The following is a 111,210-nucleotide window of genomic DNA, read 5'->3' as shown; positions in this document are numbered from 1 at the left end:
GGTCATGAACCTGTCATTGTGATTATTTTAGAGGAACAATTTTACTCTGTTATGTTAGTAGGAGGTCAGATCACATGATCATCATGGTCCCTTCTGGCCTTAGAATCTATTAAATCTAGAGAAACTGCACTGAAGATGATCGAGTTACTGCCTATTTACACCTGTGTAAATGAGAGCAGAATCTGGCCATCACAAACATCTTGTCAGAACTCTTTGACTCTAGTTGTAGCACCAACACTGTGAGTGGGGTGGCTGTCGCTCATTCCTTTACTGTGAGAAGAACAAAGAAAGTAGCCTGGATGATAAGGGAATCTCTACCAGAAAAAAACACAACAAAAAATGATGCAATAGACTGAATGTGATATAAAGGTTTTATCAGCATCAGTTCAGCATGTTCACATGACTCACAAGAGGCAAAGCTGTGAATGAGTTATGCAGGTCATCCCAAATCACATCCACCCCACACGACAATGTATTCTGTAACTGCACCATCTTTAATTGAGTTTCTCTGGATTTACATGCACAGAATTTCACAATAAGCAGAGATGTTAGAATCATCTGGATCACATAGTAAGTTACATGCGCAAATGGAGTGAAGTTAGTTCTTTTCTCAATAAATCAGTTTTGTTGCTTCTAAGTTTCATTTTATTTTTGCAGCCTATATAAATGGCAGCCAAACTTAAAAGCAATACCCACTTCGTCGGACATGCATCCGACGGACCCACGAAAGCTCATGCTCCAATACGTTAGTCTATAAGGTGCCACAGGACTCTTTGCTGCTTTTAAAAGCAATCTGCCACTCTGTATTGTTTTGTGGATATTAATTGGTCCATCCGCAGTCTCTGAATGCACGAGGTATTAACATACCTGGAAAAAGAGAGGATTGTATGAAAAATTACACATCTCCCTCCACTGAGAATTATCACTGAGAGACTTAAAGAATATACAGAAATTCTTAATTGTAGTAGTAGTAGTGTTAGAAAAAGGGAGCAAAATCAGTCTTATAAATGATGGCCTCAAATATTGTGACAAATTAATTTAAATGCATTGCGCCTCAGTTCTCAACCACAGCATTGGGAGAACTCTGAAAACCTTAATTACACTCCTCTCTTCCTTTGTACTCAAAACAGGGACATAATTCATTTTAAATGTATTATGACTTTCAAGGCCTCTGCATCTTACATAGGGCACTTAAGTCATAACATAAAAATCAACTCACTAGTTCGGCCTAAAGTGCACAAACCAACCTTATGCTCAGTAGCATGATACATTTTGTTACACTTGGGAAGGGGGGAATGGGAGGAAGAATTATTTTATATTCCCATCCAAAACGGCTAGGGGTGATTCTGCTCAGATTTGTAATATTAGATGTGTTTATAAAAACATTTCCCACCCCCCCAACTATACATTGTTATATTAAGAGTACTCCTTGTTCTTTGACATATCACAAGTAATTTTGTATCATACTTAAAAAAAAAAAAACACCCAAAAAACCTGTCATAAGAATAACCATCTTGGCTCAGACCAATGGTCCATCTAACCCAGTATCCTGTCTTCCAACAGTGGCTGGTGCCAGATGCTTCAGAGGGAATGAAAAGAGCAGGGGCAATTTTGAGTGATCCATCCCCTCTTGTCCAGCCCCAGCTTCTGGCAGTCAGAGGCTCAGGGATACCCAGAGCATGGGGTTGCATCCCTCACCATCTTGGCTAAAAGACACTGTTGGACCTATTCTCCATGAATTTATCTAATTCTTTTCTGTATAACTAGCTTCCTCATTTTTGTGTAGTTTTGTATTCATCTCTTGGACCAGATGCTGTGGGCCAGTTAGGACTAAATCAAGAACTACCTCTCCTCTTGTGGGTTTCAGGTCTAGCTGAAGAAGAAGCAGTCATTAATGATGTCCAGAAATTTTATCTCTGCGTCCCATCTTGAGGTGACATATTCCCAGTCAATATGGGGATGGTTGAAATCCCCCATTATTATTGAGTATTCTATTTTTGTAGCCTCTCTAATCTCAAACCCGTGACAAACCATTTTCACTGCGGCTCTGGAGCTGACAAACAATTGAGGGTGAAAGCATCCATTTCACATGAGTTTCAGTGTTACAGCACAAACGAAAGACAAGTTTTACATTTTATATCATGTTTGCCTGTGTATTGAAGACAATGAAAATGTGCATGTACATCTCAAGCCAGAGTTTAGTCCTGTATATAGATGTTTTTATAGATTTAAGTTCAAATGAGTAGAAAAGATTCTTATCAATATTTACTCACACTAAAAAAAAATTAGCTTGCTGACAATATAGCAAGCATGACTATTTTGACAACAGCTCACCAATTGGAAACTTACAAACATCTTGGATAATATATCGTTTTGTGAAAATACAGTTTATTGGGAAAGAGACATCCATCATTTTTGCACACCGATAATTTACTCAATCAAAGCCATTTGCACATACGAACTGCATGCAAGTGTTGTTTATGCAAATCCTGTCAATCACATGTACAAATGCTAGTGTGCACATGTACATGCAACTGTCAGGGCTGGGACATTGGCACTCAGGCCCAGTGGTTAGTCTAGAGTAGGGGGCTGGGTTCCCACACCTGCAAGGGTTCAGAACCAGAAGCTGAGTTGGTAATTAAGAGTCAGATACCAGGAATCAGATTGAGTCAGGGAACCAGGAAGTCAGGATCAGGATACAAGTCAAAGATCAGGAGCCAGGTCAGGTCAGAGACAGGTGTAGGCAGCACTGGATGAGCAGGGCAGAGCCCAGACTATTTCCTGCTCCTCCTTCAGGCTAAAGTAGGGGAGCAGACCAATCAGGCGCTTCAGTGTGTCACCAGTCAGGGCCTGCGGATGGAGCAGTCTATTGAAACTGGACTTCATGGAGTCTCAGTTCTAGTTGATGCCAGTAAGCTGTCAAGTGGATGGGTGAAGTATGATGACCCCCGGGAACCTTGCAGCCCTGATTTGGGAGCTGTAGGTCATGACAAAGTGATGCTAAAGCAGTGGTGTTCAACCTTTTATTCATTTGTGGATCCCTAAAAAAATCTCAAATGGAAGTGCCAACGCCTTTGGAAATTTTAGCCATAGTCTGTGGACCCCCAGGGGTCTGCAGACCACACGTTAAAAACCACTGTGCTAAAGTGAAGGTCCTCTAAAAATGTGGCCATAAATGTATTCATACTTCACATGTATCAGAGGGGTAGCCGTGTTAGTCTGGATCTGTAAAAGCAACAAAGAATCCTGTGGCACCTTATAGACTAACAGACGTTTTGCAGCATGAGCTTTCGTGGGTGAATACCCACTTCTTCGGATGCAAGTGGTGGAAATTTCCAGGGGCAGGTTTATATATGCAAGCAAGAAGCAAGCTAGAGATAACGAGGTTAGTTCAATCAGGGAGGATGAGGCCCTGTTCTAGCAGTTGAGGTGTGAAAACCAAGGGAGGAGAAACTGGTTCTGTAATTGGCAAGCCATTCACAGTCTTTGTTTAATCCTGAGCTGATGGTGTCAAATTTGCAGATGAACTGGAGCTCAGCAGTTTCTCTTTGAAGTCTGGTCCTGAAGTTTTTTTGCTGCAGGATGGCCACCTTAAGATCTGCTATTGTGTGGCCAGGGAGGTTGAAGTGTTCTCCTACAGGTTTTTGTATATTGCCATTCCTAATATCTGATTTGTGTCCATTTATCCTTTTCCTTAGAGACTGTCCAGTTTGGCCGATGTACATAGCAGAGGGGCATTGCTGGCATATGATGGCATATATTACATTGGTGGACGTGCAGGTGAATGAACCGGTGATGGTGTGGCTGATCTGGTTAGGTCCTGTGATGGTGTTGCTGGTGTAGATATGTGGGCAGAGTTGGCATCGAGGTTTGTTGCATGGGTTGGTTCCTGAGCTAAACATGCATGGTTGAGGAAAAAAGCTGGAAAATGTAAATCCTAAAGGCTCAAAAACCCAAAGGCAAATAACCCTATTCCCCCAAAATGTATTACTTTTTAACAAACTCATGATTTTTAAACCAATTTTATGATGGGGCGGGGGGGAGCTGAGTCTTGAACATTGGGATTGGCAATACAGACAAACACCTTGAAGGATCAAGGTCTACAAATGGAAATTTAGTATAACACAGGAATACTGGAAAGCCATACTTATTGTCAAATAATCAGATTTAAAGCATATAATATACAAAAGGACTTTTCCACATAAATGTTCCTTAATTCCATATATATATTAAGCTTGTGTAAAATCCTGGTTTCGTTGACATCAATGGCAAAACTCCCATTGATTTCAATGGACCTGGATTTCACCCCTGGCATTCATATAGAAGCGATGGCTGAAGTGAGTGAGGGTAGATATATGAAAATTGGTGTTATTACATGAACAGTTTTTTGTTATGGTGTATGTTGGAGTATTCTCTGCAGCTTGAGGTCTTCAAACCACCATTTGAGGACTTCAATAACTCAGACATAGGTTAGGGGTTTGTTACAGGAGTGGGTGAGTGAGATTCTGTGGCCTGCGTTGTGCAGGAGGTCAGACTAGATGATCATAATGGTCCCGTCTGACCTTAAAGTCTATGATTCTATATTTATTTGCTTATAATATATAATACATATGCAAAATATAATATACAATATATAGTGTATATTCTATTACATGTGTAACTATATATTAATATAAAATTCAACAATACAATTTATTTAATCTGTAAAGATAAATAATTACAGAATGCTACAACTGATAAGCCTGTTCCTGGGGAAGAAGGAAATCAGTATGAGATTTGTTTGTAGTTAAAAAATAAAACAGAACAAAAACCTTTTGACTTGATACATGTGTGTAACTTTTTCTCTCTAGATTTGTATGCCTTGTCCACCCAGTCCTGTGTGTACATTAGCAGCAGACAGCAATAGACAGGAGTGAATGGGCACCCACGCCCAGAGTTGTTCCTCTAGATTAGGGTTTAATGATGATTTCACTGAATCCTCTTATTGTGAAGAACTGCCCCCATTCCAGCTGAAGAAACTTGTAACTCTAACGGTGCTGGAAAGAATATATTTGTTACTGTTATTGACATCATGCTAGGGACACAGATTGGACATGGTTCCATGTGTTGGCCTGTAAACAGAGTTTGAAAGTAATATGTGGTAAATATTTGGGGGGGGAGGGTTGTAATATATTTAAAATCAGGATTTTTCAGTCTAGTTTCTATTCTCTCATAAAATAAGTTATAAACATAAATGCAGAACTTGATGTTGTTGGGTTGTTTTTTTTTGCCATAAACTGGAAAATATTTTGTTGGGAGATGACTCATTGAATATATGCAGCATTAAAAATAGGTTAGTTAATGTAATCTCCCCTCTAATTTAGAAATTAATTAAGGGACAGAGCCTGCATATTCTTACTCATAGAGTCTAAGGCCAGAAGGGACTAATGTGATCATCTAGTCTGACCTCCTGGGTAACATAGGCTAGAACTTCCCCAAAATAATTCCTAAAGCAGATCTTTCATATGAGTAGTCTTTGACGTGAGTGGTCACCTTAAAGTCAATAAGACTACTCACGTGGATAAAGATGAGATATTCGTATGTGGGCAGATTGATAGCCCTACTGATATTGAGTAGTGCCTTAATTCATAAGTAGTCAGGCTGAAATCAGTGGGGCCACTCATGGAATAAGTAGTGATTGATCTATCGGGGATCGATTTATCATGTCTTGTCTAGATGTGATAAATCAATCCCCGCTGCGCTCCCCGTCGACTCCAGAACTCCACCAGGGCAAGAGGTGGAAGCGGAGTCGACAGGGGAGCCACAACCATCGATCCCACGCTGTGAGGATGGGAGATAAGTAGAAATAAGATACGTCAACTTCAGCTACGCTATTCTCGTAGCTGAAGTTGCGTATCTTACATCAATGGCCTGCCCCCCCCAGTGTAGACCAGCCTTAGGATACTATTCCACATCAGTTGGGGTGTCAATCTCGCCCATAATGAGTAATAATTTACAGGATCAAGCCTTATATTTGAAGTTGGAAGCTAGAAAAAAGAGATGTGAGTATCAGGATATAATATTTAGCTAGATTTGTCAGTTGACTTCTCTGACTTCATCATTTCTGGTAGAAAAAACAGCTACAAAATAAGCCTAAAGCAAAATAAAGTCCTTAATAACTGTCTGGATGGGATGTGTATGAGAATAACATTTCTTTTCTCTAATAAAAAGTACTGGTAAATTTGGGAGGGTGGGTTGGGAAAGAGACTGTGTCTCAGTTATGCTGTGAAGACAGAGAGCCTAATTCTTCCTCACAAGCAGTTTTACTGCAGCACAGAGCTATTAGATCTGTTTTCTAATTGGCTTCAGTTGCATTACTCCAGACTTACACTGGTGTAAAAGGAAAAAAATCAGGCCAAGAATCTCTAAAAATCCCACAGAAATTTTAGTTTATTTCAAATGTTTATAAATCTCTATATGCATGCAGAATTAATGAACCTGGCTTAAATAACTTCCTGAACTTTACATATATATTCCATTTTTAAGAGCTTCTGACAGAGACTACTGCGACTGTCATTTCAGAAATGGATTTACACAACTCTGTAAATTAGCTTCCCATGAGTCTCTCAGGCCAGCCCAACTAATAAATGAAATTTAAAAAAAAAATCTCATATGCTATTAAAAACTCTCTCGTAAAATGCCCTGAGGAATCTTGAATTGAAAGAGAACTACCTTCTACATTAAGACCAGCACTAATGTTCCCAATCTCATAGCGCGATTCTGCCCCTCAGGGTACAAGTAACTCTCATTGACTTCAGTGGGAGGCAGATACTCATATACTGTGGGGAAAGAAAGAAGCATTTGCTGACTGGTAAAGGACAAATTCAAACAAATGGAAGAAAATTGGAAACTATTTCCCTTTGCAAGAAATATATTACAGTTTGCTACCGTCTCACCCTCCACACACACACTTTTGTTTTAAATTTGATAGCATTCTAACAGAATTTATTAAAAATGGGAAAAAATGGAAGCAATCATTGATGTTGCAAAAGATGGAGAAAAAATTGTGATTCTCTTCCGGTATAATCTTTGGGCCCAATCCTGCTCCATGCCAATGGAGATTTTGTCATGAATCTCAGGATTAAGAACCTGAGTTTTAGTCTTCTGATTTTAGAACTTAATATTTTAGGGACAATAGCTTTATCTATGTTTAGTTTTTATAACCTGATGGGGGGAGGAAGTGTTCCTCATTCTAAATATCCAGGAGTTTGGGTTTTTTTCAAATGTACCACTCCATCAGGGAGCTATTTTGAAAGAAAAAGGCTGCAGTAGAGAAACTGTAAATTACATATTGTGAAAAAGTTTACAACTATAAGGGTTTTTTTTTAATGCACCCTTTTAAGAGACTAAAGATTATAAAATGGATTTCTGTCTGTGGTGCAGTTTTATGGACTCTTTCCCCCTTTTTATTGACATTGCATTAAACATCCATGCCCAGATGGAATTAAACTTAATCCTGAGATCTTTAGCATAATTGGCCAGGAAAAACAGTTTGGTTAAGACTGACACCTTATTAATGGGCATTAAGTGATAGGTCTCAATGATTTAAACATGTGCAGCGCTCTGACCTTGCATAGTTAACATCTGATATTTTAAAGAGGCTGTCAGGTTGATGGGATTTTAAATATCAGGTGGATCTCTTATGCTCCTGATTTGTCTTGCTGAATAAATACAGTAAAACCTCAGAGTTACGAACAGCTCAGGATTGGAGGTTATTGGTAACTGAAATGTTCGTAACTCTGAACAAAACATGGTTGTTCTTTCAAAAGTTTACAGCTGAAAATTGACTTAATACAGCATTGAAACTTTACTATGCAAAAGAAAAATGTTGCTTTCCCTTTTATTTTTTTAGTAGTTTATGTTTAACACAGGACTGTACAGTTCCCCCCTCTCCCCACCCTTTGGTCTCTCTTGCTGCCTGATTGCATACTCCTGGTTCCAATTGAGGTGTATGGTTGATTGGTCAGTTCATAACTCTGAGATTCTACTGTATTGGAAGTGCACAGCTGAGCATGTGGCCCCTTCCCCTTCTAAGGACCTGCTCCTCATGGCCTGCGACTAGAGATGACTTGGCTGCATTTGGTTGGTCACATTCCACCTCAGCCAGTGTCCATGCATTGGGTGTGTGAGTGCTCCTAATTAGAGTCCCAGACACCTTGTCTATCTGGGAGCTCTTCTGATCTTCCAGCTCTTTAAGGAGCCCATTCATCCCACAAGCATTCCAGGACGGTGGGGTGGGGTGGGGGAAAGCCACTTCACAGGTATTCAAAGAGGGAGAGGAGACAAGGGGCGGGCGGAGGGAAAGTGTAACAGACCTTTTGAGCATACAGGTTATACACAGCATACAGATCACTGCTGCTCCTATAACAGGAAGCACAAAAACGAGTGAAAAAGACATATAGGGAGTGGTAAAGTGAATTGATTGGGAGAAGAATAAGGTGTAAAGGCAGGAATAGGAAGGAATGAAAGCAGGGAACAAGGTTGTGTAAGGTCTTGAAAGAGGGGACAAGGAATTTCAGTTTAATCTAGTAAGAGGCAAAGTCAGCAAACAGATTCAAGGAATGAAGTGTGTGATGGAGGGATAGCAGAGGGAGAGAAACTTGACTTTAGCAGTTACAAAGGGAGAGGAGAGGTTTCAGCAATCAAGGTGTGGACCACACAGTGTGGCTAGTGAGGACAGGATGGATTTTGATGACACTACAAGGAGGACAGGTCTTAGAGCAGGGGTCAGCAACCTTTCAGAAGTGGTGTGCCGAGTCTTCATTTATTCACTCTAATTTAAGGTTTTGTGTGCCAGTAATACATTTTAACGTTTTTTAGGGCTTGGCTACACTTACAAATTTGCAGCGCTGCAGCAGGGGGTGAAAACACACCCTCTCCAGCGCTGCAAATTGCGGCGCTGCAAAGCGCCAGTGTGGTCAAAGCCCCAGCGCTGGGAGCGCGGCTCCCAGCGCTGTCCGTTATTCCCCACAGGGAGGTGGAGTACGGACAGCGCTGGGAGAGCTCTCTCCCAGCGCTGGCGCTTTGACTACACTTAGCGCTTCAAAGCGCTGTTGCGGCAGCGCTACTGCGGCAGCGCTTTGAAGTGCTAAGTGTAGCCACAGCCTTAGAAGGTCTCTTTCTATAAGTCTATAATGTATAACTAAACTATTGTTGTATGTAAAGTAAATAAGGTTTTTAAAATGTTTAAGAAGTTTCATTTAAAATTTAAATTAAAATGCAGAGCCCCCCCAGACCGGTGGCCAGGACTCGGGCAGTGTGAGTGCCACTGAAAATCAGCTCGAGTGCCGCCTTTGGCACGCGTGCCATAGGTTGCCTACCCCTGGCTTAAAGAGTGGCTATGTAGGAAGAGGAGAGAGAAGAGTCGAAGATGACACCAAGATTGTGAGCCTGAGAGATGGGAAGGACAAGGAGAACTGTTAATAGTGATAGAGAAGGTAGGTAGAGGAGAGGAATCAGGAGGAAAGATAAGAAATTAATTTCGGGGGGAGAGGGGTGATGACAGTGAAACATTCAGTACAAGATACTTGGAGATATAAGACTGGATGACGGGGAGGAGTCATGGGTAAAGAGACAAATTTGGCAATCAGATTTGAGAGACAGCATATGAAGCCATGGGAGTGAGTGAGGTCACCAAGAGAAGAGTATACAGAGAAAAATGATGGAACTAAGGACAGAAATCTGAGGGATACAGACATTTGGGGAAGAGGGAAGAATGAGGATCCACTGAAGATGCTGAGGGACCCATCAAGAAGGTAGGAGGAGATGCCGTAGAGCAATGGTTCCCAACGCGGTGCCCATGGGCACAGTGGCGCCTGCCGGGGCATTTATGTGCACCTGCCTAGTGCCCAGCAGGGGAGAGAAGCCGTGGCCCCGCACCTGCCGGGGACAGAGAACTCCGGGGCCCGCAGGGTGCGGGCGCCGGTGTTCTCTGTCCCTGGCAGGCGCAGGGCTGCGGCTTCTCCGGGGCTGCAGGCTGCGGGCACCGGTGTTCTCTGTCCCTGGCAGGCACAGGGCTGCGGCTTCTCTCTGGCTTCTCCAGGGCTGCAGGGTGCGGGCGCCAGTGTTCTCTCTCCCTGGCAGGCGCCGGGCTGCGGCTTCTCTCCGGCTTCGAAGCCACGGCCCTGCCCCTGCCGGGGACAGAGAACTCCGGGGCTGCGGGTGCCGGTGTTCTCGGTCCCTGGCAGGCACAGGGCCATGGCATAAGCTGGAGAGAAGCCGCGGCCCCGCGCCTGCCGGGGACAGAGAACTCCAGGGCTGTAGGCTTCATTCTATGTTAAAGTAAGAATAATAAATATATTTGGACCAGCAATTCAACAAGGTTTTACTTTTTTAAAATACATAAGATGAAAACTGTTTATGATATTTATTTTGTAAAAACCCCTTAATTTTTCTTACAGGTAGATAAAAAAGAGCAAATTCACATGGTAAGGTGAAAGAGTAATTGCCAAATAATTTCATTAATACCTTTTACATGTAAAATTACCCTTTTTATCTTATGGATTCATATATTATGTAATATTAAATATGATGTTTTCCATATTATTTAATGTACAAAATAAGCCTTGCAAAATTTGTGGCGCCCGCCACACTCTTCTGAAACATGAATGTGCTACTGGCTACAAAAAGGTTGGGGACCACTGCCGTAGAGCATAGAAACTCATAAGCCAACAGTGTAGAGAAAGCTTAAGAAGAGAGAACAATAAATGGTGTTGATGATAAATAAACGTTTAGACTTAGCCATGAGAAGATTGTTAATAAGTTTGGTCAGAGCAATTCTAAAAGAGTGGAGAGGAGAGAAGCCAAAGTCTACAAACAGCAACACAACTGCTAAAATACTTATTCTTTAATAAGATTTGTTTTAAATGATATTTAAAAGGACTTACACCATTATAGCCATAAACCACATGTGATTGCTAATTTTGAAGTAGTTAAAATATTGCATGGAAAATGTGAATTTTAAGAAGAAAAATGCATCAGGAAGTTAAATAATCATTTTAATATAAATATTTAGGGGTGACCTGTATACAAATAGCAATTAAACAACTTGGGACAAAACAGCAAGTAAGCATATAAGCATATCTAATCAATAATTATTTAGGACCCAATTCTGCCTCACTTACTCAAATTGAGTTGTAGCTTATTCTGAGAGAATATTATTCAGTGGGGCTACTCCCAGAGTAAGATACTTTTCAATGTGAGTGAAGGCAGAATTGGGCCTTCAATATTTAATGATAATTTAAAAAATTCTCCCTATAACTGTCCTATGAAATGTCTTACTTCCTTGTATGTTTCCCTTACATTGTATACTGTATATTATGCCTGGTGTATTTTTTAGTGTCTTGTATGTTGTATCCGGTTGTATGTGTTTAATAAATCAATCACTATCTGCAATAAATTTGTTGTTTTTTTTAAATTAGCATGCATTTGATATTTCCTACATAGTCTGTAATTTTTGTTCATGTATTGAATAACCTAATAAAATGTAGTGATTGAGTAATAATACTAGCATTATGTCCAGCTTTTCATCCAAGATTCTCAAAGCACCTTACAATCATTAGCAGCCAGATTCTGCCACCACTAACTCTCATTGAGCAGCATCTTAATTCACAAGTCGCTTTTTCAATGAAACTACTCGGAGTGAAGTACTGTAATATTGAATGTCAGGGTAGCAGAATCTGGCCTTAAATACTTAACTGTCATAATACCCCTGTGAGGTAGAAATTATTATTCACATTTTACAACTGAGGAAACTGAGGTCCCAGTTCAGCAAAGCACTTACAAGTTTAAAGTCCCATTGACATCAAAGGGAGTTAAGCAAGTGCTGAAATGCTTTACTGAATCAGGGCTTGAAGCTGAGGAACAGAGAGTAGCAGATCAGTAGCAGACCTGGGAAAAGAACCCAGGAGGGATTACTCTGTTCCCTGAGGCATTTACTACTGGATTGCTTGACATACCGGTATGTAAAATGGTACAAATATTAATACTCATTACGACATTATCTATAGTACCTGGACTATCATAGCAGGCAATGATTAGTCACTGAATATTGATTAGGTCCCCATGGACAGAGAGAATGGAGCCTCGAGTAACGAAGAAGCCAAAGGTAACATAGGACTTGAATCTTCACGTGCACCAGTGTTTTAAAATTGAGTAGAGCAGCTCCAATCTCATGTTTACAGATTTCAGAGTAGCAGCCATGTTACTCTGTATCAGCAAAAAGAGTGAGGCGTACTTGTGGCACCTTAGGCCTGGTCTACCTGGGGGGCGGGGGTTTGAACTAAGGTACGCAAGTTCGAACTACTTAGTTCGAACTACTCACCCGTCCAGATGCCGTGGGATCAAAGTCCGCGGCTCCCCCGTCAACTCCGCCACCGCCGTTCGCGGAGGTGGAGTTCCAGAGTCGACGGGAGCGCGTTCGGAGTTCGATATATCGCATCTAGATGAGACGCGATATATCGAACTCCGAGAAGTTGAACGCTACCCGCCAACCCGGGCGGGTAGTATAGACGTAGCCTTAGAGACTACCAAATGTTGTTAAATTTGTTAGTCTCTAAGGTGCCACAAGTACTTGTTTAATCTCATGTTTGTAACTGGGACCCATGGAATGCACAGAGCAGGGAGAAGGGCAATAAACGGGCTTACTCCCTAGTAGCACTGGGACTAGAAAGGCCTGAGTTAGGCCATGTCTACATTAGTACTTATGTCGACAAAACTTTTGTGTCTCAGGTGTGCGGGGAAAAAAAAAATTGTCATGCCCCAAGTGACAAAAATTTTGCCGGCATAAGCACTTGTGTGCTCAACGCTATGTCAGGCCGGAGATGCTCAGTGAAATGGTTGTATTATGCGGACGTGAGCGCGCTCTCCCGTGGACAAAATGCGGCTACACAAGCATTCTTACAGCAGCACGCGTGTGAGTGCAGACGTGGACCTAGCATGCTCACAGAGAACACTCATGATTCTGGAACAAAGTGACATTTCTGCCAGAGTAGAGTGTCCACAGGGGGGGGGCCTGTTCCGGAATAGCTGCTGCCTAGTAACCATTCGGGTCAATTTCCCTGTGTGGACCCGCCCTGAGGGGGTAAATCTCACTGCAGGGGGTGGCGGCTCTCACCGTCTGACTACACAGCGGGGAGGGAGGGAGGGAGGCTGCGGGACAGAGCCAGACCTCTCCCCGCCCCCACACCAGGCAGTGTCTGTGTGAGCCCGAGCAATCCCCGGCCCCGGCCTGTGTCTGGGGGGGGGCGGGGGGGGAGGCTCCCACATGTGCCCAGGGAGGAGGAGGGGCGGGGGGGCTGAAGGGAGGGGCTTGGGAGAAGGCTGGCGGCGTGGCGCTGCGCCAGGAAGGAGGTGGGGGAGGGGACTGGGGTGCGGAGCAGGGGGAGGTACGGGGCGGACGGGGGCATGAGGGAGGGGCGGGGCCTGCGAGGGGAGCGGCTTCCCTCCTCCCTGTTGTTTGTTAATGGGCGGGGCTAGGCATCCCCGCCGCCTGCCCCGTTCGCTGGGGAGAGTCCATTGAACGCGGGGAGAAGGGGGGAGCGGCAGGCTCCGTGGCGTAGTTGAACGCAGGCGCTCGGCCCTGGTTCCGGGAGAGCCCGTGCCCGGAGGCGCGGCCGGGGGAGTCCGTAGCCGCCGGGGACGCTGATCGGACCGCTCGGCTCAGTCTCCCCCCCGGGTCCCGGCGGGGGATGGTGCCTTCCGCAGCGCGCGCCTTGCTCCCGCGGTTCGGCTGCTCTGACGGGGGAGGGGACGTGAGCGCCGGGCTGGCCCCAGGGAGCGCGGGCCGCGGCTCCGCACGGACGGGACCATGTCGGCGGGCGGGGAGGAGCTGAAAGTGCCCGAGGAGATGTTTAAAGATGTCAAGTTCTTCGCTGTGGGAGACATCGACCCCAAGGTATCGGGTCACCCCCCCACCCCGCTGGGCACTGTGGGTTCTTCCACCGCTTCCCCGCGCGGCTCGCGCCGGTGACAGCCGTGGAAGCTCGCGCCGCTTTAAAGCTCGCGCCGCACAAAGGCGGGGGGTGGGGAGGCACTCGCGCTCTCTCTGGGGGGGCTGCAGCCTCTGTACCCTCGCGCCGCACAACCGGCCGCCCTGGTGCGCAGGCCCGGGCCGGGGGAGAGGGACTTCCTGCGGAACTGGCGGGCGGGCCGGGAGCCGCCTGCTGCTGCTGCTGCTGCGCCGGACCGTGCCAGTGCCCGTGCTCTAAGCGGCTGGGACAGCGCCGACCCCGGCCCCTTCCTCCCCCTCGGGGCCAGCCCGTGGGCACGGCCCCCCAGCCAGCCCCTCACCCTCCTCCGGGCCAGCCCGCGGGTACAGACTCCCCCACAGCCCTCCCCTCCCTGGGGCCAGCCTGTAGCCAGGGCCCGGGCCAGCTCGTGGGCACCGACAGGCAGCCTCCCCCGGCCCATCACCAGGCGGCCAATACAGATCCCGCCGAGGGACCGCTCCTCCCTATGCCCGGTTCCAGGTCACAGCCACTGACCCCACTGACAGTCTTTCCCTCCCTATATGCTTAGCGCCAGCCTGCAGGCACTGACCCCATTGACAGACCCTTCCGACCAGGTCCAAGCCATGGGCACTGACTGCTCCGTCTCTTCCATGCCCAACTCCAGGTTGCAGGCATTGACCTCACTGACATACCCCCTTCACCACCCCATGCCAAATTCCAAGTTATGGACACTGACTCCACTGATAACCCCCCCTGCCACCCCAGCACCTGACCATGGGCCCTGACCCCAGTGACAGCTCTCTCCCCAGCTCCAGAGCATACTGGTCATACTTGCTTTTATGCAGAAAGTTAGCTTGTGGGGGATGGAGAACATTGTCATTGTGTTCTTGAATTTATAATTAATACACTTAAATATGTGGACTAGGCATGTGATCAGCTTATTTAGTTACTATGTTTGCACATAACTTTGTTAAAACAGGCAGTTATTACTTTTTTGCATGGGAAAATGTGGTTTGGGGGCTTTTTAAGACTTGTTATAGTTTCATATGATAAACTTGAAGCATTCATCTCTGAAAGTATTAAAATTGTATAAAAAAACCTATCGTCATCAACACCAGCAGTTGGTTACAAGAACTTAGCTCTACTTTTTAAAGTAAATCAGAATATTCTTGCAGTCTAACTTCTTTACAAAGTTTTGGCTGATTGTCAGTAATTAGCACACAAGGCCCCAATCAGACCATTCTAAGAAATCACAAACATTCCAGGATTGAAAATAAAATAGAACTTGAAGTGCCACCTGCAGGGATACATGCTGAGCGGTGGTAGGGAGGGGGTGGTGTTGTCAGGGGTTTCTTAATGGTAGGGTGCACTTGCATCAGAGACAGAATTAAAAAATGGTAGTTTTCAGAAACAGTTTACCTAGATTTGTTCTGTTTTTGTAGTTATACTATTTACTATTAAACACAAAAAAGTGTTTTTATTATTAAAGTAGCAAAGTAAAGCACCCAAAAGATAGGAAATGCCAGAATTAATGTTGCCTGTGCAGCCTTAATTCAGGCCCTTTGTGCGTATGCATTATGAGAAGTTTTTAATTATACAATTATGTATTATTTTTCCCATGAGAAAACCCTGCCTCATTCCTTGCTAGTATGGATGTTGCTTACTTAATGAGCGGCTATTCAGTATTTTATTTTATCCTCATTGTTCAGTGTGTGTAACCCCATGCCTTATTTACTGCACACTATTCAGACTCCGTAGCGGAGACAGAATTATTAATTTTCTCAATGGTGTTTCTGTGGTGCCCAACCAGTTTCAGCCTTCTCTTCCCCTCCAGCTCCCAGTCTCAGCAGACTCCTTGTCCCAGTGTACTCATTTCCATCTCCCCTGGTCCCCTGTTGCTGTTCAACATTCATAAACGATCTGGAAAAGGGGATAAAAGGTGAAGTGTCAAAGTTTTCAGATGATGGAAAATTACTCAAGATAGTTAACTTCAGTGGTTCTCAAATTGTGGTTTGGGACCCCAAAGTGGGCAATGACCCCATTTTAATGGGGCGCCAGGGCTGGCTTAGACTTGCTTAGGACCAGGACCAAAGCCTGAGGGCTTCAGCCCTGGGCATTGGGACTCAGGTTACAGGCCCCCTGCCTGAGGCTGAAGTCCTTGGGCTTTGGCTCTCCCCCTCCCAGGGGCTCGGGCTGGCTCAGGCTTCAGTCCCCCCTCCTGGAGTTGCGTAGTAATTTTTATTGTCCAAAGGGGGTTGTGGTGCAATGAAATTTGAGACCCCCAGGTTAAGTCCAAAGCACACTGTGAAGAGTAACAAAGGGGTCTCACAAAACTGGGTGACTGGGCAACAATATGGCAGATGAATTTCATTGGTGATAAATGCGAAGTAATGCACATTGGAAAACATCCCAACTATACATGCAAAGTGATGGGGTCTGAGTTAACTATTACCACTCAAGAAAGAGAACTTGGAGTCATTGTAGATAGTTCTCTGAAAACATCCACTCAGTGCGCCAAGGTATTCAGAAAAGTTAACAGAATGTTAGGAACCATTAGGGCAGGGGTAGATAATAAGACAAAATATTATAGTGCCACTATATAAATCCATGGTACACCCACACCTTGAATACTGCGTGCAGGTCTGGTCACCCCATCTCAAAAAAGGGTGAGGGTACAGAGAGAGGCAACAAAAATGATTAAGGGTATGGAACAGGCAGTGCTACCAGCCTTGCCTACAATGTAATTGTTTTCTATAAGAAAACAAGAAGATAACTAAGTGAAATATTACTTCTCCAACTCCCAAGGGTTGTTAGTGTTGCTACATTCATATTTTTCCCAAATCAAAAATTATCAAATGACCTTTTCATTTGTCTTGCTCTTTGGTTTTTAGGTTATTCAGCTTCTGAAAGCTGGGAAAGCAAAGGAGGTTTCTTATAATGCACTGGCTTCCCACATTATTTCGGAAGATGGGGACAATCCCGAGGTTGGAGAATCTCGTGAGGTCTTCGATCTCCCTGTGGTAAAGGTAAGTAACTGCTGTATAACATGGCAGAAGTGTTAATATAATTGTTTCCCACTGTAATTAATTGTATTTTGGGTTTTAAACATGTTCATCTGATGTGTGAAGAAAGTCGGGGAGGGGTGTCTAACCTGCTTCTAAATTTGGTGCCCACCTTATTTTCTGAATGACAGTTACATAGGATTCCAAAGCTTAGTATATCCCTTTTACCACGACTGTGCTCTTCCGCTCCTCCTCCCCCCCCCCCTTTTTTTTTGGTTACTAGTTGCCTGCCTGTTCTCATTGCCCTTCCCATTTTTTTTATCACCTTCACCTTTCTTCCTCGGTTATCTAGGGTGATGTGGTCCTAGTCACTTTACAATTATTTTGCCTGGGAAAGTCTATCTGCAGCTGCTGGCAATAAAATATATCAGTTTCTGTTATAAAAAGTCATCTGCATATGCATTTCTTCTTCACATGCACATTTTGAGACCTGTTTTTTAAAAAGTAAAACCTAGGTAGATTCCATATACATCTCAATGTTTCCAGCTTTTGTGATGTTATCATGAATCTTTTGGTGTTTTTTCTTAAAGTGCTGGAGTCTTGTGAATACACCAGAATCTCAGCTTTCATTTAAAAAAAAAAAAAAAAAAGGGTGTTTCTTGATTTCATGTTTGTGGAAATAAGCTTGAAAATGTGAACCTAATTGTTTAAGAGCCAGAAAGTCAATATAAAGATCTTAGAATATATTATTTTAAAAATCTCATGGTTTGGGGATGAGAGGCCATGACTTTTATTTTATTTTTTTTTAATGCTAGAAGTTGGCAATACTGAATTCTGGTGGCTCATAATATGTTGTACAGTAGATCTGCAGAGTTACGAACACCAGAGTTACAAAATGACCAGTCAACCACACACCTCATTTGGAACTGGAAGTATTCAGTCAGGCAGCAGCAGAGATCCAAAAAAAAAAAAAAAAAAGGCAAATACACTAACTCCTTGCTTAACATTGTGGTTATGTTCCTGAAAAATGCGACTTTAAGTGAAACAATGTTAAGCGAATCCAATTTCCCCATAAGAATTGATGTAAATAGGGAGGGTTAGGTTCCAGGGAAACTTTTTTCACCAGACAAAAACCTATATTAGATAGATAGATAGATATACACCCAGTATACGTTTTAAACAAACAGTACTGTTCGCAGCTATGATGATTGTGAAGCTTGATTGAGGTGGTGAAGTTAGAGGGTGGAAGAGGGAGGGATATGTCCCAGGGAATGCCTTGCTGCTAAATGATGAACTAGCACTCGGCTGAGACCTCAAGGGTTAACACATTGTTGTTAGTGTATCCTCTCACACAAGGCAGCGCGAACACGAGGGAGGGGAGACAGCATAGCAGACAGAGACAGACACACACCTTGTGTGTGGGAGAAAGAGAGATGCACACTGCCCCTTTAAGTAAGCAGACCCACTCTTCAGTGCATTGTCTTTTTAAGTGGATCAGGAAGTTGAGACAGCAGCTGCTGCCCCAGGCTCTCTCTGTTTCTCTCCATCCATGTCCCCTCCCTGCTCTATATGGAGAAGGGGCAAGTGGGGTGCAGGAGCAGGGGGGGAGGGGGACACCCTTACATTAGCCCTCCCTTCCTTCCCCCCTGCACAGCAAGCAGGAATCTCTGGGAGCAGCTCCAGGGCAGAGGGCAGGAGCAGCACCTGGCAGTGTGGGGAGGGACAGCGGACCTGCCCAGCAATTGATAGCCTGCTGGGTGGCTGCAGCACAGGGAACTTAGGGGAGCAGGGAGCTGATAGGGAGGCTGCCGATCCACCCTGGTTACAAGCCCTCACCAGCTAGCTGCAACGGGCTGCCCTTCCTGCAAGCAGTGGACAAAGCAGGCGGCTGCCAAACGACGTTAGAAGGGAGCATTGCACAACTTTAAACGACCATGTTCCCTAATTGATCAGCAGCATAACAATGAAACAACGTTAACCGGGATGACTTTAAGTGAGGAGTTACTGTACAGTACTGTATTAAACATAAAGTTTACCCTCCCCCCAAAAAAGGGGGGAAAGCAACATTTTTCTGCAAAGTAAAGTTTAAAAGCTATCTTAAGTCAATGTTCAGTTGTAAACTTTTGAAAAAACAACCATACTGTTTTGTTCAGAGTTAAGAACATTTCAGAGTTACGAACAACCTCCATTCCCGAGGTGTTTGTAACTTTCAGGTTCTACTATAGTACCTGAGTTTGCAAGACAGTGTAGAAATACAAATAAACTAACAGGAACTAGTGGAAATCAAAAATGAAATTCCAGTAGGAGCAGGTTTCTATTTAAACACAAATCAAACAAGTCCATTTTCTAAGATGTTTTTGGCTCTTTACTTTAGTAATAGTGATTATAATACTTAGCTCTCTTACAATGCTTTTCATCTGTGAGATCATTGGAAGGGGAGTATCATTTCTCCCTATCACATTCTGGGGTGCAGTCCAGACTAGTGAGGGGGGAGGGATAGCTCAGTGGTTTGAGCATTGGCCTGCTAAACCCAGGGTTGTGAGTTCAGTTCTTGAGGGGGCCACTTAGGGATCTGGGGCAAAATCAGTACTTGGTCCTGCTAGTAAAGGCAGGGGGCAGTTCTATGAGATAGGTTGTGTTACCACCTGCCCTTCAACATTAGGTGCCTCACTATGCTTTGCTGCTGTAGCTCCCAACCTGGGCCCCTAACAAATAGTATGCAGGTCACGCCCTGAGCATCTGTATAGCTGCAGCCTTCCAGTCACCTTCTGGCTTCCACCAGCCTTGGTTACCACTTGCAGATTGACCCCAACCCACTCCCAGTCCCAAAATTCCCCCAAAATGTGTGTTCTTCACTGTCCAGCTCTCTCCTGGACAGTTCAGATGTTAGAGGTCTGTTGCCCCTATAAGGGATCAGTATCCAACAGTTTGCTTTTTAACTGGAGATATCCAAAAGTTCAGCTTAAATACAACACTGGATTAGTTTTGATCAAAGGTTAAAATAATTTTCTTTAACTACAAAGAGAGAGATTTTAAGTGAGTACAAGTATAAGGCATTAAAGTCAGAAATGATTAAAGAGGAATAAAGATAAAACGTTTTCTAGTAACTAAAACTTAACAAACAAGACTTAGTTCAAGGTAAAATCCTTACACATGTTCCCAGCAATGGGTCTGACCAAATTCTCAGATCAGAACCCTTCCAAAGTCCAGAGTCTGGTTCCTTTGTTGTCTTAGGTGAAAGGGAGAGAGAGAGAGAGAGATAGGGAGAGAAAGAAAGTTAGAATACCTGGGGTGGTTTTGCCCCTCACTTTTATAGTCTAGTCACCCTTTGACATGCATCTTCCTGAGGATGGAGACATGGAGTCTCATGGTGAGAGGTTCCATGTTATTTGTTAAAATGAGATTGATCTGTTCCTGCTCCCCTCCAGTGCCAAAGAATGGCCACTTGATCAGTGATTGCCAATCAGCTGTGATGACACCTGGCTAGAGGTGTTAGCTTGTCCTTTGTCTTTGAGGAACAAGTTTAGTCCTCCCAGACTTGTCTGGTAAACACATTTCAGTCAGTTTCAGCTTATGTTCATAACTTTAAATGTAATGTTGCTACTCACACTTCACCATGATATTATTGACCAGTGAGTTGTTAGATTTCAGATGATACATCACAAGGCATATGTTATGCATGATTATTACACTAATGTGTTGGGTGTAAATACAGGGTTGCATTTGGTCACACGCCCCACTTCATAGATGGGGAAACTGGCACAAAATTGTGTGACCTTGAGACACTTCCCTGCCAGTCACAGAGCTGGGAAACAGACCCCAGGTTTCCAGATTCTTACCCATTCCAGTGCCAAGAGGTGGATTTAGGGGTTTGTGGGGCCCTGGGCCAGAGCAAGGGGGGGCCCCTTGCTCCCCCTCCATCCCACACTCCTGCCAGGGAGCTGAGTTTGGGTGCGGGCTTCCCCCGCCCACCCAGTGCTCCTGCCCCATCTGGTACTCCTGCTAGAGAGCGGGGTCAGGGCACGTGGGCTTCCCCCCACTCCCCAGCAGGAGCACCAAGCAGGTTGGGGCACGGGGACACCCATTTTTCTGGGGGCCCCCCAGTTGGCCAGGGCTCCTGCGCATGGATTCCATTGGCCCACTGGCTAATCCACTAGACAATGCTGCCTCTCTAAGTTCTATCTCTTCTGGTGACTCAGTGCCCCTGCTTTTGTATACAGTAGATATGGATCTGTTCAGCTGGGGCACTTGCAGACACATTGTATGCTATGGCTGATGAATGTTCTGTGACTTACTTATGTATGCACAAACAAGGAGATTGCTGTCAGTCTTAGGTGCAGAGGAAGGATTTAGAAGCATTGACAGTGCTTTCCACTTCCTAATGGCTTTAATTTAAAGAATTTAATTTCATGTAGTAGTACCAACTTTTTTTTTTTTTTAAACATTTGTCAAGTAGAAGGGCAGGACTTTCAGCTAAACTGTTTAGTCTGATCTGATAACATCATAGTATGAGCTTGTAAATCAAGAAGATAAGCCTAAGTATGAAGAGAGAGGGAGTTATAGTGTGTAGCTAAAATAGGGAAAAGAAATAGAGAAAATGGAAAAGGTAAAGCTTAAAAAAGTTTAAGGAAAAACAAAATGAATGTTTGGGAAGGGGAGAGAATTAAATCCTCAAAATAAATACATATATCTTGGATTCTACATATCTTTAAGGGAGTCTAAATATAGGGTGTTTAAAGCAGGGGACTGGAAGTCAGGAAACCTGGGTTCTATTCCAATCTTTGCTGCTGCCTTGATCAGTTTAGCTGTGTTTAAAAGCTAGTAATATCATTTGGGGTGTTGTGAACATTAAGTAAATTGTTTATAAAGCACTTGGTGATCCTAAGATGAAAGGTATAGAACTGAAGAGTGGTTTTAAAATGAATACAAACAGAAATCAAACTATTATTTGTGTGTATTACTGCAGATACTTCACTAAAAATATACTTCATTAATTTTGTCTTGCAGCCTTCCTGGGTGACTTTGTCTGTTCAGTGTGGAGCTCTTCTGCCGTATCCTTACAATTTGAACGACTCAATAGGAACATACTGTATGAAAAATATGTCAAAATTAAAGTATATGTTCTGCATATTAAATGCTAAAATCTGTTGCAGCAATATGGGTTCACTGTTAAAGCCAAAAATCAGGAAATACAGAAGATAAGGCCCTGATACTGCAATCATTTACACATGTGGTTAACCTTACTAATGCAGGTAGTCCCACTGTTACTACCTGTGGTAGTAAATGTAAACCACATGCATACACATTTGCAGTATCGAGGCCTAAAGATCTAATAATAGTGTCATCACAATGCAAATAAATAGTACTTCGGTTACACTGTATATGTCTAGTATTATCTATACCTGTTCTTTCTGATTAAGAATGTAGCTTTATTAGTGTTTATGCTGTAAAATCTGCATCAGATGACACTGTTTGTGCAGGTTGGCTGAGTCAATGTTGCTGTATAACCATAACTTAGCACTTCCTTGACTTTTATTTTAATTTTGCAACCTTATCTGGCCTAAGTGTTGTATTTTACAATGTATTGCATTTCCATTTAATAAAAAATGAAGAAGTGTGGGGGTGGGAGTCGCATGGATGACTTGCAAAGACAACTTCAGCATTATCAGCTTTCAGTGGTTCCAGTCAGACTTTGAAGTTAAACCTTCAGTGAAGGTGAATAAAGTGGCAAGTTCCCCAGCCTTTGGTTCTACTACTGCCTTGAGACAGTTTTCTGCAAGTCTGGGTTAACTCAGTAGCAGCATGTCTCTTTATGTTGTGATGATTGTATCTTTTGTATAAAGGGGCCAGAATTATTTATTTTTAATGAAAGTTTTGAATTTGCAGTCTATCGGCCTATGGAGCAACCATTTCACAGATGCTCTAAATTGGTTATCCCTTTATTTTTTTAATGCTCTCAGTTTGTGGCAGTTCTTTTGCAGTAACTTGTTTCTGTTTCAATGAGATATGTACAGTATCTCTGCAGCAAGTTTTCCAAGCAGCAGCCCACGAGTAGCTACCCCTGTGCATTTCAGATTGGATGGGGAGAACATGCAGTGTTAATGTAACAAAGAGTGATAGGCCTTAATTAGGCATTGTAGAAATGGTTAGCAGATGCTTATGTCCAAGGGTGATTTTTTTTAAAATCACTTTATTTTGCCAAGTTTTTAAAAACTTGTTCATGGACATATTTGCTTGTGAAGGCTATTAGCAAGGCAAGTTTCAAAACTGAGCCATTTGTGAATTATTTGTGAGGAAGGGAAAAGTAGTACATTCGTTTAAAATGGGGAAAAGTGAGGATTTTTTTTTCACTTTTTCAGAGTTTACACTTTCAAAACAAATAATCTTTCAGGTGAGGCAAAGTATGGAAATTTCAGCCAAATAAGTGAACTTCTAAAGATATGAACATATAAAAATGGTGGTATAATTTATCTGTAATGATTATTGCCAGGCCTCCCCAAACAGCCAGGCTTGGCCCCACCTATGCTGCACCCCCAGACCCCTCCTGCCAGTTCCCCTGACTCAGTACCGTGGCCTGGGCTGGGGCTGGCACTGGGGCCACACTGCCCCCCAGTGCTCCAGGGCTGGGGCTGTGCCACCCACCCTCCCGGCACTCCTGGGTGGGGCTTTGGGTGGAAAGGGTAGGACTAGGCGCTAGCCTCCCACAGCCAGTGGGTCACGTGCTGCCCATGTTGCCAGGTGATTTCTTTAATAGCATTCATAACACTGTAGCATGTGGTAGTGCATTCCCCATGCTATATTACTTCTATTACTATTTATTGAAGGTGTCATTTAAAAAAAAATTTAGTGTATTTTTCAGTTGGTAGCGATGCCATCCTTCAATGTTGTTTTAATTGAAGGCCCTAAGGCTACTTAACATTTTGGCTTTTCTGCCAAGCCAAAGATTGAATGGATGTGGATGCTAAGGCCTTGTCTACACTACAGGGGGAGATCGATCTAAGTTACGCAACTTCAGCTATGTGAATAGCGTAGCTGACGTCGACGTACTTATATCTACTTACCGCGGGGTCCACCGTCGACTCCCCTTGCGCGTCTCGTTCAGGTGGAGTACAGGAGTCGACGGGAGAGCGATTGGCTGCCGATGCATCGATCATCACATGGCAAACCCCTGGTAAGAGTAGACAAGCTCTTACACTTTTTTGCCAATAGGGATGTCCAGAGAAGGATTTATGCAGTGTTGTAGCCAAGTCAGTGCCAGGATAGTAGAGAGACAACATGGGCTAAATACAAGATAGAACAAATTGTTTAGCTTAAGTAGTTACTACATATTTCAAGAGACCATTCAAGTGAAGTGATCCATTAACACCTCTCCAGTCATTGGGAGGAAAGCAGCTGGGGGGTGGGGTGTTGTTTGTGGGTTATAGAATGTTGTAATAAACCATAAATCCATGGTCTCTAGTCAGTTCCTGATTTTTAGTGTCTAGCAAAATTATGAACTTAGGCTCCCAGGCTCGTCTTTTGAAAATATTATGCAGGCTTCCTTTGAGGATGAGTACTGATAGGTCAGATATAGAGTAATCGCTTTGTGAAAAGGAAGGATTTGCATGTTGGCAGGGCAGTGTGGGGAAGCCATGCAGCTCCTCCCAGTCTTTAGGACATCGATTCAGAATTTTTTACAATCTCTACATTAAATAAAGCAAAACCTGCAAGCTGTGGAGACACAAGTAAGCAGAAAAATACCATGTTATCATTATCATTTCTGGATGTTGGTGGCCAGATTTTCAGACAGACCTCTACACTTGTGCATAAGCAGTTTGGATTTGCACAAAGAAACCAGGTAGTTGCCTACCTCACCAGTTTGTTTGTGCATAGCCTGTTTGTGTCCAGGGATGCAGATTGGGTAATGAAGTAACCTTATTGCAAGGGTGAAGTTTGAAGCTTGTTTGAAAATTTGATCCTAGGAGACCCTTTATAACAGACAGTGATTCAGGCTGATGCTTCCCTTCTGTGAGAATTGCCTGGCAGATGAGCTCAGAATCTTGTGTTACCTTTTCTTCCCTTTGTACCAGATTCAGGTATAAAAGGATAGAGTTCTTTTTGACTGCCAAAGATGCAGTGATCTTTTTCTGCCCTTTGAATGTTTAAAAGGGCTTGAAATGCTTACCAGATAGCTGCTAGAAAACTACTAGCCAGTAGACTATAGCTATTTGCCAGAATCTGATAAGAAAGTTGAGAGCTGTTGAGGGTGCACCCCTTATGGGTCCAGGGGAAGCTGCTAGAAAGTGTGAGGAGGGATAATCTGAAAATAATCCTGTGATAGGATTTTTAGAAGTGCTCAGCATTGGCCTTACTACTTCCACAACTTCACTGGCAGCAGAATTAGGCCAACACTTAATCACTTTTGAAATTCCACCATGAATGCTCTATTGCAGAGTTTGTTTACTTATTTAGAGACAACAAAAGCATGTCCTGTACGGGAAGTATCATGTCCTGTCCCTGCGGGGCCCTATATTTTATGTCATTCTTGACTTGTCTGATAAGTTCTTTTGGAGCTTGTCCTCGTCTTGCTGAGGTCCACAGCTCCATTACAATTGGAATTTCAGTCTGTTTGCAGAGTAGGGGCAGAAGCAGACCTGTCAGAGACTGGGAGCAGGGAATGCCCTGCCTTCTGAAGTTCCTTCCATTTTCTTTTTTGCCTCCGCAGCAACAGGTGGCTCAACCAGATCCCCTGGCTGCAGAACTTTTCTGAGGAAAATTACAAAATTTATTTCAGATTTTTCAGACTAACAATTTAGTTCATTACACTAGATTAGTGTCCCAGGGCTGCATTTTACTTTTTGGGAGCTTCCCCTGAACTCCCCTTACCCTTTTGAGTTTTTTCCAGTATCTATAGGGATACCTATAGCTTTCATCATCACAGGACACTGTCCAGAGGGAAAACCCTATGGAGCTACATAAGAATTACAGGAACAATTTTATCTAGTTCCCAGTCTCAGCAACCCATGCAAAGGACATCACATGAATTCAGTCATCAGTCATGCTCATCTGGTGATGGATTGCAGCCTGCTCCTCATTTTTAGCTTCAGAGAACCAGGGAGAAGCAGAGCAGGGCCCTGTCTGAGGCATCTAAAGGAGGTTTGTCTTCAGAGCATTCCCATTTTACTATCTTCAGACAATTCTTTATGTTTTGCAGATGAATCACACCCTTTTTCTTTTCTCAACTTCAATCATTTTCATTTGATGTTACAATGTGCTCCCTACGGACTCTCTCTAGGATCATGGTATCAATAATGCTGGATTTAGGGAAGAAGGACATTTGCTTATCTTTTTCTAGACAATTTTTCTGATCAGGGATCTGTACAAAGAGAAAGCTGAAGCAAATACACTGAGTGATATGGTTCCTGGAGTATCTTGGATTCAGGACAAATACATGCATATGGTAGCAAGGAAGTCGGTCATTGTCTGGGGATGAGGATAAATACTATCAAGTACAAGGTTTCATCTTAGAAGAATAACAGAAGATGAAGATGGCCATAATGGAAAGCAAGTAGTATCAGAAACAAAAATCCAGTTCTTAGGAGCCTATTATGAATTCGGAACTCATTCAGAGGCATGCTTCTGTGATCTAAAGTGTATACGATACCTGGAATTACTGGATAGATATCTCCTCTGCCTCTTACCCAATCTTATCTGTTTTCAGAGATCTAGCTCCAGTTGTATATTCTCTGCCTTTTTTTGGTGGTTCTCCTGATTCTTTTCAGGGAAGATTCCAGAAAGAGAGAATACAGCATCCACCAGCTAGAACACAGTGATTAATTGAGGTCTCAGAGCACTGTTCCTTCCATAGATAACAAAGTCCAGTCCTTAGGAGCACTGACAGTCTCAGGGCAGAGTAGTCATGTCTCCTATACAATATCGAGATCTGCTAGACTGCCACATAGCCATCAATACATAACTTCACCAAATTCTGTATATTGGTCATCCAGTCTTAGTGAATGCCATTTCCTTAGTTTTGGCAGAAGTCTTTTCCATGCTTACTGCCCAGTGGAAGATGGAGGATATAATATATGCACTACCTCATTTTGGATATCCATATTAAAATGATGGCCCTGCTTCTCACCCTGGAGGCACACTGCTATAAAAATCCCATTTTAACAGTTCTGTGGACCTTGGAATGAAGAATAGAAAAATTATCTGTGATTACATGGAAAATTATTTTCTTAGAGTGATGAGGTCCCCAGATCTGGCCCATCCTGCACACAAATGGATCATACAGAATAGAGATGGCTATGGACATCCAAAGATTTGGGTTTGTTGTTGTTAAGTGCAATTTACCATGCTTTGTAGTAGGAAAAACCCTTATGTTTTTCCTGAAAATATAGTTAACACAACCTACTATTTAGGAAGGTAGATTTACATAAGAACAGCCATATTGGGTCAGACCAGTGGTCCCATCTATCCCAGCATCCTGTCAACTGACAGTGGCCAATGCCAGGAGCTTCAGGGGGAACGAACAGGACAGGCAATCTTGAGTTATCCATTCCATCATCCAGTCCTAGCTCCTGGCAATCAGAGGCTAAAGACACCCCAGAGCATGGAGTTGCATCCCTGACCATCTTGGCTAATAGCCACTGATGGACCTATCCTCCATGAACATATCTAGAACAGTGTTATAGTTTTGGCCTTCACTACATCCCCTCGCAACGAGTTCCACGGGTTGATTGTGAGTTATGTGAAGAAATATTTCCTTTTATTTTAAACATGCTGCCAGTTAATTTCATTGTGGGGGGAGGGGAGAAGAGACTGGTTATTGTGTTATGTGGAGTAAATAATACTTCCTTATTAATTTTCTCCACACCAGTCATGATATTATAGCCTTTTATCATATCCCCCCTTAGTTGTCTCTTTTCCAAGCTGAAAAGTCCCAGTCTTTTTAATCACTCTTCATACAGAAGCTTTTCCATACCCTTAATCGTTGTTGCCCTTCTCTGTACCTTTTCCAATTCTAATGTATCTTTTTTGAGATGGCGTGACTAGAACTGAAATTGAATTATCCTGGCTGTAGAAGTTATCTCAGCGGTAGGGAACTTAAGGGAGCAGGGTATTCCCCTGGTGCCAGCGTCTGACAAATCTGGTTCTGTCCCCAACCTGCAAGCAGGCTGACGTACACATTGTAATGGATCTGCTGTTCTTATTACTCAAAGAAAAGAAATATTCAGGTGAGCACAGATCATTTTTCCTATTTTACCATCCTGAAAAGGGGGTCAATTATACTTTCTCCCTACTAGCAACCGAAGAGGCAGTGGGAGGAGTTTCTCTCTTTCTCACTGCTCTGACAGAGGGTAGGAGGCAGTCTGCACTCTTCTGCTTCTTTGCTGCTGGAAAATAACAGCTTTACATTTCCCATTCTTTCTTTCTCGTCTTCTGCTCCCACTTTTCACACCTTTGTTCTGCTTCTTCTAATTTTTCTTAGAGGCAGAATGAAAAGGATCAGTTCCACTCTTGCTCTGTATACAAGTGAGAGCTCCATTGAAACACAGAAATTGCTGCTGAGTATGCTATGAGCAGCTGCTAATGCAGGGAACAGACCTCCACCAAATAGCAAAGGATTGAACCTCTGCCTTCTATTATATGTTTCTAAGCAGTATTAAAGTGAAACATACAAGAACTTTTCATTAGTCTTATTGCTGTTTGAACTCTATATGTAACAGCAGTAAAACTGGTTATATTCTTGTAAATTTTAGTGTGCTGTGGCAGTCATTGACAGCTTTCCACTTGCTATGTATGGTCTTTCTTCAGTCCTTGTGGTTTAGTTATTATTTACAGGGTGCTGTACGTGTTCATGGCACTTTATGGTAATATAGGAATTAAAGATGCAATCATAAGAGGTTTTTGCGTTATGTGATGTCAATTACAGTATGTGTGTGTGTATTTATATCTATATCACCTGTATAAAATAATGTCTCAACAATGTTTTTTTTCTTAAACATGCATGTTGTGGTTAAAATGTGCATAGTGTTATTAATATGTTTATGTCCTGTGTATTCTGTGGTGCTGACTTAATTTGAAGAATTTTCCTTCTGTTGCCTGGCAGTTTCCAGCATTCTCTAATCAGTGTTTTCAAACAAAAACCAAGGCCAGGCAAAAGCTCTAGTGTGTGTGTATTAAGGGGGAAAAAAGTGAAGCCATGGAGGCATATGAGAGTACTACTTAAAATGACTGTAAATGTTTTTTATCCTCAAAGTTCTGCTGAACGTTGTAAACATTTGAAAAATAACTCTTCCAGACAACCTGTTACAGGTTTAGCCAATAGAAATGTACAATAATGGGCATGCTATTGCCATCTTTGAATACGTTTTCTTTTTTTTTTTCTTTCTCAGTATAGTACTATTAAGCTGTCTGAAAGTTCTTATAAGTTTCACTTTGATACTGCTAAAAAAGAGCTAAGGCAGAATCCTCTGCTGTTTGGATGAGGTGTGGTGGTCCAGTCCCTGCCTTAGCAGCTGCTCACAGCATATTGAGCAGCAGTAGCTCAGTAAATAACTTCCAAGTGTCTCATTAGTTTCACTGGTGCCCTCAACTGTACAGAGAACAGGAGTATATCAGCAAGAAGTATACACATACGTTCTGTATAAATTGTGAAGTACAAATCAATTTTTAATTAGATTTTGTTGAACTCTTTACAAAAAGAGCACCATTTCACTGCTGTGTTTCAACTGCTCTGAAAAGACAATGAAATCCAAAAAACGAAATCTTAGTATTGTTTATAATATTTATGATTCCCTTGCCCTTCCAAAGCACGTGGTGGGGGCGGGGGAACAAAACTAAGTCAAAATTAAGGTCCTTCTTCTGTACATGCTTAACTTGACACATATAAGTGGTCCCAATGAGAGTGTTAGTGTTTGTAGGTTCAGGAGCTAAATCATAAGAAAAACAGGAATAAAATATCAAAAAGTCAGGCAGAGTTATGTGATTGTGATCCTCCTACATGGAGGGCCCGTGGTTATAAAGACAAGATACATGTCTGAAAAATAAGTTGATGGTTTCATGTCTTTGTTTTTCTTTTTTTCTTTTAGTGGGATAGAATGTGCTGAAAAGGCTGTCCAGGAGGAGCCAGTTCACTGTACCATTTAGGGCCCCCGCAGTAGTTCGAAGTAATCTGGATCAGTTTGACTAGAAACTTTTAAATTTTTACTGAAACTTGCAACTTGAAGAAAAAAACCTCTCACTTTGAAAGACTAGCGTTTTGTTGGTTGGTTGGTTTGGCTTTTTTAATGGTCAAATCTATGCGAAGTGCTGTGCATAACATCATTAATTCTCTTCCGAAACCCCTCAAAAAATTTCCATTTTGGTTTTGTTTATGTCCTTGACATCTGTTTCCCAGGGTGAATGGTTTCTCTCCCGAATCATGTCAGATCTTTTTTGGAGTCACTGCTTGTCTCTCTCAGGTGAGAATATAACCATTTTAAAGAAATATAACTTAGAATAATTACAATACATTTGTATACTTTTGTAGAAGCAGCAAAGAATCCTGTGGCACCTTATAGACTAACAGACGTTTTGCAGCATGAGCTTTCGTGGGTGAATACCCACTTCTTCGGGTGCAAGTAGTGGAAATTTCCAGGGGCAGGTTTATATATGCAAGCAAGAAGCAAGCTAGAGATAACGAGGTTAGTTCAATCAGGGAGGATGAGGCCCTGTTCTAGCAGTTGAGTGAAAACCAAGGGAGGAGAAACTGGTTCTGTAGTTGGCAAGCCATTCACAGTCTTTGTTTAATCCTGAGCTGATGGTGACAAATTTGCAGATGAACTGGAGCTCAGCAGTTTCTCTTTGAAGTCTGGTCCTGAAGTTTTTTTGCTGCAGGATAGCCACCTTAAGATCTGCTATTGTGTGGCCAGGGAGGTTGAAGTGTTCTCCTACAGGTTTTTGTATATTGCCATTCCTAATATCTGATTTGTGTCCATTTATCCTTTTCCTTAGAGACTGTCCAGTTTGGCCGATGTACAGATCAGCCACACCATCACCGGTTCATTCACCTGCACGTCCACCAATGTAATATATGCCATCATATGCCAGCAATGCCCCTCTGCTATGTACATTGGCCAAACTGGACAGTCTCTAAGGAAAAGGATAAATGGACACAAATCAGATATTAGGAATGGCAATATACAAAAACCTGTAGGAGAACACTTCAACCTCCCTGGCCACACAATAGCAGATCTTAAGGTGGCTATCCTGCAGCAAAAAAAACTTCAGGACCAGACTTCAAAGAGAAACTGCTGAGCTCCAGTTCATCTGCAAATTTGACACCATCAGCTCAGGATTAAACAAAGACTGTGAATGGCTTGCCAACTACAGAACCAGTTTCTCCTCCCTTGGTTTTCACTCAACTGCTAGAACAGGGCCTCATCCTCCCTGATTGAACTAACCTCATTATCTCTAGCTTGCTTCTTGCTTGCATATATAAACCTGCCCCTGGAAATTTCCACTACTTGCATCCGAAGAAGTGGGTATTCACCCACGAAAGTTCATGCTGCAAAACGTCTGTTAGTCTATAAGGTGCCACAGGATTCTTTGCTGCTTCTACAGAACCAGACTAACACGGCTACCCCTCTGATACTTTTGTATTCTGATTCTTGTTTTCCTTATCTTTCTACATGTACCATGACTTTTCTTCTTTGGTGTACCACTACCTGAGCAGCATAACCCTAATTACTGAATTGGATATCACACATGGGGATCCACACAATCATTCAACGCTTAGCATAAAAGGGGAATGATTTATATGGCATTCAGCAGTAAAGAGATACTGTAGTATGCAGAGAGCAGCATGTAGGAATTATGTGCCTTTTACTTTTAAATTATTTGCAACTTCTTATTTTTGGGATTTTTTGTTTTGCTTGTTATCCATGCACTAAGCAGGAAAACTTTGCAGAATAACTGATCGCTATAATTATACCTATTCTTCTGTGCACTAACACTTTACTGGAGGTGCCACATCTAAAATTTGAGACAGGCTAGGCTAGAGCCCTGGGAAGATGTATGCACTTGCTTAACTCTGAACACTGTGAGCATTCCTATTGAAATCAGTGTGTGAACAGGTGCATTTACCTTTACAGGTTGATGCCCTATAGTTTTAAATTGCTGCTATTGCTGGTGCTGTAAGGAAAAATGTTAATTTTCTGTTGCATACGAATGATTGTCCAGGTTTACCTGGCATGTCAGGCAGAATAGAACATAATCTGTTAGAGGCAACAAGCACTTCTGATTGTCTTCATGTGTTGTTAAATGTGGTCTCTTGGTTTTAATTCTATTTTACTTTTTGTTAGTGCCATTTTCCCTAACAGACATTAATACTTCAGATTTTTAAGGATGAGGATAAGTTCATTTGAAGAATATTGAAGCTGGGATTTTTTTTAAGGCTGCGGGTGTCTTGATCATTACAATTACATACAATGCCTAAGAATTAGGTAGCCATTGCCTTGGATAACCAACAGATTTTTGGTTGTTATTCGGTAATGACATTCCCTAGGTTGGAGAATGTTGATGCAAGTAAAGTCCATAAAGCAGTCCTTTTTATTATAAGAGGGGTTTTTTCGAGTAGCCAGTTTTGTAAGGTAATGGTTGAAGCTAAATAAACAGGCTGTCTTGAATGAATCTACAAAACTTGATATTGGCATTTTAGTTCTATAGTTGTTACTTGCTTCCCTCCCCCCCCCCCAATAATACCTTATTTTCAGGTTAGCAAAAGTGAAGAACATCTCTAAAGTTTCTTCTCAGTGTATGGGTTAAGGAATTGTCTTTCACTGTTTTTTTGTAAACTTTCATACTAATCCTTTATTTAAAAATGGTGCAAAGTAGAACATTAGTCAAATTGCTAAACAGTATTTTACAAGCTATAATAATGCTCTTCAAGCAAAAGAAGTGTTGTTGCATACATCTAAAAGGTTTATTTTTAACTTCCTATTAGATTTCATCTGAAGACCGAAGTGTGCTGTGGGCTTTGATTACTTTTTATGGAGGGGATTGCCAGTTGAGCCTCAATAATAAGTGTACTCATTTGATTGTGCCTGAGCCAAAGGGGGTAAGAGTTTATTACATGTACAATCTTTCCTGGTGTAGTTCTCATTTGCTTCTGAATAATCAAACAATTTTCACCATTCCTGAAGTTCTTTAGAGTCTCAAATTGCTCGCTGGATTTGAACAGCTGAACTGATCATGTTAATGCATTGCAGCTAATTGTCTCATATTTATTTTCCCTAGAGCTTTGAGTTTGATTAATTCAAAAGGTATCCCAGCTTCAGTTTATGTATTTCTAATCTGATTTGTAGCTGCATAAAAACTTATTTATCAAATAACTATTTGATGTCTAAACTGGCTTTACAGTTGCCTTCCTAGTTACTCATATACACTAGTCCCGGCGTCGGCAACCTTTCAGAAGTGGTGTGCCGAGTCTTCATTTATTCACTCTAATTTAAGGTTTCGTGTGCCAGTAATACATTGTAATGTTTTTAGAAGATCTCTTTCTATAAGTTTATAATATATAACTAAACTATTATTGTATGTTAAAGTAAATAAGGTTTTTAAAATGTTTTAAGAAGCTTAATTTAAAATTAAATTAAAATGCAGAGCCCCTCGGACTGGTGGCCAGGACCCAGGCAGTGTGAGTGCCACTGAAAATCAGCTCACGTGCCGAATGCGGCACACGTGCCATAGGTTGTCTACCCCAGCACTAGTCAGTAGTGCATGTGCATTAGTATATGTCCTTTATAATTACTTAGTGGCATTCCTGAAGAAAAATTACAAGGCTAGAGTAGAAATACTGAAAACAACATATTGACTCTATAATCTTATTACTAGACTATCACTGAAAAAAGATTTGCAGTGCCTTCCATTTTGTTGACATTTTAGGGGTGTATGTGTATGGGGAGAAGAATCCAAAAGGCAACCCTAAATAACAAAATTCCCAAAGGATTTTCCTCTTGGAGGAAGATGAAGGGTTATTTTGTCCCACTAATTACTGCATAATATTTTGATGAAAAATACTGAGCATTTATACAGAATTTTTAATATTCATAGCTCTTCACAAACCCTAGCTAACCTTCAGATTAAGTAAGTGGTACTGCCTTTATATGGGTGGGGAAACTGAATAATAGGCTAAGGGCTTTGCCAGAGATGGCACACGGAGAAACCACCAGAATCAAGTCTTATAGTGTCCGATTAGTAATGCTCTAATTATGGCAGTTCCAGTATAAGTACTTATTTCAGGTACTTACTTCTCTGGGGAAAAAAAGTCCTAATGTGTTTGTTCTCAAACCATAATTAAATATTTAAAAATATAAAAAACCCAAACCACAAAAGCAACAAAGAATCCTGTGGCACCTTATAGACTAACAGATGTTTTGCAGCATGAGCTTTCGTGGGTGAATACCCACTTCGGATGCAAGAAGAAGAAGAAGTGGGTATTCACCCACGAAAGCTTATGCTGCAAAACATCTGTTACTCTATAAGGTGCCACAGGATTCTTTGTTGCTTTTACCGATCCAGACTAACACGGCTACCCCTCTGATACCAAACCACAAAAAATGTTACTTAGACATTTCTAGCTATCTTATCAAGGTTTTTCTTTGTTTTTTGTTTTGTGCTTTGGTAACTTAGGCACTGATCCTGCAAGTACTTTAACAAATGCTTGACATTATGGATGTGAGTAGTCTATAAAAAAATTGTGAAGTTAAACATGTGTCTGAAGGCTTGCTGAATTGGGGGTCTAAAATGTATACTTTAAACTTGTTGTGTAGATCTTTGTCAAGTTTGGAATTTTTTGATTGAGAAATAATTCTTTTATACAAGTGTCAGGGTTCCCTCCCCACTCTAAACTCTGGGGTACAGATGTGGGGACCCGCATGAAAGACCCCCTAAGCTTATTTCTACCAGCTTAGGTTAAAAACTTCCCCACTGTACAAATTCTTCCTTGTCCTTGGACAGTGTCGCAGCCACCACCAAGTGAGTTAGACAAAGATTCAGGAAAAAGAGTTCCTGTTTCCCCAAAATATCCCCGCAAGCCTCTTTACCACCTTTCCTGGGGAGGCTTGAGAATAATATACCAACCAAATAGGTAAACAAGATGATTACAGACCAGATCCATGGGTTTTTAGGACACTAAAAATACAATCAGATTCGTAAAAACAGAACTTTATAATAAAGAAAAAAATAAAAGAAGCACCTCTGTAAAATCAGGATGGAAGGTAGTTTTACAGGGTAGTAAGATTTAAAACAAAGAGGATACCCCTCCAGGCAAAACTTCAAAGTTACAAAAAACAGGACTAAACCTCCCTCTTAGCATAGGGAAAATTCACAAGCTAAAACAAAAGATACATTTCCTTGCTATTACTTACATCTAAAATTACAGAAATAATATCATTCAGTAGGAGCTGGATTACTTGCTTGATCCCTCTCTTCGTCTCAGAGAGAACAACAAAAAGCACACACCCCCCCCCCCCATTTGAAAGTATCTTCTCTCCCCATTGGTCATAGAATATCAGGGTTGGAAGGGACCTCAGGAGGTCATCTAGCCCAACCCCCTGCTCAAAGCAGGACCAATTCCCAACTAAATCATCCCAGCCAGGGCTTTGTCAAGCCTGACCTTAAACCTCTCTAAGGAAGGAGAGTCCACCACCGCCCTAGGTAACCTATTCCAGTGCTTCACCACCCTCCTAGTGAAAAAGTTTTTCCTAATATCCAACCTAAACCTCCCCCACTGCAACTTGAGACCATTACTCCTTGTTCTGTCATCTTCTACCACTGAGAACAGTCTAGATCCATCCTCTTTGGAACCCCCTTTCAGGTAGTTGAAAGCAGCTATCAAATCCCCCCTCATTCTTCTCTTCTGCAGACTAAACAGTTCCAATTTCCTTAGCCTCTCCTCATAAGTCATGTGTTCCAGCCCCCTAATCATTCTTGTTGCCCTCCGCTGGACTCTTTCCAATTTTCCACATCCTTCTTGTAGCGTGGGGCCCCAAACTGGACACAGTACTCCAGATGAGGCCTCACCAATGTCGAATAGAGGGGAATGATCACGTCCCTCGATCTGCTGGCAATGCCCCTAGTTATACAGCTCAAAATGCCGTTAGCCTTCTTGGCAGCAAGGGCACACTGTTGACTCATATCCAGCTTCTCATCCACTGTAACCCCTGGGACCTTTTCTGCAGAACTGCTGTTTAGCCATTCGGTCCCTAGTCTGTAGCAGTGCATGGGATTCTTCCGTCCTAAGGGCAGGACTCTGCATTTGTCCTTGTTGAACCTCATCAGGTTTCTTTTGGCCCAATCCTCTAATTTGTCTAGGTCCCTCTGTATCCTATCCCTACCTTCCAGCGTATCTACCACTCCTCCCAGTTTAGTGTCATCTGCAAACTTGCTGGGGGTGCAGTCCACGCCATCCTCCAGATCATTATTCATACACAGGACATTCCCTGCTGACTGGTTTTTCTTGTGGCCTCCCACTCTTGTGGGCTTCTTGTGGGCTTTGCTGAGTGTTGCGGGATCGAAGCCCTAAATTATAAGCTTTTTTGGGCAGAAACACTATGTTCTATGTTTTGAGCTCGATGCATATTTATGATGTTAGAGAAAACACATGAGCATTTCATATTGTTTAACTGTCATTTTTGTGGATGTGTGCGCGCCCTACGTTACATCTTCGCTCTAAACTTTCAGACATCTTATTTAATTTTACATAATTACTAAAGGAAAAAGACTGTATAAGATAACTACTCTAAGTCCTCTTTATCATAATACAATAGAGTACTTCTGTGGAGTAATTCGCTTTGACAATAGCCATGATATCAATAAAGATTTACAAGTCATTATGACTAAATAGGATGAGATAAAACGAGATGTCTAATACTTGCCAATGAGAAAAGAAAATAGGAGCACATGTCTGCGAATACTTCCCGCAGCCCGGTTTTATGATGTGTGAATGCGAGTTTTGCTTTCCAGCAATAATGCTGGATGACCATTAGCTGAAATTGCGTTTCTCAAAATATAGTTCAAGGGACATTGTCAATTTGATTTTTTTTAATTGACTAAAAATCCCAGCTTCTGATAGAATGCCCTTTAAATATTACATCCTGAAAGGGTTTTTTAAAATTTAATTTAAAGAAATTAATAGAGTTTTTTTTCTGCTTGATGAAGTCTGAAGGCGTTTCAAGCAAAGGAGATAACTGATTATAGCACTGCTCCTGCAAACATGCATGTGGGTAATTCATACTTTTCCGAAAGGGGAAAGAATGATATTGACTGTGTACAGATTTTTACTTTGTATATTTGACTGCAAACTGGAAAAAAACAACAACACATTTTCCCCTTTGTAACAATAGAAGGTACACAAATTCAGGCATTTTTTTCAAGTTGATGGTGGTCTTTTCAGTTCTGTTCTCAGCTTTTAGTAAATGGCATGGAGTGTGAGAGATAGTCATTGAGTTTTCAAGTATCAGAGGGGTAGCCGTGTCTGGATCTGTAAAAGCAGCAAAGAGTCCTGTGGCACCTTATAGACTAACAGACGTTTTGGAGCATGAGCTTTCGTGGGTGAATACCCACTTTTCAGTCTTTTTGGACTTTGCTCCCATAAATCATCAATATTATAACTTTAACAAAATTATAAATATTGGGCCAGATTCTCATTTATACCCTTAAATTGGGTGTAAATTAAATTTAGGCCCATGTTAGGTCTCCTGTACACTATCAGAGTGGAGTAAAAGGGGCATTACTGTAAGTAAGTCCAATTTCTATTTCTGCACTTACATGCTATTTTTAAAAGTGTGTCTGTGTATCTATCTATATATAAAATTAACTTTTATCATTTTAACTAACACCATTCTCATACCTCCCCCATTCCTCTGTTCTGTTCTGTTATGCCTTTCTGTGCTAGCATGTGTTGTTTTGAACTTGAAGCTTATTGGAGCAAGTATCTGCAAGCTCAAGCTCTGCAAGATGTACCTCTACTAGAGCTATGTAGGGCAGCTACCTGGAGTTCCTTACACACCTTCACACGACATTATGTTTTGGTCCAGTCTTCTTCTACAGATACAGCTGTAGGGACAACAGTATTACAGTCAGTCGTCACTTCTGCATCCTTGCACCCACCTCTTGTTTGACTACTGCTTGCTAATCTCCCAGGTGTGGAATACACATAGGGCCCATGACTCGAAGAAGAAATTGAGGCTACTTACTTGTAACTGAAGGTTCTTCAGGATGTGTGGTCCCTATCTGTATTCCACTACCTGCCCTCTGATCCCTCTGCTGAGGATCATAACTGGATTTGCGATAGGAGAAGGAACTGGGGACGACTGGTCTGCACCCCACCTTAAACCCTTGGTTCAGAGCATGAGTAGAGCAATTGGATATGTGTGGATCAATGGACACTGCTTACTAAAAGTCTCCAGACTCAGGCGCATGGTGCGCATGCGTCCCCATGTGTGGAACACAGATAGGGACCACACATCTCAAAGAATCTCCAGTTACAGGTAACTAACCTCTTTTTCTGAAGGCCTTCTCAGATCCAAGCCAGTTGGTCTCGCCTATAATTGATTTATGGTCTTTGAAAGCTTTGGCTGAGTTGTCTGAAGACTCAGATCATTGTCTTTTGAAATCTAGAGTTCTCCCTTTGGATCTGCTCCTTCAGGGACCATCACTTCTAAAAACAGAGATTATCGTTCAGGTCCATTGAAATCTCAGTTCTGAGTAGGTGGCTCAGGGAATATTAATTATTCCAGTTGGTCTTGGGAAACGTCTTACAGGGCTCTATACCATTAAAGGTAATAATTGGAGATATACCAATCTCCTAGAACTGGAAGGGACCTTGAAAGGTCATTGAGTCCAGCCCCCTGCCTTCACTAGCAGGACCAATTTTTGCCCCAAATCCCTAAGTGGCCTCCTCAAGGATTGAACTCACAACCCTGGGTTTAGCAGGCCAATGCTCAAACCACTGAGCTATCCCTCCCCCCCTATCTCTGTGTGGTCAGCACCTCCTGGTCAGTCTTAGTCAGGCTGTTCTATTTTTTGTGTTTACTGCATGCTATGAAGTTCTGGCCTTACAGCCTTCTCCATAGGTTTCCATGGCTAAGGAACTTTCAATTAAATACTTAAAAGAACAGACGGAGAATAACTGTGGATCTTCTTTCCCAGCCAAATCTAAATATAGACTGGGCTTTTGGCTACAGTCACTTATTCACCTTCCCAAATCTCTCTTGTTTCTGTACTTAAGAAAAATCAAGTTCCTTATGCTTTCCTAGGGAAGTATAATTCCTACCCAAAATTGACATGCTGCTGAAAGCAACAGGAGAGAGTGCTATCTGTCGATCACTCGTAATCTGTGGTGTTTGCAGTTCCCACAGGGATGGGCACAACAAGTATTGAATAAAAATCTCCAAACTTTTTAATTGAATTGTGCTTTTATACATAATACCCAAAACTCTGTCAGGCACTCCACAGAAACACACACAAAGTCATTTCTATGCCTTTATGTTCCATGTAAAGATAACGTAACAAAAGGGAGACAAAGAAAAAGGTGGTAGGTAGAGGCTGTGGGGATAAGGCTTACAAATATAACATGAGTTTGATTTAGAGGGTTCCACATTTACCTTTATTTTGGGTTTGTAGAGATCTTCCTGTCTCTATGTGGTGGGGGAGGGAAGTTTTAAAATGAGTTGGCAGTTAGTGGGGAGAGGGGGGATGAAAGAAGGTAAGAAAGGGAAATAGAGACCAAGGAAGAAGTAGAAAGTTGGTCTCCTTCTCCCTGTCCCAAAGGGATGGAGAGAGAAGTTAATGGAGGAAATAGGATTGTAGGAATTGCCATACTGGGTCGGACCAGTAGTCCATCTAGACCAGCATTTTATCTGTGACAGTGGCCAGAACAAAGTATTTCAGAGGAAGGGGTAAGAAACTCCATAGTGGACAGTTCTGGATTAACTGATTTATACAAGCAGTATCTTCCAAATCCTTCTTAAGGTTAATTTAGGTCCCGGGCATGAGAGTTTATACCCTTTCTGGTATTTAATTAATGTAAATGTAGTGTTCTTATCTGTACAATCCTTTTTTGAATCCTATTGAATGCTTGGCCTCTGATATGTTGTGGGGGTGAGGCCTACAGATTGTTCTCTTATCAGTTTTAAATATATGACATTCAATTTAATTGAACATCCTCTTATTCTTGTATTATGAAATAGAATGGAAATAGGGAGAGCATGATGGAGAGGAGAATGGTGGGCAGAGAGGTTGAGATTTGCTTCAGGAGTAGAATAACTTGGGGGACTGGGGTAGGTTGGGACGCTATTTATGTTACAGTAGCACCCAGAGGCCCTGGTTGTGCTGGGAGCTATACAAGATATTATCCCAAAATGTCTACAGACTAATTAATTAAAGGCAAGAGGCAACAGGTTTGTGGGAATTGGGGTGTGAAGGAGTAGGAAGCACAGACTGTTTGTGTGGGGGAGGGGAGAGCCAGAGGTTTAGGTGAGTGTCAGGAATTCAACTGTGAGCTGAGCTTGGCCTGGGGGAGGGGAGGTGACACCTCTGGCCAGGGCAGACAAAGGAAGGAGGCGGAGGAGAGAGGAGGGGCCGGAGAGGACTGGGGGACGAAAGTGGGCTGGAGAAGAGAGAGGAGCAGGGAGACCGAGCTCTGATCCCGGGGGGGGGGGGGCTGTGAGGCCCCCCAAGATGGACCGAACCGGGGGGATCTGGTTATCTGTGCCTGCAAGACCTGTGTTGGACTGTGTTCCTGTCGTCTAAATAAACCTTCTGCTTTACTGGATGGCTGAGAGTCATGGTGAATCGTAGGGAGCACGGGGGTGAAGGCCCTGGGTCCCCCACACTCCGTGACAACTGGTGGCAGCGGTGGGATCGGCGGCACCCCGTGGACGGCGCTTCCTGCAGTAAGTGACTGGGGAGCAGTAAAACGAAGGGGCGATTCACTCCTGGGCGAGTGTGGCCAGAGAGCAGGACTTTGCAGTAACAGGGTCCCCCGGGGGATCACAGCGAGCGAGCCCAGGGGCGAAGGAGTCTGCAGCTCGACCCTGGCAGAGAGGGGGTGACCTCAAAGACTGGCACACGAGGGGTCCCCCTGGAACCCGTGGGGAGCGGCGAGCACCCCGGCCTGCGAGTGGCCAGCAGGAAGATGTATTCCCAGAAGCACAAGTGGGAGCTGGTGGAGCTGTGCAAGCAGGGGGGGCTGCGCCATGGGAAGCTCACCAAGGCCCAGCTGATTGCCCGGCTGGAGGAGAGAGATCGCAGGAATGAACCGGTCCCTGTCTCTGAGGGAAGCAGCCGGGCAGATGCAGCGCAGGCACCAGTGTCTGTACCCGCTGGGAGTGGTCAGCCGGCCGCTGAGGGCTCCCCGAGACCCCCCACCCCTAGGCCTAGGGGGAGGAGGAGCCCAGCTACGGAGGGCACCGTGACCCCCCCGGCCAGCAGGGGATCGTCCCGGCGACGCTCGGCCTCCGTGGAACTCAGGCGGCTGGAGTTGGAGAGAGAGATCAAACGGATGGAGATGGAGGAGCGTAAGGAGCTGAGGGCATATGAGGAAAGACAAAGCCAGCGTGAATACGAGGCGAGAGAGAAGGAGAAGCAACAGCAACGTGAATTCGAGGCGAGAGAGAAGGAGGAGCAGCGCAGACATGAGCTGGCCATGGCCCAACTGAACAACAGGGAGGCCCCGGCTGCGGTGAGTGAGGGGGGGGCCCAAGCCTACAAAGAGCTTCGATACGAACTTCCTGGCCCCGCGTAAGGAGGGGGAGGACATAGACACCTTCCTGACGGCCTTTGAGAACGCCTGTGAGCTGCACCAGGTTGACCCCGCAGACAGGATCCGGTGCCTCACCCCCTTACTGGACCCCACCGCCGTGGAGGTGTACAGCCGAATGAGAGGGGAGGAGGCGCGGGACTACAACCTGTTCAAAGAGGCCCTGCTCCGCGAGTTTGGGCTGACCCCGGAGATGTACCGGAAGAGGTTCCGGGGTCAACGTAAGACCCGGGAGGTCACATACCTGCAACTGGTCAACCGGGCGCAGGGGTACGCCCGCAAGTGGACGGCTGGGGCCCAAACCAGAGAGGACCTGCTTGACCTATTCGTACTGGAGCACCTGTATGATCAGTGCCCAGCTGACCTGAAGCAGTGGCTGATGGACCGGAAGCCGGAGAACCCGCAGCATGCAGGCCGGCTGGCCGACCAATACATGGACAGTCGGGCAGGGGATGGCAGGGAGGAGTCTCGAAGGAGCAGATCTGCCTCAACGCAGAGAGAGAGTCACCATGGGACCTCCCAGAAGGAGCCGAGGGAGGGCCCCCACCAAAGGGAAGCATCTGGCGTCAGGTCCAGCCGTCCCCCTCGAGGGGACCCACGAGACATGGGCTGCTATCAATGTGGCCAACCGGGCCACGTACGGGGCCAGTGCCCCAAGCTCCGGGACAAACTGAGCAGACCAACCCCACACCGGGTCAACTTGGTAGAGACCCAGCCGGATGAGGGGCAGCGGTCGCACGAAAGGGGGGTGGGCCGCGTACCCCCTGCAAAGGAGGGAGGGGGGCCCCGGGTCGACCCCTCCGAGGGGCTGGATGCTCCCAGCCCTGAGTTTGGGGTTTACAGGGTGGGCACGGGACTACCCCTCCGGAGCGAGTGCCTTGTTCCCCTGGAGGTAGACGGGAAGGAGGTCACTGGGTACTGGGATACGGGCGCAGAGGTGAAGCTGGCCCGGCCGCAGGTGGTGGGCTCAGATCGGATGGTGCCCAACACCTACCTGAACCTGAGGGGCGTGATCGGGACCCCATTCAAGGTGCCTGTCGCGAGGGTACACCTGAAGTGGGGGGACAAGGAGGGCCTCAAGGACGTGGGAGTGCACCCACATTTGCCCACGGAGGTGTTAATGGGGGGGGACCTCGAGGACTGGCCAAGTAACACCCAGGGTACCCTGTCCGTGAACCGTAGTCAGGGTCGACGCAGGGCTCTGCACCCTGACCCCGGGGAAAGTACTTTGGCCGAGACACCGGACCCTGACCCGGTGGGGAGGGAACGCCCAGGGACAGGGCTCAGAGAGGCTGTGGCCCCAGACCCAGCCGGTGAGAGGACAGATCCCTGCCCCTGCCCCAGCGGCTGAGTACCAGGCCGCGGTGCGGGGAGACCCCTCCTTGCGGAGGATAAGGGACCTGGCCAGCCTCGGGGGGGGACAGACCATGGGACGAGGTGGCCGGAAAAGGTTCCTGTGGGAGAAGGGGCTCCTGTACCGAGAATGGGCTCCCCCAGGGAAGATGGAGTCAGGGGGGATCAGGAGGCTACTGGTGGTACCCCAGGAGTATCGCCGCCAGCTGCTGTGCCAGGCCCATGACATTCCCCCCTCTGGGCACCAGGGAGCCTGGCGTACCCAGCAGCGGCTGCTGCAGAACTATTACTGGCCTGGGGTCTTTGCCCATGTCCGGCAGCACTGCCGCTCCTGTGACGTCTGCCAGAGGGAGAGGAAGGCCCGGGACAGGGGGGAGATGGCTGTAAGGCCCTCGCCCCGCCCCGAGGAGCCTGTCCAGAGGGGGGCCCGGGTCAGAAGGGGGGCTCTGAACCGAGAGAACCCGAATCACAGCCCCCCAGACTGGAACGTGGGGAGAAGGCCCCAGCCCAGGGTGCACCCCAGGGGTATTGGGGTGGGGAGAGGGCGCGGGCGGCATAAGGTTGTAGGTGGGTCCGAACTTCCCCGGGTCACTGGCTGGAGTGACCCCGCTCAGTTCAGTCTCGGAGGGGGGAGAGGTGTGAAGGAGTAGGAAGCACAGACTGTTTGTGTGGGGGAGGGGAGAGCCAGAGGTTTAGGTGAGTGTCAGGAATTCAACTGTGAGCTGAGCTTGGCCTGGGGGAGGGGAGGTGACACCTCTGGCCAGGGCAGACAAAGGAAGGAGGCGGAGGAGAGAGGAGGGGCCGGAGAGGACTGGGGGACGAAAGTGGGCTGGAGAAGAGAGAGGAGCAGGGAGACCGAGCTCTGATCCCCGGGGGGGGGGCTGTGAGGCCCCCCAAGATGGACCGAACCAGGGGGATCTGGTTATCTGTGCCTGCAAGACCTGTGTTGGACTGTGTTCCTGTCGTCTAAATAAACCTTCTGCTTTACTGGATGGCTGAGAGTCCTGGTGAATCGTAGGGAGCACGGGGGTGAAGGCCCTGGGTCCCCCACACTCCGTGACATGGGGTGAGGCAGGGATAATAGAAACAACAATGCATGGTTATGTAGACAAATAATGTGCACAGTTTGGAACACAGAGCTGTTCATCTGTAACGTGACCATAGATCTGTTTGTAAAAATCTGATGTCAGGAAGCTGGCGTGGGTGTGAAAGTCTGCTGTTGCTGGTGGAGGAAAAGGAGCTATAGCTTTTAGGCCAGCCCAGAATGTCTCCTGCTGTTCCAGAGCCCCAACATGAGCAATGTAAGAGGCGAAGCTGCTAAGTTAAAATTTTAACAATGGCTCCCTTATAGATTTGGATGGGAATGGACCAGGACCATGACTCTTATGACCAGGACCAGGACTCAACCATGCAATCTACCAATGTGCAATACAAGCAATAGAAATGTGTAACAGACTATTGAAACGCGAGGCGCCTGTATTTTGTTATGTGTTGTGTCATTATAGATTATAATAGGATTTTTAACTATACATTCAGTTTTAAAGGAAGCTTTCTCACTGTGTGAATTAAATAAATTGTTCTTTTAAAAAGAGAGCTGGAAAAATCAGATACCCTCATTTGCAGTCGTAAGGATTCTTCATGTGGACTGTAAACTGGATTTGAACTCTGGACCTTCAGATCCCTAGCACAGACCTCTAATTCTTGAGTTATCCTCATTTGTCACATTGGGTTTGTAAGGCAGTATGACTGAGACTTGGGCCTCAGAACCTACGTCCTGTTCTGAGTTCTATCTGAAGTGACCTTCTACAAATCCACAGTTAACTTATTTGTAAAATCAGTGTTGTTGGGGAGGGCTGATACTAAGGTAGGAGTACAGGCCTAAGAGAGAGAAATATAAATGAGTAGAAGAGGTGAGTTTTGAATTTGTGGTCCTGGCTTCCAGCCTGATGCACTTTTCTCTAGCCTAAGGCATGTGTGCCTGTGCCAGTCGGCAAACATGCTGTGCAGTAGGCAGGCTAATTCTGCTGAGGTGTGGAACTATGGCTATTAGCCAGAATGGGCAGCGATTGTGTTCCTAGCCTCTGTTTGCCAGAAGCTAGGAATGGATGACTGTGGATGGATCACTTGATGATTGCCTATTCTGTTCATTCCCTCTGAAGCACCTGGCATTAGCCACTGTCAGAAGACAGGATATTGGGCTAGATGGACCTTTGGTCTGATCCAGTATGGCTGGTCTTATGTTCTAAAGACCAGCAAAATCTGGTACACTTGAAAATGACCTATCCCCCAGATAGAGCTGTTCTGGCTTCTGCTGGTGGAAGGGGAGATTTGAGAGGCTGAGGATAATATAATAGCACACTTATTAGCATATTGTAAAATGTAATTTAAGTGCTTTAAGCAATAGGATGTACCCACCACTTCCCTTGGAAAGCTATTCCACTATCCAGATTTCATTTTGAGGAATGTGTCTGTCTGTCTGTCTGTCTCTCTCTCTCTCTCCTTTAGTTTCATCGATGTACTCCTTTTAGGGATCCTTCAGATACCCAGGATCTTATGTCCTCTTAGTCCTCAGGATTAATTCAGCAAAATCAGAACTACGGAATGAATATTTGGTGCTAGATTTTTCAAAAAGTGGCATCCATTTTGTGGTTATAATTTTGTGGCCACTCTTAGTTGAGATACAAATTAAGTGCTTGAATATCTGAATGACTTACATTTTTCCTGGAGTTATTTGCACCTGAGAGAGTTATTTGCGCAGTGAGATCCCATGAGGTTTGGAATGAAAATCATGTACTCTGTGTCCAATTTGTTTTTTGTACTTTGAGTCTTAAGTGAGAATGATCACAAAGGAAAAGAGTGCCTAAATTCCACTAATTAGCCTGCTGTTGCTTAAGCCTCCCATGGAACAGGTCAAAGTGTGTCCATTGCAGCCCATCTTTGTTTTAGAAAGACTGGTAAGTATAATCTTGACAGTCTACACACCTCAGAGAATAAAGCAGACTAACTAATAGCAGCATTAAATCTGAATACGGCAACTTCCTGCACAAGTGTGACTGTCCTGCTGATTTGAACAGTTTTATTGGCCACAAACAATAGGATGTCTTTTGCTTAATTCTATGGTAGGAAGTGTGATGTAGTTTAAAGACTCCTTATGGATTTGTCCAAAGGCTTTTATTACACATTTGATCTCTTAGCAGTGTGGGCTTAGTTATTTTATAGGTTCACTGTGTTCTTAAAATACTTGCTAGTTTGTTTTCACATAGCAGCGCCACTTGCAGATATTGTCACATTATCAGTATAGTTCTAATGTGAATCTTAGGCCTGGTCTACACTAGTCTGTTATTTTGGAATTAGCTGAGTTAATTCGGAAAAAAAAAAAAAGATTCCGTCCACATGACCAAACTAGTTTTTTCGATTTAAAGGGCTCTTTAAATCGTTTTCTGTACTCCACCTCGGCAAGTGGAGTAGCGCTTAAATTGAGATCGCAATCTCAGGTTAAAGGTATTGTGCATGCAATTCAACGTTATTGGCCTCCGGGAGTTATCCCAGAATGCTCCCTTGTGACCCCTCTGGACAACACTCTCAACTCCGATGCACTAGCCAGGTGGGCAGGAAAAGCCCCAGAAACTTTTGAATTTCATTTCCTGTTTGGTGACCATCAGCACAGGTGACCATCAGCACAGTCCACCATCACAGGTGACCATGCAGAGTCCACCATCACAAGAGATCACGCAGTCCCGGATTCGCAGACGAGCTCCAGCATGGTCCGAATGGGAGGTACTGGATCTCATCGCATGCTGGGGAGACAAGTCTGTTATGGCAGAACTACATTCCAAAAAAAGGAATGCAAATATGTACGCTAAACTCTCCAGGGCCACGACGGAAAGAGGCTACTCCAGGGACACGGAGCAGTGTTGTACAAAAATCAAGGAGCTCAGGCAAGCATACCAAAAAGCCAGGGAGGCAAACAAGCGCTCTGGGTCACAGCCCCATACATTCCACTTCTACCGTGAGCTCCATGCAATTATAGGGGGTGACGCCACCGCTACCCCACCACTGTTCATGGACACCTGCAAGGGGGGAGTTGCACGGAGCGAGGAGGAAGAGTCATTGGAGGACGAAGAGGAGGAGGAGGACAGTGCACAGGAGGCAAGTGGGGAATCTGTTTCCCCCCCAGCCAAGAACAACCTCCATTCCCGAGGTGTTTGTAACTTTCAGGTTCTACTATAGTACCTGGGTTTGCAAGACAGTGTAGAAATACAAATAAACTAACAGGAACTAGTGGAAGTCAAAAATGAAATTCCAGTAGGAGCAGGTTTCTATTTAAACACAAATCAAACAAGTCCATTTTCTAAGATGTTTTTGGCTCTTTACTTTAGTAATAGTGGTTATAATACTTAGCTCTCTTACAATGCTTTTCATCTGTGAAATCATTGGAAGGGGAGTATCATTTCTCCCTATCACATTCTGGGGTGCAGTCCAGACTAGTGGGTGGGGGGGGATAGCTCAGTGGTTTGTGAGTTCAATCCTTGAGGAGGCCATTTAGGGCATAGGTCAACAGAAGAGATGGACCACCTATGCCACCTACCCATCGGCATAGGTAGTCCACCTATGTTGACCTAGCTCTCTCTCCACTGGGGTTAGATCGACTTAACTATGCCACTCAGGGTGTGGATTTTTCACACCCCTCAGTGACATAGCTTGGTCAACCTAATATTTTAGTGTAACACAGGCCACACTATGGTAAGAGAGGTTACTGGATGTTACCATCCAACAGATGGGTATATCTTCTGAATAGTTTGGATCCTTTGGTTCTCATCCTGAGTAATTCAGCACCACTTCTCAGCAAGAATGATCTTTCATTTAAAAACGTCACTGTCACAGTTATTGACAATATATTTTTAAAGCTAGTGGCATAACAAACTAACGACATTTCAGTTGTTATATTGCATCCATAAGTGAATGGATAATTATAGGAGTTGTAGTAGGCTGCAACTGAAAGGGTAAAAGTTGGTTGCTTGAAAGCAGTTGCCTTACTTTGAGTTAATCTGTCTGATCACTTCTTTCTTGGTTCTTAGTTTGGGTTTTGTGAAAGTGTAAAATTTGTAAATGTTCAGTTGTTGCTGTTTTACGGATTCCGGTGTAGTCATGTGCACTATGACACCACGATAAAAGTTGATAGTGATGGTGTCGGCTAAGTGTATATGAAATCATATTCAGAGCTAATCTTTATTCATACCACTAGAAATAATTAAATCTTGTCTAATTATATGTGGGAGGGGATATGTAATACATTTTATTTATAGTCTTTTCTTATGTCTCATCCACAGGAAAAATATGAATGCGCTTGTAAACGAGAGAGCATTAAAATTGTGACACCTGATTGGGTACTAGATTCTATATCTGATAAAGCTAAAAAAGAAGAGCTATCCTATCATCCCCGTCTAATTATATATGAGGAGGAAGAGGAGGAGGAAGAAGAAGACGCAGAAAATGAAGAACAAGATTCTCAAAATGAAGCTAGTACTGATGAAAAATTATCAAGCCCAGCATCATCTCGAGAAGGATCGCCTTTGGGTGACCAGGCTTTTTCACCAAAATCTATTAGTGCTGATAAAACAAAAGGGGAATTGATGTTTGATGATTCCTCAGATTCCTCTCCTGAAAAGCAAGAAAGGAATTTGAACTGGACACCAGCTGAAGTCCCACAGACAGCTGCAGCAAAGCGCAGGTTGCCTCAAGGCAAGGACTCTGGGTTAATTAATTTGTGTGCCAATGTCCCACCAGTACCAGGCAATATTTTGCCTCCGGAAATCAGAGGTAATATAATGGCTTCCGTTCAAGGTACCCAAGGCTCTGAACGACCAGAAATGATGACTACGTGGAGTCCAGCAGTACGGACATTAAGAAACATTACTAATAGTGCTGATATTCAGCAGATTAATAGACCATCAAATGTAGCACATGTAAGTGTTGGATTTTTAATTTACAATATTGGGCTAACATTTTAAAGAAGTTTGTTTCCTTTTGAAATCCTCAAAATATGAGAAAGGGGAGTAAATATTCCCAGACTACATAGAGATTACACACGGCTAGATTAAATTTTGCCCCAGTAGTCAACCTATTCATTAGTATTTTAGCTTCACAAAAGGAAAAAATTACGAACTGGTGAAATATAGTGATATTACAAAAATCAGGATTTAATTCCAGCATTTGATATCAAGATTCATATTAGGCACTTTCATTGTTGGCAGGAGCACAAAGTGATTCACAGTCTTCAAGCTAGTTGCCCTGTTCATTAAACCAAACTTTGTGTCCTTCAGTACTTTTATTCAGTGCAATAGATTGCCCTGTTCTATACTCAGAAAATTTTAAAGTTGATGATTCTCTCAAACAGCTGCAATTTGATTCCTATTGTGCATTTGCAGTGTTTGGTACTACTGAGTAACTATAAATTGCTATGCAGTATAGCCAAGGTCCTAATTTATACATTCCATCTCCAGTGCAATCCACATAGTTTTGGTGTAAATAGTTATGGTTAATTTATTTCTTCTAGAAAGAATATGAAATAAGTGATCACGCATTGAAATAAACACACTACTAGATTTCAATGAATGCGTGTTGAAAGGATCGGCGTAGGGAAAGGCAGGGTGCTGGTGAATTTATTTGACTCTTCTAGACAGTGCATTTTATTCAGATAATTGTACTTGAATGTGCAACAGCTAGACCATGGGTAAAACTTTCAAAAGTGCCTAAGGGTATGTCTGCACTTCGGTGTAAGCCCAGGGTTAGTAGAACTCAAGTAAGCAGACCTGGGTTTGTTAACCTAAGGCCTGAGCATCTACGCTAATTTGTAATCTTGGTTCCAAAACTAGGGCTCCAGAGGCTACACTGCATTATACAGGACTGAGTCCAATCATCCATATCCCAGATTTCGTAGTGCCCTCTCAAAATGTGGCTACTCTAGCCTTTTGCTCATGGTGCAGCGTGGGAAAACTTGACTGTCCACCAAACTTGACTATCCAGAGCACAAAGAAAGTCAGCCCATGGGATCGTGGGATACTTTTGGCAGTCTTTGGGAGTACAAGTCTGGTGGAGCTGCATCTAAACTACAAAGTGAACCCTCCACCCCCGGTGCGGTCCTGGGACCTTAGGTCTCACCTTTGGGTTAGCACAATTTATGTGTAGACAGATGTGTGCTTAGGCTTGAGCCTGAGTTTGAACCCTGGGCTTGCATTGCAGTGTAGACATACCCCAAGTGACATATGAGCGCACATCCCATATTCAGAAATGACTGAGTCACTCAGGAACCTAAATCACATTGAAAGCTCCCGTGTGCCTAAGTCAATTTTGCAAATGGGACAAGGGCTCCTGGGTCACTTAGGCACTTTTGAGAGTTTTGCCCCACATCTTGAAATATAACCTTTGTTTGCTGTGTGTCCTGCAGACCTTTTGGATTCTGTGCTTGGATGAGGTAGGAATCAGTGTACAGCTCTCCTTGCATACTGAGATCCTTCCAAAGCAATCCTCTCTGTGTGTGCTTATTATTATTTAATGTTTATATTATAGCCTCTAGAGGCCTCTGTGAGGTCAGGACCCGTTGGTGCGAAGTGTTGTACAAACATAGACCATGTAACAGTCACTGCCCCAAGGAGCTTACAATTTAAAAGATATGACATAACAGGTGGATAAGAGAAACAAATGGGAAGGGATTGAGTAACAAATGTAATATTTTTTTATGTATGATAAATCCTACCTCAGTGGTTCTCAGTCTTTCCTGACTACCGTATCCCTGAAGCCCAAACCCCGCTGCGTGGGGCTGAAGCGTGTAACTTAGCTTCGTGGGGCCCCCTGTGGTGTGGGGCCACAGGCAGTTGCCCTGCTTGCCACCCCTTAATGCCAGCCTTGCACTTGCCACCCATTTAAACCTGTCCCACAACCCTCGGGGGTTGCAACCCCCCGAGGTTGAGAAACACTGATCTAGATGAGGAGTACTTGTGGCACCTTAGAGACTAACAAATTTATTTCAGCATAAGCTTTTGTGGGCTACAGCTCACTTCTTCGGATGCATAGAATGAAGAAGTGAGCTGTAGCCCACGAAAGCTTATGCCGAAATAAATTTGTTAGTCTCTCAGGTGCCACAAGTACTCCTGTTCTTTTTGTGGATACAGACTAACATGGCTGCTACTCTGAAACCTGATCTAGATGAGTTGATGTACCCCCTGGAAGACCTCTGTGTACCCCCAGGGGTACAGGTACCCCTAGTTGAGGACACTGTCCTACCTCATCTTCTCCTTTTAAGATGGGATCAGAAGGGGCCTAGGATGACTGACAGCCTTTCCATTGGTGGGCAGAGCAGTGCGTACCACATAGCATTGCCTGCGCAAAATGGAATGACCATGCTAAATTCTCAATTGTTTTTATTTGCAAAGGTAAATTAGACCTTCGGGCAAGTTTTTGTGCACGCTTAACTGTTGATTGCTTGAGTAAATAGACACACGTGTGTGTAGATTACTAGGTGTCTCCTTGGCTTCCTGCTTGTGCCAATACCTGGCTTTCAATTGCACATGCGTACACAACAATGCATGTGCAAGCAGGTTTTTTTAATCATTTGGCCTTTGAAGACACTATGCAACTTTTAAAATAGATATTTTTTCCCTCCTTTTGTAGCAGTAGAACAACCAAATATAACTAATGCAAATTTCACTTAAGCTTTCGTTTTAAGCTACACCTCTACCTTGATAGAACGCTGTCCTCGGGAGCCAAAAAATCTTACCTCGTTATAGGTGAAACCGCGTTATATTGAACTTGCTTTGATCCACTGGAGTGCACAGCCCCGCCCCTCCGGAGTGCCTCTTTACCATGTTATATCCGAATTCGTGTTATATCGGGTCGCATTATATCGGGGTAGAGGTGTATTTGTCTGTCTCTGTCAAATTTTAGCTGATGTTGCTGGTATGTGTTTCACAACTGCAGCCCTTATACAAAGACTACCATTGATATTAATGGGGATCTCGTGTAAGACAGATTTTCTGTGTTTTTCTGTTTGATTTGAAAGGGAAAATCTAATGCTGGCTGTGCTTTTAATTTCCCTTCCAGTAGAATTCTTGTGTTCCCTCTTCCCCTTGCATTCTGTACAATCTCAGAGATTTTTAAAAATGTGTTTATAGTAAAATTTACTGTAGTAAAGACTTTGTGCAGGAGGACATCTGAAAACGATTTGCCTCTAGAAGGAAGGATGGTTCTGTGCTTAAGACACTAAACTGGGGCTCAAGAGATTTAGATTCAGGCACAAGCGTCCCATGCATCCGTGAAACAATTACTTAATTCCTCTATGTTTCAGTTTCCCATCTGTAAAATGGGGTAATTGTGGTTTTGTACATAACCGGGAACTTGGGAGGATAAAATTCATTAATTTAAGTCATTATCTGTTGATATGTTCAGAATCTACAAATGATGGGCCCACAACTGTCTCTTTTGGGCAGGTCTGCACTGCCTGCTGATCAATCCTGACACCAAATAAAGTACCAGCCCTGAGTAGTGTCATCTCGTTTAACAAGGGATGTTTGCTTTTGGCTCATGGGTACTGTGATGGTTGCTGGCCCTCATAAACTATCCTGCATTGACTAAGATGGCTGGTGCCATCACAGAAGGAATTTCTGTCTACTGTTGTATGGGAAGACTGAAATCACTGAAACTCCAAAAGTGAAAATGTATTAAACAAAAATGAAAGTGGGCTTCTTGACCTTCCTTATTGGTTTTTTTTGGACACAATATCAGATTTTTTCAGATGCTAAAGAACTCTTTTTTTATCAGTAAATTCAGATTTTATGTAGTGAAGTAGTCCAATAAACCAGTTTTGATTATTTCAGAATAACTTTTAGATTCCTCTCCTCTTCATGTTTTGAAAGACTTTTATGAAATTTGTAGATTAGTAGTTCATGGAGACTACAGTATCTTTCTGTGGCTTTTTGAAGTTGATTATTAATGTTAGAAAAGTATCTGCTGTTTTAGTACACATTTTGGTATTATTGACCGTTTGCATAGTTTTTCTGTTATCTAGTACCTTTTTTTTTTTTTAAACAAAAATATATATGGTATCTGAGCTCTTGTGAAACAATCTTCCTTAATTGTGAACTGCAAAGTAAAAAATGAAAATGAAGCCCCAGAAGTTTGACTGTTGCCATTAACATAGACAGACTAAATTTAAAAAAAAAACCAAAAACCTCATATTTTAGCAACGTTTAGACTTTTTTGTAAAGGACATATCAGAATAGGTAGTTTCATGACATCACAACTTCCTTTGATTGCAATGTGACTACTAGCGTTTGTGCTATTACCGCATGATCCATTTTGGGATACGCATAAAAAATCTTGCCATATGCCATGTAGATTTTTGGAGGGAAAAAGGTGACCTGTGCTGAATTCTCCTTCCCAAACAGCCTAGACAGTTGGGACTTTCTGCACAGATTTTTGGAGTTATTTCCACTTTCATGTTTTCTTTAGAGTTTAGCTACGCCATTTATAGTGCAATTATTCCTTTAAATATGCTCTTTCCATTTTTGAATGCTGTTGTAGTGATGATGTAATAACATATAAATGAAGGATTTTGTTTACTTTGAAAGGTATGTAAAACATAGACATATTATATTCATTCATTTTTTAAAAAGCTAAATATTTTTCAAATTTTGTTATTTATATTTTTATATCTTAAAGGTCACAACATTAATCTTTGTTTTCTAGATCTTGCAATCCCTTTCAGCACCTACAAAAAGTTTAGAACAACAAGTAAATCATAGCCAGCAGGGACATACAAATGCTGTGTTGTTTAGCCAAGTCAAACTAACTCCAGAGACACATTTATTACAACAACAACAGCATCAAACACAGCAGCAGCAGCAGCACCACCCTCTTTTACACCTTCAACCTCAACAACTTATGCAGTTGCAGCAGCAGCAACAGCAGCAGCAACAGCAACAACCACAGATTCCTCAACAACCTTTCCCACAGCAACAGTCTCATCAGTTTTCACAACAGCAACAGCAAGTTCATCAGCAACACCAGTTTGCACAGCAGCTACAGTTTCCACAGCAACAGTTACATCCTCAACAACAACTCCACCGTCCTCAGCAACAGCTGCAATTCCAACAGCAGCATGCCTTGCAACAGCAGTTGCATCAGTTACAACAACAACAGTTGCAGCAGCAACAATTACAGCAAATACAGCAGCAGAACCTTCAACAGCAACAACTACAGCAGCAACAGCAGCAAATTCAGCAACAGCAGTTGCAGCAGCAGCATTTACAGCGATTACATCAGCAACATCAACAGCAGCAAATGCAAACTCAAGCGCCGCAACATTTGACTCAAACATCTCAGCCACTACAACATCAGGTGCCAGCCCAGCAACTGCAACATCACCAGCAGCAACAGCAGCCACAGCTGCAACAACATCAGCTGTTTGGACATGATCCAGCCATAGAGAGTTAGTAATGATTGATTTATAATCCTGAAAGTGATGGCCAATCATATGAAATGTTTGTTGGGTTAAAATTTGTTCTTGATCAAAAATATACTATAAATACATAATAACTAGGGACTATCCAATACTCAATGGACGGTGAAAGCATTGAGATCTTTCTATTTTCTGGTTTGTGTTTTTCGCCACTGCCATCTAAATGTATATATTGTGTTAGTCCATGTGTACTGTACATATAAAAGCAAAACACAACTTTATTTTTGAGAGGCAGGGAGGGAAATTTTAAAAGAGAGAGAGGTTGGGGAAGAATATTCCAAAGGCTGGGGAAACTAGATGGGTCATGAGAGAAATTGATATTCTATTACCATTCACGTCCAGATTTCTGTTTCAGCGCCTGCCCATCCTGGTATCAGCTGGAAAGTTTTTCCATCTGACTGGTGGTGGTTTATATTAAATGAATAGCATATAATTCTTGGTTGATCTAGTTTTCATTTCACATTGGGGTGGGGGGGGGGGAAACACTTCTTGAGCTGTATTGTAGAGAAGCAGGACTTCAGAAAGAAAGACAATTCAAATTTCATTTATTCCATAGCTGATAGTGGGAAATTTTAATATAACAAATGTGGTCTGAAATGGTAGCCTCCAAACTGCTTTAGTTTACAATTTTCTATTCTTTCATCTGCAAACTATTCTAGTTCCAGAAGAATATTTCCTGTTGGGCTGTGTCTTTGCAATTGCTGATTACCCAGAACAGATGTCTGACAAACAGCTGTTAGCGACTTGGAAACGGGTAAGGTTCTACCTTATTCAAAATGTAATATGATTGATAAGTAAAATAATTAGAAAGCAAAGATTGCAAGTATTGTGGTTTTAAAAACACTATAAACTTTGTGCTACACATTCCAGATGTTTTGTTATCTATCTTACGACGTAAAGAGTAATATTAAACTACAGAGTTAACCAGACAAAACAGGAATAGAAAATGCAACATATGCAATATTGCTCAGTTAATGCTGCTCTTGGCAGCATGATTTAGCATTTCCTGGCCTTTTGTGTTTTTAAACTTTGCAATCTTAATGTTGTATTATCATATTTTTTTTGCATTTTACATCACTATTTAAAAAAAAAAAAGTTGTGCACACATAATAACTTCAGCAGTTAAATGGTCCTAAGTAGGCTGTGAAGCACACATCTGATGGAGGTGAATGAGATGGGAGAGGGATGTATTTTCACCTATGCTGATGAATAAATACTGGCAAAACCCCAACCCTGTTCTTTTCTAATTGAGAGGAGGATGATCTTCTCGGAGCCTCTGCTGGACAGGTTGTAGTCAAAGTTACCAAGGTCATCCACATAACTATATTTTATTATGCAAAATTCTAACAGTGAATGTTCTGTAGAGACTTTGTGTTTACTATCCAGGCTGAATTGCATGATTTTGTAAGCTAATTTTATAGCTAAGCACAAAAAGAAATAAAAAAGTCCTGCTTAATTTTCTAAAAAGTACTAATAGTTATTACATATTTGTTTTTCTAATACTTCTAAAGATGAGAATGCATTTTTCATGGTTCAGCGAAAAAGTGTAAACTACAGTCTGTTTCTTCCCTTTCGTTCAAATACTAATAGTTCTTTGAGTGCTTGCTCATGTCCATTCCATATTAGCTGTGTGTGCTCACCACATGCACTGGTGCCAGAAGTTTTTCCCTCAGTGGTTTCTGTAGGAGACTGGCTCTCGCACCCTCTGGAGTGGTGCACACATGCTGCGATATAAAGGATGCCGCTGGCTCCCCTCACCCTCAGTTCCTTCTTGCCACCAGTGACAGTTCTGTAACATCTGCTGCTTCAGCTAGCTTTTTTCACTTTGTTCAGTGTTTCAAACTTTTCTTGTAAAATAGTTGTACATAGTTCAGTTTCCCTTACTGTGTTAGTGTTAGAGTGATTTACTTGGTTGGTCCCAAATGGGACTTAGTCTAGGTTCAGTCCCCAGGCTTTAAGCCCTGCGTTTGCTGCAAGAAATGGATGCCCATCAGCGATCCACATAATAGTTGTTTAAGGTGTCTCAGCGAGTTGCATATCAGCGACAAGAGCCATATCTGCAAGTCCTTCAAATCCCGGACTACGAAGGAGAGAGACATCCATCTCAAAGCGCTCCTAATGGAGTCAGCTCTAACTGACGAGGTCCAACTCTGCCCCGAGCACCACAGCATCGGTGCGGAGAGCCGCACTGGTGCCGCTGATGGACCGGTGCCGATTCCCCTCCCCAGAACCTGCCAAAAGGCAAAAGACAACCGGGAGAGGAAGATCTCCTACATCCTGCAAGGGGAAGGAGAGGGTAGGAGAGTAGCCAAGGCCCGAGGAGGGCAGCTCAATATCTCCTACCAGGAGTCAGGCCCCAGCTCAGGTCGAGCAGTCCAGCCCATACAACCCAGGCCTGCCACGCTGGACAGTGACAAGGGCCTTCGTCAGTTAGAGGTCCTGTCGATGCCCAAGGCCCTGCAGGCAGCGCAGGATATCCTGGTGCTACTGGCGCTGTCCACACCGGCTACGGCGTTACCCCAGTCTGAGGGTAAATCCACCTTGGGTCCTTCCTACAAGTCACTGTCTCAGCGGCATTGCTTCCCATCGTGGGGGATGTCCCACTAGCGCTTGCCCACACGGAGCCACCAGGCATTGAAGGCAGAGAAGCAGGCTGGGCGAAGCCCTCACCAGTGTCCAGACTCAGCACCACCTGCAGGACTCGAGGCACACCTCGCCGGTGACCTGGCACAGGCCTATAGAAGTCAGCCCTTCCCAGCATCAACAGCACCAAGACCCAGCCCATTGCTTCACCCATGGCTCGTCACCAGTCGCGGGCCCAAGACAGTTGATTCAGGAGCAGAGTAACCAGTTGTCGGCTCGCTGGTACGTGTCATTGCAACACAGATCCCCTAGGATGGGAGGAAGGTCTTCCCAGAGACTGACCCACTGCAGCTCCCATTCCCACTCCAGATCCTGGTACTGGTTGAGCAGCATGAGATGTAGATCGCTGGAATGCTGTCGCTGATCTGCCAAACACTGTCGGTCTCCAAGGACCCGCGGAAGAGACTCATCCTGAGTGGAGAGTTCCCCTTCCAAGCACAGTGATTGGCACTTTAGCGACCAGGATCACCGATCTACTTGCTCAGGGTAACCTGAGAGCAACCACTTTGCCTCGAGCTCTGGCACCGGACAGGAGTTGTTGCTAGTGTGCCAAAACCTGGCACTGGTGGTCCCCTTGATGTTGGCGGTACTGCCAACTGCGCCAGGGCCAGTGGCCGGCTGCCTTATACCCATGTAACCCACAGGGCTTTACCCAGGCTTCACAAGGGCTCAGGGCAGTGGCAGGGGGGCCTTGGACAAACCATTGGCCTCGGTATCCCGCCCTCCCCCAGAGCCAGCCGTTCCTGAAGCGGGAACCCCTCAGGCTCACTTGGACCCCGGGGATCAGCCAGCTGGACCACCAATGGACGTGTCAGACCTCATGGCACCAGCTTCCTCCTCATCTTCGCCTGATGAGGTGATTGTGGAGGCCCCTCACCCAGTTCCTCAGGACGATGCGAAGGCTCATCAGGAACTGTTGAAAAGAGTTGCCTCTAACTTGGGGCTCCAGGCAGAGGAGCTGGAGGAACCATTGGACTCCCTATTCAGTTTCCTCTGATCAACAACACTGGCCACGCTCTGCCCCACCATGAAGAGTTGTCTAAGATCACAAACACCCTGTGGCAGACACCCTCATTCCTGCCCCCCATCTCCAAGAGAGCAGAAAGAAAGTACTTTGTGCTGGCTAAGGGTCATAAGTCCTTATATACCCACCCAGCCCCAAGCTCCCTAGTAGTAGTGACCGTTAATGAGCAGGAGAGACAAGGCCAAAGAGGCTGGATTTGTTCGGACACAAAGTTTATTCATCCTCCAGTTGAGGGTGGCCAACCACCAAGCCCTCCTTGGCTGCTATGGTTTCAATATGTGGCAAGCCATGGCCAAGTTTGAGGATTCTCTTCCTGAGGACACCAGGAAGGAGTTCTGGGTGATCCTCGATGAGGGCAAGGCTGCAGCCAGAGCAGCCCTGCAAGCAGCCTCGGACACAGCAGACTCCGCGGCATGCACCATGGCCTCAGCCATCTCCATGCAGAGGGTGTCCTGGCTCCTTCTTTCGGGCTTTTCGACAGAGGCCCAGCCATCAATACAGGACTTTGCCTTTGATGGCCAAGTGCTGTTTGATGAGCAAACAGACAATAAATTAAACAGGTTGAAGGACTTCTGTGCTACATTGAAAACCCTAGAGCTCTACATCCCTCGTCTGGCCCGTAGGCGGTTCAAGCTGCAATAGCCCCAGAGTCAAGGGAGCCAACCCAAGCAGGAGATGAGCAAAGGCTACAAATGTCGCCAGAGCCACCAACCTCCGCCCTCTACCCAATTGGGCGCCTCCCGCAACAGGCAGGGTGGCTAGCGGGCGTTTTGAGGGTGCACCTGAGGGCGACCAACCAGACTGTACCCCGGCTCCATCCTCCATATGGTTCTCCAACTGCCTTTCTTTTTTCCTCCCTGCATGGACAGCAATAACTTCAGACCGCTGGATCCTCAACTCAGTGGCCCAGGGCTATACCCTCCAGTTTCTTTCTACCTCCCCTCCGACTCCCCTTCCCTGTTCCTCTTCAGGGACCCTTCTAATGAAAGTCTCCTCACACAGGAGGTGAAGGTAGCAGTGGAAGAAGTTCCTTGTGAGTACAGGAACAAGGGGTTCTATTCCCGGTACTTTCTAATCCTAAAGGCGGTCTAAAACCCATCCTGGACCTGTGAGACCTCAACAAATACCTAAAGAAGTTGAAGTGCCGCATGGTCTCCCTGGCCTCCATCATCCCCACTCTGGATCCAGGAGACTGGTATGCTTCCCTCAACTTGGATGCGTACTTTCATATAGCGATCCAGGACTCAGAAGCGTCCTGTGCTTCACAGTGGGATCAGAACACTACCTGTTTGCGGTTCTCCCTTTTGGCCCAGCGACAGCACCAAGGGTGTTTACAAAGTGCATGTCAGTGGTAGCAGTTTACCTCAGGCGTCGGGGTATTCAAATATACTCCAGGTCTCAAGTCCAAAGGGAAATCGCGGTGCTGCAGATCACGTGCTGGTCCCTGGGCCTGTTGGTGAATGACAAGAAGTCAACGTTAGTTCTGATGCAAAGGATAGAGTTCATTGGAGCAGTGCTCGACTCCACCTGCACCAGAGCTTTCCTGCTACAGGAGAGGTTCCAGACAATGGTGGACCTCATTGCGGGCGTTTCTGCATTCCCTCTAACCACAGCCTGGGTATGTCTGCATCTGCTGGGCCACATGGCAGCATGTATGTATGTCATCCGCCATGTAAGGCTCAGAATGTGACCCTAGCAGCAGTGGCTGGCAACTGTCTATGCAGCCCAAAGATCTCCTGTGCATGGTCATTACAGATCCACCGGTGATGCTTACCTCCCTGCAATGGTGGACCGATCCCAAGGCTGTCCTGGAAGGAATTCCGTTCCACAGCCCACGCCACTCAGTTGAACTGATATCAGACACTTCGGACATCAGCTGGGGAGCTCATCTAGGCGAGCTACAGACCCAAGGGACATGGTCTCTGGAGGAGATGACATTGCAGATAAACATCATGGAGCTCAGAGTGGTACATTTGGCCTGTGGGGTCTTCCTACCACATCTGTCAGGCAAGGTGGTGAGAGTGGTGTCGCACAGTACAGCCTCGATGTTTTACATCAACAGACAAGAGGAAGCACTCTCGTCAGCTTTCTGTCAAGAGGCTTCTCCAATTGTGGGATTTCTGCATCAAGTACGTGATGCACCTGGAGGCCTGTCATCTCCCCGGCATGACCAGATCGCCTCAGCAGGTCTTTTTTCTCTCACCACGAATGGTCGCTGCATCCGGAGGTAGCCCAAATGCTCTTCCAGAGGTGGGGAATTCCCCAAGTGGACTGTTCACCACAAGACAGAACAGAAAATGTTATCAATTCTGTTCCCTCCAGGGTCTGGGCAAGGACGCTCTCTCCGACACCTTCCTCCTGTCATGGTCAGGGGGGGTCTGATATACACATTCCCAATGATCCCACTCATCAGCAGAGGCCTGTCAAAGATCAAGAGAGACAAGGCCCAAGTTCTCATGATCACCCCGTGTGGCTGTGCCAACATTGGTTCAGCACGCTGATAGACCCAGCGGTGACCACTCCCTGGCTCCTTCCTGAATGACTGGATCTGATTTTGCAAGATCACAGGCATCTCCTCTTCCCCAATCTTGCCTCCCTCCACCTCACGGGCTGGGTGCTGCGTGGTTGAACCCAGAGGAGCGGGCCTGCTCTGATGAGGTCCAGCAAGTCCTCCTGGAAAGCAGGAAGCCTTCCACCAGAGCATCCTACCTGGCCAAGTGGACGAGGTTCTCCCACTGGGCATCTGAGCGTAACATCTCTTTGTCGTGATCCTCCTTACAATCTATCTTAGATTACCTGCTTCATCTTAAGAACCAGGTACTGGCCCTCTCTTCCATCATGGTGCACCTTGTGGCTATCTCTGCTTTCCACCCACCGATCCAAGGTCAGATGGTATTCTTGCATGACATCTCGATCAGATTCCTGAGAGGTCTTGAGAGGCTCTTTGTTAGGTTCTATGGAGGCCGTGCCCCCCCCCCCCAAGGTGCTCTGCAAGAACGAGGCTGACACACACACTGTGAGTAATTGGCTTTAATGAAGGTAAAGTGACACACCCGCAACGGGGACGCCAAGCGTTGCCCTCACAGAGGCGGGGAACCCAGCGCCCTGGAGCTCGGCCTGGTACGGAGTCCAAAAGCAAGCACAAATCATACCCATATATATATATATATATATATATAAACAGCAGCAAAGCAGCTCATGCATAATGCAGTAGGGACTTTCCTCCCTCAGGGCCGCCCCCCTTGGCCAACAGCGTAGGGGATTTCCACACAGTTATTCCAACCGGTCACAGCCGTGCCCTACAGTAACCGGGCGCTGAGAAAGCGGAACTGCCTAAGCTAGGCCGTAACAAAATCTTCCATGATTCCCTGCCCTCCTACACTCTTCCTGCCGGTCTCGGCTCCTGTGCCACAGTGGGACCTTAACTTGGTTCTTTCTAGGCTCACGAGTCTGCTCTTTGAGCCTATGGGCTCCTTCTCCCTTTCCCACATGTCATGGAAGGTCGCTTTCCTTGTGGTGATAACATCAGTAAGACAAGTGTCAGAGATTAAAGCCCTGACATTGGAGCCTCCATATATGGTGTTCTACAAGGACAAAGTTCAACTGTGACCCCATTTGGCCTTTCTGCTGAAAGTGGGATCTTCCTTCCATGTCAACCAGGAGATCTTCCTTCCGGTGTTTTGTCCCAAGCCACGCACCAATAGTGTGGAAAGGAGGCTGCATGCCCTGGACGTCAGATGTGCCTTGGTGTTGTACCTGGAGCGTACCAAGCCCTTCCGCAGGTAGACACAGCTCTTCATCGTGACAGCAGACAGGATGAAGGGGCTTTCGGTGTCCTCACAGAGGATTTCCAACTGGATCATCTCCTGTATCCGGGACCTATTATGACAGTGGTGGGCAACCTGTGGCCTGTCATGGTAATCCACTGGCGGGCTGCAAGACAGTTTATTTACATTGACCGTCTGCAGGCACGGCTACCTGCAGCTCCCAGTGGCTGCGGTTCGCTGTTCCTGGCCAATGGGAGCTGCAGGAAGTGACGGACGGCCTGCGCCTCTTCCCGCAGCTCCCATTGGCCAGGAATAGTGTGGCCCATGGGTTGCCTGTAGCCCACCACTGTGTTACGAGCTGGCACAGGTCCCACCACCACCGATCATGAGGGCCCATTCGACCAGAGACCAGGCATCCTTGGTGGCCTTTCTGGCACACATTCCCATCCAGGACATTTGTAGAGCCACAACGTGGTCTTCGGTTCACACGTTCACGGCGCATTATGCCATCACTCAGCAGGACAGAGATGACTCTGGGTTCGGCAGAGCTGTATTGCAATCTACATGTCCATGAACGCCTGTCATGGAGTGTGGGGGCTCTGCACCCCCGGCTTCCTGCGATTCACCATGACTTTTAGCCAGCCAGTAAAACAGAAGGTTTATTTAGACGACAGGAACACAGTCCAAAACAGGTCTTGCCGATACAGACAACAGGACCCCCTTTAGTTAGGTCCCTCTGGCGGCCCCAGGGAGGCCACAGCCCTGTTGGTCGGGACGCTCTCCCCTTTATTTCCCAGCCAGCTCCAAAACTGAAACTTCCTTTAGCCGTCTCCTATCTGGCCTTTTCCCGGCTCCATCCCCAGCCTTTGTCCAGTTTCCCGGGCAGAGGTGTTACCTGGCCTCCAACCCCTCTCCTGGGTTCTTGTGTTACATGCTCAGGTATGCTCCCTTCCCCAATGCAGGCAGTCCCAGCAAAACTCCCCTGCAACCTTCCCAGGTTAATACTCCCCACTCAGCATTCAAATAACACATCAAGAACATTCCCACTTCGTCACAACGCCTACCTGCCTCTGTTTGGTACTGCCTGGGAGTCACCTAATATGGAACAGACATGAGCAAGCACTCAAAGTAGCAAAGACAGTTACCTGTTCTGTAAGTGGTGTTCTTCGAGATGTGTTGTTCATATCCATTCCATGACCTGCCCTCCTTCCCCATTGTCGGAGTTTCCAGCAAGAAGGAATTGAGTGTGGGGGGGAGCTGGCAGTGCCCCTTATACCACGGCATGTGCGCGCCACTCCAGAAGGTGCCAGAGCCAGTCCCATATGGATACCACTGAGGGAAAAAGTTCCAGCACCAGTGCATGTGGCAAGCTCACATACCTAATATGGAATGGACATGAGCAACACATCTCGAAGAACAGCAGTTACGGAACAGGTAACACTGTCTTTTTTTAAAGTCATACAAAGAGAAGCTGTTCCCAAGTAATGCATTTTTAAATCATTATGAATGAATGCGTTTTTAAAGATGAATACGCAAGAGAACACTTGTCATATTGATGTATGAAAGAACTTGGCTTTGTTTACAAAACTTACTTGCTTCTTGCAAGTATGCCATTGTTTTGTTTTTTTTAACTGAGGCCAGCACTTAAGATGTAAAAACACTCCACTAACATTAAGTCTGTTAAGCAGAGGACTCCATTTGGAAATGTGGGCTGGTTAGGTAAACAAACATTTTAATTAAAAATTTGGTTTTAATGGTTTACCAGATCATTCAAGCACATGGCGGCACTGTGGACCCGACGCTTACAAGCAGATGTACGCATCTTCTCTGTGAAAGCCAAGTCAGTAATATGTATGCTCAGGTAAGCAAAATAATAACATAAGTTGGCACACGCTCATGTACTGAAGTATCACTGAAGTATGTCAGTGTTTGCAGGTTTTATTGTAAAGAATGAATAACACACTATGGGTCAAGTTCTTCAGTTTTCACTAACATAAAACTTCCATTGCTATTTATGGGAATTTGTCTTAGGAAAGACTGCAAAATTTGTCACTATATTAATAACTTCATAGCTCCAATGGGGAAAGAAGTTGACAGCATATGTGAAACTGTCACAGTTATTAGATTCACAGTGTGGAGTAGAAATACAAAGAATTGGAGAAATTATTAGACCCTGCAATTTAAGACTAGAAAGTTGATTTTTAGAGTAGTTTTACATTAAATATTGACATTATTTCATTATTTCTTTTTTAACCTGCTGTGTGCTTGTCTTTCTGACAACTTGTGATCTGATCCCATTAATTCACCATTTTCCTTTTAAGTGGAAGTTGTTTTATAAGTACGATTACAGTGTTCAATATTTCAGCAGATACATGATTTGTACATACAGCTGAAAATAAGTGATAAAGTGGAACCATACAGTATAAAACTTATATTCATTTTTGGAACTCCATTACTGTAAAAAAAAAACAAAAAACCCTACCAGCTAGACTGTACTTGTACATAAAATCCAGACCAATTTATCCTGAAATATACATACATGTTTAAATTATATAAATTGCAACTAATTTTATACCAGTAAAACCTTTGTAGGCTTCATTGGGCATTTGCCAGAAGACATGGGCTGCACCTAACTTGCATTGAAACACATACATTTTACATTCTATTTTTAATCAAAAATAAATGCACACAATCTTAATACTTGCTTCAGGGGCTACAAGAGAAAATCAAACTGTAGACTGGCACTGTTTCTCTCAATCCAGTCTTTAATAGAAATTATAAGAAATGGTCCTCCTATTTTATTAATCAATGTGGTGGGGAGGGGGGTTAATCAGAATTCATAAATAATTTTTAAACAACTAGTTCTGGCTCCCTGAGTGGAGGAAAAGCATGAATAATGTGTAACATGCCTTTAAAATTAGTTTAATCTAGGACCGCAAACAGTAAAATGCTTACATATGGTTATTGTGTGGTGCCCATACAGGAGATGGTTGAGCACTTCAGTTATGCATTTCTTATCTTAACATGGTTTTTTATTTCCTTTAAGTGTAACCTCCACCCTGAATTTCCTGGGTTTATAATTTTCAGTTTTGGGATAATTATAACTTGTAATATTTGTTATCCTTAGATTACTCTCAGCCGTAACTGCATCTTACCATAGTTTTTTGTCTAGGAACAGAATCCATGAATAAGATTTCAATTAATTTTTCTTGTGTGGAAAGTTTGAAGAGTCTGTGTTCCGTTATTAAAATCACATGGGACAAGGAAAAGACTGATACAAATGGTAAATTTTCAGGGGACCTGGTTTTTAATTAATATTTTAACTCATAGAGCTATTAATAGATTTACCTGTACTTTCTCAGAAAATTCATTCTCTACTCAAATAGTAAGTGCTGTAAGTTTGGTGAGGATATGCTCTGTTTTTCATAGATTGTCTCTTTAAGTGAAGGATGGATCACACACCTTAACTACAGAGTTCTTCGAGTAGATGCAGCCACATATTCCATTTAGGTGTGCATGCAGCCAGCTCATCAGAGCCGGAAAACTTTGCCTAGCAGTGCCCATAGAGGGGTGGCACTGACCTCTCAGTTCATCACCTGGGGGTTGTGTTGGTTTCACATCACAATCCCCTCAGTTACTGAGAGCTTTCTCTGTATATGGTTGTATAGTTAGTACCCTACTTAGTGTTAGTAAGTTACTGTAGTTAGTTGCCTTGGATGATGCCCTCACCAGGGTTCAGACACTGCTCATCGTTTCGGAGGAGGGGCAGTCCCCATCAGTGATCCCCACACACGGTGCTTGTTCTGTTTGGGTGAGGGTCATGCCAAGGAGCGGTGTTCAGTTTGTAAATTGTTCACTGAAAGGACTCGGGTGGCTAGAGACCTTCCCCTTTAAGCATCACCTCCTCAAGCAGGCCTTGAGGCCTGTTTCAGCACTGAAGGCCATGTGGGATCAGCGGTCACCCTTTGGCTTGGCGAGTAATGCCGCTCCCTGCTTTAGGGCTGGCATCTCTCCCAAGAGATGAAGAAGCCGTTTGCCCTCCTGGAGTTCGCCGAGGAAAAGAAAAGCAGTCCCAACTCATAAGACCAGTTGGGACTGCTCCAAATTTAGAGATTCTTCCTCTTTGTCTAAGAAGAGTATGGACCGACACTGTGCCACTTCCGGCATATGGGATTGAGCAGTTCCTTCAAACTGCTCACTAGTTCTGCGTAGAGACTTGCAAGAGTTGCCTCTGGTTCTGGCCCTGGGGTGTCCGTTGAGGTCAATATCAATGACATCAGTGCCGGCACCAGCTGTTTCCACACCGATGGCATAGCGGGCAGCATCCCATCGGTTTCAGACTCCCCACTCTGCCTATCAGTTCTGGACTTTCTATTTGTCCAGGACTTTGCTGGGGTTACAGCATCTGTGGCCTCACTGGCACCGTTTGGGTGTGTTGAGAATCTCAGGGTCCATCAGCAGTGCAGCGAGGTCTCCCCCTGCCACAGACTCAGAGTTGAGGCCATTGCCAGACCTGGCACCGAGGACCTCCTTGGCACCTGTGTACTCCTCAGCACTGCCATTCTCTTGGCAGCAGATCCTGTCTTCCACCTTGTCACAGCTCCTGGCACCGCATGCAACTGTGATGCATTTGGCATCGGCTGTGCCAATTCCATCGTTGGCAACAGAACCTCTTTCCTACAGGGTAGCAAATGAGTCAGACTGGCTCCTTGCGCCATTGGGACTAGCTCCACCACTGTCCCCAGAGACCCAGGTCTCCTTGGGATCCAGGTTGGAGTTCTCCTCTTCTCCATCACTTGATCTGCACCATAGACAGTTTTCGGAGCAGCCTCATACTGAGACAGGCCCTGGCCCAGAGCCTACTGGCCATCATTTCCCTAAATGTATCCCCAGTGGCCTCCGTGGAATCCAAGGGACGCTCCTTGGTCTCAGAGGTTGCGCTCCTCATCCCATTCCAGAGCAAGATCACCAGGCATGTCGGTTCTACCACAGGTTCTGGCATCAGTTGCTGTCCTTCTTGGGGCCTCCAGAGTTGTCTGACAGTTTGGGGATGGGACTCATCCCTAGTGCAGCTGACCATTTCATCGTCATCCCCTGACGATTAAGCATTACCAGGCTCCTCTTCTCGATCCTTCAAGGTCTACCAGAACCTTTTGCATCATGTGACTGCTACCATGGGCATCCAGGCAGACCTTCGGCTGGAGAATAGTCACAAACTGCTGTATATTCTCCAGCCATCTGCCCTGTGAAGGGTAGCCCTCCCTATTAACAATGCACTCCTGGAGCGTTCGACGGTTCTTTGGAGTACTCTGCTTCACTGCCACCTGCAGTGAAGTGTTCAGAGAAGTGTTATTTGTACCTATGCAGGGTTTTGAGGGCTTCAGTTCCTATCCGGTCCCTAGTTCCCTGGTTGTGACTGACGCGAATGATAGGACCCGGCAGTGCAGATAAAACTCTGTTCCCAAGGACAAGAAGTCCAAGAGAGTGGACTTAATGGGTAGAAAAATCTATACCTCTTCTTCCCTGCAAACGTGTATTGTGAACCAGTGAGCATTGCTGTCCAAGTGTGATTTTATTAATTAGACTGCTGTGTCTAAATTTGTAGACCAGGAAGCCTCCAGGGAGGATTTTCGAGCATTGATAGCTGAGGGCTCTTTGGTGGCCAAGACATCCTTGCAGGTGGCTTTGGACGTGGCAGAGATATCAGTCAGAGTTATGGCCTCAGCGGTAACCATGAGAAGGGTATCTTGGCTGCAAAATTTGGGCATTGCTACTGATGTGCAGCAGACTACTGAGGACCTGCCTTTCATGGTTGAGTGCTTTTTTTTCGGATAAGACTGATGAAACCTTGCACTCATTTAAAGACTCCAGGGCTACCCTGTGTGCTCTGGGGATCTGTACTCCAGCAATGCAGTGATGCCATTTTTACAGTCAGCAGCAGCATCAACAGTGTAGTTCGTGGTGCTCCTTAGGGCAGTCTTTCCCTCCCCGGGGGAAATAGTAATAGATACCAGAGGCAGAGGTCTTCTGATACTGGTTTCAGTCAGTCGACTTGTCCTACCTCGGTGTCTACCAAGCATGTGTTTTGACTTGCTTGTCCAGGGTAGCAATCCACTTGTGACCTTTATGTCCCCGTCTCCCCAATTTGGAGACAGCTTGACTCCAAACTCAAGTTGGACTATGCCAAGATCACCCTCACTGCTCTAGCATGGCTGAGGCAATGTTGGTTCTCCAACCTTCTGGTGTTATCAGTTTGGCCTCCCATATCTCTCCCTCTTCATTCTGACCCAGCATCAAGGTCAGACCTTGTGTCCCACTCTCAGCTCTTTACCCCTCACTGCGTAGCTGATCAATGGTTAGACGACGAGGAGGAAGAGAAGGAACACATTTTGGAGGCTGTTCGACTGATCTAACTTAATAGCAGGAAACCCTCCATTAGATTGGCCTATTTGACCAAATGAGAACTTTTTTGGTGTGATCATTGGCTCTCCAGGTTCAGCTGATGTTGAGTGGGATTCAGGATGCCTTGGAGTACTTGTTGCATCTTCAGCTCTTGCACTCAGTTTGTTGAAGGTGATTTCAGCATTTCATCTGCCCATCCAGGGGAGGTTGGTGTTTTTGAATGCCATGGCTCTTGAAAGGAGTCCTTCATCTCCATTTGCCAGTGAGAGAACCAGTTTCTTTGTGGGACCAGAATATGGTCTTAGCAGCTCTGATGGGACCTTCATTTGAGCCTTTGGCATCTTCTTTTCCTCTTCTGTGTCAAAAGACTGCATTCCTGGTGGCTATAACATCCACGAGGAGAGTGTGTGAGTTTCAGGCTTTGATGGCAGAGCTTCTTTACATGCGGTTCTTTAAAGACAAAGTGACCTTGTGTTCACACCACAAGTGGTGTCTCAGTTTCACTTGAACCAGTGTATCTACTTGTCTTCTGTCCCAAGCTGCATTCAATCTTGGAGGACCAGCCTCTTCATTTGATGGATGTTAGGTGCTGTCTCTCCTTTTACCTGGAGAGGACTAAACCCTTTCATACTTGGCCTTTTCAGTTCCAGTCATATGCAGACTGGATGAAGGGACAAGCAGTCTTTTCGCAGGCAGTGTCCAGGTGGATAACTTCCTGCATGAAAACTGCATATGAAATAGCACGAGCTGTGCCCTCTCAAAGGGTGCAAGCTCACTCTACGAGGGCACAGGCTATGTCAATGGTGTTTTTAAGCAACGTTTCAGTATTGGATGTTTGCAAGTTTGCCACTTGGTCTTCTGTGCATACATTTACCAACCATTATGCCATTACTGCAGCATCCAGAGCAAATGCAAACTTTGTTAGAGCAGTCTTGCAGTCCTTGTTTAAGTAGCCACCAGGCTGCACCTTCTGCAGGTACTGCTTGTGAGTCACCTAAGTGGAATACACATCTGACTCTACTCAAAGAAGAAACAGTTACTTATCGTAACTGTGGTTCTTCGAGATGTGATGCAGATGCGTATTTCACAACACACCCTTCACACATCCCCTCTGCATCGGAGTCTATATGCATGATTTTTGGTGGGAAGGAACTGAGGAGTGTCGCAGAGGTGCTGCCTAGTGGAGCCAGGGGAGGGGTTACACCCATGAGGTGCAAGTGCCGCCCCCTCCAATTAGTACTGCTAGGCAAAAGTATCTGGCTCTGGTGCTCTGGGCGTGTACACATCTAAGTAGAATACACATCTGCATCACATCTCAGAGCTGTTGTTACAATAAGTAACAGTTTCCTTTGACCAGCTCCTCCATACTAATACATGTTTAATATTAAAAGAGAAATAAAATGTATCTTCCGGAACACCCAGGTCTAGTGTTCATAGTATGTCTGAAGGAGATGTAGTGTGAAAGAGGGCACCTAAAGGGCTGTGGGAAAGAATTGTATCCTGTGAGAGTTCAAAAGAGCAAAACATGTCTTTTTAATGGGTTAAGTGTGGGTGTCCTAGCATGCTGTTTTTAATATAAGTTAAAGCTAGAGTAACAACTTCTAACTGTATATACATGTGTTGGTAGGCTGTGAGAGAAAGGAAGAGGTGCATCACAGCACACTGGCTGAACTCCATCTTGAAGAAGAAGAAAATGATACCACCACATCGAGCCCTTCATTTTCCAGTGGCATTCCCACCAGGAGGAAAACCATGCTCTCAGCATGTAAGAAAACCCAATGTTAAAACAACTAGCATTTTCTTTAAAAGCGTAATTGCACCGAGTATTGAATATTTGTTGTATTGGGACTGCATGTCAGTATCCAGTGCATATCCAGAAAATACCTAATTGACTTTTCCCAGTGGTGGGCTTGGCTTCAGATACATGTAAATAAAGGATTTTCTCTTGTTCTTGCAAGTGGTAGTTAGAACTTTCCACTTCTATGGTGTGTACCATCCATTGATCTCATAGTGTTTTATGCATTAATGAGTTTTAAGCCTTACAATACCCTTTAATAGTTCTCCCTCTTACACATGAAGAAATTAAGGCACAAAGATTAAGCAAATTGTCCAAGATTGGACAGCAAGAATCAAGATTAGAGTCTAGGTCCCCTGTTCTTTAACCACTAGACTGTGATCATTTTTCTCTAACTTCATAGATGCTGATGTTCTTGCAACTGTGGCAGTTTGTATGTTTTTGTTTTTAATGCTCAGTATTGAGAAATCCCAATTTGCAGGACCAAAAAGAATAATGAAACCTGTTCTTAGACTGATAACTAACCATTCACAAACTCAAGAGATTGAATTTTGATACTTCAGGTTGAGAAATCATATTTTTTTTTGAGTGCAGTGGATGGCATCTTAGTTGCACCACTTTCATTAACACTAATGGCAAAACCCGCTACAAGACATTGAACTTTCCCCATACAGGGCCTGATCCTGCAAACATTTGTGTATGAAGTCAGTGAGTAATGTTTGCATGATTGGGGCCAAAGCCAGTAGTTTCAGTTCCTGTAACTTTTATGAGAAGATTTTGAATTCAAATCAGGAGGGACATATAGAATAGGAGATAGGAGAAAGCATCATCCTAAAATACCTAACTGGACAATGAAAGCTGGAAATTTTTTCAATGAGCAGAATTTAATGTTTGCATTGATGCCTGAAGCAGGCTTTGTAAAGGCAAAAAGCAAGCTATTAATTTGGATGTTAAAATATAACTTTAATCTTGAGTGCCTTCTCAATGAAGAAAACTTCATGAGGACTTCGTAGAAGTCAGACAGCAATACATCAAGCAGTCAGTCAGCACTGTGCAGTTCATTGCAGTATAGAAACTCATCTCATTGGTCCCAGGTCTCAGTTACTGTGGTCCTGCACTTGAGCCGGGAGTATATTGGGGAGCAAAATTAGCTTGAAGTTACCTTTTGTGATCTCCATATTGTGATGCAGCTAGAGTCCTGCTGTGCTCCTGGTGTAAATTAGTCTAGCTTCAGGGCCCTAGGAAGGAGAGAACAGTTTAGTGCCACAGCCGTGGCATGTGGGGGTGGGAGAAATGCTGATGTAGAGCTCTTATACCTGCTGAAGAGGTGCCCTATGCATGGGCATTCTCAGGAGTCTGTTTCCAGTCCTCTGAGTCTCCTTTTTACTGCTAGAGCTGCAGAAAAGGGCTATAGGTATCTGAGAATTTGGCCCATGTATTATAATATGCATAAATAGCAATTTTAATAATTATACAGGTACAGAAATTCAGGTTTGCTGTAGCCCAAACAAACACCACAGTTGAAATGAGGTATGTTTTCTAGGAATCCTGGCAATCCTTTCTTAGTTCAGCAGTAGCATTCTTTGGTAGTCTTGGATAGCTGTCATTTCTCACTATTGGTATGTTGACACTGCATTTTAAAACCTATGGCAGCAAGTCTCAGCGCTCAGGTTGACAGAGTTGGTCTTGTGCTACATGACTAAATGCAGCTGTGTAGATGTTCAGGCCCAGGGTGGGCTTCATAGCCTGAGCTGCAATGTCTACATTGCTGTTTTTAGCATCATAGCAGAAGCCCAAGTCTGTAGACGTGGGCTCTGCGACTCGGTACCAGGGGTTTTAAAACATAATGTAGACATAACCTTAGATTGCTTAGTTGCCAGCTCTCAGAATTAATGGCCTGATTTCAAGAGGCCTGGTAGTTTCCTCATTTTGTAACTTGGATCTTCCACACACTCAAACTGTACACATGTTGGTTGATTTGGGGGTGGTTAGAGGGGTTTTATTTCTTTGCTTTCTGGTTTCTTAATTTCTGCTTGACATTAATTAATTTACACTCTGTCTTTAATTCTTCTTTGTGCTTGTAAATTTGATATGTCTAGGAAACACATGTTTCCTAGACACCATGCACAAGTCCAGGCCTCTGTTGCAGATGTAGCAGTGGGATCTGCCATATTGAAAGCATCTTTGTTTCTGGCATCCTCACACCCCCTTCCAGCCTGAGCACTGCTTGCCACTCACTTATGTGTGGAATATACATAGGGACCAGCACTCAAAGAAATGGAAGTTACTTACTGTACCTGGAAGTTCTTTGAGATGTGTGGTCCCTATCTGTATTCCACTATCCATCCTCCATCCCCTGTGCTTTGGATCTGGTTAGATTTGTGGTAAGAGGAGGAACCAGGTGGGTGGCATCCACCCTCACTGCCTCTTATACCCTCACTCAGGAGAACAAGGAGACCTACTCTACCGGTGCAGTCCAACGGATACTGCTTGTTAAAATCTCCAGACTCAGGTGCATGGTGTGCATGTGTACCCATGTGTGGAATACAGATAGGGACCATGCATCTCAGAGAACTTCCAGTTACAATAAGTAACCTCCATTTCATTGAGACACATTGACAAGTTCACCAGGCTAGAGAAGAATAATCTCTTATTTATTTACAACCTGGGTGTAAATACTGTCTAGTTCTTTTATTATTTATTTATTTATTTATTGTAACTCTTGTTCTTTTCTACTCTAGATTATCTCAGTGACAGGATTTGTTGATAGTGACAGAGATGATCTCAAACTAATGGCTTACCTAGCAGGGGCCAAATACACTGGCTATCTGTGTCGCAGCAACACAGTTCTCATCTGTAAAGAGTAAGTGGTTTATCTCAACAGCATTCACATCTTCAGTAACCTATTTCCAGTCTAGCTACAAAATGATTCTTGATTACGTTAGTGACTTTCTTGCTATGTTATTCATTTATAGGTATTTCATGATAAAGGCACTTATGTTTTAATTTATTGTTTTCCTGGAGTGAGCTAGACAACTGCAGTATGGATGCCCAGTTTTATTAATTATATTACTAAGTCTGTTATATTCCAGTAATTTACAATTTTTTACTTCTGAGTTTAGAAAGCTAACTTTTGAGCCATTAAGTGTAAAGTTATTTCTCTTTAAGAGAGGATGCAGTTATTAGGACATTTATAAGTAAATGATTAATACTGATTGGTTAAAAGGTCTTCAACTAGTGCCATTTTAGATCTTCTGTTCTGGGCAGATATTCTAGCTCACCAACCATTCACGTCTATAGCAAAAATATCTCTTAGGAAAAGCACTTATTTGGCTGCAACTACCAATAAAAAAAAATCCATAGGGCAGGCTGAGAAGAGAATGTTGGTATTCTAGAACTTACTGAAGGAAGTACCTTTTTATTAATGTGTATATTTTCTTTCCCCCCTCCTCCCCCACACAATAAGGCCTACTGGGTTAAAGTATGAGAAAGCCAAAGAATGGAGGATACCATGTGTAAACGCACAGTGGATTTGCGATATATTGCTTGGAAATTTTGAAGCATTACGGCAGATTCAGCATAGCCGATATACAGTGTTCAATCTTCAGGACCCGCTTTCTCCTACTCAGCATCTAGTTCTAAATCTCCTGGGTAAGTGGGAATTTCCATTCACAATATCCTGTATCCCACAGAGATTAGCCTATTGGATAACATTATAATTATACTCAGTCATGTTGGACTGTGTCATCTTTTTTTTGTAACAAATTACTCACACGGTTCTATATGTTTTTTCTTCACCTCTTGTAGATGCTTGGAGAGTGCCATTAAAGGTATCATCAGAGCTTCTAATGGTATGTTGATTTATTCTTCCAGTTGTGTTTTCTAATAGTTATTGCTAGGGCTTTGTTGTATCCATGTATGAGAGAGTAGGTGAAAATCAGGATGCGCACGAACGTGTATTTTAAAAAAAGCCTCCTTGCTGTATTTGATGATGTTCTCCATGTTAATTTATTTTCATGCTTCAGGTGAGTAGAAAAAGAAAATAAATCATTTTTGCAAAATCCAAGCAATTTTGGGTGCCCACTTGAAACCTCTTAAAGAGTTCTGGTTTTCAGAGGATCATTATTCAGCACTTTCTGAAACTGAGGCCCCTTTTTAGACTTTTCAGGTTGGACAACCAAAATCATTAGTTACTTTTGAAAATCTTGGCCTTAATGCATAATATTTATACTGTGCAAAATTAAGGCAGAATTGTTCCATTCATATGGTTTCAAGTACTGTTATGCGTACACAATATCAAGTCCCAAAACCATGGACTTGGTACCAGGTGAAAGGCATTTGTAATCTTATTTAAGAATATTATGTTTTACAAAGTTATATTGATAAAAAATGTAGTAAGACTGTAGTGTAAACTGACAAAAGCAAGGAGATTTAGAGTGACTGTTCCACATTTTCCTCACGTTTTCTTGATATTGCAATCCATACTCTAGGATATGTAAAAGTTCTTTTTATTTTATTTTATATAGACTAATGTAAATACAAAAATTAAGGTTGAAGTGACAACTTCCACTCTGAATTTCCTTGTTTTTGTCAATGTATAATAACATTAACCTATTTTATGATCTTGAAAATTTTTAGACTAGGATTTCTCTAGCCATGTCAGGGTCATTCTTTTAACAATTTCACAATGTTTGACTTGCTTTTACGGTTAATTCCAGTTTGCACCAATGAATATACAGCTCAGTTGTACAGCAGATGGCATTTAGATAAAATTTCACATTGCACACACAATACTTGCCTTATCTTTTCTGTTCTGGATTATTTGTTATCTTAGTCTTATTACCATACTCTTTAGTAAGCAAGAGCTGAATAACTTTCTAATTCATTTCAACTTTTTTTTAGCTGTCAAAATATTTTAAATAATTCCATTTTTTCAAGCACTCAGCAGTTGACAAAACCAGTACTAAAGTATGCCTGACACCTGGCCTTAAGCCTGATGCCATCTTCCAGTTTTTTAAATGAATTTTAGACACTTAGGAATATGTTCTTGTGTGCCTGCACTATTTGGTACTTACCACAATATTTATGGAGGGACTGCTTGACTAAGTAGGCAGCAATAGGATATGCAGCCTCAATTTCTAGTTGCCAGTTGAAATGTAGCCTGTGCTAGTACATATTTTTCATCTGTGTGTAGATTTAGTTGTCTTCATATATTTTAAAATAAGTGTTCTCAACCTTTTTCTTTCTGATGCCCCCCCAACATGCTATAAAAACTCAACGGCCTGCCTGTGCCACAACTGTTTTTCTGCATATAAAAGCCAGGGCTGGGGCTAGGAGGTCACAAGCAGGGCAATTGCCTGAGGCCCCATGCCACAGGGGGCCCCGCAAAGCTGATTTGCTCAAGCTTCAGCTTCAGCCCCAGTGGCAGGGCTCGGGGCCCCAGGCTTCAGCACCGCACTGCACAGATTTGGCTTTCTGCCCTAGGCCCCAGCAAGTCTAACGACGGCCCTGCTTGGCAGACCCCTTGAAACCTGCTCGTGGCCTCCCAGGGGTCCCCGGAGCCCTAGTTGAGAACCGCTGCTTTAAAATATAGTAGTTAAATGTTTTATTGTGAAACAGAAAAACTAGGATGGCTAATCCGAAAGTTTGTGCGTACTTCAGACACAAATGTATGGTGGTCTAATTGCAGGGTGTGAGATTGCCCCTGAAACCAAAGCAAAATGAATCAAGTCTTCAGCCTTCTTCTAAACGGGCAAGGTAAGAATAACTGGCTGCCAGTGACAAAAGCTCATTAACTTCCTTTTGCACAGGACTTCTGTTTCCTTTGTTATTAAAAAAACTTAAGAGAATGTCCACAAAACTGTCCATTAGCTGTCAGCCTGGAACCATCAAATCCCTTACTTACTAAGATGGTTGTATCTGGCAGAAATGGCTACATGTTGCCAATAGGGCTGTCGATTAATTGCAGTTAACTCACACGATTAACTTAAAAAAAAAATTGCAATAAAAAAATTAATTGCGAGTAATTGCACTGTTAAACAATAGAATACCAATTGAAATTTATTAAATATTTTTGGATGTTTTTCTACATTTTCAAATATATCAATTCCAATTACAACACAGAATACAAAGTGTATAGTGCTCACTTCATATTATTTTTATTACAAATATTTGCACTGTAAAAATGATAAACAAAAGAAATAGTATTTTTCAATTCACCTCATACAAGTACTGTAGTGTAATTTATCAGAGGGGTAGCCGTGTTAGTCTGGATCTGTAAAAGCAGCAAAGAATCCTGTGGCACAATAAAGAGATTGCACTACAGTACTTGTATTAGGTGAATTGAAAAATACTATTTCTTTTGTTTTTTTACAGTGCAAGTATTTGTAATAAAAAATAAAGTGAGCACTGTACACTTTGTATTCTGTGTTGTAATTGAAATCAATATATTTGAAAATGTAGAAGACATCCAAAAATATTTAAATACATGGTATTCTATTATCATTTAACAGTGCAATTAATCACAATTAATATTTTTAATAGCAGGATTAATTGAGATTATTTTTTTAAATCACTTGACAGCCCTAGTTGCCAACTATGCACTGGAGGAGATGGAAAAAAGAGCACACCCAGCTAGTGAACTAGAAAGAGAGAGGGGAGGAGAGAATAGAGAGAGGATGTGGAGAAATTGTGGGGGAGAAATTAGAGAGGCAGAGAACTAGGGGTAGAGGGAAGAAAGCAGAGACAATGAGAGGAAATGGGATGAGAAGTGGAGAGGAAAACATGGAAATAAAAAATAGAAAGCAAAACTGAAAAAAGGATTTAAAAAGCCAATGGTACATAGAAAAGGTTGGGAGGGGAAGAGAGAATGGACAAAAGAAAGTGAAATGGAAACAACATATTCACATAAAAACATAATAATTGCAAAGGGCTCTTTTTAAATAAACTAAAAAGTGAACTCATGAGCCTTTCATGAATCAGAGACTACATCATCTTGTGAGAGTTTTCTTCACCTTGTCTCCAAAACTGAGTCCAGCAATTGAGCAGAGACTTCTAAAGGGTTAGCATTCATGGCACAAACAATACATTGCCTGTTAATATAAATGCTTAACTCTAAGATTAAAATCATGCTGGATGATTAGTTTGACATTGGTGATTTTCTCTAAGGAATCATTCTGCCATTCACTCTGTAAAGTCTACAATCCTTTATAATGGTGAAAATGTAAATAAGAAAAGTGGCCAGGGTATCTGATATGTTTCTGGAAAAGCACTGCAGCTTAGGAAGCCTTTTTGGAGATAGTCTGAGCTCCACTGGGTCAGGACTGTGCTCAGTCTGTTCCTTGTACCAACTTAAACACATCTTGTTCTCAGGTTGGCAACCCTTTTATCAAAAAGCCATAAAGCCTGCAAACTTTACTTGTGTGAGTAGTCCCATGAGTAAAAGTTTTGCAAGATTGTGCTTCAGTGGTTTTAAAATAAAGACATTGGTCCCAGTCATCATGATGTCCTGTATTTTTCTATTTTGTAGAATTGAGGACATACCACCACCTACAAAAAAGCTCTCACCAGAATTGACCCCAATGGTGCTCTTCACAGGATTTGAGCCTACACAAGTCCAGCAGTATATCAAGGTGACTTTCATATTTGTCACTTATGCACAATATTTTGGAACATTTAGCAACTTCAGATTATTTTCCCTAACACATCAAGTTTAATTTGTGTCTACAAGACTTTATCAGAACAGGCCTAATAGATATAAAGAGAGAAAATTGTAGGGAATGGTTTTTAAATAGTAGAGAACATAGTTTTTGGTAAATTGAGTTTTATTTGTTAGTTATATCCAAGTTAGCATTACTCAGGTACTTCATTTTACTCAGGTCTTATTTTTTCTTTCCTACTGTTCATTTTCAAAGAGGGGCGGGATACCTTCAGTACCTCCAATAGCAAACCAAATGACCAAGTTCAGGCGAGGAACATATGAATTACCATATTGAATCAGACCCAAGGTCCATCTAGTGCAGAATCTTGTCTCTTGACTCTGTGCAGCAGCAGATGCTTCACAGGAAGGTGCGAGATTACCCCATATCTGCCTACTCTGTGTTGTCTGTCTCCCATGAATGTTTAATCCTGCTTCTTCACAGACATTGTTTTAAATTTTAAAGCATGAGGCTTTATATCCCTTCCAAAACTTATTAACTGTTAAAACTCTGGATATTCTTGTTACCCATATAAAAGTCCAGTCCCTCTTTAAACCTTGCTACATACTTGGAGCTAGATTCAGAAATGAACTTAGGTGTGGCGATGTTCAGCCTCAAGATGCCTAACCATGCCTAGAAAATCCCTGGGATTCTCAAAGCCTGAATTGGATGCTCAGGCTCCTTATACAATGCATGGGGAGAGAGAGGCTCCTTAGAATGGGAGTCACAAAAGCAAGCACATTAAATGGCTCCCTGTCTAAGCCAGCCAATAGGAGATGCCAAGCAGAGGGGTGTGTCCTAAGCCCCATCTCTCTCAGAGAGGAGGACCTCCCTTATAACTTTTAGCCTAGTGAGGTGTATTCCACATATGGGTACACATGTGCTTGAGCCCAGAGACTTTTTAGTAGCAGTGTCCATTGATCTGCACATGCACAATTGTTCTTGTGCTCTGAACCAAGGATATGAGGGGCAGTGTGGACTGGAGCCTCTCCAGTTCCTTCGTACCACTGCATGGCCTGAGTCAGAATCTTCTGTGTCCACATCTTCTTCCTTTGACTGCTTCAGTCTGTGTATAAATATTGTAAATAGTTTTACTTCTTTACTCTTTTAGTGTTAAGTACTAGTGTAATTAGTTAGTTGTTTTCCCCCATCCTGGGGAAATCCTCCATGGGAGGCTAGGATTATGCCCAGGGTTACAGAATTGTTTCCCGCCCCCCGCTCCTTTTCAGTGAGTGACAAACACCAGCACTGCTTTTAGTGCCTAGGTGAGGCTCACATCTTAGCTAAGTGCAACATTTGCTGCTCCTTCTCTCCCAGAACTCATGAGAGTCAAGATTTAGAAAAGGCCATGAGATCTCAGTCAGGCTAAGGACAACCCCCTAGACATCAGCTTCAATCAACAGGCAGAGTCCCTCCAAACATAAGCTCAGTGCTTGAGACTGAGACTTCTAAGCCTAAGGTGAAGGCTTCTCATGAGAGTATGGGGCATTGTCACAAGCACAGAGACAACATTCTTCCAATGCTGCCCCAAAGGAAAAAAGACACCCCCCAACCCCTTCAAAGTTGGGAGAGTTCTTGCCCCTGCACCTAAAGATTAAGGCCAAAGTAAATCTCCTCAGCAGGAGAAAGTGGCACTAAGAAGAATGGATCCATTTGTTCCAGTACTGGTTCTGATACGCTGACAGAAAGACATTCATCACCACTCCCTTTAACATCCAAATCATACTCTGCCAGTAACGTCACAGCCCTGGAGGGATCCAACTTCCAATGTGACCAGGGAAACACTGGATCCAACAGGCCCACCAGTTGATTCTCCCCATACCCCAAGATGGTCTGAGACCTATGTCTCTCTGGAGGACATTTTTGCTCTCCCCTATCCTCACTCCCCACTACTCTGAGGTTCACCTTTATTCACAGACATAATTGATGCAGAAGAGGAAGCTATTCTGAGGTCATGGGATCTCTCTCCTCTCCCACCCTTGAATCTGGGTACCGTATCACTGGTTCTGCCAGAAGTTCAGGATCCAGCATTTTCATTGGATGATTAGATGTTTCAGAAGAGCCCCTACCCTATCATGCAGAAACGGGCCTAGAGAGAGCAGGGTTCCATCCTGCAATCAAAACAGGTGGTACCCAGTGCCATGGGGTTCTCCTCAGCTGGTTTAGCCTTCATACGGGCATTACCCAGGATCAGTACATGAACATTACTTGCCATCTCCTGGCCAACACCAGCTGGCCCCATCGGAATATGTAGAAGACTGAGCTGAACTGGATCCAACAGTTCTGATGGTTTTGGGAGCAATTTCATTGTCTTTCCCAGATGAGGCAGCTATCCCATCTTCACCATCTCTGCCTGATGACTAGAGGCAATATCAGTAGCTCCTACAAAGGGTGGTGTCCAAGCTCCAGATATAGCTTGAAGAGGTTCAGGAGTCCCAACATAGGTTGCTGGATATCTTGCAACCTTTGGGTCCCAGTTGAGCAGCCCTCCCTATCACCAAGGCTATCATGTATCCAGCTAGAATAGTGTGGCACACTTCTGCTTCTTGCACTCCCACCCCAAAGAGTGCTGAGAAGCACTACTTTGTTCCATTTAAAGGGTCAGAGTTTCTGTTCTCTCACTCATCATCCAACTCTGTGGTGGTACAAGCTGCCACTGAAAAATCCAGGCTGCAGCACCCCAAAACTACACCCTCGGACTGGACTGCCAAGTGACTAGTCCTTCTAGGAGAAAAGGTGTTTGCCTCTCTCCAATTTAGAATTTCAAATTATGAGGCCCTTGCTCCTAAATACAACGCCACTAATTATGCAGCGTTTGTTGGATTTTAAGGACAAGCTCCCTCAGGACAATAGAGTTCAGTTGATGAAGGAAAATTAGTGCCCCAAACTTCTCTCCAGGTTGCAGTAGATGCTGCAGGCTGTGGCCATTGTCCTGAGGAGAGATTCCTTTTAGAATCCTCAGGTTTCCCTGGGGAGGAGCAGAGTACCATTCAAGATCTCCCCTTCAATACAGTCAACCTGTTCAGTGAAAAGACTGATGAATCTCTCCACTCTCTCAAGGACTTGAGTTTGTTGTCTGGTTATCTCTATCCGTAAACCTAAGAGGAAACATCATAAGCAGTGGTACAGAGTTTAAGACCATCTCCTCAATCATTTTATCACCAGTGCTCCCAGGATCCACCACACAAACAACAGACAGTACACAGGCCAAGGTACACAACCCCTGCAACATCGACTGCCACACCTTACTCTCACCAAAAGAATTTCTTTTGATGGGACTGTTGAGACCTGTATCCCTTTATTGATGCCACATCATCCTACCCTTCAGCTTTTTGGAGGCCACCATACCCAATTTGCCCACAAATGGAGGGCTTTCACAACAGATAAATGGGTGCTGGAAATTATTCACTATGGCTGTCTGATCAAGTTTCTGTCAGTCCCTATCCCCAAACGTCCTTCCTGGCTTCTTTGCTGGGACTAGTCACATGGGGAAATTGTGCATAAGAAGTGAATTCCCTTCTCCACTGGAGAGCCATAGAAAGAGTTCCATCTCAGCATCAAAGGAAAGGATTCTGCTCCCCATACTTGTTAGTCCCCAAAATGAACGGGAGATGGAGTCTGATTTTTGACCTATGCCAACTAAATATATTATTCATCCAAAAATTAAAATTCCGCATGGTCACACTGGCATCAATAATTACCCCTCTGTAAAAGGACAAACTGTTTGTTAAATAGTTTGCCCTCTTCCCTTGAGGGAATTATTGATGCCAGTGTGACCATGCTGAATTTTAATTTTCACATGGACAGTCTTTCATATAGACATTTACCCATCCCACAGAAGGTTCCTCTTTGGTGAAGACAATTACCAATTCAGAGCCCAGTTTGGGCTACCTGTGGAACCCCAGGTCTTTGCAAAAGTCTTTTCAGTGGTGGCAGCTTGGATGAGAGGAAATTGGTTTTCCATCTTCCTGTAACTTAACAACTGGCTTATGACAGTGTGGCGGGGCAGTGACTCACTGGTGCAGCGCCTCCTTCTGGTCGTCTCAGGAATTAGCTCTTCTTCTTCTTCGAGTGCTGTCCCTGTGGGTGCTCCACTCTAGGTGTCGGTGCATCCTGGCGCCATTGATCGGAGATTTTCGGTAGCAGTGCCTGGTCGGGACGCAGGCGCTCAGATGGTATCTCCTGCCTTGTTGGAATCTTCCTGAGCGCCTGCATCCCGCACCCCCCTCAGTTCCTTCACAACCGTCCCCGGCTGAAGACGGGACTTGGGGCAGTGCTGCTTCTCTTCCCTGGTCTCTGTAGGAACAAAGTAACAAAGAATATAGAAATAGTTATTAGTTACATCCCAGTTGTTTCCCTTCATTTAGTGTAGTTACATAGTGACTTAGTTTAAAAAAAAAATCACTTCAGACTTGTCTTTCGCTGAGACACTGTCCCCTGCTATTTCTAATTCACAATGCCAGGGGCTTCAGGATTCAAAAGGTATGTTTCCTGTGTGAAGTGTCTCGGGGAAGCCCACATCACCGCAAAGTGCCTCCACTGTATGAGCCTCAAGTAAAGGGCTCAGCACAACAGGGACCTGCGGCTTAAAATGCTTCTTATGGAAAAATCCCTGCAGCCGCTTTCCCGCTCCCACATCCTCCCCAGCCAGATCCGAACTGATGGGGAGCGTTGCTTCACCCTCTCTGCAGCAGAGGCATGAAGCAGAGCAGTCTCATAGGAGAGACTTTAACAAGGGTAAGGGGTCTCCTGAGAGATCCCTACCCTCTGTGCTGACAGCGCCAAAGGCAGGTGCCTCAGCCCCGGCTCACACCTCAGCTACAGCTCCCACAGACTGTAGAGGCAGAAATTCAAGCTCCCAGACACAGAAGGATTCCGCGGCACCGAGCGCCTCAGCGCTAAAAATAACCATGAAGCCGGCTGCGCGCTCTGCCCCGGTGCCGTCGGCACCACACACCTCAGGGCTAAAAATAGCCACAGTGCCAACCACGTGCTCTGCTCCGGTGCCAGGAAGAACGATGGCACCGAGCCTTCCTCCTGCCCCCGCACTAGCAGCGGACCCCCTGCAGGGCACCTCCAACTGACCCACGGCAACATGCTAGAGCACAGTCCAGGCTCAGCACAGCCCAGGGAGCAGGAACAACACTTCTTCACTCAAAGTGACCTCTCAGTGCCACCTGAGCCTAACTCTCCACTCCTAGATACACAGGGCTTACTCTTCGAACAGCCACTCTCACCACCTGAACTGGCTACCTTCACTGAGAGTGAACCTGATCTACAACAGCAAGCAGAGTTCTCCGTACCTCCCTCTCCTCCCCCACCGGAGCCTTTTCCACCTCTGCCTACGGTCCGCAGCCACCAGCCTCAGTTTCCCCTCCATGGGCGGCACCTGGGTTTTCCTACCCTATGCCTTGGCCTCAGTGGTACCCTTTGCCACATCCTCCTACCTCTCATAATCAGACCTCTTCCAGGAAACCACTACCTGCTTCTGTGCCTCGATCTCCAGCTCTGTCAGCTTCTAGAGTACTTGAACCCCCTCCTGAGAAACGTGAGTTATGAACCATATCCGGACTCACCGAACCCTAACTCTCCATCTGTTCCAGACAGAGCCCTCTCTCCCCCGCCCCCACAGAATGTGGACGACTATAAACAATTTCAAGAACTTTTCAAGAGGGTGGCACTCAGTCAGGACATCCCCCTAGAAGAGGTTCAGGAGACACAACATAAACTCCTCAGAATCCTTCAACCCTCTGCGCCCTCAGAGATCGCGCTCCCTATAAATGAGGCACTCCTGACGCTCTCTGGCAAACTCCAGCTTCTTTATTACCAACCTGCAGAAAGGCCGAACGTAAATACTATGTTCCTGCTAAGGACGCTGACTTCCTGTTTTTCTCACCCACAACCAAACTCTCTCGTCATCGATGCAGTCGCACAAAGAATGAAACAGCCACAATATCGGCCCACGCTGCAAGACAAGGACCTTAAAAACCTTGATGTCTTGGGTCGCAAGGTTTACACATCCTCCACTCTACAATTCAGGATTGCAAACTACTCTGCACTCCTTGCCAGCTACGACTTTGATAACTACAAGAAACTTTTTGAATTCACCTCTTACATTCCAGAGGACAGGAGAGCGGACTTTAAATCAATTCTGAGCGAGGGCCAATTGATTTCCAGAACAGCCCTACAAGCCTCTTTAGATACGGCAGACACAGCAGCCTGTACGACTGCAACGGCTGTGGTTATGTGCAGATCTTCATGGCTTTCTGCATCTGGCATCCCTAAAGATCCGCAGAACAAAGTGGAGGACCTCCTCTTTGATAAAGAGAAACCGTTTTCCAAAAAAACTGATGAACTACTTCACACAATGAAAGATTCTAGAGCGACACTGCGCACCCTGGGCATTCACCCATCTCTTCCCAGGGGACAATGATACCAACCCTAGACCACGTACACAACAATATTATCAGCTTCAACCCAAGCCATACAACATAAATAGGAATTGCACTAGGCCTCCTAAGCGCAGACAAAATCAAGCTCAAGCAACCACTACCCATCCATCCGGGAATAAACAACAATTTTGAAAGGTTGGTCGAGGGTCTGTGCGACCACCCCTTGATTCCACAGCCTACTTGCCCATTTGGCCACCGCCTCCAGAGTTTCCAACATGCCTGGCAGCAAATTACACAGGACCGCTGGGTCCTCAAGATAGAGTAACCGGAGTGAACTATCCCATTCATATCCTATCCTCCGAGCCTTCCCCCTTCTCCGTCCCTCTTCAGGGACCCCTCTCATGAGCACCTACTTTGCTCAGAAAGGGCTCATCTTCTACAGCTAGGCGCAGTGGAGCCTGTGCCGATGCAACATCAAGGGAAAGGTTTCTACTCCCATTACTTCCTGACCCAGAAAGAGACCAGGGGATGGAGGCCTATACTAGACTTACGCCGACTGAACAAATTCGTGAGGATACAAAAATTCAAAATGGTCACACTGGGCACAATAATTCCTGCACTGGATCAAGGGGACTGGTGTACAGCCCTCGACCTACAAGACGCCTATTTTCATATATCAATTCATCCAGCTCACAGACGCTTTCTACGCTTCACAATCGATCACAACCATTTTCAATACAGAGTTCTTCCTTTCGGCCTCTCCACAGCGCCAAGAGTCTTTTTTCCAAAACTCTAGCTGTGGTCGTGGCTCACCTCCACAAACATGGGATCACACTTTTCCCGTACCTGGACAATTGCCTCATCAAGGGCAACTCGTATGGCGAGACGCTCCAAGCTACCCGTTTCACTATCGCCCTCTTTCACAGCCTAGGCCTCCAAATAAACGTCCAGAAATCCACCCTGACACCTACACAACAGATCGAGTTCATCAGAGCTCATCTCAACTCAATCCAGAGCAGAGCCTTGCTCCCATATCACAGATTCCTCGCTATCACACAGCTCATACGCACGCTCTCTATTCGTCCAAGGACATAGGCAAGACTCTGCCTAAAGCTCCTTGATCACATGGCAGCCACCACCTTCGTGGTCCAGTACGGCAGGCTCAATTCCAATTTCAAACCCAACAGACACACCTTAGGGATGCTGTTAACTCCTCCTCCCAACGTTCTAGCTTCCCTACATTGGTGGACAAGACCAGAGAACCTCTGCACTGGGGTTTCCGTCCAGCAACGATTCCCAGTGCTCATGTTCACCACGGATGCTTCCCTAATCGGTTGGGGAGTGCACCTAGGGGGGACACAGGGCACAAGGCCGGTGGTCCGCGTCAGAGACGCACCTACACATAAATTCCTAGAGCTCAGAGCAGTGAGACGAGCGTGTCTTCACTTTCTTCCCCTCATAAGGAACAAATCCATTCGGGTCTTAACAGACAACATAGCATGTATGTACTACATCAACAGACAAGGGGGAGCCCAATCACGTTCTCTTTGCATGGAAGCCTATGGAATTGGTGTATACAACATCAAATACAGATCACCGCTTCCTACCTACCAGGCTGCCACAGCACTACTGCCGACGCACTCAGCAGACACTTGTCGACAGAACACAAATGGGAACTGCACCCCACAATATTTCAACAGCTCTTCTCCCTCTGGGGCACCCCATCAATAGACCTCTTTGCCGCAACCCAGAATCGAAAATGTTCCCGGTTTTGCTCCAGAGCAGGACTCGGAACTGCATCCCTAGGAGAAGCGTTCCTCATCCCGTGGAACAACTCTCTCCTGTACGCCTTCCCACCAATCCCTCTGCTACACAGGGTTCTTTGGAAGATCGTAGACGACAAGGCCCGGGTCATACTTATTACCCCGGCTTGGCCGAGACAGACATGGTATCCCTACCTACTCCGCATGTCCTCCCGTCACCCACGGGCTCTCCCCAACAGGCCAGATCTCCTTTTCCAGAACAACGGATGGGTTCTTCACCCCCAGCTCCAAAAGCTCCACCTCACAGCGTGGTTCCTTCATGGTTCCAAACCCATGAATTAGCCTGTTCCGAGCAAGTCCGATATGTCCTCCTGCACAGTAGGAAAGACTCCACTCGTAAAACCAACCTGCAGAAGTGGAAGCATTTCACCCTCTGGTGCTCATGTAATCACTTAGTGTCCAGTACGGTGACCCTCCCTAACATTCTAGACTACCTCTTGAAACTAAAACAAGACAGACTTTCGCTCAGCTACATGAAAGTGCACCTGGCGGCGCTTACCACCTTCCATAACCTCTTAGAAGGTTATTCACTCTTTACCCACCCGACCATAAAACGATTGCTCACGGGCCTGCAAAACCTCTACCCTGAAATTTACCCAATGGCTGCTTCATGGAATCTTAACCTCGTTCTACATGCTCTCATGAAACCTCCATTCGAGCCCTTGGCTACCTCCTCTCATCTCCATATGTCCATGAAGGTGACTTTCTTAGTTGCCATAACATCGGCAAGGAGAGTAGGTAAATGAGCGCCCTGATGGCCTACCCTCCCTACACAATCTTCTCCAAAGACAAAGTCACTTTGAGACCAAACCTAAATTTCTTCCTAAGGTGGTATCTACCTTCCACCTCAACCAACCTATATACTTACCTACTTTCTATCCCAAACCTCACAAGACTCCGCAAGAGGCAACCCTGCATACTCTCGACGTCAGGCAAGCAATTGCTTTTTATTTTGACAGGACTAAACCATTTTGTAAGTCTCCACAACTCTTTGTTTCCATTACCAAAAGATCAAAGGGTATGGCTGTCTCTAAACAACGTCTGTCCAAGTGGATCGCTGACTGCATCAGATACTGTTACCGCACGCAAAATCTTCAACCGCCCGAAGACATTAGAACTCATTCCACTCGAGCTATGTCAACATCTGTTGCCTTCCTACACAATGTTCCCATTCCTGACATCTGCAAAGCGGCTACATGGTCATCTGAACGCATGTTTGCAAAACAGTATACTCTCATGCAAGACACCACGGCAGACACCATAGTAGACCATACAGTACTATCTACAGTACTCATTGCCACATCTCCAAAGTCCCACCAACCATAGTGGGTACTGCTACACATTCACCTAGAGTGGAGCACCCACAGGGACAGCACTCGAAGAAAGAAGAGAAAGTTACTCACCTTGCAGTAACTGAAGTTTTTCGAGATGTGTGTCCCTGTGGGTGCTCCACTCCTCGCCCTTCTCCCCTCTACTTTGGAGTACTAGTAAAATCATTCCACGGTAGAGAAGGAACTGAGGGGGATGCGGGACGCAGGCGCTCAGGAAGATTCCAACGAGGCGGGAGATGCCATCTGAGCGCCTGCGTCCCGACCAGGCACTGCTAACGAAAATCTCCAATCAACGGCGCCAGGACGCACCAACACCTAGAGTGGAGCACCCACAGGGACACACATCTCGAAGAACTTCAGTTACTGCAAGGTGAGTAAATTTCCAGCCCAGAGCACCCTCTGCAGGCCGGTGACTCGCCCGCTGCTGGCCCCCGTGTCCCTCCTGGACCCCAGTACCCCTCTACTTCAGGGTCCTGCCCCCAGCAGCATCCCACTGTCTCTGGGTCTCCCCTCCCAGGGGAACCCCCAATACATGTCTCAAAAATATATATTTTTATTTAATAGATACTAGACCTGCTCAAAACATTTTAGGCCAAACAATGTTCTGTCAAAAATACAGTTTTGTCAAAATAAACATTACTGCAAAACATGTCTGTGTTGATGAAATTTTCAGTAAAGTCCAAAATGATTCATTTTGACTTTGCCATTTCATTTTGATAACATTGAAATGTTTTATTTCAGCTGTATTTTGTTTATATTTTATTGTCATAACATTATCAAAATGTTTGGACATTAGTGAATTGGAATATTTTGATGATTCTAAATCATTATTTAAAAATTTTCTTCTGCAAGAAATTTCCATTTTAAAATGTGGAATTTCCCATTTGATGGAAATCCAGTTTTCCAACCAGTTCTAATAGCTACAGGAATGAGTTTATGATGGACCTCTTGTTAATGTGCATTTTAGACAAAACCACCAATATCCTATGTTTCTTATTTAATTGGTACCTCATTTGTATTGCATAATATTGTTGTTTTTCATAATGATGCTGTGGATGAGATAGTTTAGTTTTTAATGAGTATTCAGTTCCTAGTTTGTTTGAAATTGAGGCGAGCAACAGAAATGATAAAAGGAGTAGAAAATCTGACCTGTGAGCAAAAGTTAAAAAACAGTTGGCATGTTTAGTCTTGAGAAAAGAAGACTTGGTTGGTGGAGGGGAGGGAGCTAGTCTTCAAATATATTAAGAGTTGTTATGAAGGGGTCAATTGTACTGCATCCCCACTGAAGATAGGACAAGAAGTAATGGGCTTAATCTGCAGCAAGGGAGATGTAGGTTAGATAGTAGGAAAAGCTTTCCAAGTATAAGGATAATTAAGCACTGGAATAGTTTTCCAAAGGTGGTTGTGTAATCCCCATCGTTGGAGGTTTTTAAGAACAGATTAGGTAATCTAGATGATCTAGGTTTATTTGGTCCTGCCTCAGCAGAGAGGACTGGACTAGATGACTTCTGAAGATCCTTTCTAGCCCTACATTTCTATAATTCTATGATTCTAACTTTCAGAAACTCTACATTCTTGGGGGTGAAGTAGCAGAATCTGCACAGAAATGCACACATCTAGTTGCCAGCAAAGTGACCCGTACTGTAAAGTTCCTGACAGCAATTTCAGTTGTCAAGCACATAGTAACTCCGGAGTGGTTAGAAGAGTGTTTCAAATGCCAGAAATTTGTTGGTAAGTGAATACTAGAATCACTCATAGAGATAAACTGAACAGTTTTTTTTTAAAAAGTATTCAAGGGTGGTAATTATATTTGAACAAAACATATTTTTTTGGTGGTTGACATTGTTTAGACAGCTATTTTGGAATGTGATATTAGGCATTCAGTTATTGTCTGAATAAATTGTACGTAAAACTTCAAACATAATTCTCCACATAGTTGACAGCTAAGACTTTAGCAGTCTGTTTTGTATTTTAGAACAGACAAAATGTTTAATTTAAAAAAAATATTTCATGGTTGAATAAGGATTCTGCTATCAGTGTAGTACTATCATAGGAACAAAATTCACTTTGGTTTTCTATTAACTTTTTATTTTTCAATTAAAGACCTCTGCCTTCAGCTCTCCACATGGTTTAATACCAATTACTTCACCCAAAGGAAAGAAAACTAGTTCCTTTTTTCTTAACTTTTAATAACATTATTCATTTTTTTAAACATTCTGAATTATCAAATAGCATAGTATGCACTAGTATTACTTAAAGCCTTCATAAGCCTCCCCCCCTTTTTCTTTATTTCTGTTCTCAGTATAGCCAACCATAATTTAACTAGTGCTTCCTCCACTTGCACTTCTGCTGCTTTTTAGGTGTCTAGGTTGGTTGGTTGGTGTGTTTGGGTTTTTTGGGGGGGAGGGGGAGATGGTTTTAAAAAAAAGCGCATTATGCATTATGTTGGTAGGCATGACTATAATGTAGACAAAGAAAAAATAACTAATGTCGATCCACCCCTTTTTAAAAATTAAATTAAGAGGTGTGCTTAACTGGAATTTTTCTGAAGTAGAGATGAAAGCTTGAGTCCAATGCACTTGTGGATAAAAGTGTAAGTGTGTGTGTGTGTGTGTGTGTGTGTGTGTGTGTGTGTGTGTGTGAAATCATAGCAGGTAATCATCAAGTGATCCATCCCCCTGTCGCTCATTCCCAGCTTCTGGCAAACAGAGGTTAGGGACACCATTCCTGGCTGTTAGCGATTGACGGACCTAGCCTCCATGAATTTATCTAGTTCCTTTTTGAACCCTGTTATAGTCTTGGCCTTCACAACATTCTCTGGCAGAGTTCCACAGGTTGACTGTGCATTGTGTGAAGAAATACTTCCTTTTGTTCGTTTTAAACCTGTTGCCTATTAATTTCATTTGGTGACACCTATTTGTTGTGTTATGAGAAGGCATAACTAATACTTCCTTATTTACTTTCTCTATACCCATCATGATTTTATAGACCTCTATCATATCCCACCTTAGTTGTCTCTTTTCCATGCTGAAAAGTCCCAATCTTATTAATCTCTCCTGATATGGAAGCTGTTCCATACCCCCTAATCATTTTTGTTGCCCTTTTCTGAACCCTTTCCAATTCCAATATATCTTTTTTGAGATGGGGTGACCACATCTGCACGCAGTATTCAAGATGTGGGCGTACCATGGATTTATATAGAGGCAATATGACATTTTCTGTCTTATTATCTATCCCTTTCTTACTGATTTCCAACGTTCTGTTAGCTTTTTTGAGTGCCACTGCACATTGAGTGGATGTTTTCCGATAACTAGTCACAGTGACACCAAGATCTCTCTCTTGACTGGTAACAGCTAATTTAGATCCCATAATTTTATATGTATAGTTGGGATTATGTTTTCAATGTGCATTATTTTTGCATTTATCAACATTGAATTTCATCTGTCACTTTGTTGCCCAGTCACCCAGTTTTGTGAGATCCCTTTGTAGCTCTTCACAGTCTGCTTTGGACTTAACTATCTTGAGTAGTTTTGTATCATCTGCAAATTTTGCCATCTCACTGTTTACCTGTTTTTCCAGATCATTTATGAATATGTTGAATAGTACTGGTCCCAGTACACAGCTCTGGGGAACATGATTTATCTTTCTCCATTCTGAAAACGGACCATTTGTTTCTACCCTTTGTTTCCTATCTTTTAACCAGTTACCAATTCATGAGAAGACCTTCCATTATCCCATGACAGCTTATTTTGTTTAAGAGCCTTTGGTGAAGGACCTTGTCAAAGGCTTTCTGAAAATCTAAGTACACTATATCCACTATATCCTGTCATGCATCCGACGAAGTGGGTATTCACCCACAAAAGCTCATGCTCCAATACGTCTGTTAGTCTATAAGGTGCCACAGGACTCTTTGCTGCTTTTACAGATCCAGACTAACATGGCTACCCCTCTGATACTATATCTACTGGATCACCCTTGTCCACATGCTTGTTGACCCCCTCAAAGAACTCTAATAGATTGGTGAGGCACGATTTCCCTTTACAAAAAACATGTTGACTCTTCCCCAGCAAATTATGTTCATCTATGTGTCTGACAGTTCTGTTTTTTGTTATAGTTTCAACCAGTTTGCCTGGTACTGAAGTCAGGTTTACTGGCCTGTAATTGTCGGGATTACCTCTGGAGCCCTTTTTAAAAATTAGCGTCACACTAGCTATCCTCCAGTCATTTGGTACAGAGGCTGATTTAAATGATAGGTTACAAACCACAGTTAGCAGTTCTGCAATTTCACATTTGAGTTCCTTCAGAACCCTTGGGTGAATACCATCTGGTCCTAGTGACATATTACTGTTTAATTTATCAATTTGTTCCAAAAGGTCCTCTAGTGACACCTCAACCTGGGACAGTTCCTCAGATTTGTCACCTAAAAAGAATGGCTCAGGTTTGGGAATCTCGTTCACATCCTCAGCCATGAAGACCAATGCAAATAATTCATTTAATTTCTCTGCAATGGCCTTATTGTCCTTGAGAGCTCCTTTAGCATTTCGATTATCCAGTGGCCCCACTGGTTGTTTAGCAGGCTTCCTGCTTCTGATGTACTTACAAATTTTTTTGCTATTATTTTTTGAGTCTTTGGCTAGCTGTTCTTGAAATTCTTTTTTGGCCTTCCTAATTACATTTTTACGCTTCACTTGTGCTTCTCTACCCCTGTTGGCTTTCTCCCAGCCCTTAGTTTAAAAACTGCTCTACAACCTTTTTAATTTTAAGTGCCAGCAATCTGGTTCCATTTTGGTTTAGGTGGAGCCCATCCTTCCTGTATAGGCTCCCCCTTTCCCAAAAGTTTCCCAGTTCCTAATAAATCTAAACCTCTCCTCCCTACACCATCGTCTCATCCACGCATTAGGACCCTGTAGTTCTGCCTGTCTAACTGTCCCTGCGCGTGGAACTGGAAACATTTCAGAAAATGCTACCATGGAGGTCCTGGACTTCGATCTCTTACCTATCAGCCTAAATTTGGCTTCTAGGACCCCTCATCTATCCTTCCCTGTGTCATTGGTACCATTGTACCACGACCACATAGAAAAGCTCACAGTACCATGTGTGTGGGTATGTATGATATATATATATATAATTTGTTTGAGCTTTTTATTTATTTGTTGAGTTAAACACATGGTGTTGCTGCCAAGCCACTGCAAAGACTTAAAACTATAGATAAGACTATACTATAGACAGTAAGTAGGAAATCTTTTCTTGTTTATAAACATGGGGTAGAGTTTTATCTTACTTGGTCCAGCCTTATCAAACAAAACAAACAGTAAGAAAGCTATTAGAAGGTGTAACTAAAAAAATGTAAGTTGGCATTTTCATACTGAGTATAGAGCTGAAGGGAGACTATCACTTTAGCTCAGTGGTTTGAGCATTGGCCTGCTAAACCCAGGGTTATGAGTTCAATCCTTGAGTGAGCCACTTAGGGATCTGGGGCAAAAATCAGTACTTGATCCTGCTAGTAAAGGCAGGGGGCTGAACTCGATGACCTTTCAAGGTCCCTTCCAGTTCTAGGAGATAATAATAGGAGATATACCTATTATTAAATCTAATCAGCTGTAATAAAGGAGTCATGTATTTTCAGGTACAGCATCCATCCCAAGTCACCCTACCTGTCTTTTTGATTTTACTATCTTAAAATAAATAAATGGTTTTCACTCTCCTATTGTGGTATGTGGGTGGGGATGGGATGTGAGCGAGAGACCTGGGGGAAGAAAATCCCATACAAGCAAAAGGGAATGCTGACTGACTTTGCAGGAGAAACAAATGGAAAGATTGCCATGTGGATAAGGCTGTGGACTGGGAGTCAGTTCCATGGCCTGTCACAGATTTCCTTTGTGTCTTGGGCACAATTCAGTTAACCACTTTGTGCCTTTGTTTTTATAAATGGGGATAAATGCATTAATGTGTCTCGAAGCTCTCCAATACAGAAGTTGTGGGATATATATAGGATAGAAAATGCTGTCAAATGTACAAAATAAACACAGCAAAAATACAGAAATATATTAAGAATTTTTGTCAGTAATTTTTGTTGATCCTCAATAATAGTAAAATTAAATAATAATACATTTTATACAGGGGTCGTGACTTTTAAATGGACAACATTTTTTAGTAGCTTGACTTCAATAAAAGGCAGTTTTTTATTAAAAGTAATGGGATTATGCTCATGTCACATCAAAGCAAGTGAGTTTTTTACCAAATTTTTTACCATTATTTTTTTAATAACAATTTGAAATAAGGTTTGAATGTGGGTAAAGGGTTATGTTGACATATTTTCTTCCCTTGTCACATTTGTAACGTTTATATTTTCTTTTCCAGATGAGCAGAACTTCATGCTCCGAGATGCAGAAGCTGAGGTGCTTTTCTGCTTCAGTTTAGAGGAGTCTCTAAAGAGAGCACAAGTGGCTCCGCTTTTTAAGGTACACACTTTTTAATAACATGCATAAATACATATATTTTTTCACTGCTACAGTAAAAGACAAAACATACTTTGTCACTCATTTGATCAGTCTTAAATGTATTTTTCTGATAATTATCAATGCTTTTCCCAAACATGTGTTTAAATAATAAGACAGCTTTCCTGGTAGGCATGCGCATATGCAAGAAGGCAGAGTAACACAAAAGGCTAAAAACTTCGGTGTCTAAAACCAAATGAAAGAACTCTCTAGAGTGTGTTATTGCTATTAGCTGAAATTTATACATGTACTTATAGGGGAAACAATCTTGCATATATGTTTTCTGCAGAATGCTGATACAAGTGTGACATTTTTATTGTTAGCATTGAATTAGAGTTCCACTTAGAACCAAAGTTTTAATGCAGTTTCATAATCTTTTAAAGCAGTTTGACTTCTTAATAGAAAACATATATGCAAGCTAGTTTCATCTGTATAATCACTTTACTTTCAGACTCCTGTTAAGAGCAGAATGATATGGATTCTTCTAAGAATATTTGTATAGGTAGATTTCTAAATATTTCATGTAAAACTTACAATGAAATAACCTGAAAATTACTAAAATCATATGTCAGATAGTATTGCTATTGGAATACACTACATATATATCACTATTGTTTTTATTCTTATATGTAAAGAAAAAGTTGGCCTTTATGTGCTATGTTTTCACAGCAAACAAGAAAACCATTCACCTTTGTCCTGAGAGCAATACATAATGAGACATACCTCATCTAAAGAGACTTTCCTGAACTTTGTCCCAGGATTGTGCATTATAAGAAACAATTTTAGATTTGGAGTAGAAGTGTTGTTTTAACAGAGACCAATTTACTTAGGCTTTTTTTTTTTTTTTAATCTGTCACTTGAGGCATGCCAAAATAACTCTTTAGGGATCAAGCATAGAACCTTTTGCACCTGGCATAGTTCAGTCAGAAATTCAGAAGCCAAAAATAATGTAAAATTTCAGTTTTTTCCGGACATAAAGTTGGCTGGAGGATCAAAGAAGTTAAAATAGCATCTCTTTACCAGTTCACATGGCAAGAATACATCTTCCCTCTAGCAAGTAGGAACAGATAAAATACACTTTATATAATCACCTGTATTAAGAGTCTCAAGCAGGCAGAAAGCTAGTTGTAGTTTTGTTGGCAGACAATAGAAATTAGTGGTTATAAACTGGACAATAAGAAATTGTCAGTGAAACTAGATAGATAGAAATTAGATAGAAATAGAAATTTAGTTGTTATAAATTGGAAAATAAGACTCACCTTTTCTTTGTAGAAGTCCTTTTGCAAGCCATTGGGCAACCACACAGTTGAAATAATAGGGGTGTTTCGTTTTGCATCCTTACCTAACTGCTGTTTAATATTCATTAAGAAAATATTTACCATTTGAAGGTTTTATCGTCACAGAAAGATTGAGGTAAATAGGGGCAGCTCTTCAGATAGTGTAAGTTGTCATAGCTCCATTAAGAGCTATGACAGTTTACACCAGCTGAAGATCTGCTTCATAATTTATAAAATGACCCTTGCATTATAGTGGATGTCAGCACTATACACATCAGACGCTAAAGGATCAAAAGTTGTACTCTTCACTTTCCCTTTTTTACATTTTATTTATATATGTGTATGTACATATTTTTAAAAAAAGATTTGTTTTTAGGGGAAATATTTTTACATTACACCTGGAATTTGTCCTAGCCTTTCCACGATGAAGGCAATTGTGGAATGTGCAGGAGGAAAAGTATTATCCAAACAACCTTCTTTTCGAAAACTTATGGAACACAAACAAAACAAAGTGAGTACAGTATCACTTGGCTTTCCAAAAATTATGTATAAAATATATTGTTCTTTATTTGAACTCATATTTAGTATTTTTTTTTAATTTAGAGTTTGTCAGCGATAATCTTGATATCCTGTGAAAATGATCTTCACTTATGTCGAGAATATTTTGCCAGAGGCATAGGTACGTGTGAACTGCTAATAGAATTCCAATTCATAATTTGCTTACTGTATTTATTTTTCATTGTATAAGTACTTACACCCATTACTGGGAACAGTCAGAGATTAAAATACAGTTAAAGGAATCAGATGTGATGAAGCACCTTTTTAATAGTATATCCTCAGTTTTAAAATAAAATATATAGGGCTTTTCTGCTTACCTGCTGATGTTTGAGCAGGCCTGTTACTGTCACCTTATCCTTCCTGCTATCTTGATGTGCAAATTTTCTGCTGCCTTTCAGTTTCAGCTCTGCTACTGCAAAATACTCTTCCAGGACCAAAAAGACTGCATGTTAGTTATCATACCAATTCATAAGACAGGAAATGCAGTTGACTAGCAACAAATGCACATGCTGCATATCTTTCTCTGGTTTAGGTTTATTTTCTGATCTTTGTCTCTCTCATAAAATCATTATAATTTAAATAGTAGGTACAGCATTTTCAGATGGAAATGTGATTTTGAAGTTGTCAGTGTCTCCAAGGCAGAGTAATCAGTTTTCCTTCAAGTAGTGTCCCTATGGGTGCTTCATTCTAGGTGCGCTTGCTCCTTCTGTGCCTTTAATTGGAGATTTCACATAAGTGTCCATTTGGCCTGTGCATGTGTGTTATCCAGTCTCATGCTCCACACTGTGGTTATATAGTGCTCTGTGGGCGAACCACCCTCAGTTCCTTCTCAACCACCTCGGTCTGAGACAGAGCCTTAGCAGTCATCCGTATTGATTTTTACCTCAACTGTGACCCCATAGCTCTTATAGTTAGTTTATTATAGTTGTTGTTAATGTGTAGTAATATATAACTACACTAACAACAACTAATATATGGGCATGCCTGGTTATCCTGATTTCAAACGCTACCTATCATGGCGGGAAGAATGCCGGTGAGTTACAGACACTCCTAGCGCATCCATTGCCTTAGGGAATCTCATATATCCCAAAAGTTCAACTTCTGCCTGGCATTAAATATCTAGAGCCAGAAAAAAATGGGATCAGACTTCAGCTCCTCATGGAGAACTCATTGCACCAGGACAAGGGACCCCCTCTGTATGCTGGTCTCCAAGTAAGTGGGCTACCTCTGCTGTCTCCCAGCTGCACTCTTTAAGGGTATCTAAGAGGAAAACCCATGATTCCTCTCATAAGTCTTCCAAGGATAGTGCCTTGAATTCTTTAGGTAGGGACTCTACCTCAGAGATGCTGCAGTGGCCAAGGACGCCAGCCAGTTCAACACCCATCGGTCTCCAACCTGGCACCCACTAGGCTGCTGGTTTCTCAAGTACCAAGGGCACTGTTAAGCCTAAAGACTCCAGATCATCGGGCTCCAGTAGGCCATCGGTACAGTCAGGGGAGAAAAGCAGCAAGAAGAGCTCTACCTCTTCTCACTTGGTACTAAAGAAAACCACTCGGGCTCCATGTGGACTCCCTTCAGAGCATTTGAGACACATAGTACCCTCAACTCCCTCAGCCACTGTTACTTTGGCTCAGGCCATTGACGTGGTACTGACAACACTCTTGGTACTCCGGGAGTTTTGTTTTCCCCCAAGACTTCACTGTGTCCAAGATGCCTGACTCACCATTGCTTGACTCTGATCTGCTCTCGGTACCAAAGACCTGCAGCTCTCTTGACACCCGTCCAGTACAGACAATTTTACCTTTTGTTTCTTCCAGTGCTCCACCACTCCAGAGTGATCTGGAAGAGGAGGATTCTGATGAAGATCTTGCCTCAGTCTCTCAAATATTTGTCCAAGGCTGTCCTCTCCACCCCTATAAAGGCACTTTTCCAGAAGTCTCTGAGGAATGTAATCTCATTCATGAAAGATGAAGCCACTGTCTCACTGGTACAGGCACTCATGGATGCCTCCACCCATGCCATATGTGCCACCTCATTGGCCATACTGGGCCCCTGAGTGGCCTACCATCAGCAATTCTCTAGGGCCTCAAGTACCACCTGTCATAGGGATAGGTAGCCTTCATCACCCTCTCTCTCTGGGAGACCAGAATCTCAGGAAGAAACCTTTTAGGAACAGGAAGCTAGGGCTGATGAATGTAGATGATTTCCAAAACCCACCTGTTCGTAGTGATAAGACTCCCAAGCCCGCCGAAAGTGGTAAAGGCAGTCGCCGAAGGGAGGAACACAAGTGAATCATTGCAGTTGGTACGAATGGGGATGGAAGCTCAGCACCTTGACCACCCTGTCAAAATTAGTGTTTCAAGGTGGAAGGGTGAGAGGTCAAAGGTTGGGAAATGGGTAGTTTTTTCCTCTGGAACCTCTTTCTTGTGTTAAGATTAATTTGATCTCTGGGAGCTTGAGAATTGGGCAAGGCAGAATCTCTGCACTGTGTGGGACTTACTAAACTTTCTCTTGTGGGTAGGTGTATAAATTCCCCAAAGAACACAAAGTAGCCCTAGAGTCATTTAACATATGCAGAGATTTGTCTGTGCTGTCAGCAGTTTAGTGTCGTCAAAAGGGAGGTCTATGACCATATTCTGGAGCTCTTTTGGAAATCTGGAGCGCTGCAGCCAAGAGGCCCTCTTTATAACTACCGCTGTAGAAACTGAACGAGCAGCAGTATCAACAGTGTCGACAGAGGCCTGCAGAAATGTTCTGGCAAGAAGCTGGCCTTCTGCAATAATTGCTTGGAACTGCTCTCTTTGGTAGATGCTCAATAAAGGAATTCAGCTTGGTATAATTTGTATGGTTGTACTTCGCCACCAATGCCCGGCAGTTGGCAATTCTGACCTGTAAAGTATCTGACAAACAAGATTTTCTACTGAACAAATTGAGACACTTATGATCTCTAGCACAGAGCATAAATTTAGTGTGGTGCTGCCTTCCATGTACATTAACCACCTCGACCACCAGGGAGTTAGGAGAGGGATATGAAAATAAAAATTCTGAATACTTACAGGGGACATAATATTTCTTATCCACTCTCTTGCACAAGGTGGAAGTGTGGAAAGGGTGTGCGAGAACCTTTGCAGGGTCTAGGAGGGCCTCGTTAATAGGCAGGGTGATGTGGGCCGATGAAGTTATATGAAGGATGTCAAGAAGCTTATGATATGGCTCTTTAACCTCCTCAAGAGGGATCTTCAAAGAATCAACAATTCTCCTGATAAGGTTCGGGAACTACCTGAACTTGTCTGTCAAGGATGGTGGAAGTGGCATAACAGCTTCATCCGGGGATTAAGAAGAGATGTTGGCTGGTGGAAAGACCTCTTCAGTACTCCATCCAGGTCACTTCTCCTCCCCCTTCCCCATCACTCTTCAGGGAACCCTCTCGTGAGCCGCTTCTAAGATAAGAAAGGCTCTCTCCTACTCTTGGGTGCTATAGAACCTGTTCTCATGCAGTACAGAGGGAAGGGTTTTTATTCCAGGTTCTTCCTAGTTCCAAAAAAAAGAATGGCACTTGGAAGCCCATCCTAGATGTAAGGCAATGCAACACATTTGTGAAGGCACAAAATTTCAGAATGGTGACACTTGTGGCCATAATTCCATCTCTGGATCAAGGGGATTGAGTCTTCAGGATGCATATTTCCATATAGCAATCCACCTGTCTCGCAAAAGATTCCTATGTTTTACTGTTGGTCATGAGCACTTGCAGAACCAGGTTCTCTTTTGGTATCTCATCTGCCCCAAGGATCTTTTCAAAGGTTACATCAGTAGTAGCAGCACACCTCCTCAGAAAAGGAATTCTGGTGTTCCCTTACCTAGACGATTGGCTTCTGAAAGGTTGCTCCCATGACAAAACTTCACTGGCTACTTGCAAGGCCATGAACCTCTTCCTCGGACTGGGCCGACACTTGAACATTCAAAAGTCCTTGATCTGTACAAGGGTTAGAATTCATAGGAGCTTATTTTGATTCAATAGCAGCAAGAGCCTACCTCCGAATTTACAGATTCATGGCCCTATCCAAGATAGCACAATCCAGATCAGCCCACAGACTCCAGTCAAGAATGGTCTACAGCTGTTGAGACATATAGCAGCTGGCACTTTCATTTACAGACCATTTAAGACTGTGAATGCATTGCCTTCAAGGGTGGCTCAGGACTGTTTATTCACCAGGCAAACACAGACTAACCACATTACTTTCCATACCCACCTTTGTTGAAGGAATCTCACAGTGTCTACACAGGAGTCCCTTTTGCCTACAATTCCTCAATAATTGTTATAACAAGCAATGCATCCCTGTTAGGTTGGGGAGCACATCTGGACACCCACATGGCCCAGGCCAGGTGGACCCCTCAGGAGGCTTCTCTTGACATCAACCTCCTAGAGCTCGGGGCAGTCAGGTATGCCTGTCTCCAATTTCTACCATTGACCGAGGCAAACACATAAAGGTCATGATGGACAATACGTCATGCATGTTCTATTTTAACCATCACAGCAGCTTACCTTCCAGGCGCTCAGATTCTCTTCCAGGCGCTCAGATTCTGACTGTGGATACACTCAGTAGGCACTTCTCAGGACCATGAGTGAGAAATAGATTCCATTGTATTTCACCACATATTTTGGCAATGGGGCATCCTTTGGAAAGACCTGTTCGCCACAGCCAGAAACAAGAAATGTGCTCAGTTCCTCTCCAGAGGCAGGCAGGGTCAGCAATCCTTTCACCGTCAGTGGTCATCAGGTCTGTTGTATGCGTTCCCGCTGACACCTCTAATCTCCAAAGTTCTGCTCAAGAAGAAAAGGACAAAGGCAGAGTTATTCTAAGAGTTCCAACCTGGCCCAGAAAGTCATGGTTTCCTTACCTCATACAGCTGGCCGCTTGCTCACCAACCATTCTCTGGACCATTCTTTATCTTATCTTCCAAGAACATGAGAAGATCCTTTGCCCCAGTCTCTTAAGTCCTTTGCCTCAAAGCATGGCTAGTTGATTGTTCACAGGTTTAGAGACAGCCTGTTCGGAGGGAGTACAAAGAGTACAGTTACACAGCAGGAAGCAGTCAGGGTGCTACACTTCCTTGCAGAAATGGACAAAATTTCACTGCTGGCATGATCTTTCCACTAGCAACCTCATTGCTGTCATATACACTGGATATACATCCTAAAAATAAAAAAAACAAAAACAAAAAAAACCTTGGGTTTGTCGCTGAGCTCCAGTAGGGTCCACCTAGCAGCCATCACAGCCTTCCACTACTCAGTAAAGGATTATTCCATGCTTGCTTACCCAGTTACAATGAGATTCCTCAGGGGATTCCAAAAATCTCTTTCCGCAAGTCAATCATCCTGCTCCAATTTGGGACCTTAGCTTGGTTCTTAAATGTCTTATGAGAGCTCTGTTCAAACCAGTGGCTACATGTACACTCCTCCATTTATCGATGAAAATGGCATTTTTGGTAGCCATCGCATCAGCTCGACGAGTTGGGGAAATAGAGGCCCTTATGTCATACCCCCTCTTTCACTATATTTTTCAAAGATAAAGTCACATTACAACTTCTCCCTGAATTTCTACCAGTCAGAAGATCCCTGGCCTTCTGTCTTGACGGGACTAAATCTTTCAGAATTGCCCCCCACTATCAACAGTTATGTCATCTCTGCTGTGTTTGGCTCTGTTATACTTATTCAATATGGACTCAACTCTGAAACCCCTCTTCCTTAAGGGGAACTGCTCAGTAGTCGCCTAGAATGGAGCACAGACAGACACACTAGTCAGATGAGAAGAAATGGTTACTCAGTGCAGTAACTTGCTCTTTGAGGGGTGTTTCACTATTCACCCTCCTTCCCCTCTGCTTTGGAGTTGTGTGCTATGGAGCTTTACAGTAAAGAAGGAACTGAGGGCAGTTCTGCACAGCGCTATCTGCAGCGCTCGGTGTGGAGCATGAGACTATGTAGCCTGTGTGCAGGCCGAACAGACACTGCTATGTGAAATCTCCGAACAAAGGCACAAGGCATGCAAGTACACAAAGAGTGGAGCACCCATTGAGATGTGTCCCCCTAAAAACAACAGGGTGAGAAACCATTTCATAGACCCACCTATGACTCATAAGAGGCCATCATTGAAGGGCAGGGCTTCAACACTTGGGTCTGTGTTTACTGTGAGGTGGGGGAATTGCCTTGGTACCAATCCTGAAATATCCAAAGACAATAAATTTGTCAACAGGACAGAAGAACACTTCAGACACTAAAACTAATCCTGCACTAGAGAGGGGATAGACAGAGAAGTTCTAAATCTGCTGCGTGTAGCAGGGAGGACTGTATGCAGTTCCAGCTCAAAGCCATAGGCAGTCAGAGAGAACTAAGTGGCAGTCGGGGCTGCACCCGCTTTTATGCCCTCAGGTTTGGGGAACTGGGACATGCAGGGTGCAAGTGCAGACCCAGCTGACACTGCTGGCCAAACTTTCTGAACCTGCATGTATGAGATGCCCAAACACCAACAGTGGGATCCACACAGACAATACTTGCACATCTACATACAGTAGCCACAAAATATGGACCCAGTGTAATAACCAACATTAATCACACTTCAGACAAAAAAAACCCCAACACTACCTTCCTAACCAAAGCTTTGATCCTGCGCTGAACTCCATGTGGCGAGCCTCTCTCCCCTGCACTCCTGTAGTGCTTCATTGACTGAACTGCACTCCCATGGTGCTTCAGTGATTTACAGGGTTCTTCTCAAACAAAACTTTGTGCAGGATCAGGGCCCATTTTGGGCAATTGGTCAAGCAGATAGGCCAAGTCAGTATACTTGAGCTGTCTCACTGGTAGAGGAAATAGGGTCAAACTAAAACAATCCCACGGAGAATGTCTGCCTTCCAGTTCTTCAGTGTTCAATTCTAGGTCTGTCAGTAGACATATCTCAGCTGATTCCCCATGCTCCTTGCGATGTAGAATGAAGAAGGCTCTCTGTAGTATATTAATCTTACATATTTTTTAAATATTTCTAGATGTCCATAATGCTGAGTTTGTTCTGACTGGAGTACTTACTCAAACACTGGATTATGAATCATATCCTTTTTATATGAAAACCAAGAAATGTGATTGTTGGGAAAGGGTCTATGGTTTTTACTAAATGTATTTATATACTAGGAAACAAGGTAAGTTACTATGTTATTCTGTGGTTTCTGGAGATGTAGGTTCAATTTAAAGTAGAATGAATTTGGTGACTTTTTTCCAATCTCTCAGACGTGCAATATCCTCTGTCATATTCATCCTCCTCCCTTTTTGCACAGTTGGACCTATCTAGACACTGATTGCTTTGGCTTGAATTTAAAACTTGGGTGGATTTGTGGAGAACATACTTGCTGTTTTCCCAGTACACCTCAACCCTGATACAGCGCGACCCAATATAACACAAATTCGGAAATAATCGGTAAAGCAGCGCTCTGGGGGGACGGGGCTGCGCGCTCTGGCAGATCAAAGCAAGTTCAATCTAACACGGTTTCACCTATAACACGGTAAGATTTTTTGGCTCCCAAGGACAGCATTATATCGGGGTAGAGGTGTACTTGACAGATTACTTTGGATTCCCCTGAAGCAGAGAACCCTATGGGGTAGGTGAGTTGGGGAATGATCTGAATAATTAATTTTAAATGACAGATTTTATCCTGATTACTGAAACTAAACATTTTTGGATTGCAATAATGTATCAAAGATGGATAAAGAAGGTACTACATAAATATGATGTAATTCACTATGGGGGGGGCGGGCCTTAAAAATGTGTGGCTTGTTTGAAGTATATTCTAGAAAAGATTACTCTGAACACAAAAAAGTAGGTTGAACATAATAATAGCAACATTTTAAGCAAAAGTATTAATTCTATTTGTCAGTGGTTTCTAGAAGTAGCAAATGGCTCATCAGTAATATTCACCTAAGAAAAGCAAATATTATACTACTTTGAGTTAATGTTTTATGTACATTTTTTTCTGCACTGATTTTTCAAAGTTGTTTTCCCTTAACAAACTTACATATAAATTTACTTGATGGATATTAAAATGCCTTATTGCTTCGGAGTCCTTGGAGCATTAAATCTAGCTGTTCCAGCCACCGTGTAAAGTAACTAATACTTCCTGTGAGTGCTGTTTTCCAGCCGTGTTCCTTGGGATGATGAGCAGTTCAAAGCAGGAAAGCAAAAAAAACTGCATCTTTTTTAGGATGTGTAATTTTATTATGAGGAAACATAATTTACTATGTTTTGTATGATACTACTGTTTTAAAAGATCCCGTTTTAGATATCATAATTAGTTTGCTAGTTTTTAAATATTTTAACTATGGTACTTCAACCTAAAGGAAAATTTGGATGTGAAAATAAAAATAAGGGATTGCTGTCTCTTAAGTTATGGATTTGAAGATTGAAAATGTTTTGTACTTTATTTTTATTTCTTACACTCTATTTTCTTTTATATTGGTATTTTGCCCAAGTTTTAAATAAATGTACTATAAATGTTTTACTCTAAATTTTAGTGGTGTTTTTTTAAATATTGTGCATTTATGGCACTCTGGTAAAAGAAAGTGAATCATTTTTCCACGTGGTGTAAGACTTTAAGTTTATTTTTTGGGGTATGTTAATATATAAAAGCCAGGTAAATTAAACGGAAATTCTTGTAAGTGTATAAATGTGTTTCTTCCAACGCATTTATAAACTTGGAGGAGGGAGTGACTACAGCCCACACACTCGTAACTCTGTTGTGATAACTTTCTTCTGTATAATCAATTTTATGAAATAAATACTTTTTAAAATCTCTCAAAATTATTTTTAACTTGTATTTTATCAAAAGTGAACTGTTCTTGCAAAACACATGCCATTACATCTACTTTATCACTTTAGATTCTTAATCCCGATCAACAGATAGATTAAAAAACCCAGTCAGAGAGGACCTACATTTTGCTTAATCAGCAAGCAGTTATGTTGAACTCTTCAGGGAAGAGGCATTCTGTTTGCTTGTGAAGGACCATGCATGATGACCCCGTGTAATTTAAGTGTGCCCTGTAAATTGCTCAAAAGTATTTTGAACAGTATCTAACCATGTTTTTTAGCAGGCACTATGTTCTTATTTAGACACCACTTGTTGAGAAGATTTTGCAAAGATAGTAATATCAAAAAGTGAGCAAAGCTGATCTTCAGTTTGTCCATAGAAAGCTCGGTTTATATCATACTATTTAATTTATATAAGTATTTAAAACTATGCATAAAATCTTTGTGGTAATTGACCTCTTTCTCTGTTGCTTCCCTTCTGGGAATGTTTAAAGTTAGGCATATGGTTAAGTACCTTGCTGAACTGGAGTCCTGCACTCTCTAATGTGATTTCTTAAGTATTTTTTTGCTCCTCCTTGGGGTTACTATAATACATGAGATCTTCAACTATACAGACTGTTTACTGCTGATCTTAGAGCTGGATAAAATTTTGATTTCAGAATATTTTTTTTTTTGCCAGTTCAAAAAATATCTATTGGAATTTTTTGTTGAAACATGTTTCATTCAAAATAAATATTGATTCTTCATTGAGAATTGCCTCTGCAGATTCTCACTCTTGGGCATGTGCACATTGTCAGTGAGAGCTCTGAAATTGTTTAGAAAGCAGTGAATGTTGGTACACTGTGTACGTTTCTAGAATTTGAGAATTAAGTGTAAGGATATTTGAGGAAACAGCCCTGTTGTCCTGTGTTGTTTTCTTACCACCATAGGCAATGGGTCCCTGAACTATCACTTCAGTTTTCTTTAGCATTGTAGTTTTCACTTCATATCTTTTTACTCTGAGTAGTGATTTTTATGTGTGGGGTACAGAAAATACATGATGGTGACAATAGTGACAAAGATTTGATCGGCATGAGTTTTGGTATGGCTGCCCTATCACAAGTGACAAAGCCATGAGAAATAAGTTGTCTCTTGCTTCAAGGCAGGTGGAGAGGCTGAAAGGGAGCAAAAGTTAGCCAGGATCAGAACAGGAAAAAAATGGTGAGACTCTCCGAAGTTCCACCTCCTTGTGACACCAAAATGGGATGCCATTCAGCAAGTTGTGCAACTCTTCATAATATGATCACTTTCTTGCAGGGTTTGATCAGCAGTGAAATAATTTTCATTGTTGATGTTTAAATTATCAACCTTCACAGTATTTTTTTGTTTTTAATTTTAAGACTTCTGGGAGTCAAGGAAAGGGGTGGAAAAACGCAGCAGGAGTCAACTGGCTGGGTATTTCTGATGGGTTATTGTTTTCATTCAAGCAGTAAGGAACTTCTACTGTATATTGGCAGTTTTTCAAAGAGACATTATAAAGGCAGAAGAGCAAACTATCCCACTGTGTAGGAAAGATAGGAAGTATGGCAAGAAACCACACTGGCTTAACCAGGAGATTGTCAATGATCTGAAACTCAAAAAAGAGTCCTGCATAAAGTAGAAACTCGGACAAATTACAAAGGATGAATATAAACAAACAACACAAGCATGTAGGGACAAAATTAGAAAGGCGAAGGCACATAATGGCCTGGTCTACACTGGGGGGAACAGGGGGGGAAGGATTGATTTAAGTTACACAACTTCAGTTACGTGAATAACGTAGCTGAAGTCGATGTACTTAGATCGACTTACTGTCGTGTCTTCACCGCGGTGAGTCAACAGCTGCCAATCCCCCGTTGACTCTGCCTGTGCCTCTCTACGAGCTGGAGTACAGGAGTCGACATGAGCGCACTTGGGGATCGATTTATCATGTCTAGACTAGACGCGATAAATCGTTCCCCACTGGATCGATCGCTGCCTGCCAATCTGGCCGGTAGTGAAGACATACCCAATGAGACTAAACTAGCTAGAGACAAAGGGTAACAAGAAAACATTCTACAAATATATTAGAAGCAAGAGGAAGACCAAGGATAGGATAGGCCCATTACTCAATGACGGAGGGGTTGGGGAGTCAATACCAGAAAATGTGGAAATGGCAGAATTACTAAACAACTTTTTTGTTTCCAGTTTCTACCAAAAAGGTTAGCAGCAATTTGCCGTTCGCTATGTCAGACATCCGTGAAAATGAGGTATGATCTGAGGCTAAATTAGGGAAAGAACTAGATAAAAATTGCTTAGACAAGTTAAATGTCTTCAAGTCACCAGGGCCTGATGAAATGCATCCTAGAACACTCAAGTAGCTGACTGAGGAGGTATCTGAGCCATTAGTGATTATCTTCGAAAACTCATGGAAATGGGAGAGATTCCAGAGGACCAGAAGAGGGCAAATATAGTGCCAATCTATAAAAAGGGGAATAAAGACAACCTGTGGACTTACAGACCAATCAGCTTAAACTTCAGTACCCAGAAAGATAATGGTGGAAATAATCAAGGAATCAGATTGCAAACACCTAGAAGATAATAAGGTGATAAGTAATAGTCAACATAGATTTGTCAAGAATAAATCATGTCAAACCAACTTAATAGCTTTTTTCACAGGATAACAAGCCTTGTGGATGAGGGAAGCGGTAGATATCGTGACTTTAGTAAGGATATGTCTATACATACAGTTCTTCTGCAGCACAGCTGTACCAACGGGAGGGAGCTCTCCTGTGAGCATAAAAAACCCACCTCCATGAGCGGTGTAAGTTATGTCGCTTATGTCAGTGTAACTTATGTCTCTGAGAGGGGTGGAATATTCACACCCTGAGCAACATATGTTTTGCTGACATGCTGTAGTGTAGACAGCCTAAGGTTTTTGATAATGTCTCACATGACCTTCTTATAAACAAACTAGGAAATAAAGCCTAGGTGGAGTACTCTAAGGTGGGTGCATAACTGGTTGGAAAACTGTTCCCAGAGACTAGTTATCAGTGACTCACAGTCAACCTGGAAGGGCATATTGAGTGGAGTCCTGCAGGAATCGGTCCTGGTTACAGTTCTGTTCAATATCTTCATCAATGATTCAGATAATGGCATAGAAAATACACTTGTAAATTTTGTGGACAATATCAAGATGGGAGGGATTGCATGTGCTTTGGAGGCTAGAATTATAATTCAAAATGATCTAGACAAACTAGAGAAATGATCTGAAGTAAACAGAATGAAATTCAATAAGAACAAATGCAGAGTACTCCACTTAGGAAGGAATAATCAATTGCAAACATACAAAACAGGAAATGACTGCCTAGGAAGGAGTACTGCAGAAAAGGGTCTGGGATTAATAGTGGGTCACAAGCTAAATATGAGTCAATAGTGTAACACTCTTGCAAAGAAAGCAAACATAATTCTGGGATGTATTAGCAGGAGTGTTGTAAGCAAGACACAAGAAATAATTCTTCCACTCCACTCTGCGCTGATAAGGCTTCAGCTGAAGTACTGTGTCCAGTTCTGGGCGCCACATTTCAGGAAAGATATGGACAAATTGGAGAAAGTCCAGAGGAAAGCAACAAAAATGATTAAAGGTCTAAAAAAGGTGATATCCAAGGAAAGATTGAAAAAAACGGTTTATTTAGTCTGGAGAAGAGAAGATTGAGGGGGAACATGGTTACTATTTTCATGTATATAATAAGTTGTTACAAGAAGGAGGGAGAAAAATTGTTCTCGTTAACTTCTGAGGGTAGGACAAGCAGCAATGGACTGAAAGCTTCCTAACTGTCAGGGTAGTTAAGCACTGGAACAAATTGCCCAGAGATGATGTGGCATCTCTGGCACTGGAGGTTTTTAAGATTAAACACCACTCAAACGGTCTAGTTTTTACATAGCCCTGCCTTGAGAGTAGGGGACTAGACTAGATGATCTATTGAGGTCCCGTCCAGTCCTACACTTCTATTATTCTATGGTTGTATACAAACTGTTTTAAATTGAATGGGGTAATATTCCCTTTTGGTATAGTGACTGTATTGTTCCTGAAATGTTTATGAATTTCACAGATTGTGATATAAAAATTAAATCTGATGGGTTAGCTGTTGTATGTTGTTTAAAAAGCATTTTCTCTGTGCCGTGCATCACTTTGTGGGGATTTAGATGCATTTTGTTATACAAAAAAACCTGCTTTTGTTGCTCCTGGCCTTGCATTTAAAGCAATTGTTCTGAAGCAGAAATATTTTCAGTGCAAAATCATTTATGCCAGTCCGAGTTCTAGTACTTAGCGCAGTTACAGAACTTCATGTCTTCACAGTACATTAAAGATTAATCCTCTAACAAACTTAGGCTCTGATCATGCAATTCATAGGTTCATAAGCAAGAAGGGACCACTATGATCCTCTTCTAGTCTGAGCTGCTGTATCACACAGGTCATAGAACTTCCCCCAAAAAAGTGCTAGAGCAGATTTTAGGGAAAAAAATCCACTCTTTATTTAAAAATTGTCGGTGATGGAGAATCCACCATGACCTTTGGTAAATTGTTCCAATGGCTAATTAGAATTTACACCTTATTTCCAGTGTAAATTCGTCTAGCTTCAATTTCCAGCCATTGGATTGCATTATACTTTTCTCTGCTAGACTGAAGAACCCATTTGTTCCCCATTGTGACAGAGTGCTGAGGCCTAGCATTTAAGGCAGCACTACTAGTCACTATTGGTATTAATTAGGTTCCCCTGGAGAAGGCCTAATTGGACAGAAGTGTACTTGATTACCAGGCCAGATTGGGGCTAATGAGCCCATTAATAGGGAAGCTGTATAAAAGGGCACAGGAAAGAGTGCTTGGGGGGTGGGGGGGGAAGAGAAGGAGAGAAATAGAAGGCTAGGAGAGCCAGTGACACCTTACCACACACCCCTTTTGGAGAAGGGGTTAGAAAGTTGAGATACAGTGTGTAAAGGTGTGAGATACCACCATGTATGAGAGGACGGATTAGAACACTAAATAAACTACACAGTGGTGTTTACAAACAAGAAGATTCAGTGCAGTCTGTGCTTTTAGTAGAGGCAGGGCTGCAGCCCACAACCCCATCACACCCACGTCAGTACTGACAGACTATAATCAAGTCACCCCTTAACCTACTGATCTAACTACTGTTATATCTCTTTATACCAGATATCAAGCCATTTAACAATGACAGGCTGGTTTTCACCCGGGTCAGTTATATACTGGACAGCGTTTGAATTTGACCATATATCAAAGATGGATATGAAAAGGGATTGATTACAGAAGCGGTGTTTGTTGGCTTCTCAGCCACCTACGATACAGTCCGTCATCATGGGCTCCTTGCCAAGGTATCAATGGTAAGAAAGAGCCACCACTTCACAAAGCTAATACAGACCATACTGGAGAACAGAAGATTCTTCATGAACTTTTGTGGCAAACGGAGCCAATGGCAACAGAAGAATGCCCTCCACCCCCATAAGGTAGTATCTTAGCACCTACGTTTTTCAACATCTACACAAATGACCAATCAAGCTACCCTGCACAAGATGCCTTATCTAGGCAGATGATCTGTGTGAGACATAGTCTAAGAAGTTTGGCATATTAGAGAGTACTCTGGTGAATGCACTTAACACCCTAGACAAATACTATACAGCCAACCAATTGCATGCAAACCCAGTAAAGTCACAAGTCAGTACATTCTGTCTCAAAAGCCGAGCACAAACGCAATGACATTTACTCATTCCATAAATCTTTTATACCTCAGTGTTACTTTCAACTGCGCACTCTCCAGTAGAGTGCGCACTGTGAGAAAACTAAAACCTAGGTTGGCATCTGAAACAACATTATCAGCAAGCTGGTTACATCAAAGCGGGATGCTGACCTGTCAGTTTTCCAACCAACAGCACTGGCCCTTTTCTACTCTGCTGAATAAGTCTGTGCAGTGTGGGCCCAATCCCCTCACACTGCCTGCTGCTGTATTGCAGGATGCCTTACTTCAACAGCCTCTACATTCTTGCGGATATTGCTCCTTCTTATAGATGCCATGAAGTCACTAAGAGTCAAACGCACAGGGCGATGCACAGATCCAAGACATCCACTATATCATAACAGGATGCTGAGGCGACTGAAGTCACAACAAAGTTTTCTTGCCACCATTAAATGCCTAACATTGTCACCCAGACCAGGGTTCAGTTATGGCAAACAAGAGTAGAGAATAACCCTGTAGCCTGTGTGCTCCAGCTTCTCACAGTTGAGCACCTTCCATTTGGTACAAATCAGTCCAGGATTATATAGTGTTACCTTAATGAACTCCGCACTGGAGCTGGCCAGACTAGAGATGTGATGATCAAGTAGGGCTACACCATTGGCCCCAATACCTGGACTGTGGCAGAGAGCTTCAAAATATGAAGCATCTCCTGCAGTGCCATTTGCTTGAGCATGAATGCTCTTCCAATTACCTGGTGGAG

At 43.4% G+C, this 111,210-nt stretch overlaps 1 protein-coding gene across 1 annotated transcript; it reads left to right on the top strand.

Moving 5' to 3' along the window:
• Nucleotides 1–13,548: 13,548 nt before the first annotated feature.
• Nucleotides 13,549–104,694, top strand: PAXIP1 (PAX interacting protein 1). Its single transcript, XM_039525041.1, has 21 exons — nt 13,549–13,933; nt 16,880–17,014; nt 21,998–22,041; nt 30,375–30,438; nt 32,961–33,074; nt 48,464–49,099; nt 53,877–54,618; nt 55,308–55,402; nt 63,848–63,943; nt 70,112–70,249; nt 73,021–73,142; nt 73,746–73,930; nt 74,087–74,130; nt 75,969–76,036; nt 77,808–77,910; nt 89,085–89,253; nt 93,883–93,983; nt 95,673–95,807; nt 95,900–95,975; nt 102,893–102,953; nt 103,913–104,694. The coding sequence occupies exons 1-21, from the start codon at nt 13,847–13,849 to the stop codon at nt 103,926–103,928; spliced, it is 3,231 nt and encodes a 1,076-aa protein (XP_039380975.1). The 5' UTR covers nt 13,549–13,846; the 3' UTR covers nt 103,929–104,694.
• Nucleotides 104,695–111,210: the final 6,516 nt, after the last annotated feature.

Source organism: Mauremys reevesii, linkage group 2 (assembly GCF_016161935.1).
Source record: "Mauremys reevesii isolate NIE-2019 linkage group 2, ASM1616193v1, whole genome shotgun sequence".
In the NCBI taxonomy this organism is placed as follows: Eukaryota; Metazoa; Chordata; order Testudines; family Geoemydidae; genus Mauremys; species Mauremys reevesii.
The sequence above is the reverse complement of the archived record's forward strand: the minus strand, read 5'-3'. Positions and strand labels throughout refer to the sequence as shown.

Excerpts from the sequence above, each read along its gene's own strand:
- PAXIP1 (XM_039525041.1), top strand. The coding sequence starts at position 13,847 with ATGTCGGCGGGCGGGGAGGAGCTGAAAGTGCCCGAGGAGATGTTTAAA. Across the intron at positions 13,934-16,879 it reads TGGGAGACATCGACCCCAAG|GTTATTCAGCTTCTGAAAGC; the intron begins GTATCGGGTCAC and ends TTTGGTTTTTAG. Across the intron at positions 63,944-70,111 it reads TCAGTAATATGTATGCTCAG|GCTGTGAGAGAAAGGAAGAG; the intron begins GTAAGCAAAATA and ends ATGTGTTGGTAG.